General features: G+C 35.1%; 1 protein-coding gene across 2 annotated transcripts; it reads right to left on the minus strand.

Annotated features, from left to right (window-relative positions):
- Positions 1 to 23,462: 23,462 nt before the first annotated feature.
- Positions 23,463 to 86,180, minus strand: LOC145672105 (ly6/PLAUR domain-containing protein 6B-like). 2 transcript variants are annotated; one of them, XM_081741376.1, is made up of 5 exons: positions 85,547 to 85,682; positions 57,125 to 57,248; positions 34,670 to 34,750; positions 31,527 to 31,657; positions 23,463 to 27,585 (listed from the first exon to the last, which is right to left on the minus strand). In XM_081741376.1, exons 2-5 carry the CDS (start codon positions 57,225 to 57,227, stop codon positions 27,406 to 27,408), a joined length of 495 nt encoding a protein of 164 aa, XP_081597502.1. In that variant the 5' UTR covers positions 57,228 to 57,248; positions 85,547 to 85,682; the 3' UTR covers positions 23,463 to 27,405. The 2 variants fall into 2 exon arrangements, with proteins under 2 accessions (XP_081597502.1, XP_081597501.1); XM_081741375.1 differs by lacking the exon at positions 57,125 to 57,248 and having other exon boundaries at positions 85,547 to 86,180.
- Positions 86,181 to 144,179: the final 57,999 nt, after the last annotated feature.

Raw genomic sequence — 144,179 nt, forward strand, 5'->3', positions numbered from 1 at the left:
TTTTGAACGCATCAGACGCTTATTAGTAAATAACGATACGGTGCTCGAAGAATATCAAACGTTAGTTATAGACGAGTGTCTAGCAGATGAGAATGAGATTGACAGTGAGAGTAGTGACAGTGACCATCGCGAAGAATCTTGTGTAGCGAATCCGTCAACTCATTCTCCAAAAGATAGCAGTTGTGAGCAGAGTAGTAGTTCGTCATAAACCCCTTCTCCACCAAAACAACCTACGAAATGTACGAAGGAACAGTTAGAGAAAGCCTATAATTACTGGATTGAGACAGAAAAAACATCCGGTAAAAGAAGAAAAGCATCGTCTGTATTTTCACGGTTCAAATTTCTACAGGGGAGTCTGAAGCCCCTTCGTACTTTTGAACGCAACCTCAACAAAGCGTCTATCAGCAAAATAAACGACGAGGTGCTATTACGTTTTAAAGGAACGCGGGCCATGAATGGAATAATTCACGATCGGACAATTCGAATGTGAGCGATGAATGTAAAGAAAGGCATTAATCCAACTGACACTCTTAACTTCAAGGCATCGTCGTCCTGGGTAGCAAAATTTAAAAAGCGTAACAATATTGTGTCACGCAAAATTACGCACTCCGTGTCCAAATCTGCCAAAAGTGAGCAAGAATTACAGAGAACTGCAGACGTGTTTGTCGAGGAAACAAAGGCTATAATCGTGGAAGAAAACCTCAATTTAGGCCAAGTGGTTAACACAGTTCAAAGTCGATTTGATAAGAAACTGCATTCAGGCAGAACACTGGCAACTAAAGGCGTCAAACGGGTGTATTCTAGCATTGGATCACCGACAGCAGTTACGCACTCTTATATGATAATGCCGATTATAGCGATGGATGGTAAACTGTTATCACCATTATTTCTAATATCTGCTGAACCTACAGGTAAATTCCCCGCGAATATGCGAGACACTCCTTCGAATATCAAGGCATTTGCTCGAAAAACTGCAAATATGAGCAAGAATGATCTGAAGTTATTTCTCCAAGACATTTTGGAACTGTGACGGAAAATCGCCTTTTGCTGCTTGTTGATTCGTGGTCTTGTAACAAAGATGCGCAATTGATACATTCTACTGTTCCAGATAATGTTGTCCTTCACAAACAACTCATACCCTCCAAATGCACTGGACTTATTCAACCTCTAGACGTTGGATTCTTTCGCACTTACAAGCAGCATGTGCGATTTATCACTGACGCCGCATTGAACATTGATAGGTTTCATATCTGGCAACGAGACAACTTTATCAGTCTCCAACCTTTCACTCATTTTCAATTTCGTGCTTCCCGGTTCATTAATTTCATTCATTAAGCATGTTTTCTACGTAGCTGGATATCTTGAACATCCGAGAAAATTCCAAACTCCAATGACCTTTTGTTTTGATTCTGACATAGCAGCAGATTGTCAGGAAAATCAGTGTACTAATCCCAGCTTCATCAGGTGTGCACACTGCGAAAATGTCTTTTGCTTCCAGCACATTCTTATCGATAACCTCCACATCAACTGTGTTTCATAGACTGGTACGGTATCTTTTTGCGCCTTTATTTACTTGTAATTGCCTATGTTATGATTCATGTTATTGTATTTTAAACGACTCACGGTATAATGAAACGTGTTTTAGGCAAGTACGTATATTGTTCACACACAGACAGCAATCTTTATCCCCTGCAACATTCCCAGTGAATTGCATGTGAACATACTTTTTGTACTCTTCTTATAGAGGTGCATCCAGTGACTACATTCCGCGAATGGTTTAGATAATATGGTTTTCCACACGATCACTGTCATATGCGTACAATATATCTTTTTGTCATGTATTCTCTGGTGGACAATTGACTTGTATCTTAACAGGACTCACATGAAACATTGGTTAAGTTGCCTATGTCCATATATCCCCTCCAGACGTTGTTGAATGTTTGTGTTTCTCAACTCACAATAAAGAAACTATAAAAATATTCACACCAATGCATTTCTGGTAAAATTTCAGTCTTAATTGATATATCACATGCCCCAGTTTTCATGTAACATTTTGAATTCAAATTCAAGATGGCTACTTTTAAAATGGCGCCCATGATTTACATATCCCCCACAATATAGCACCTCTTCTCATGTTCTACTTCCTATACATTTGACATGCATTTCTTTCACTATTCGGGAGCGAAACGTGTGATTCTGAATATTTCTGTGTTATTAAGTCTCACTGTAGGCCCCACTTCTTCCGCCTCTCACGCTCGTCCATGTTGCCCTCAGCCGCTACAATTTTGCATATGGACATCTTTTTACATCCTCTTTCACATGTGATGCACCTCGTCCGGCAACTCGAGTGCCCCATTCGTACAGTTCCCTGGTGAGAATTCAGTCGCGGACAGACAAGGGGTGATAATCCAGCTTGAGAATTTGGTGTGGGGCTAACAACCTCATCCTATATATATATATAAAAAAAAGATGTTCAGATAAGTTCGCAGAATCCTCGGATCAGAACTGATAACTTGGCACGAACTCCGCAAAGTAAAATCGACATGAGATCTGGAACATGAAATATAAGAAGTTTCTATAGGGTAGGCGCGTTAAAATTTGTAATAAATGAGTTTAGAAATAGAGGTTGGACCTATTGGGATATCAGGAAGTTGGATGAGAAGGAAATGGAGTAGTCAAGTCGGTAAATTTTACGTTCTTTTACGAAGAACTAATTAAAAATTACCAACTAGAAACAGGGCTTTCCATTCACAAACGAATACGTAATATCAGCAATTACGTAGGTTGAATTTGTAAATGATAGATTTTCTTTTACTTCTCTTAAGGGTCGGTTGTGTAATATTATTTTTTAAATGCACATGCCCCAACAGAAAATAAGGATGGCGATTAAAAAAAATACAGTTTTTATGAAAGAATAGAACGGGTATTTGATCATCTGCAATACCATATGAAAATTCGGTTAGGCGGTTTCAATGCGAAGATAGGACCAGAGGGTATTTTCAAACCGATTATAGGGAATAAATGTTTGCATAAGGAAGGTTGTGACAAGGGCGTTAGACTCGTGTACTGTGCAATATCCAGAAACCTTATTGTGAAGATTACAAAATTCCAACATCGCGACATTCATAAATATACTTGGACTTCATCAGATGGAAAAACACATATTCAAACTGATCATGTTTTAGTAGACAGAAAAGAACAGTCTAACACAACTGATGTTCGGTCGTTCAGAAGAGTTGATTGAAATAGTAAGAGAGAGACTATCGTTGAATAAAGGAAATATTCAATATCTGAAAACGGAGCGTTTTTTTTTTTTTTTTTTTTTTAATAGAGGAGAGTCATGTGAGAGGAGAGCCAGATTGAAGTGTCGAATAGATTCTCGGTTTTAGAAGGTTCGGAGTGCACTAGTGTTTAAAATACTTGGTTGAAAATAGAGATAATATTAAAATTTCAGCATTTGAAATATACGCACGCAGAAATACGTAGGAACAAACCATGTTTCAACCAGGAATGTACTAAAGTAGCATAGAAGAGAAAACAGAAGAAACTGCGTTGGCTACAAAATCCGAACGAAATAACTACATAAAATTTCATTGTCATCTGGCAGAAAACTTCTAAAACTTTTAGAACAAAGAAACGCGACTTTTGAAAGTTAAAATTAATTAACTTGAAGATAATAGTGAAAACAAAAACATTCGAGACATGTATAAATGCATCAACGAACTTAAGAAAGGCTATCAACTTCGTGCTTATATATTAAAGAAACCTAAAGGAACAGTTCTCACTGATACAGATAGCATCTTAAATAGATGGAAAGATTTCTTTGACGATTTGCTTAACACATAGCTAAAAACTAATGCGCGTGGGGAAAGTGAAATGCATGCAGCATAACCGTATATTCCAGAACCTAACCAGACAGAAATAGAAATCGATATTTAAAAAAGTTAAACACACATTTCCGGATGTAGACGAAATTCTGGTTGACTTAATTTTAGCTGGAGGGGAAAAATTGTAAAGCAAGATACACAAACTCATTTTCATTATCTGGAACAAGGAGGAATTACCACAAGAGTTAAAAGAATCAATCATTGTTCCAGTTCAGAAGATAAGCAACAAAACAGATTTAATAATTATCGAAGCATTTTTCTTCTGTCAACATCCAATAAATCTTCTTAAACATTGTATTAGCAACTTTGACTCCATACGCAGATGAAATTAATGGAGATTATCAGAACGGATTTAGGTAAAATCGATCAACTATTGACCAGATATTTATCATTCGACTAATACTTGAAAAGAAATGAGAGAATACAACATCCTGGCATATCAATTATTGACTTTAGACTCTGGTAGGAGGGAAACATTGTACAACATGCTTACAGAATTTGCAATACCGAAAAAGGTAGATTAATTAAGATATGTTTAAATGAATCCCAAAGTAAGGTTCGAGTAGAGAAATTCTTGTTCACGAGCTTTCACATTGAGAATGACCTGAAACAAGGAGATGCGTTGTCGTCATTACTATTTACTTTTTCTGGAGAACACGATAAGAAAAATCAAAGACAGCAATCAGGTCCTAGAGCTGAATTGTATTTACCAGATTATGGCGTATGCTGATGATGTAAATTTAATAGGTAATGATAGAATAATAGAAAGGAATGCAGAAATCTTAATTAACGCTTGCAGGGTTATAGGCTTAGAAGGAAATGTAGGGGTACCGGTATAGGCTTAAAAGGAACGGGAATAGGAAAGGCGGAAACTTCATAAGGAGGAACTGCATGATTTTATACCGTTTACCAAACATTGTTAGGGTCATGAAGTCTAGGAGGCTCAAATGGACAGTTTATGTAGCCAGAATGAAAGAAATTAGAAACGCTTTCGAAGTTGTAACTGGAAATCCAAATAAGAAAATGACCGTTAGGAAGAACGAGGTGCAGATGGGAGGACAATATTAAAATGGTTCTCGCAGAGATTAAAATATAAAGTAGAAACTGGGTTCAGTTTTCTAAGGACAAAAATCAAAGGAGAGCTTTTGTAAGCGCGGCAATGAGCCTCCTGCGTCCATAGGCGTGCTATATTAAGTTGTTGATACATTTAGCTTCTTTTTACTTGACAGAAATGTTATTACAGGAACTAAAAAGTTTTTCTGTAGTAAAGAGGTTTTCGATTCGAGGTTAAAATGGCACCCATACTTTCTTTCAAAGTCTCTCTCTCTCTCTCTCTCTCTCTCTATATATATATATATATATATATATATATATATATATATATATATATATATATATATATATATTCCCGTTTGTATGGGCGCCCTTTTAGTAAACTTGTCCACCGCCTTCATTAGTATCCCAGCACGGCCCTGACCATAGCCATATAGCCATAAGGGAGATAATCCATTTGAAGTGCACTAACTCGTAATGATTGTCATTTGAGTCTAAACTGGATGCTCATTTTTGGTTTGATTAGGCTAGGACGGTTTGAGCATAAAATGCTCAATTTTTACACCATGCGACACCATATTACTACTGATGCAACTACTAATTTCTAGCGTTTTCGTTTACTTGGAGATTAACACGTCTTTCATTAGCTCCTAGGCAATTCGTAGCTTAACGTCGACTCCGAATACTTGAACAAAATATAACATTCCAGTCCCAGTGCTCAGGTCTTGTATATCACTTGTGTCAAATTTCTGAGCCCGTCTCTTATTACTTTATAATAATTTTAGATTGGCCTATCAGACATCTAGTATACATCACCAAATTTGAAATAAACCAATTAAATCGTCAAATTTCAAGAATAATTCCTAAAGATAAATAGAAATCCTTCTATGAATTTCGCCGCAAGTTAAATGAGTATCAATGTAGCGACATCAAACAACTTTGTCATTCAATCCGAAGACGATACTAAACGGCTACAGACAACTCTCTTCTGGAAGAACTCGATGGTAACCTCTTCACCACATATGAACAAGAAATTGCTGACTTAGGAACTTTCTCTCCGACAAATTTAAACACATCGCTTCAACAACTATGGAACACCACGATATCGAACAACTTGCACATAACATCAAGTTTCTCATCGATTATTACAAAACCTCATAACAGCAGTCCTGACAGGCCGTCATCTGGATGACGTATCTGATCTTCTCTCTCCCATAGCACCTTTCAAAGTGAAAGACACATCTCTCGGCAGAAAAAGTGAACGCCAGGCCCAAATTGTATAATGACACAGCATCTAAAAGCAACTCTACCGATACTCTATACCGATCTCGCCGCACTTTTCACTGCAAGTCTTGCCACAGGATATGTTTCGCATCCTGGAGAAAATCCATTACAATTCTACTTACAAAACCATGCAAGTTCAAGAAATTTATCAAAAACTCGAGTCTCATAGCGCTTACTAACCTCTTTAGCAAATTAATGGAGAAAATTTTGGTCAGTCGTCTGCAAACTGCAACTGTCTGCAACTTTGGATGTATGCATCTCCTAATACCTCGACAAGCAGGTTTACGATCACAACATTCTACATCTGATCAATTCTTCCGAATCAGTCACCATATACAACAGCATTCACTCAAGGGTTAAGTACTGGAGCAGCCTTCCTGGATTCAACCGGTGCACTTATCTCCGTCCGGCATGACGGCCCACTCTCTAAACGGACTCACTACAACTTCCCCACTACCATTATCCGTTGCCTTTATAACTTACTTTTAAATCGGATAAAGAAGAGATAGACTCAACGATCTACTATTGGGTGCCATTCAGATCCAGCGAATGTGTTCCCTAGCGCTCGGCGCATGTATATATTATATGCAAATGACACTCCCACACTTTCAAATCCAATAATGCAACTGGGACATTATTTTACGGACGATAGAGCCTACTTCATTCTATACACACCAAGTGATCATTCTATACACACCATTGTATCCAGGCTTAAGAAACTGATTAATCAGTTCTCATGGTATTGTTCCAGGTGGAAAGCTGGACTAAACTATGACTCGCGGTGGCTCAGTGGTAGAGTGTTCACCTCTGGTGCATTTAGTTCTTGGTTGTTGAGTATTTGGTGAGTACTTCAAATTATATGCCCGTAGCCAAACTACTACTATAAAAATTGTTGCGGAAGTACCTTAGGATTCTGAAACATGGATATTTGGATAGGGCACATATATTCCTAAGTGAAGTCTTGACATGACTACGGTAGATCCCATAGTATTGGACTATGGACTTTTAAAGTTTATTTTTTCATATTTTCAGCAGCATATAACTCCGAAAGGAAGCATTTCTGCACCCAGGTTGGTCTGCACCTTTTGTCTTATCTTGGTGTCAGGAATCACCCCAAACGTTGTCGGTGTTGTTTTGAAACACCCTGTATAGTCTTATAGGTGAAAGAGATGCATGCGAATGTGAGGCTTTGTTTCCAAATCTTTCTTAGCAACTCTTTAGGTGAGAAAGTTATTTATCAGTAAAATTGCCTTCATTTTTACTTAGGGGCCGCGTTGGCTCAATGGTAGAGCATCCATTACCGTGCGTGGGGTTCCTGATTTGATGCCAGCTCGCTCCAAGTGCACTTTGTGGTTGGCAAACACCATATGGTTTGGTTTTTCAGTTTCTTTCCACTTTCTACATTGCACAATTTCATTTCTTCTCATTATCATCGTCTCATTTACCCTACAGGGCATACCTTCAGACATAAACCTGAAAGATTTGTTTTAGTTACTACTACTACTACTAGTACTACTACTACTAAGGGCCGGATTAACCCATCTGAAGTTCCGGTGATAGGAAAAGTATGTGGCCCCTACTGACTTCGCCTAACACATTTCAATAAAAGTACAGTAGGACACTTAAGGGAAGATGTTTCATATTTTTTATCATATTTATCTTATGAAGATGATTGTATGCTGTATGATTCGTTTTAGATAGCCAGTTGATATTTTGAACAGAGAGGAGGCTTCCATCCATCTGGAGGCCCGGGGCTACAGACATCCTAAGCTCCCCTTAATCTGGCCATGCAACTGCTACTACTACTACTACTACTACTACTACTAATAATAATAATAATAATAATAATAATAATAATAAAGAACTTTGATTCAATTAAGTTGTTAAATCCTTTCTCTTTTGTTAAATTTACTTGATAATGAAAATGTCATAGAATATATTAACATTCCCTCCCTGACAAATTCTAACGTTTTGAGAGTGCTGCTGGTTTTCCACGAGATTGCTGCCTAAATAAATATCTTTCCAACCCATGTTCATTAGAATTCTTTTGTTTTATTTAATGTAAAGAACTGTCTTTCGTTTCAAAATTTTAAATGCATTCTCCAATATGATACAATACATGTTTTAAATTGCATTCATTACACGTCACTTCAAGTACTTTCTGTTATTAATAGCTCTACATATTAAAGCTTTGTCTCTGGTAATAGAGTAAAAACACACACTTGTATCTGCCATTCACTAATCTTCTCTAGAAAACCACTGGAAGGGTACAGAAAGAATGAAGAAAAAACTTAATGACAGTTAAAAATGTGAATCACGACCAGAAGAGCCATTAACAAAGAAAACCTCCTAAAAACAAGAGCGTTTGTAAGCTAGAAGTACTCTGGGAGCTGCCAGAGGAAAGGTATTATTGTTGTTCTCAGCAACCTCTTTTTCTCTCTCTCTCTTTTTGTTATTAGTGTTTCTAGGTCTCACATTATGTAGAGACGTCTCCCTTTCCATCCGCCACTATTCGTGTATCTTTACATACTCAGGGCATTATATATAAAATCTTCCATTTGCTCTTTTGTCTTTTTGGTCTCCGAAGCCTGAAGGAAGACTTCGAGAAATGATATGAAGTTAGATGAGATAGGTGCACCAACACTCTCAAACAACCTATTTTTCCCTCCTTTTCACGATTCATTTTTCATTAATTGTTCTAACTTTTTTTTTTTTTTTTTTTTTTTTGCTGTATCTTAAGAACAAAATTATGGTCTTAAAAATAGTTCAAGCGTAGGCTTGTTGTTTCCATAACTTTGAATTGTTTTCCCTTTCAGGACCGAAGCTATATGAGACGTAAACGTACAGCTTAATTTCTGATCCGAACTACCTGAGCTCTTGCTTGGAAATCGAAACCAGCCACTATCACATAGTCGTAAGAGAGTTCTCATGCATATGAAATTTCATCAGGTTAAAAGTGGTATGACTATCAGAAATAATAATACCTCTATCCATTAAAATATAATTTAAAGCATTTATCACTTACAATGGAAGGTTGCCTTCCTCAATTAACGCACCTTTCATTTCTGTTTGTATTGCTCTTTGTGTTTGTGTTCTTCTTCATCTTGTTTTGAGTAGCGTTAAACAAGATAAATCGTCTTGACTGCATAGGTTATGCCTATAAAAGATCTAGTTTTCGTATTCTTCTTACCTGCTATTTTGAATCAAGCTCAAATCTTATATTAAAGTAAGATGGCACCTTTCCTTTGTTCACTATTAAGCAAGCAAAGATTTTAAAATCACAATTAAAAACTCTTCTTTTAATAGATTGCAACTCAGGTTCTACACTCCACTTGAAATAAAGAGCTACCGTTCAACGTGAAATGTATTCATATATCCACCTATCTACCCCACACAGTAACTTTGATACAATTAGTTGTATTTAATACATACCGATATATATGTTTCCATGAGGTTTATCTAATATTCCTTGCAGAGCCGGCTTTAAGCCGATTGGACCGATTGCTCCCAGTCGGTCCCCGCGCTAAGGCTGTTTACTCCACCGTCCAGTGTAATCTACGCTCCAATGCCATTTTAACAGCATATTAGGCCCAGAGCAATCATGTTGTGTGTGTGTGTTGTGGTCCCTATGACTACATTTTGCTTCTAATACATGTAATTAATACATGCCATTCTGCTCGGAGGTCTCCAATGCTTGCGGGGCCCTTGTTCAAGTGGCTAAGGTACCGTTAAGATGGCTCTGCTACTCTCGGTTGTCAAGTACACACAACAACGTACTGCAATACAGGTACATCCTTTTACTCCACAAGGGAAATTATGGCCTCTCCCTAATAAGTAAATAAATAGCTTGTATTAAGTTTCCGCGGGAATAAGCAAATATTTTCTGAATTAATGTTGCAGTAGTTCCCTTATTTTTTTACGTTTACAACTGTACAACACCCTCAACAATCCCTAACACCCCCAAATTTCCTTATACACACCCCTGGGCTTAAAAATATTGTTTTCTTTGAGTTTGCGGAAAATGTATCATAAGTGCAGGAAAATACGCCATGTTAAGGATGTTGGATTTTTTATGGCCTTAATTTTCATGAAACACAAATAGCAAGACATGTGCGTTGCAGAGTAGTCTTTTCCGCGTGTAGAAAAAATGTGGCAATGATTCTATTTTGTAGACGAGGTGAAATAAAAAAAAAATGTTACAAAGTGGCGAATTTAGCAACACGTGCAGGTATTTACGTCAAGTCTAGAATACCACTAGAAACCTGTAATTAATCTTGTAAATACATACATCGTCTGCAGTTTGAATCTGGTAAGAAAATCAATAAGATGTTACAATACTTGAGGGAAGGCTCTGAAGAATATGGGATGAAAGGAAATGTTAGAATGACAAAAGTCATGATGATTGGCAGTGTTGGGTAAGTTACTTGTAAAAATGTAACGCGTTACAAGTTACTTTGCTTTCTCTTAAAATGTAACACGTTAGTAACGCGTTACTTGCCCCAAAAAAGTAACTGTTACTTTACTTCAAAAGTAACACGTTACTAACGCGTTACTTTTAGGTTCGAAAATTTAAAAATGTGAAAAAACTATGACTTCAATTTTCCGTACTACTATCACTACCGCTATTATTATTATTATTATTATTATTATTATTATTATTATTATTATTATTATTATTATTATTATTATTATTATTATTATTATTATTATTATTATTATTAAGTATTATTATTATAACAACACTGTATATAAAAATGAAAGATAGGCGGTTTGTATTTGAATAATAAAAAACTAGTTGATTGCCAACCTCGGTAGTCGTGAAGTATAGGAGTCAAGGACATTGTTCACGAGCTTCTGAATTTGGATTGAGGGTCTAGGTTGAGTATTCGGGCTCGAGCCAAACACTGTTAAAAGTTATAGGGCATTGGCCAAATATCTTCAAAACTGTTCGGCCTGGCCCCAACGACTCGAGCAGCTCGGCTCACAGCTGCTCATTCACTATCGACCCGAAGTGAGCCGAGCCAACAGCTCACCCAACCGACTCGGCTGCAGCCCTCGGCTCAGTAGAGCCGAACCGAGCAGATGGCTCATCCCTACCAAGCCAGCTCGAGCCGATGGTTCACCCCAAGTGAGCCGGCCCGAGCCATCTTCTCAGTTGAGCTGAGCCGAGCTGAGCTTGTTATAAAAATCTCTTGTAGTCTCGCTATCGAGACGAGACGAGATGCGAGCAGTGTCCCTTCTCGTGAGCAACACTAAAAGTATTCCATATTACAGTTTAGATTACATTTCTCATGGCTTTCGTTTTCCAGTGTAATCAGGCCATGATTTCAAGACGAGTTAAAACGAACGAGCCATTTATCAAACTCGATTGAACTTGAAACTCGACGCGAAAAACTGAATCGGCTCGGAGCTCGACTCGAGGATATTACCTTTGACTTGACTCGAAACTCGACTTGAATTCGAGTCGAGTCGAGTTTTACCTTGATTCGTGCTTATCCCTATGCGTTAGAAAAAATGGTTGCTTATTATTATTCTGCTAAACTAATTATATAATAATAACAATGTTTTTACGTAAAATTAAAAGCACAGAATATAGAGAAACATTACACTACAACGAATAAAATGAGAACATATGAACTGGGAGTGAATCAAAACTTGCCAGTAACTAAAATCGATACATGCTTTTTAAAGCTAGTTTCAAACTCTATAATCAACGGGACTCTAGGATAAGCAAACTGATCTGAAAGAACTCCAATATTACATACGATCAGCAAACTATTTTCTAGCAATAAAGTAGGCCTACTCATCAGAACACAGTTTATTCATATTAACCCCTTACTGTAAATCGTTAATTATGGCACCCTAGCTGTTGATAAATATTTTCCGCCGGGCACTTCAGACACTTTACTTTTAAATTCTATGCACTATCATCCTCAGCTCTTAAGAAGAAAGTATTCTTTCAAATGTTCGAACGGTAAAATATTTTCGTTCTCCATCTTTATAAAAAGAACACCAATCAAAGTAAAATAGACTACAGGTATCATTGCACTCCTAGTTCACTCACTGAATGTATTGATTTGGAGCTGTCAAAATCTACGACAAAATCTTCCAGGTGCTTGCAATCAGTACACGTGATTTCCCTAAGGCAGTCCTCATCTTTAAAAAACAGCAAGTGGCACTACGAACTTATCTATTTCTCTTTGTGTCTGTGACTGTCGGTCACTGACATACGTAGTTCATGCTCGATTGTTTTATTCTGAGAAATTCACTTACAGGAAAGAAACATTTGTTTCCGAAAAAATATATATGCATGTATTGTAGTTACTCATCCGAAATGTAACGCGAAAAAAGAAACGCAAACTAGGTACGTTACTTAAAAATTTTTAAACGCGTTACCGTTACAGTTACTTTGGAAAAAATGTAACGTGTTACTAGGAAACGTTACTTAAAAAGTAATGCGTTACAAGTAACGCGTTACTTGCGTTACGTTACTTCCCAAGACTGATGATTGGAACTAAGAGGTCGGTGTCAAATATAGAAAGTACGAGGGGAGAAAATAGAACAGGTGACTAGTTTTCCATACCTAGTTAGTTTTATTATTGATGATATAAAGCATCAATGTGAAATAAAAGCAAGGATAGGAATGGCGAAAGAAGCTTTTAGAAAGAGAAAAGTCTATTTTATGGAACTTTGAATAAAAAGTTGAGAAAAAGGTTCATAAAGTGCTTCCTGTGGAATATTATCCTATATGGGCCAGAAACTTGGGCATTACTCAAAAATGATGAAAGACAAATGGAAGCTTTCGAAATGTCAGTGTGGAGAAGAATGGAGCGAATTAGCTGGGTCTAGCGGAAAACGAATGACAAGGTGTTAAAAATGGTTGAAGAATAAAGATCAATTTTAGATATTGTTAAGAGGAGGAAAAGAAATTGATTGGATCATTGCTTAAGTAGGAAATGTATCGTCAAGCACGTGCTAGAAGGTATGGTGGCAGGAAAGAGAGGGAGGGGACGAAGGAGACTACAATTGATGGACTATATTAAAACAGAAAAATCGTACGTGAAGACGAAGAGGTTAGCTTAAAACCGTGGAACGCGGAAGCTTCTCGGACGAAGCAAGTGACCTGCCAGTAATGGCAGAATACTTATGATAATGATTCCTTTATGCACTGGATGAACGATAAGAACACAAACACAGGACCTTTTAAGTCAGTTAAAAAGATATTTCTGCTCTGCAGAAGGACTCGAATTCCCGGACGAGGAGCAAGGTTCAATAGTAGAGCGCTTTCCTCTAGTAGAATGAGTGAGGGGTCTCTAGAGGGATCTCTTTTTAGAGTGTGGGGTCTCTGGTTTGATTCCCGCCTAAGTAAGTTTGTGGTGGAGAACATTGTGTCCACGGGTTTTCTCGGAGTACTTCCGTTTCCTCCCATATTTTCATTCCACCAATTCATGCATCACCATTCACTTTTCTTACTCCTCCGTCTCCGTTAGCCTAGGTCTTAATCGTTGGACGTTAAGCTGAAATATTTGATTTAATTTAATTTCGAATTCCCGAATGTGTTTTGTCTCTCGCTAGTCAGACGAATACCTTAGGCTTCTTGATTACACATTTGAAGCCAGCAGCTTACGTCAATAAGCGTTAATATAATGTTGCCATGCCACAATAACCCTTATTAATACTTCTGTATTATTTAAACTAGTGACTCCACCTGGCGCCCTAGGTCATTTTTGTTCTTTTGTCACTGAGTCACTGATTACTCGTAGGAAGTTTTTGGCTGACCCCTTCTTCAACCCAGATACCGCTTTGAACTCTTCAATAATAATAATAATAATAATAATAATAATAATAATAATAATAATAATAATAATAATAATAATAATAATAATAATATCCTATTCTTACTGGTTTATAATTATTTCCAGCGTGACTCTTGCATATCATTGAAGTTTATTATTATTATTATTATTATTATTATTATTATTATTATTATTATTATTATTATTATTATTATTATTATTATTATTATACATACTTTTGTACGGTACGTGACGTGATTCTCAGGGCTTCGACATTCTGAGAAATAGGTAACTACGATATATTTTGTATTTGTGCGACTAGGTGACCCTCTCTTCACCTTGGAAGTTTTAATTAAAGTATCTCCAGGATTTAATGTATAGCCATGTTACGATACTAAAAGTTCATCATTCAAACAAATCTTACTTTCCTTACTGTTGTATCGTTGCAAAAGAATTCAAATAAGAAACTTTTGTATAGAGCTTTTAATTTCCTTAGCTTCAAATTTAACGGTCTCAATAAATGTAGACGATTTTTACAAAAAATCGATAAATAATAGTGAAATTTTAATTATTTTTATTTAAGTAAAATAATAATTTCCTTTCATGAAATTTATTACATTATCAGAACATTTATTCCTAACAGGTTTTATAAAGTTTAACATATATCGCTTATGCGCCGAAACAACTATTTTTTTTTTTCTGCGCAATTTTCCAACAGAATGCAATAATGAAATGTCCCTTTTTCGTCTTATACTGGGAAAACAAAGGTCGAATATTAAAATGGAAACATTTAAAAATGTGCAAAATTTTCCAGTCAAAACACCCGTGTAGAAAAAGATGTATTTTTTTTTTCAGAAAAGTTTTATTTTAAAAAAAACTTGGCATCTCTATCTCTCACTCCTGTTTAGACTTCCAAATTATGGTTCGAAAAGCATTTGAGCAAAACTGTAAGATATAGTGCGAACCGGTTTCCGTAATCGATTCAACGTATCAGGAATAGGTTCCACCTTCTTCATCAAGTCGGAAGTGATTCAAATTAACCTTTCCCAGTTTCGACACTCATCGCTATAGAATAAAACGGTAATATGCGATAACGAAAAGTATCCGAGCAAATATTGTAAGTTATATTGGGAAGCTGATTTTTGGAATCCATTCAAGGTCCAAGGAATATGTTCAATCTCCTCCCCAAACCCTCTATTTACACCAGAACAGGTTCAAATTAACCATTTCCGGTATCAGCATTTATGACTATAGAACAAAAATAGTAACATATAGTGAAAAACGGTTTTCTGTAATCGATTCAGGATCTCAAAAGAACATATAGTTTATCGTTCCAAGACAAGCTACCACGAACTCTCCCGATCACTCTACTAAAACCATAAATTGTTCGAATTTACTATTACTATTATTTTCACAGAGCATAACCGGTAACAGATATCGAGGAGATACGATTTGTTGCAATCGATTCATTGTATTAAAAATTGATTCCACCTTCTTCATTAACTCTATATTCAAACCGGAAGTGGTTCAAATGAGCCTTAGTATCATACAACAAAAACAGAAATATGTAGCAACAAGCTATTTTCAGCAATCGATTCAGTGTATCAAGAGAGCATATCGTCACAACCTGTAATACTCTTCCAAAACCGGAAGTATTTGAAATTTAATACTATTTCCGGTTTCAATATTAATTTTCGTAGAGTGAAAACGGTAAGACAGATCGAGAGGTGCTTTATTTTTCTTTCTTTTATCTTTCTCTTTTTTTTTCTTCAATTAATTCAGGGTCCCAAGATAGGTTCCATGTCCATCGTTTATACTATAGGCCTATTCAAACCGGCAGTGGTTCAAATCAACGATTTTCAGTTTCAAAATTTGTGATCATAGGCAGGGGCGGACTGGCAATCATAGGGCCCACCCTGCTAAACTGAAATGAGGGCCCACTGTACAAAAATGTAAAAAAATGTACTTGGCATTCCACTTACTTCAGTCGGGAGTCTGCTCGCGAATGTGCCGCAATCTCTCTCTGTACCTGTCTTTTTGGCGAGAAGAAAATGTTGTAACCCACATACACAAACTCGTCTAAATATTGCTGTATAATCTCGAGGAAGTACGCCCCGCTCTTAGCAGACAATTCCCCCCCCCCCACCAAGCGTGTCAGGTGAGACAACAGACATGGCGTCAGTATTGAAAACTTGAAAAAGCCGTAACTTTGTGGTCTCAATGCAACACAAAGAATGCGATTGGAGGTAAATTTGCGATAGATTTCGAAACCCAAGATTTTTCTTGACATAAGTAAGTCATAATATAATATCTTCATGTCGCAGAAAGATTAGATATCGTCTATCGTCTAGTGTAGTCCGCCCATTCCTCGGCTGGCTCCAACTTCTCATTACATATGAATACCTACTTTGCACATCACAAGTAATTTTTATATTTTACTACACTTTTATTTTTAATTAACTTTAAATAACTAAAGGGAAGTTAACATTTACACGATATACACACTTATTTGACTGACAGCATAAGTGTTCAGCACTTTTAGAAGTTACACCAACGCTTACTGAGCGCAGTGCCGGCAGCTAGTGCTCTCAAACGGGTCAGGTCAGGCTTCATCGGGTCAGGGCTCGAGTCGAACCTCGTTGGATCACAGGTCGGGTCAAGGCTGCTTTAGCCACGGGTCGGCTCGGGTCAACTTTCTTATGTGTCGTTTCGGCTAAAACCTATTCGGGTCATGAGTCGGGTCGGGTCGACGTTCAACTCCACCCGAGAAGGATTTAGCCGAAACGGCGCATAAGAAAGTTGACCCGAGGCGACCCGTGGCTAGAGCAGCCCAGACCTTAGCGAAGGTGACCTGACCCGATCCGTGTCTCCAGCAGGCTTGACTCGACCCCTGACCCATAAAGGCCTGATCCGACCCATTTGAAAGCACTACGCGGCAGCAAGCAGTTCAGTTAATTTCGTGTTCGCCTGCTAAAGTTGTGTAATTTCAAGTAAAAATAGCCATAAAAGATAAGCTACAATTGACGGAAATCATCCAAAGACGGAAATCATCCATAATTTATAAACACCATAGACAGAAAAAAAAAAACCCTGGCAACTGTCCTGCAGTACTCGAAAGAGTCACATCACGCTCATTTGTTTCTTGGGGCTTCACAGATTCAAATAGCCTACGTTGTTTTGGGTCAGATGCAGCTTTTTGTAAATCACATCTTCGCTTGTGTTCTCGCTTTTTATTTAGCACCACTTTTATATTTTTTCTTTACAGTAATCTTACAATCACTCCTACAATCCATACTGACACAACCACATCTGTCTTCCACGACAAACGACACGTCACTGGTGTTCCAATAATTGAATTGCTGCTACCGGATTTGCTCTTCGATGTAATACACAAATAAAACACGAGCCGAGGGCAGCAACTTCATAGTAATTGTTTGAGGTTTGTATAAAACAATCGTTGATAGTGGCGACTAATTTCTTTTCGCTTTACCGCACTGAAAAAAAAGAAAAGAAAAAGAAAAACAACGATGCCTGATACGATTTCTTTCTTCGAAGCTTGGTCTGAGGACAATGCAGTTCAAAACCGTTCCGGCTCCCTCTCCACAATAACAATATCTACGAAACTATTGTTTCTTTAAAACATCACCACTCGCCGGCTTGTAAAAGGACCGGAGTAGGCAATGGTATCCAAATCCAATAACAGCCATAAATCTACTGTTTCTTATATTTTAAACAAGTAGTAACTTAACGTGCTCGTTTTTAACAGCTGCTGTATCACAAACCCCGCAATGTTTTAGGGCGTGATTGTCTCATAAACGGAACCCTTTCAAGTCGATAAACGTGAAGAAGAATAAGGTTTTTCATGAAAGTTTAACTTTGCGTCTTTTTTATGCAAAACACAAGTTTGCGGGAGTTACCCTGCCATATTTTTGATGCTGGTAGATTTAATTGAGCACATCTTTTTAAAATTGGTGGAGGGGACCCACCTGTTTGGGGGGCCCACCCTGCATTTGCAGGGTAGCAGGGTGGGCCAGTCCGCCCCTGATCATAGAACAAAATTATATTAGATAGCGACAAGTGTTTTTATTTTTATTTATTTATTTATTGCAAATGATTTACGGTCTCGAAAGAACATACGATAACAACCCACAACATTCTACCCAAACCGGAAGTAGTTGGAATTTACTACCATCTCCGGTTTCAATACTGATTTTCGTCTAGCAGGAACGGTAAGAGACTCGATTTGGTGTGGTTTTGCAATCGTGTCAGATTCCCAAGAGTAAATTCTATCTCCTCCCTTAACCATCTAATCAATCTGGAATTCGTTCAAATTAATAATTTCCAGTTTTAATATTTATTGACATAGAAGAAAAATAGTAAGGCATAGCGAGTAATTGCTTTCTGATGTGAATTTAGGTTTCGAGGAACAATTTCTATCTTTAATCTTATGAATCTATTACAACTAGTAGTTATAAATGTAATGCTTCAAGTTTGAGTATTTATTTCACATAGTAGGTGTATCGTACGAGTAGTTTGTAAGCGTACCGTACTTTCATACTATGAAACGAAACTCACTTGTTTCTCTTAATTTCTGTACGTGACGTGATCGAAGATACAAGACCTTGTTCCTGAATCTTCTACAACATAAACAAGTTCCAAATTTGTTCCTGTGATACCAATGATTAATATTTTCTTCACAGTCGGATATAAAGCTCCATTACAGCTCATTATCTGAAATTATCTCGAATATAGTAAATTATTTCATGTCCAGATTCATATCACACACACACACTCCCAGCTAGACCCATCCTCCTTTTTCCTGGAGGAGACATTTCTCCTTTTAACTGTCCTTCTTAACAATGTGGCTGTGGTGGTTAGCATAAAGGCATATTTCATGGTTGTCACTTGGGTGTTAACAATGAAATGTGTTGATCAATTATGTTCCTGGCGACAACTAGAAACCGAACTCAACTGTTATTACTTGTTTCCTAACCACAAGTGCATTGATTTAAAAACAGCAACAGCAATAATTACCAGTAGTAATAGCAGTATTAGTTTTATTACCAAGGAATTTCCTTTTATTGTATTCAATGATGTAAGTTGCCATTTTCAACTATCTTCAGACCACCATTACTGTATAGCGAAAGACAACATGAATAAATAAGACAGTACAGAATTCTTGCTTGTGGTTTTGTAATAATATATTTATGTCTACTGATATGTGTTTGGAAAGTATTTCAGTTTTTCTTTTTACTTTGATAAACATAGATAATAATAAAAACGAAAATACCTATCTGGAAGACACCTTACGTCTGCTAATTATAATTTACTTTTGGTTATAAATTCGTGCGAAACTTGTATTTGTGTCTTGAAGCAATTTTCAGAAACGATGAAAAGAAAAAAATATGAAAAAGACAATATGAAAATATGAAAATATGAAAAAGAAAATATGAAAAAGAAATATAAATAAAGCAGTGTAGTCATTTCTTTCTCATGGATTTAATTCTGTAAACATTATTTTGTTCACTATTTTTATCAGGGTCACGCCATTGGGATGTATAGCATTGTACTATTAGTTCGTTAATCCGTCTGGCCGTTACTTCGCACGATAGCTTGAAATGAAACGATTTTTTATTTATTTTTTTTACAATAGATAGCTAGGCCGAGTTCGACAATGAAGTCAACTTGGTATCACAGGTAACGGTGACATAACCAGTGGTTATTAGGCTGGTCCACTTTATAATGGGAAAAATTGAAATTCAATCTAGAGACCAAGGCATCCCCTCTATTTATTAAATTTGGTATGAGAAGTGTTTCGTTAAAATTTCATTCTCATATCTCGCCTAGACATCAGTGCTGAAAGACACTACAAAATTTGTATAAAATGAAATTTACAGTGCATTTGCGAGTTTGAAAAAGAAACATTAACACTGAACAGCGTTGTTCTACTGAAAAGTGGAGTTTCTAGCTGGACAAATGTCTGACAAGAATATGTGTAAATTATCAACAATAGTTAGGAAGCATCATGGTGCCCCTCCACATTCACTAGCGAGCAAATAGATGATCATGTGAAGATTATCCAAAGCGTAATGAGACTACCACTATTATAGCCTGTCGTCATATTGCTGAGCACATCTTGAGAAACTGTTCCCCTGGAAGACCATAAGACCATATATTCTGGACATCCAGGCCATCGATTACTGTTCTCCTGGAGGACCAGGCCATCGATGAGATTAAGGTAGTACTTTGATTCATCGGTCTATGCCTCGTAGTGCCATTGCTCTGAGGCTCAATGACGATGGACATGTGGGCATTCTGTTCGTTGTCGATGATGTTGCACGGTTAACACTGATACACATATGGAATGTCGGTTGTGGAGGCCAATATCTAATAGTTTACAACGAACGATGTACTCAGATACACTCATTGTTTTGTCTATTGTTAATGCCTGTTAAAATCTGTTGATAATTTTGATATAGTTTGCGCTATATCCTGTTCTACCAACTTCAACATATACGACTTCCGACATCTTAAACGAGGTGTGGCCTCTCCATGTCCTGTGGTTTGAGGTTGGTTTAATTGTCCTTTTTGCATCTTTGGAAAACAATAAGTACAGTAGTTTCTGAAACCCGAGGAGTAGCTCTGTTTTCGAGAAACTAGTTCCTAGTTCTTTGATCATCAGAAGCTGATCCCTACCAAACTCTTGACATATCGCTTGCCTTCCTCATTCTACACGCAACCTGAGTGATTGAGTAAGGTCTCTGTAGTCGTATGGCAAGCGGTTCTGTTGTGCTTTGTTCATCTTATGTCAGGCTAACGACTTCGTTGAAAATGTAGGGGGTCATAATCTTTTGGACAGCAAATGTACATTCTCTTTGTATGTTTATGATCTGACAAGTACTCTGATTTAGATATTCTGTTTATTTTTTTAAATAACGTACTCGCGTAGTAGACTACTGTGAATGAAATTTAAAAAGAAAAAACTAAGAGAGGTGTTAGTTTGTTTGAGACTAATAAGAGTCTCAAAAGATATAAACATTTTTCTTCGTATATGCACCTTATTACTTACTTTACTAAGATATATCATTAGTAACTTGACAGTCTTGTGAGAGCCGGGGAGGGAAAGAGTCCACATTAATAATGTATCCTCTCGTTAATAATCTCGGTGTTGTATAAGCACGCAGAACACAAGAACTCAGAAGCTCAAAATCTTTTAGTGAATTTATAGTTCAAAATGTAGTTGAACCCTATACTTCCTGGAAATCCATAAATGGTTAAGCAACGATATACTTTCTCCCTAATAGGTCTATATGTCTAACTTATGAGAGTTCATCTAATCTACTGAGTGTCTAATAATGAATGTACCTCTTTATTTGTTTTCAAGGTACTAGTGTGTGTGTAGAGAAGAGTCAGTGGTAAGGATTTCTATTAGATACTCCTAGTTTTGTTTGAAATGCCCGCTATTCTTAAGACCATAAATTTTTCAAGATGGTGCCCATACGGCAACAGAAGGCATTTTTGTACTGAGGAATACGTAAAAACGAAGTCTGTTGTCACAGTTCAACGCAACTTTCGGCGTAGTTCGGTATCCATCCACCTGACAAGACTCTATTAAGCGCGAACGTACACAACTTATGGAAACAGGTTGCCTGTACAAAGGCAACAGCACCGGCCGTCTTTCGTATTCAGAGGAGACAGCGGATAGTAGATAGAGTTCGGCAATTCTTCCAACGCAGCCCCAAGAAGTCAGTTCGGAAATCGGTCCGTGCGTTACCATTGCCTCGCTCAACAGTCTGGGATAATCTTTGTAAACATTTGAATTTCAAGGCTTAGAAGCTGCAACTTGTGCAGGCACTTACTGAAGACGACAAAAATTTTCGCACCGTCTTCATTAGAAATTTTAGTATTTCTGGAAAATTATGATTTCAGGAACAGGGTAGTCTTCAGTGATGAGGTGATCTTCCATATCAACATCAAAGTCAACAGGCATAATGTTCGAATCTGGGGTTCAGAAGACCCTCGAGGAATCATTGAGCATGTCATTGTCCCGCTATTGCCTCGAAATCTGACGAAGGTTTAAGAGCGGATCACACAAGCCTTTGCTACCGTTAGAAGAGACATGTTGATTCGAGCGTGGAAGAGAATGGACTACCGACTAGGTATCTGCTGTGTCACGAAGAAAGCCCATATTGAACCTTTCTAAGAAGGGTAAAAATACCTTGATATATTAGCTTGCTTTTGATTACAAAGGATTTTAATATCACATCAGGTGGAAAGAGAATATTTTTTGAAAAGGGTACATTGATTTTCGACACCCGGAATATCATGGCTGTTATATGACAGCATTTATGCGCACATTCCACATTGTAAGAATGTAGGTTTTCGTCTGCATACAGTTTCGGAAGCTCTTTATTTTGTTCGTATTTTTCAATCTCAAGTGTGTTTTCAATTTAATTTTAGATATTTTACGTTGTAAAAAAAATATGTTTGGCTATTTGTATTAAAAGGGAGAATTACCAAGAAAACTAATATTTACTGAAAAATAGGAATAGAAAATGTCAACACGACACAGTGTAAGACTCTGGTTTTATTTTTTCATATGTTTCAATAGATTTTCATAACCTTTTTGTTTTAAAAAAGGAAAACAAAAGTAAAATATAAAACGTATTATTCTTGTGTCAAATGTTGGACATTCCAGGATATGGTAATTTATTAATTTGTGCATGACATAAACAATTACATTCGTGATTCTTGAAGGCATTATTAATTACTAGTTCAAGGATGTTAGCTTGTGTTGTGTTGTATGAATAATTAACACAGCCTGATTTACAATCACATGTTTCCTTTTGCATCTAATTCTTTAAATTAATATTATTATTAAGTATTCTACGTTTTGGCAGGCACTGGGACTAAAGAGGTGTTTTTCTTTATTATTTTTAATTTAGATTTAAGCCTGTAAAGTTTCTCCCACTTTTCTCGATCTTCAGCTTCCTCTTTCAACTCCGAATACTATTATCATATACTTTTCAAATCACCAATCAGTTGTGTTCTTCTTCCTACTTCTCGCTGTCCTTACACTTTTGCTTCTATTTCGGTAAGAAGAAGACAATTTCTTCGCACGATGTGTCCAATCCAATTGGCCTTTCTACGAAACACGTAGGCTTGAAGTCTCCCCTTCTCTCCTACCCGTTTTAAAACATCTTCGTTTATTACTTTCTCTGCTCATTTTATCATCTCCATCTTCCTCCAACACCACATTTCGAAGCTCTCTAAATACTTGTATAACTAAAAGATGGTTGTATGAGAAGAAGGGGCGAAGTAGCATTACATTTATTTATTTGTTTGTGTATGTCTTAATTTTATGGTGATTTTTTTAATCGTGTCACAAAATAATAGTACTAGTACTCATATTGCATTTATTGAATTAAAGTAAATGTACGCATTCTTTTTACAATATTTTATTACAATAAATTAATACATCTCTGTTTATGTATATGCAGTATACTTTGAAACACGAAGTTTACTTAAAAAACGTGACTAGACAAATGGAACAAAATTACATACATTTATATTATTATTACTTTTACAAGATAGAGGTGAACTGAAGTGACTAGACAAAAAGAAGTTTCGAATTAGAAACACTGGAATATTCACCGTTTATAGAGAACAAAGTAGACGTCTATGCATTGGCTTCTTGGGATAAAAATCATACACACATAATTTTAGGAGTTGAAATTAGTCAGATTTTCTATGACTAAAAAAGTGTGGTAATTATGCTAAAAATTTAATGATATTTAATATTTCTTGTCAGCCTATTTTCAGATTAAAAACTCTTGAACACTTTTGGTCATTAATATAGTGACTGCAAAATTAAACACATTAGTTTTTCTTTTTATATAGACAGGTAATTTGCACATAATATTCCGAATTTAAATGAACAGAAATATAAACTGAAATGTACACCCTTGTTCAAAAATTCTTGACCACCCAAATTGATTTAGAAGGCGATTGTTTTGGCAAGTGTACACAGGAAATTCTAATAATTTGGCTATAAATAAAAAATTCAATTGGCAAAAAGATATATGTATTTATTTGATATAATTCCAACTGCAGGTAAGAATGCAAAACTTTCATTGAAGAGGTGGGTGGATAGGCTCTTTTTTTTTTAAAATAAGACTATACTTAAATAGCAATCACAAGGAACTTGACCTATTTGTTTTATCCGCCCTGCTTTCTAATACATACATTGGTGCATGCTCAGAAACAGTTGAACTTTGAAGTACAGTGTAGCCCATAATTATGTACACCAATTTGACTGACTGTAATATTTATAATTCTGGACATAGAGTTTGGATATGGCAACGCTGTGTAGCGTGAGAGTGAAGATAACGGTCGCTGTTGGCAGCAAGATGAAGCGTTATGCCATACTACGAGAGTGGCTAAACGAAACATTCCAGAACCGCTGGATCGATCGACGTGGGTTTGTGTATGGGCCAGCTCGATCTCCATATTTTACGTCGCTTGACTTTCTCTTACGGAGGGTATTTTAAAGGACAAAATGTATGAACATCACATACGCAATTTGGCCGAACTACGGGAAGCTATCACAGAAGAGTTCCACAGGATACCAGTACGAGTCTATCAAGCTGCTTGTGACAACGTTGCTCTTTGTCTCCAGGCAGATATCAATTTGGATGGTGCAATGGTAAACTATATCATGGAGAACAGAGATTAAAATTCTTGTAAGGAAAAGTATGAAGATAATATGTTTATGTTCTATTTTATGTTCAAGTAATGTTGCCAGTTCCTTTACAGTAGTCTTTGAAACATCGTATACATAATTATGAGCCACCCTGTAATATAAGTAAGAAGAATTTTCTTATTCATTTTCTCTTGCTAGTTGTACAACAGGTATACGTATACATTTTTTTTAAATATAGAGATAACATTGTGTAAATATTACATTTTAAAACTATGTTTGGCACAAAAATACTATTCTGAGCAGTCATGCATAAATTCGCATTATCACATAATTTCACACTTAAATACTTCTCTGGTATTCCACTTTAAACTTATCATTCACTTACTTTTTAATCGTAAAAAAAAAAAAAAAAAAAAAAAAGTGGCGACCCTATTTTTGCGAGTTCTCTTGGTAAGTCTTCACTTGCACGCATACAAACTCACAAATGTATAGATATAAATTGTTAGAAGATAAGCACACATTTTCACCATTAACACATTTCGATATTTGAGAACTCTTCCTTGAGTAGAAATTTACACAAATTTGAGAAAGGAGTGAGCCATTTGTACCGTTACCACACTTCATGAAACTGCTACTTTAATGAGATATGTTGTTTATGTCTTCTGAAGACAACGTTTCTTAATTCCTTAGAACGGAATGATGCTCTCTTTTGAGAGCAGCACTTGCTTTGCCATATTGAAAATGATCTCGTACGTCATATCTTATTTATCTAAGGAGGATAATGACTGACCATCGACACATCTGATTGTCAATTTGATATATTAATATTGGTAAATGTGATACAAATATGTATTTTTGTATAAATATATTGAAGGATGTGCCGTAAAAGTCTCAAACTTATCCCATCGATTAGTTATGTCCACCACAACTATAATTGTCTACAAAGTTACGTAATACCAAAAATCTCATCAACTAGAACACCAGTCTTTAGCACATTTTTTCTTTCGAACTAAACAAACAACAGGCAGATGGATTAACAAAATATTACTAATTAATCACCTCTATCATTGAATTACGTCTGATGCAGTTTCTCATTATTATTTTCATAAAACTGGGATATGTAATGAGTGAAAATTTGAAACTTTAAGCAAATATTCCTGTAAAACTAAGTCGTAAATAATCTCTCCAGTAAGTCAGATATTCGTAGGTCACAATAAAAGTATGCCAATTACGTAGTAAAATTAGGTGGATTTCTTTTGTACTAAGATTAAATATACATTCATGCATTTTGTATTCTATACATATTTTTTTAATATTTAAGGAATTTCTCATATAATTGAAAATATATTTTCAGGTTTAAAGTTACGAAAACATGGTTGACAACAGAGAACACGAAAGTGAAGAACCAAAATGGATATCATAAGAAGAAATTTAGCTATGACTGGCAGCTCGTTTTCAGTAAGTTAGAAGTTCCTGTATTCTAAAGCCCTTTGCTAATCTGTTCATTTTGCAAAAGGTTTTTATCTTCAACATTTCCGTCTATTTTAATAATCTTTGTACCCTTGCAATGTTAATTTCTGAAACATAGTTTTATTACACCTCTAACAAAGCAATTTGTTTACAAACAGTATTCCTAACAGTTTTTTTTTTCTTTTATTTAACCATCCCCCAAACTTCTCTAATACATCTTTATAAATTCTTTGTTTCACGCAGTTAATTTTTCTTTAAAAAACATTTCGAATTCCTGTTGTCATTTGTTGAAGTAATGTAATGTCCATCTGCCTTGACCAGTACAAACGTTCACAGGAAACGCTTGATGAGTCTTGTCCATCAACTTTTTATATAGCAAAACACAAAATACTTGCCTCTTCTTCCCTGAGGCGTAAATCTGATAAGATAATTTAAATTATTGTCATTTATGAAAATGTGGGTAATGATTTCTTATTCCTTTGCTTATATCGTGTGACGGTAAGCTCAAGTAATATTCTTTAAAGTTATTAAAACAAATATTTGAATATAAATAAACTTTCAAAGTTTACATATTGGAGCAAACAGTCACTGTGATGTATCGATCTCAATTTTATTCCAGTTTAAATGTGCTATATGATAACAGATAGATATCCTATTCGTACAAGCTTCACCTTTACATATAAAAGTTCTTTGTTTTGCAAAGAATAAGCGTTGGCTAATGTGTCTGTTTTAAGTTTTCTAAACTATCAAATATGGCATGAAATGCTCATCCTATACACTCTCAAGACCTTTGGTACTGTTTGACTATGTTTATATGTGCTTTTCAATGCAGAAACATTAACCTTCAGTGCTAACCATTGAATCAACGCTTACTATAGGAATAGCAAGTAACAACAAACCTGATAATAACTGCACCACTTGCTTACAACTAAACCCATTCTGGTAACACTATCACCATAACTCAGGTAAGTAAAAATAATTTGTAAATGCTGATTCTATGCAGAATCTTCTCTTTTCATTTGTATAGGTTGAATACTTCGGGAAAATATACAGATGTTTTATCAGAAGTATATTATTATACAATAGCAATAAATATGCTATTTCTTTAGCGATGTGTGCGGGATATGCAACGTTGAACACAAACAATTTCTTTCTTATATTTTTTCGTGCTAGGCATGCTAATAAAAATGGTTAGGAACTAATGTCCGTATTGTCACGTCAGCTCATATTGTCTCCGCATCGTCCATATGGTCAAAAGGGTACAGGAGAGAAGTAACCATGTATTTAGGTGTTTCTGCTGACTGTGTGAGTGAGTATTGATCAAAATGGCGTTGGAAGAATCTGTAGGAACTTCTTCATTACAATACTGTTCATCACAGCAGGAGGTGCAAATCTGAAAATAAAAGTAAAATTCATTATAGCTATCAAATTAAATATAATTACACATTTTATGTGCTATACTTATATGTTTTCAAGACTAGTCTCCTAATTTCAAAACTGGGCCCAACATTTTGAAAAATGAGAAAATGAAATCTTTAAGTTCTACGTCTCACACTTATGTCGTATGAGCCGTTAGAAATGAAACGTTATTCTTTACATGGCAGAAAATACGAAATACATAAATTTACATTTACAACGCAAATTTTAAAACATCACTATCGATATTTCTACAAAGATTCACAAAAATTGACAAAACATATATATTCGTAAAAGTGAAGTTCCGAAATAAAACTAAACAGAACATTCTAAAAATATTGAAAATCAACAGGAAGTGTTTAGATTATATCAAAATATAAAATATAGGAGTAAAAAGTATATATATTTATACATGGGCGGATCTAAGATATGACCAAGGGAGGGGCTAAACCATATCCCGTGTAAAGCCGTTTTATCCCGTGTAAAGCAGGATTGAAGCCCATTTTATCCAATGTATACCTGAGCGTCAAGGGGGGCCATAGCCCCCCTTAGATCCACCTCTCTCTCTCTCTCTCTCTCTCTCTCTCTATATATATATATATATATATATATATATATATATATATATATATATATTTAAATTGCAGAACATGGTTTCAAAGTTCCAGCGGGATTCCGTTGATAATCATAATACTAATTCTAAAATTATATTCTAACCTTCGTCTTAACTTCAGCCAGAATTTCTCTATATTAGTACAAGAATATGCACTTTTTCAAAAGAAATAGGAAGTTGCATTTAGCACTGATGAAGAAGCGTTCTAAGAAGATAATGCACAAATGTTTTCTGATTATTACTTCTATTGTTCGTACACATTGAGATCTTCAACATTATAAACTTTTCTTTTTATTTATTAACTGTTTATATAACAAACTTCCGCACCAAGTCTCTAAAGCACACTGAAAATAATCACTTATGTAAGAATCAATCCATAGAATTATGGAGTAGTCCAATGAGAGTCAATTGATCATTTTTGACTTTTTTTATGTACTACTGCCATATTAATTGGCACCATCAAGCTTAAAGACAAAAATAATCTGAGCCCCTTTGTGAGTGATTTTTGTTGAGCATCACGTGCCAATTAGTGACTTTCCAGATGTTAGAGTAAACTTATATATCTAAGGATGGATTATTCAAAAGCATTGCAACAAACACCATTTTATTCAGAACTTTGTGCTCTTTAATTTTATGTCTTATTATGTAAATACTTAATAGATACAAACCCCAATAGGTGAAAACTAGTTCTTAATTTAACAAATTTTCCTTTTTAGAGCTGAAGTTCACAATGAAGAAACCAAATATCAGGTTTGCTTCTTTTTATTATAATTAAATAGGTACTGCACTCACTGTACTCGTGACTAGAGTAAAAGCGCTGATATATGCTTCCTATAATGTTTATATTATTTGTAATTTGAAATTTTGTAATTTTGGCAAAGTTTTAAGCCTGATAGATCTGGTGGGAATAAGAAGCGAATTACTTTGCAGAATATACATCTAAGTAAAAACTATAGTACAAGTTTCAACTTTGATATTGGACTTGAACACGACTATGAATATTCAATTATTGCACGGAAAACTAATCTTTACGCTACTACAGACCATTTGTTTCAAAACTAAGTACTTGATCAACTTAATTCATAAAACACATTGTTTTAATTTGTTATTTCTATTTGAATGAAATGAAATATTTCATTTAACGTCCCACGATTATGCCCGTAAGGATAACGGAGACAATAATTAAAGCAAGTCAATGGGTATGGAAGAATTGATGGAATGAAAAAGTGGAAGGAAACGAGAGTGCCCGAAGAAATACAATGGACACGATGTTGTCCACCATAAACTTGCTTGGCAGGGATCGAACCAGGGACCCCACGCCCTGGGGTAAGCGCTCTACCGCTTAGCCATCGTACTCCCGTCTTCTATTTAATATTGGATTACTTACACTTTACAATGAACTTATAAGACTCAAATAAGAGAAGCTAGTTTTGAAAAATTAAATAAAACCGATAAATAATCACGAATAAAAATTATATATTAAAGCAATAAGAAGTAAAAATAGCATTGGAAAACATGAAACTGGTTATTGTAACTGAATTAAGAATAAGTCCCGCAAGTAAAGTACCATGTCTCTATACGTTCATGGCTTCTCGGATGAAAGTGGTAGCCATAATAATAAACTTAAAAAAATATCAAACACTCGCAATCAAAAAACAAAATTTGGACTAGGAAGTTTTGCCTCTTGCCATGGCAAGAATACCTGCGATGCGGTAAGAGGCACAACAAACGATGAAATAAGTACTGCCAGCTTGCAAAGAATCCTTTATGTAGAGAAAATATTCAATTTCTGCAAATAAAACATTAAAGTATTACTACTTTTCTCGTCGCACAAGAATAAATTGTTACTAATATGGGAGAACTTAAAACCAGATTCAAAAACTCTCTACGAGTCAAACGAAGAAGAAAATATTAAAACTTTCATTGGATCCAGACATATACGAATACAATCTTAACGAAATATTGACTTTTCATTGTCAACTTTGTGCCAAAATGGAAAACGTTCAAATAGTAATTTAAGCTCCTTGGACTACGCACCAAAGAAAATATGTATTATGCCCTATATAAATTCGAATTACAAATATGGATAAATGAAATTTCAGTTGTCAGCATCAGACGAAATTGGTCAAGGCATGATGAAGGATGGAAAATGCAACAAAAGCTCAGAAGACATTACTTTACTATTCATGAATGAGAATAAGTAAAGTGAGAAGACTCAACTGCTTTGAGGCTGGAATTCAGGAAAGTTAAACAGTCATAAGGCTCGAGTTGAGTGGAATTTAAAGAATATGAAATCACATGATTTTTACTATTGAAATTTACGTAAATGCAAAAGACGTTCGGATATTCATCAATAATTAAGTTTAGGCAAACAATTCCAGAGTCATTCTTAAATCTTTCTCATGAATCAAAATATTGAATTCTTATCTATGTGAACAACCATGAATGGAAATCCCTAATATTGATTCCTCAAATTCTATCTCATTTTCTCTCATTTTTATATACTGTATATGGATGAGAAGCTAAGAGATAATAGGTGTTAAGTGTTAGTGAGCTTGGAATATATACAGGTTTAAAAAAATCTTCTCGGAACCCTTTTAAGAAATAGGAGCGTGGGGTAGATGGATAATTAAAGATATTTCCTAAGTAAATATGATTGCAGAAGTAGGCAAACGGCGCACGCTTCGTTGCAAGTGATGATGACCTTGCCATAACCTTTAGTAAAAGTACTGCTTTCCATTTGTTAGTGAAATAATTGTTTCTGGCTTCAAGCGTTACGATTGTGCACTGTCGCGAGCAAAAGTGTAGCAAATGTAAGTTCTTAACCCATTCCATTACGATTTATATTCTGAATTTCCTGCCCCTCCTTCCGTTGCATCAAATTTCTTGAAGTATAAGTTATAAAAGTGTATTATAGATGGTTTCTTATTATATAACTTTCAAAATATCAATATCGTAACCCTATGTGATGGTGCAATATTTTAAACTTTATAACGAGTGTAGCTCGTCATTGTGCGATTTGACACTGGGAGACCATGACGAGCTAGACTCGTCATTTTAGTGAAAGGGGTTAAAGATAGTAGAAAGAGTTCAGTGAAGAACTTGAGAAGAAAACCTCCAAAATACGATGTTGTCTATCATACGCACACACACACACACATAATCTTTGTTTGAACTGATTCAGGCAGAAGGGGAGAACACTGTAAACACTGAGATGTACCCCTTATCCCTTCATTTGTCTTCTATTCCAATGCCTCTGATATTATTGATATCAACAGATAATTAATTACTGTTGAGAGACTTACCGTTTCATTTTTGGTTGATCTGCATCCAACAGTCTTCCACGTACACTCCGATGCGAGAGCACACCTTTTGTTGACAAAAGTGCTTTGCCCTGATGTGTCCATCACATGCACGGTACGGCAGAAGCCTGTGCCTGAAAAAATTAATTCAAAATAAAGCATTTTTTTAAACATTTGGAAATGAAGAATTTAATCATTTATGAAGATAATTCCATTGTTATATGATAATGTTGTTTTATGAGACAACAAATTTGTAGAAAATATACGGTCCTGGTTTATATTGAAAGATTACATGTTCTTTTCAGTAAAATACCGTTCATTCCTGTGAATACAATTTGAATTGTATAGAAAGATATGGGTATTTAGGCACAAACTTTATTGTCTTCAACGCTACCCTAATAGAATTTAGACAGACAGACAAAATGAAAATACTCCTAAAAGGTGATATGCAAGATAAGGGAAATTCACTTATATTAGCAATCGAGCTACGAGTGTGTTTAGCAAATTTCTTATTTTCGCTGTTAAATGGCTTCGTATCACAAATACTCAAAAGAAGACCGCGAATCCTACGCTAATCCTTGCATAATTTCATGAAGTTTAACCCAGTTTATCGAATACTGTATTTCTTTAATATGTTAATGTGCTATGCAACTACTCATTGGGAACTCTAGAGAACAGTCTATTTGAATCCCCTCATTACTGGTCTTCCGTATTTACAAAGATGTTGGATAACAGAACTCTACGGCGAAGTATCTTCTGTGGCTTAAGCATTCTAACGCACACATTTTCATGTATAAACGTGTAGAGAAAGAGATGTGACAGGGTAAAATATACGTTTGGGAGAAGAGGGATAAACTATGAATAACTAATTGAGCGCAGGAACACCTTTTTTCTCTCTGTTTTTTATAAGATTCCTATTACAATCACCATACGCGCACAGTAATTAAAGCTTCTGTGTTAACGAAAACAAAAATGTGGTTAAGAAATAGTTGGAAATAAATTATAGGCCTATTCGTTTTGAGAAACAAAAAATAGAAAGAAATCGTATATGTGTTCTATTTTGGAAAACTGTATATATAATTATCTCTTTCGACAGCAACAACACCTTACCTAAATAAAACACACACGCACGGATATACAATATCAGACTATATGTACAAAACCTACATAAACAACTGGTAAATTAAACAACTCGGTAGCTTTTTGAATGAAATACTATGAGGCCACATCCCGTTGGAATTGAGTATGAGATATCTCCTCTCAACTGCCTTCAAAAGAACAACCGCTCCCCTTAATAATGGAGCAAAATGGTATTAGTTCATGTTTGGCAATGCTGTTTTTCATTTGTTTTTAAACTTTCCTTGCTAAAATACGTAGAAATAAAATTTATATTGAGACGTTATATTAACTGAATCTGGGACTCATACCAGACCGCCCACAGAATTTTTTCAAATGGGGAAAGACACAGTACCGATTCCAAGGAGAGCAAAAGATATCCCAAAGCGAAAAGAACTGATTCCAAGGGGGTAGGAAGACTGATCCAATGGGCAAAAGGACCTATTTCAAGGGGAGGAAAACCGATTCCAAGGGGAGGAAAACCGATTCCAAGGGGAAAAATACAAATTCCAAGGGGTAAAAAATCTATTCCAAGACAGTAAGACCGATTCTAAAGAAGGTAAAAGACCGATTCGAAAGGGAAAAAGACCGTTTCCTAAGGAGGAAAAGACCGATTCCAAACGGAGGAAAAACCGATTCCAAAGGAAAAGACCGATTCGTAGAGAGCAAAAGACCGATTTCAAAGGGGAAAAGACCGATTCCAAGAGGGCAAAAGACCGATTCCAAAGGGGTGAAAGATCAATTCCAAGTGGAGCAAAAGACCAATTTCAAAGGGGAAAGACCGATTTTAAATGGGGAAAAGACTGATTAAAGGGGTGGTAAAGACCAATTCCAAGGGGAAATTGACAATACCTGGAGAGTCAAAGCAGTATCCGGTGTAGTCACATTTCTTTCTCATCGCTTAACTAATAAATGAAATTCATGATGAACGAAATCTGGAGATTGTGATGCGAACAAGTCTTTAACCATACAATGCACCGCCCGAAGTCCTCCCTCCCAATAAATGATTGAGATGTCAAAAGAGGGTGTAGAAGGTAAGAGAAACGTCAGCAGAGTGTGCCGAATGAGGAAAGAATTAAAATTGCAACTCATGAGGAGTGTTTACAGACCTTTCAGTGACTCATGATCATCAGTTGTCATGCAATATCATGTAATCGGGATTGTTGGTCATTGGTAAATGCTTCCAGACAAGTTTGCGGCGCATTTCATGAAATTCAAGCACTTAAACGATCTGCAGTGGTGGTTTCGTCTCGGCCGAGAAAGACATGGTTTGATCTTGAGTTTAGCGTCCCTTTCAGTAGCGACACTATATGAGACGTAGACCTACAGTTTAACGTGGAATCCGAAGCACATGAGCTTCCGTCGGAAATAGAACTCGGGTCTCTCACGCTAAACAGGTGTACGCTAACCGCTTAGCCACTAGGAAGCTGAAAGATATGATAGATCAGCACAACATGGAACACCATATCACTAAAACACCTTATGTGGGAGCTTCTTCTTGGTTAAATGTTTAAGGTATATGCCTTTGGCGTGGTTGACTCTGGTTGGATTCCCAGTGGCAGCTCATGTTGTTTGCTTCCCACGTTAAGCTGTGTCTACGTCTAGCCGTAGTGATGAAAGAGACGCTAACACCAATCGAAAGAAATAACCCAACGCATTCTGCGGTATTTAAAATCCATCCAGTCAGTTTCCACTCACTGCTCCCAGCGTTTGCGATCTAGATATGTTTAATTCATATAAATGCATTGGAAAAACACGGTATTCTCAAGAATATATCAAATATACAACATGCACGTGTGCTGACGCATAGAAATTGAATTGATTTTGAGTTTTAACGTCCCGTTGAGAACGAAACTATATGAGACGTGAACCTACTGATCAACGTGGAATCCGAACCACATGAGCTCATGTTGGGAATCGAACCCGTGTCTCTTACGCCAAAGGTGCATACGCTAAGACTTAGCCACGAAGGAACTGTTGCATAAAAAAATATTACAGAGCAAATAAAGAGGATGTAGAATAAAGCTTACCTTCTGGGCAAGGCCTGTCAATGGCGTATTTGTTACACACCTCATTATCACTAACGTTGACACAAGTGTAGCACGTGAGAGCTGAAACAAGTAAACAAAACCAAAATGGCATTATTTAAAATACTAAATGATGTTTACACAATGAAACTTTAAAGCGCAATCACAAACATGTTAATTAGAAACCTCGCTACGACATAATAAACAAACAATGCATGTTAGAATATATTATAAGTCTCTCTCACAATGAGATGAAAAGAGGATGAAATTCATATAAAGACAGCAACGAAAAAGTTAAGCTTAGTTTGGGTGCTACGACTAAGAATAATTAACTAGTAAAAGTAAGAGAAAATTTATATATATATATACTATTATTGGATAGTTTCATCGCTTTACCCCAGTGGTTCACAACCTCGTTTATCTAGCGCCCCCTTCGTCAACCCAACGTACTTCGTGCTCCCTTTCGTAAAACCTACACATCACGCTCCATTCCTTAATTCTTGTTCATCATACGTCTTATCCTTTGCCCACTTCTATGATTTCAGATTCAGCATTAAGTTCTCAAATTTCAATAATAATAATAATAATAATAATAATAATAATAATAATAATAATAATAATAATAATAATAAGAAGAAGAAGAAGAAGAAGAAGAAGAAGAAGAAGAATATAATAATAATAACCATATGCGTACCAATTGATATTTATTTCCATCAAAGCTTCTGCATACCAATATTGTGCAGTATCATTCCTTAGCCGCTTTGTTTTTAATGAAACAATAGGCCTAATGCTTACGCAATAGTTACTCGTATAATTTGATTGTGGGATGTTTAACGTTTCATTGTTACAACCAGTGGCGTATTTAGGGGGGCTTCCGGGTTTAAGCCCCCCACTCCCGAAATCTTACTTACTATAGTAAAGTATATGAAATATCTTGCTGAATTTTCACATTTTCAGATAAAGTCCCCCCAAAAGTTAGCAAAAACCCCTCCGAAACAAAATCGTAAATACGCCACTGGTTACAACATTCGCAGTACAGTATTTATAACTAAGAATCAGAGGCGGATCTAGAAGATAAAAACTGGGGGCAGCTAGAACCCAGACTGTGATAGATATATCATGAGTTTACTATACACTTCCAAAAATATATAAACAATAGCTTAAATTATTTTTGTTACACAGAAAACTGGGGGCCTAGGCATCCCGGCCCTGGGCAGGATCCGCCACTGATAACAAGGAAAGGACATGAACCTGTCATCCAGACATCCGAATCAAACCTAGTCTATTCGATAAACATAACAAACGTATGCTCATGCACAAAAAATTAGGTGCCGTGGACAACGTAGTAAGTTCCTGTGGCCCATTAACTCTATTAAAGTAAAGAAATTCGTAGACTTACAGTGAAATAGCTATTGCATCAACACTGTTCATTGGGGAGTCATGGTTTATAGTTCATTCTCTTCAGCATGTAACAAGGTTTCCAGAGGTGCTATGTATTGGGGCCCCTAACGTTTTTGTCCTGTATATAAAAGGAGCCAAATGGCTAGAGAAACTGAATGTTTATGAAAGATTTCGTGGAACGACAATGTTGGTGGAATAAAACAAAACTCGATTAACTCTATATTCACGATATCCACCATCAACTCACACAGCGTCTTATCGAACCAGCGTAGTTGTGTAATCATTACAGAAAGAGAATTGCATACCTTAATGTAAAACTTAAATACCAAATGCATACTACGATTTAAATATTCACTTTCCTTATATTTTAAAACGTGTCCAGTAGTATAGCGTGCACTTCTCACCAACTTGTTCCGAATTTCTCACCAAAATGGGCCTAAAATCCGCCATTTTGTACCAAAATTTACCCATGTTCCCAAAATCTCACCAAAATCGCCCTAAAATCAGCCATTTTCTACCAAAATTTATCGATGTTCCCAAAATCTCAACAGAATTGCTTCAAATTCCCCTCATTTTCTACCAAAATTCGTGTACAGACCGAAATTCTCACCAAAATGCATGCAAATTTCCTTCGTTCTCACAAGAATTGATCAACAGTGCAAATTAGTCACAAAAATGGATGCAAATTTCCTCTGATATGTTTTATTGTATATTTTAATACAATTTTATGTTGATTTATTCAATTTATGCTGATTACTTACCGTTTTTCCCCAATCCTTTAAGAAACTTGTTTCTTCCTTCCTTACTCCTCGCTCAAGTGGTGAAAAAATAACTAAACGAGCTTCACAACATGTCCACACAGGACTTTTTCGTTAATCTTGAACGCAGTTGGTCTTGGTATTCAAGAAACTAATTTTAAAGAAAGAATTCACCTATAATGAAATAATGGGATGTCGTAAGACGAGGTAACTAAAGGGGAAAGGCAGAAAACAATGAATAAAAAAAGTAGCTGTATTAGAAAATGTGCTCAAGCTACGCAGGCAGGGGGTCCTTTGTTTAATCAATGGATATAGAGTATTTGTAACAGATGGTCTTATGTAACTGTCACGTATTTTCATCATTCTGTCAATTAGAGAAATAAGAAACTGTCAGTTGAAAGTGACATATAGATGTTGGAGAATACTTTAGCTGTTGGAAGCCAGAAAAGAGTGTTTTAAACGTGTCAAATAACTTTTAGAAACATGGGAAAATGTCGATAAAGAACAATTGTTAAAAGACATTGACTGTTTAAGATCGATGGCGTAGAAGGGAGAGAATTTTTTAATGGAGAATAGTAAAGAAAGAAACATAGACACCTGCTTGTATGTGTGTGTGGCCCAGGTTTTTGGAGGGGCGAAGTGTATTGTCCTTTGGAGTAAAAGACATTGACTGTCTAAGATGGAAGGCGTAGGAGAGAGAGAGCCCTTTGATATGTACTAAAGAAAGAAACATAGACACAGCTGTGCTGTAATTTTGGGTGGTCCAGGTTTTTTTGGAGGTGGAGGGCGAAGTGTACTGTTCTGGGAGTAAAAGACGTTGTTTAATAATGGGCTGTGACTTTTACCGCATGGAAACTGAAAATATGTGAAAAAAAGAAATAGGAATCATTATTCTAAGGACAGAAATTTTAAGAAAGAGATAGTTAAATGTGACATGTTACTTTTAAAAGTTAATGTATTGCTCCCCATAGTGAGAGACCGCACGTAGGATTGCATGAGGGAACTGTGTTGTTATTTTGAGCAAAGGACCACTTTAAATTGGCGTGGGACTTGTTGGGCATTTTGTTAAGACCGTGCCACATATGTAGAGGGGAGAAAAAGACTGACCCTTCCTACCTGAGTTTGAAAGAGGAAAAAGACTGAATGAATTGTGTACGCAAGGCAATTTTCCCTTTTGTGCTTTTTGGAAGAAGTCTTCAAACAAGATTTCTTTTAGGTATTTCCGCATAAATGATTTTATCCTTTTAAAAGCTAGGTTATTGAATTAATTATTTATGAATATTAATGAAATGATGATGAATATTAATGAGATGGTAATGAATATTAATGAGGGGGTATTTTATGTATTGATATTGTATTTTCAGTAGCTGAAATGTGATTTTAGCATAGAATATCATCTTTTGGATACTGTATGGGTCTAATGGTGTACGAAGCTTAGACGAATAAGAAATTACATGTATATATGAATAGTTTGTAAGTGGGTACATGTATGTGTAGCTGATATGTGATTTTAACATAGAATATCATCTTTTGGATACTGTATGGGTCTAATGGTGTACGAAGCTTAGACGAATGACAAATTGCATGTATATGTGATTAGTTTGTAAGTGGGCACATGTATGTGTAGCTGATATGTAATTTTAGCATAGAATATCATGTTTTGGATACTGTATGGGTCTAATGGTGTACGAAGCTTAGACGAATGACAAATTGCATGTATATATGATTAGTTTGTAAGTGGGTACATGTATGTGTAGCTGATATGTAATTTTAGCATAGAATATCATGTTTTGGATACTGTATGGGTCTAATGGTGTACGAAGCTTAGACGAATAAGAAATTGCATGTATATATGATTAGTTTGTAAGTGGGTACATGTATGTGTAGCTGATATGAGATTTTAGCATAGAATATCATCTTTTGGATACTGTATGGGTCTAATGGTGTACGAAGCTTAGACGAATAAGAAATTGCATGTATATATGAATAGTTTGTAAGTGGGTTCATGTATGTATGTATGTATATTGGTTTTGATATCGGGACAAAAATATATGTATCATATTGTAGACATATTATCTTTCGTTTGCATGTAAGTGTTTTAAGCATGTGTTGTTGGGTTGCATAGCTTTAGGTGCTATACTAGGCTGAATGCAAACACCTAAAGTGTTTCTATTGTAGGGTTATATATTGGGACTTTTTATTGAGGTAGCCTTATTTTATCGTATTGTAGAGCTGTATATGTTGTTGTGGTGATATGCTATGTGAATGCAAACACATGAACTGATTATATTGTAGAGTTATATTCTGATTGCTTATGTATATAGATTACCTTGAATACCATGTTAGAATGTATATATTGTGATTTTTTACGTACGTAGATGCTTGTTAGACATGTTCTAGTGGTATTTGAAGCACAAAGGATATCACTGTGGTATAAGCCATTTACATATAGATATGTTTTTACTAGAATATTCTAATGACATTTATTAGTACCTTTACTTACTTGTAAGATGCTTGTTCACCTTGTAGAAGACATTATGCCATCATTATGGTTTCCAACTTAGAGTCATTTATTGTACGAACATAAAATATGATAAATACGTATAAATAACCTTATATGAAGCATAGGTATTCTTCCTTTATCTTATATAGAATACAGATACTTCGTATTATATCAATATTTGTTTGGAGGAATAAAACATAATATCGTAAATTGTAACGCTTTATTGTATTTTTATAGCCTACAATATTGTATTTTGCAATATTGGCATATTGATATACATATATAGATATATTTAAATAAGATATTTACATTATATATACGTAGAAGTACCAACTGATAGGAAAACTTATGGACATACTTGATGATATTATGACCACGTTATAACATGATGCTACCTTTAGACAGTCTACTATTTACATATACAGAGAATACCAATCATTTAACACACTTAATACTTTGATAACCATATGGCAATGTTCTATAGTCAGTAATACTGTTATGATTTAATCGTCGTCTTTTATTTTGAACTTTCTGATGTGTTTTAGTTTCAGACTTGGATACGATGACAAACCCAGGCTTACGAACAATTCTTCCTGGATTGTGTAACTGTTTTTTCTCAGCTTTATCCCGAACTAGTTGATAAAAATGATCAAAGTTAATTTCTTGTCGTGTACGATGATTTAAAGTTATTCCTCTAATTTTAAATACATAATCTACTTTCCCTGTTTGAACTTCTTTCATTCTATAGGCATAATTTTTTTGGCCCTAAGCCTATAAAGGCATCAATTTCCCAGCCATCAGGAACTTCATTAGTTAACTGACCTAAATAGGAACCCAATGAAAGTGGAGGCTTTTCATTACGTTGCTGCACAAACATAATACTATCAGTGTCGCAGTACAATACACGCTCAGGATCTATAGCTGTTAGTAACTCGTAAAGTTTTAGACGCGCCCAAGAGGTGATGAAGGCTGCAAGGACAACATTGGAAAATTTCCACGGTTTGTTTTTGTTCTCATTGTTTTTATATGATACAATGAGATGTTGCTCTCCAATAGGCAATACAGTTTGTACCTCATATTGTGGTGCCCATAGATAACTTAAAAATTTTTCTGGAGTATCCACAATTACAGATTGAGATAAATCTGTTCGCTGTCCCCATTTTCCATACAACGAATTGAGAAATATTTTGGAAATATATCTTAGACCAGGATTTGATTGAATGTTATTTTCCGTTAACTGAATGCATTCATGATCATAATAGTCTGCAATATATTTCTCTTGATCTTGTTTACTTTTGCACCAGCTAGGAAATCCTGAAGACTCCTGTTTCATTTTTAAGAAGGAATTGACATAATCTTTAAACAGATTATCTTCTGATCCAGATAATTTGAATTCCCAAATTTCGATAATTTGTAGAATTTTGTATCCGAGATCTAAAGCTACATGAAGTTCAGGAGTACAGTATGTACCAGTAAGGACACGCTCAGTATCATTATGCATGCACTTGTTGTCACTTTGTTCCATACACGTACGACATAACCCAAACAAAAGGCGTTCATTACATGTATATGGTAAAATTGGAAAATATAAGTCTTTGGGAGGTAAGATACTAGATTTAACTAATCCATGAATACTTTGCACTTGTGGAAAGTCAGGCCCCTTGTATATTATAGGTTTACCTATAGGCAATGGCTTACGTGCCATTACCCAGGGGTAAAGACTGGTAATATCATAATATGCCACAAACTCTTCGCTGGTACATTCGTACAACGCATTAAAACATTCTGTACGTCCCCCATGAAAACTATCTTTAGGTACCAAATGATCAACAAGATCATGACACTGTGTTTGAATAAACTGTTGTAATTTTTTGTCATTTTTTACCATGTGGTCCCATTCACATTCCCACATTTCAATGACATTAAGATTTAATTTTTTAAGAAATGCTATTTTTGTAGTGGTGTTTTCATACCGATCTTGTAGCGATGTACATTGCTTAGAGGTAGAATCTAGGGACACGTGTCGTAGTGTAGGATAACAGTTTAAACACCCGTGATAGTAACATCCATGAAATTCGTAAACTGTATTTGTTTTAGTTTCAAATCCATCAACCTTATACCTCCCAAATCGTTTTTCCAAACCATTTCCAGAATGAAGAATTTTATTACCAGTAGTACGTTCTAAGTATCGTAGCCAGTACATTGCCTTCAGACTTTCACGATTACAAGGTCAAACCCATAGGGTGGAATAATTGGAATAATTTCTTTGGGTAAATATAAGGTACGATATGTTAGTATTGCCAAACTAGCAATAGTTGACGCGACGATAAAACATTGGATACCATTTGTTTTGTCTTCAATTAAGTTTGAAAATTTAATGACAGCCTCTGCTAAAATTTTAACATCATTCCGACAATATTCAATCATTTCCTTTTGGAGATTATACTCCTCATTACTTGCAACACGTTCTTTGTGCCATATGATAAGTTGCTTTCGATCTTCAGTGCTCCTTGAATCAGGATCAAAATATTTTAGATCAGGAATTTTGCCTATATAATTCTGGTTTTCTAATGTATTAAACAAGTACGGGAAATCTCCCTTTTGTAAATTTGCAGAAAGACCTAACGTCTTAGGTAATTTAGATAATTTAACTCCCATATACAAATATGTGTCACGGAAGTAAATCTTTTGTCCTAAACGCATTTCAATAATTTTTTGCCCTGACATTATTACTTCAGGTGTAAAATGATGGTTTATGATCAAAGTTTTAGCACAGAATTGCATATCATAATTACTGCCATTATGGGAAAGCACAATGATTTTTTTAAACATTGGTCGAGTTATTAATACATGATTAACAAATTCTTCAATGTTGTGAAAATCAAACGAACGGAATCCATTTTTATCGCCGCATACAAAGCATGTATCAACAAGCTTCATGTCCTTACACTTGTAACAGGCATGAATACAATTTACGAAATTTACAGGATGTTCTTGTTGTCCTTGTTCATTTTTAGGAAGCAACATTGTTTCTACATCAAAGATAATGTACAAAAAGGTATCTACATGCTGCATCATAGCTGTTTGAACAAAACAAATATGGTCATCGCTTACATATGAGTAACATGTTTTACAATAACGTTCACCACATTCATGTTGAGACCTGCGTGAACGCATGTCAATTATATCACCACATTTTACACAAATTTTCTTTGTTTCGCATAAACTCTTTCCGGAAACATTTATTGTTTTATGATTGTCAAAACATTCATCCTTAGAAAACAGTCTATGACAATCAATGCACTCGAGTTTAATATTATTATCATTATTACAATCATTGTGATAGTTTTCACACATTGGACATTTGAAGTTACACTTATGATTTTCGGTACGATGATAAGCTTCCAAACAACACTGACAATAATTTTTCTTGTTTAATAGCGTTGTAATACTAGTAATTAATTCATAGTGTCCCTCAGTATACAAAATTAAAATTTTCTTTGATGCATGCATTCCAGGATAAATTACATTGTAGTTTCGAGTTAAACGATTTTTTTCGTAAACAACAATTTGATAATGAGGCGCTAGTTTATTTTGAAACTTTTTTACATCATCAATAGTACATCCAACATGGATTTCAATGTCAACTTTAGCACTGACACACAAATCCTTTGCTTGTTTCATCAATTGTTCAGGATGATTTTTCAATTGATATACATAGTTATAACGATGATCAGCCCTACCCATTCCAAGGACAATACTTTTAGGAAGACAATACACATCCTTTTGTACAGGAATAGTACATTGTTCTAGGTGTGTTACAAGATCAACATATTTTGCTAAACCCATTGTTCGTCCCCTACCTTTACGTGAATCAACAATATGAATTTTGAAATTTACTTTATCACCTAATAAATAATTTTCATTACTATTTAAAACATTTTCAATTTTACGAAATAAAATGTCGGAGCTTAAATTTGACTTTTGACGCCACGAAATGTATATTGGTTTATTAATTGTAGAAGCAGAACTTTCTATTGTTATACCAACATACATATCATCATCGGCATCATTTAAAACATGATCCTTTACAAATTCAAATAACAACTGAATATATTTTTCAGGATCATCTATTCCGCTAGTGTGCATACGTTCAATTGTAACTTCCTTTCCCGTAAGTCCAAAATAAGTATAATGTTTGGTTCTATTATTAACAATATGAAAATATTCATTTGTTTTACCACTCCCATACATGGTAGGTTGTGATACAGTATTAGTATTAGGACTTGGAAAGTTTATAAAATTTTCCATGAAAACGCTAAAATCATTTGTAGTTAAACTATTAGCTTTTCCTTCAGACACAAGTTCCATAAACTTCTCACGAGCTAATTTTTTTATATTATCTTGACGAAAGAAGCCTACATGATATAAATCAATAATATCTTTTGCAGACTTACATTTTTCAAAACAACATGAGGATCACAACCAAAATGCATAAACAACGCCTGCAATAACTTGGAATAAGCTTCATTGCTTACACATGCACCCGTAGCATGACATTGTGTTATCACTTCCCATGTAAATAAAACTTCGTTTGGATTTTTATATCCACGTGCTTCTTGTGCTGACAACATGGTACAGATGACAGACTGTCCTTCCATTGTATGATTGACACACTAAATATGTAATTGCAATTTGAATTTTTGTCTTATACAGTAAATATTTTACGCAATGATGTACACAGAACTTTGATATTTCTTTTCACAGTTTTTTAAATGACAAAGGTTCGTAAGTAGACTTTTATGATATAATTCACAATGTGTTGACCAAAGATACACTTTTTAAGAATTTTTTACACTTACCAGTAAATATAATAATAAAACTTTCCCGAACTTGTTTTAGTTCACAACAGATTTAGTTGTAAGTTTACCGACAGCACACTTGAAAGCTTGTCGGGAATTGCACTAACACTTGCCGTTAACTACAATGATAAAACTTCCCGTAACTTTTTTCAGTTTAGTATTGATGCACTACCACTTGTCACTCACTAAGTATATTTTAGTTCACCGAAGATATACTTTTAAGTTTATCGGTTAATCCTTTAGCACTTTCCGATAATTATAATTTACAAATTGCCGTAATGAGATTGTTTTACACTAATTACAGCACGCAAAGTACAAACAGGAAGTGTGTTTACTTTTTATTGATTGTTTATTATTAACACTAATAAATGGAAATTCCAAGAACTCCACACGAAGATTCCCGAAGATTGCCGAAGGTTCCCGAAGTTTCCCGAAGTTTCCGAACATTGCCGAACCTAACCGAAGATGAACATGAGAGTTTATCCACAATTCCTGTACATGTTGGTTAATGTACCACACGAATGGTTCCGAAAATTGCCAAACTTAACCGAAGATGGACATAAGAATGTATCAACAATTCGTGTACACGTTTAGTAAATGTAACTTGCAAAAGTCTTGTAACTTTAAAGATCAGCAAAGATATATTTCAAAGTTTATTATTAGATGTAACTTTGTAACAAAATTGGTATTTTAAAATAAATGATTTAACAACAGAGAGTATACCAATGTTTGGCTTTACTTTAACAGTAGTAATTCTATAGTGCGCGGCGCGGCTTGCTGCGCTGGATTTATACTTTTAAAATTTAATCTCGTACCCAAACGCATTTAGTTTTTGTAGTCTGGTACCCAAACGCACTTAGTTTGTAGTCTCGTACGCAGGTGCTTTAACATATTTTAAATTAGTAACAGTAATATTACATAATGTGATATAATTTGTAAATGCACTATTAAAGTTTGCAACACTTTAAATAATTATAGCTACTTGTTTTGTATGCTTTTCCACTGTGTTATCGGTCTAAAAAATTCCTTTGTTAGTAGTGCTAAGAATTTGTTTTGTTTGCATTGCTACAGGTGTTTAAACTGGTTTAAACCGGTTTAAACTAGTTTATTGTTTTTGTTATACAATTATTCAGTTCTGCAAGAACTTCGTTGTTAATTTTTTATTTGTTTGCTTCCAGCGTAAGCTCTGAACAATCTTTGATTGTGAAAATATAAACATTCCTGTGCAAACTCCTTATTTATTTAACCTTTCGTAATAAATTACTCGAACACTACGTGTGAGCATACCAAACATAATTTGAAAATATTAAAAAATGAAGTGAACTTAGAATTAATTCCGATAGAAACACAAAGTAACATAGTTACAAATATTTTATTCGTTCGCTTCATTAGCAGCTCAGAGGAATTACATTCCGAAAATATTAAAATTAACAAAACGTAAACATAAGAAAGTTATTTTAGCACGACACAAAATGATTAAACTTAAAATTTATTACATGGAACTTTTTGATTGTTAAATGGAGAAGTAAAATTTAAGTCAGTGTTGCAATTGAATACAGATACTATCAGTAAAAGTACAAGTTCCCAAAAGTAAAGTGTAGAAACAAAACTTAAAACACAATATTGCAATCTAAATTGGAAAGAAAATTAAAAATGCAACTTACAAACAAAATGTAGAAACCCAAAATAAAATTGCAGAAGCAAAATTAATACTACAAGTTTAAAAAAATTGAAACTGACATGAAAATACAGAAACAAAATTAAACAACGCTACAATCTAAATTAAAAGTACAAGTTCCCAAAAGTAAAGTGCAGAAACAAAACTTAAAACACAATGTTGCAATCCAAATTGTAAAAGAAAATTAAAAGTACAAGTTTAAAAAATTGAAACATGCAAACTAAAAAATAAAAAAAAATACAGAAACAAAACTTAAAGCACAATGTTGCAATCCAAATTAAAAGTACAAGTTACCAAAAGTAAAGTGCAGAAACAAAACTTAAAACATAATGTTGCAATCTAAATTGCAAAATGAAAATAACAAGTAGGAAACAAATTTAAAAAAATTAAAATCTGAAAACAAAAATACAGAATAAGATTAAAACAATGTTGCAATCAAAAATACACAAACGAAAATAAAAAATACAAACATAAAACATATACAAATATTATGTTGTAGTATAGCATGCAGATCTCACCAACTTTGTCCGCAAATCTCACCAAAGTTGGTGCAAACTCATGTTATTAAAATAACGACACGCTATACTACTACATAATGTTTGTATATGTTTTATGTTTGTATTTTTTATTTTCCTTTGTGTATTTTTGATTGCAACATTGTTTTAATCTTATTTTGTATTTTTGTTTTCAGTTTTGCATTTTTTAAATTTGTTTTCTACTTGTTATTTTCATTTTGCAATTTAGATTGCAACATTATGTTTTAAGTTTTGTTTCTGCACTTTACTTTTTGTAACTTGTACTTTTAATTTGGATTGCAACATTGTGTTTTAAGTTTTGTTTCTGTATTTTTTTTATTTTTTAGTTTGCATGTTTCAATTTTTTAAACTTGTACTTTTAATTTTCTTTTACAATTTGGATTGCAACATTGTGTTTTAAGTTTTGTTTCTGCACTTTACTTTTGGGAACTTGTACTTTTAATTTAGATTGTAGGGTTGTTTAATTTTGTTTCTGTATTTTCATATCAGTTTCAATTTTTTTAAACTTGTAGTATTAATTTTACTTCTGCAATTTTATTTTGGGTTTCTACATTTTGTTTGTAAGTTGTATTTTTAATTTTCTTTCCAATTTAGATTGCAATATTGTGTTTTAAGTTTTGTTTCTACACTTTACTTTTGGGAACTTGTACTTTTACTGATAGTATCTGTATTCAATTGCAACACTGACTTAAATTTTACTTCTCCATTTAACAATCAAAAAGTTCCATGTAATAAATTTTAAGTTTAATCATTTTGTGTCGTGCTAAAATAACTTTCTTATGTTTACGTTTTGTTAATTTTAATATTTTCGGAATGTAATTCCTCTGAGCTGCTAATGAAGCGAACGAATAAAATATTTGTAACTATGTTACTTTGTGTTTCTATCGGAATTAATTCTAAGTTCACTTCATTTTTTAATATTTTCAAATTATGTTTGGTATGCTCACACGTAGTGTTCGAGTAATTACGAAAGGTTAAATAAATAAGGAGTTTGCACAGGAATGTTTATATTTTCACAATTAAAGATTGTTCAGAGCTTACGCTGGAAGCAAACAAATAAAAAATTAACAACGAAGTTCTTGCAGAACTGAATAATTGTATAACAAAAACAATAAACTAGTTTAAACCGGTTTAAACCAGTTTAAACACCTGTAGCAATGCAAACAAAACAAATTCTTAGCACTACTAACAAAGGAATTTTTTAGACCGATAACACAGTGGAAAAGCATACAAAACAAGTAGCTATAATTATTTAAAGTGTTGCAAACTTTAATAGTGCATTTACAAATTATATCACATTATGTAATATTACTGTTACTAATTTAAAATATGTTAAAGCACCTGCGTACGAGACTACAAACTAAGTGCGTTTGGGTACCAGACTACAAAAACTAAATGCGTTTGGGTACGAGATTAAATTTTAAAAGTATAAATCCAGCGCAGCAAGCCGCGCCGCGCACTATAGAATTACTACTGTTAAAGTAAAGCCAAACATTGGTATACTCTCTGTTGTTAAATCATTTATTTTAAAATACCAATTTTGTTACAAAGTTACATCTAATAATAAACTTTGAAATATATCTTTGCTGATCTTTAAAGTTACAAGACTTTTGCAAGTTACATTTACTAAACGTGTACACGAATTGTTGATACATTCTTATGTCCATCTTCGGTTAAGTTTGGCAATTTTCGGAACCATTCGTGTGGTACATTAACCAACATGTACAGGAATTGTGGATAAACTCTCATGTTCATCTTCGGTTAGGTTCGGCAATGTTCGGAAAACTTCGGGAAACTTCGGGAACCTTCGGCAATCTTCGGGAATCTTCGTGTGGAGTTCTTGGAATTTCCATTTATTAGTGTTAATAATAAACAATCAATAAAAAGTAAACACACTTCCTGTTTGTACTTTGCGTGCTGTAATTAGTGTAAAACAATCTCATTACGGCAATTTGTAAATTATAATTATCGGAAAGTGCTAAAGGATTAACCGATAAACTTAAAAGTATATCTTCGGTGAACTAAAATATACTTAGTGAGTGACAAGTGGTAGTGCATCAATACTAAACTGAAAAAAGTTACGGGAAGTTTTATCATTGTAGTTAACGGCAAGTGTTAGTGCAATTCCCGACAAGCTTTCAAGTGTGCTGTCGGTAAACTTACAACTAAATCTGTTGTGAACTAAAACAAGTTCGGGAAAGTTTTATTATTATATTTACTGGTAAGTGTAAAAAATTCTTAAAAAGTGTATCTTTGGTCAACACATTGTGAATTATATCATAAAAGTCTACTTACGAACCTTTGTCATTTAAAAAACTGTGAAAAGAAATATCAAAGTTCTGTGTACATCATTGCGTAAAATATTTACTGTATAAGACAAAAATTCAAATTGCAATTACATATTTAGTGTGTCAATCATACAATGGAAGGACAGTCTGTCATCTGTACCATGTTGTCAGCACAAGAAGCACGTGGATATAAAAATCCAAACGAAGTTTTATTTACATGGGAAGTGATAACACAATGTCATGCTACGGGTGCATGTGTAAGCAATGAAGCTTATTCCAAGTTATTGCAGGCGTTGTTTATGCATTTTGGTTGTGATCCTCATGTTGTTTTGAAAAATGTAAGTCTGCAAAAGATATTATTGATTTATATCATGTAGGCTTCTTTCGTCAAGATAATATAAAAAATTTAGCTCGTGAGAAGTTTATGGAACTTGTGTCTGAAGGAAAAGCTAATAGTTTAACTACAAATGATTTTAGCGTTTTCATGGAAAATTTTATAAACTTTCCAAGTCCTAATACTAATACTGTATCACAACCTACCATGTATGGGAGTGGTAAAACAAATGAATATTTTCATATTGTTAATAATAGAACCAAACATTATACTTATTTTGGACTTACGGGAAAGGAAGTTACAATTGAACGTATGCACACTAGCGGAATAGATGATCCTGAAAAATATATTTAGTTGTTATTTGAATTTGTAAAGGATCATGTTTTAAATGATGCCGATGATGATATGTATGTTGGTATAACAATAGAAAGTTCTGCTTCTACAATTAATAAACCAATATACATTTCGTGGCGTCAAAAGTCAAATTTAAGCTCCGACATTTTATTTCGTAAAATTGAAAATGTTTTAAATAGTAATGAAAATTATTTATTAGGTGATAAAGTAAATTTCAAAATTCATATTGTTGATTCACGTAAAGGTAGGGGACGAACAATGGGTTCAGCAAAATATGTTGATCTTGTAACACACCTAGAACAATGTACTATTCCTGTACAAAAGGATGTGTATTGTCTTCCTAAAAGTATTGTCCTTGGAATGGGTAGGGCTGATCATCGTTATAACTATGTATATCAATTGAAAAATCATCCTGAACAATTGATGAAACAAGCAAAGGATTTGTGTGTCAGTGCTAAAGTTGACATTGAAATCCATGTTGGATGTACTATTGATGATGTAAAAAAGTTTCAAAATAAACTAGCGCCTCATTATCAAATTGTTGTTTACGAAAAAAATCGTTTAACTCGAAACTACAATGTAATTTATCCTGGAATGCATGCATCAAAGAAAATTTTAATTTTGTATACTGAGGGACACTATGAATTAATTACTAGTATTACAACGCTATTAAACAAGAAAAATTATTGTCAGTATTGTTTGGAAGCTTATCATCGTACCGAAAATCATAAGTGTAACTTCAAATGTCCAATGTGTGAAAAGTATCACAATGATTGTAATAATGATAATAATATTAAACTCGAGTGCATTGATTGTCATAGACTGTTTTCTAAGGATGAATGTTTTGACAATCATAAAACAATAAATGTTTCCGGAAAGAGTTTATGCGAAACAAAGAAAATTTGTGTAAAATGTGGTGATATAATTGACATGCGTTCACGCAGGTCTCAACATGAATGTGGTGAACGTTATTGTAAAACATGTTACTCATATGTAAGCGATGACCATATTTGTTTTGTTCAAACAGCTATGATGCAGCATGTAGATACCTTTTTGTACATTATCTTTGATGTAGAAACAATGTTGCTTCCTAAAAATGAACAAGGACAACAAGAACATCCTGTAAATTTCGTAAATTGTATTCATGCCTGTTACAAGTGTAAGGACATGAAGCTTGTTGATACATGCTTTGTATGCGGCGATAAAAATGGATTCCGTTCGTTTGATTTTCACAACATTGAAGAATTTGTTAATCATGTATTAATAACTCGACCAATGTTTAAAAAAATCATTGTGCTTTCCCATAATGGCAGTAATTATGATATGCAATTCTGTGCTAAAACTTTGATCATAAACCATCATTTTACACCTGAAGTAATAATGTCAGGGCAAAAAATTATTGAAATGCGTTTAGGACAAAAGATTTACTTCCGTGACACATATTTGTATATGGGAGTTAAATTATCTAAATTACCTAAGACGTTAGGTCTTTCTGCAAATTTACAAAAGGGAGATTTCCCGTACTTGTTTAATACATTAGAAAACCAGAATTATATAGGCAAAATTCCTGATCTAAAATATTTTGATCCTGATTCAAGGAGCACTGAAGATCGAAAGCAACTTATCATATGGCACAAAGAACGTGTTGCAAGTAATGAGGAGTATAATCTCCAAAAGGAAATGATTGAATATTGTCGGAATGATGTTAAAATTTTAGCAGAGGCTGTCATTAAATTTTCAAACTTAATTGAAGACAAAACAAATGGTATCCAATGTTTTATCGTCGCGTCAACTATTGCTAGTTTGGCAATACTAACATATCGTACCTTATATTTACCCAAAGAAATTATTCCAATTATTCCACCCTATGGGTTTGACCTTGTAATCGTGAAAGTCTGAAGGCAATGTACTGGCTACGATACTTAGAACGTACTACTGGTAATAAAATTCTTCATTCTGGAAATGGTTTGGAAAAACGATTTGGGAGGTATAAGGTTGATGGATTTGAAACTAAAACAAATACAGTTTACGAATTTCATGGATGTTACTATCACGGGTGTTTAAACTGTTATCCTACACTACGACACGTGTCCCTAGATTCTACCTCTAAGCAATGTACATCGCTACAAGATCGGTATGAAAACACCACTACAAAAATAGCATTTCTTAAAAAATTAAATCTTAATGTCATTGAAATGTGGGAATGTGAATGGGACCACATGGTAAAAAATGACAAAAAATTACAACAGTTTATTCAAACACAGTGTCATGATCTTGTTGATCATTTGGTACCTAAAGATAGTTTTCATGGGGGACGTACAGAATGTTTTAATGCGTTGTACGAATGTACCAGCGAAGAGTTTGTGGCATATTATGATATTACCAGTCTTTACCCCTGGGTAATGGCACGTAAGCCATTGCCTATAGGTAAACCTATAATATACAAGGGGCCTGACTTTCCACAAGTGCAAAGTATTCATGGATTAGTTAAATCTAGTATCTTACCTCCCAAAGACTTATATTTTCCAATTTTACCATATACATGTAATGAACGCCTTTTGTTTGGGTTATGTCGTACGTGTATGGAACAAAGTGACAACAAGTGCATGCATAATGATAATGAGCGTGTCCTTACTGGTACATACTGTACTCCTGAACTTCATGTAGCTTTAGATCTCGGATACAAAATTCTACAAATTATCGAAATTTGGGAATTCAAATTATCTGGATCAGAAGATAATCTGTTTAAAGATTATGTCAATTCCTTCTTAAAAATGAAACAGGAGTCTTCAGGATTTCCTAGCTGGTGCAAAAGTAAACAAGATCAAGAGAAATATATTGCAGACTATTATGATCATGAATGCATTCAGTTAACGGAAAATAACATTCAATCAAATCCTGGTCTAAGATATATTTCCAAAATATTTCTCAATTCGTTGTATGGAAAATGGGGACAGCGAACAGATTTATCTCAATCTGTAATTGTGGATACTCCAGAAAAATTTTTAAGTTATCTATGGGCACCACAATATGAGGTACAAACTGTATTGCCTATTGGAGAGCAACATCTCATTGTATCATATAAAAACAATGAGAACAAAAACAAACCGTGGAAATTTTCCAATGTTGTCCTTGCAGCCTTCATCACCTCTTGGGCGCGTCTAAAACTTTACGAGTTACTAACAGCTATAGATCCTGAGCGTGTATTGTACTGCGACACTGATAGTATTATGTTTGTGCAGCAACGTAATGAAAAGCCTCCACTTTCATTGGGTTCCTATTTAGGTCAGTTAACTAATGAAGTTCCTGATGGCTGGGAAATTGATGCCTTTATAGGCTTAGGGCCAAAAAATTATGCCTATAGAATGAAAGAAGTTCAAACAGGGAAAGTAGATTATGTATTTAAAATTAGAGGAATAACTTTAAATCATCGTACACGACAAGAAATTAACTTTGATCATTTTTATCAACTAGTTCGGGATAAAGCTGAGAAAAAACAGTTACACAATCCAGGAAGAATTGTTCGTAAGCCTGGGTTTGTCATCGTATCCAAGTCTGAAACTAAAACACATCAGAAAGTTCAAAATAAAAGACGACGATTAAATCATAACAGTATTACTGACTATAGAACATTGCCATATGGTTATCAAAGTATTAAGTGTGTTAAATGATTGGTATTCTCTGTATATGTAAATAGTAGACTGTCTAAAGGTAGCATCATGTTATAACGTGGTCATAATATCATCAAGTATGTCCATAAGTTTTCCTATCAGTTGGTACTTCTACGTATATATAATGTAAATATCTTATTTAAATATATCTATATATGTATATCAATATGCCAATATTGCAAAATACAATATTGTAGGCTATAAAAATACAATAAAGCGTTACAATTTACGATATTATGTTTTATTCCTCCAAACAAATATTGATATAATACGAAGTATCTGTATTCTATATAAGATAAAGGAAGAATACCTATGCTTCATATAAGGTTATTTATACGTATTTATCATATTTTATGTTCGTACAATAAGTGACTCTAAGTTGGAAACCATAATGATGGCATAATGTCTTCTACAAGGTGAACAAGCATCTTACAAGTAAGTAAAGGTACTAATAAATGTCATTAGAATATTCTAGTAAAAACATATCTATATGTAAATGGCTTATACCACAGTGATATCCTTTGTGCTTCAAATACCACTAGAACATGTCTAACAAGCATCTACGTCCGTAAAAAATCACAATATATACATTCTAACAAGGTATTCAAGGTAATCTATATACATAAGCAATCAGAATACATACGTACATACATACATACATGAACTTACTTACAAACTATTCATATATACATGCAATTTCTTATTCGTCTAAGCTTCGTACACCATTAGACCCATACAGTATCCAAAAGATGATATTCTATGCTAAAATCTCATATCAGCTACACATACATGTACCCACTTACAAACTAATCATATATACATGCAATTTCTTATTCGTCTAAGCTTCGTACACCATTAGACCCATACAGTATCCAAAACATGATATTCTATGCTAAAATCCCATATCAGCTACACATACATGTACCCACTTACAAACTAATCATATATACATGCAATTTGTCATTCGTCTAAGCTTCGTACACCATTAGACCCATACAGTATCCAAAACATGATATTCTATGCTAAAATCCCATATCAGCTACACATACATGTACCCACTTACAAACTAATCACATATACATGCAATTTGTCATTCGTCTAAGCTTCGTACACCATTAGACCCATACAGTATCCAAAAGATGATATTCTATGTTAAAATCACATATCAGCTACACATACATGTACCCACTTACAAACTATTCATATATACATGTAATTTCTTATTCGTCTAAGCTTCGTACACCATTAGACCCATACAGTATCCAAAAGATGATATTCAATGCTAAAATCACATTTCAGCTACTGAAAATACAATATCAATACATAAAATACCCCCTCATTAATATTCATTACCATCTCATTAATATTCATTATCATTTCATTAATATTCATAAATAATTAATTCAATAACCTAGCTTTTAAAAGGATAAAATCATTTATGCGGAAATACCTAAAAGAAATCTTGTTTGAAGACTTCTTCCAAAAAGCACAAAAGGGAAAATTGCCTTGCGTACACAATTCATTCAGTCTTTTTCCTCTTTCAAACTCAGGTAGGAAGGGTCAGTCTTTTTCTCCCCTCTACGTATGTGACACGGTCTTAACAAAATGCCTAACAAGTCCCACGCCAATTTAAAGTGGTCCTTTGCTCAAAATAACAACACAGTTCCCTCATGCAATCCTATGTGCGGTCTCTCACTATGGGGAGCAATACATTAACTTTTAAAAGTAACATGTCACATTTAACTATCTCTTTCTTAAAATTTCTGTCCTTAGAATAATGATTCCTATTTCTTTTTTTCACATATTTTCAGTTTCCATGCGGTAAAAGTCACAGCCCCAATTAAACAACGTCTTTTACTCACATAGAACAGTACACTTCGCCCTCCACCTCCAAAAAAACCTGGACCACCCAAAATTACAGCACAGCTGTGTCTATGTTTCTTTCTTTAGTACATATCAAAGGGCTCTCTCCCTCCTACGCCTTCCATCTTAGACAGTCAATGTCTTTTACTCCAAAGAACAGTACACTTCGCCCCTCCAAAAACCTGGGCCACACACACATACAAGCAGGTGTCTATGTTTCTTTCTTTACTATTCTCCATCAAAAAATTCTCTCCCTCCTACGCCATCGATCTTAAACAGTCAATGTCTTTTAACAATTGTTGTTTATCGACATTTTCCCATGTTTCTAAAAGTTATTTGACACGTTTAAAACACTCTTTTCTGGCTTCCAACAGCTAAAGTATTGTCCAACATCTATATGTCACTTTCAACTGACAGTTTCTTATTTCTCTAATTGACAGAATGATGAAAATACGTGACAGTTACATAAGACCATCTGTTACAAATACTCTATATCCATTGATTAAACAAAGGACCCCCTGCCTGCGTAGCTTGAGCACATTTTCCAATACAGCTACTTTTTTTATTCATTGTTTTCTGCCTTTCCCCTTTCGTTACCTCGTCTTACGACATCCCATTATTTCATTATAGGTGAATTCTTTCTTTAGAATTAGTTTCTTGAATACCAAGACCAACTGCGTTCAAGATTAACGAAAAAGTCCTGTGTGGACATGTTGTGAAGCTCGTTTAGTTATTTTTTCACCACTTGAGCGAGGAGTAAGGAAGGAAGAAACAAGTTTCTTAAAGGATTGGGGAAAAACGGTAAGTAATCAGCATAAATTGAATAAATCAACATAAAATTGTATTAAAATATATAATAAAACATATCAGAGGAAATTTGCATCCATTTTTGTGAGAAATTTGCACTGTTGATCAATTCTTGTGAGAATGAAGGAAATTTGCATGCATTTTGGTGAGAATTTCGGTCTGTACACGAATTTTGGTAGAAAATGAGGGGAATTTGAAGCAATTCTGGTGAGATTTTGGGAACATCGATAAATTTTGGTAGAAAATGGCTGATTTTAGGGCGATTTTGGTGAGATTTTGGGAACATGGGTAAATTTTGGTACAAAATGGCGGATTTTAGGGCGATTTTGGTGAGATTTTGGGAACATGGGTAAATTTTGGTACAAAATGGCGGATTTTAGGCCCATTTTGGTGAGAAATTCGGAACAAGTTGGTGAGAAGTGCACGCTATACTACTGTGTCCTTCTTATAATCTTAGCTAACTTAACTAATTCTTATAATCTTAATAACACTAACTCTATGACCTATGGAACCCATAATCATTCAGAAAAGCTCTCCATCGATTTCTGTCCTTAGCCAACTGAATTCACTTTCTACTTTGTAATCCTATTTCTGCGAGATCTATCTTAATATTGTTCTCTCATCTGCGCCTAGGTCTTCCTAATGGACGTTTTCCGATTCCTACTTTCTTGCATTCTGGTTATGTGACCTGCCCATCTGAGCCTCCTAGACTGTTTAACACTACAAGAACTAAAATAAAATTCCTTCAGTTGAGGCATATTTCTTAATATCACTAATTTTGAAATACTAAAGTAAAAATTTTCTAAATCAAATATTGTACAATTGTATATAATATGAAATCATTAAAAAATCAAGGTATCAGATTTAATATTTAGAAATAACATTTATTATTATTCCAGAATTTCTAGTTTATAATATTTTACGACCTATAAAAGTAATTTACAAGGCTTATTTGTTTGAGACATAGGATCCTGGCTGTAACAAAGTTGTTACATAATTAGGTAATCCTTGGATCATGAAAATATAGAAAAAGAGAATCAATGAAAATATGTCATTACGATTGTCAGCCTCCGTTATGATGCGGGGCCGCAGTGGCTCAGTGATAGAGCGTTCACCTCTGGTGCTTGGGGTCCGGGGTTCAAACCCTGCTCTCGGCAATTGAGCTTTGTGGTGGAGAATCAGAGTGTGCGTGGGTTTTCTCGGGATTCTAACGTTTCCTCACACTTTCTTCATTCCACCATTTCATTCATCTCTCATGATCACCGTCTGCTTTAGCCTAACCGGCATAACCGTGGGACGTAAAACTCAAAAATTTCATTTTCATTTTTTCCGTTATGATGCATACATCTATAATTGAAGCATGGTAACATTTACATTCTTATGTTTTACTGTAGAGTACTTACTCCATTTAGAGGATTCACTGTCTGATGTCATTGTTGCCATAGTAAAGAAACATCCGAAGTAAAATACGCAAATAATCCACAGATGCCTCTGTCTCCAATCCATGATAACAGATGATCATTTCACCTTTGAAAGAAAGACAAAAAAAAAAAAAAAAATTCGTAATTATTGAAACGTAGAAGAGAATATACTTTTTATTCTTATCTATTAAAGAAACTTATATCCTCTCAGATACGTTAAACTAACTTTCTCTTTTCAAAGAATCCAAGTCTGTGGTAAAAGAAGTTTGGAGTCTGTAGTACAAAAACTCAACATTCTCTACGCCCTGAAGCTTTCTGCATCTTACACCGCCCGATTATCAGGGAATGTCTTCCCTTCTAAGAAGTGATAAAGATAGCGGAAGAGGTGGTAGTCAGTGGGAGAAATATCCGGGAAATGCGGTGGATGGGAAAACGTTTCATACTGCAACTCATTGAGAGCCTGCCCCGTGATTTGTGGCCGAGCATTGCCGTGTAAGAAGAAGACGCTATGATGTTCATTGCTGCATGTATCGTATAATAAGTGGATCATCAAACGATAAGAGCATAAGGTTCTTCTATTAACATCAAATAATGGACAAGTGAAATACACGCATTTAATAATATGCGTAATGCGAATATTTTACGTGCAAACAACGAGAGTGGAAATGGTGAACAGTTTTAATATTGGCAGAAAGAAGGCTGTGAATAATCAAAACCGCCTAAAATAAATATTTTAAAAAAAACAATGAGTATCTCAGTAGTCAAAACAGGCAAATATTTTCATCATGTTAACTTGATATTAAACACTTTGTCATCAATTAGGTCGTAAAAACACCATAAGCATAACAACATATTTACCAGGAAATATTATTTGGTCTTTCTAATCTTAACAATACAGTATCAAAAGCTTCCCAAAAAGCAAAAACAGTTGGACAAACAAGGATAATAGTGCATATATAAAAACAATATAACATAATACAGTATATAAAAACAGTCTTTTAACCAAAACTTCATTCGGATTTTAACTCTTAATTCTTCTACTGTATTTCATCTTTGTACACCCAGAGCTTCAAAGTAGCAATCAATTATAAAATTAGGAAAATGGACAACTAAGTGTCACAGCATTGTACGGTATAAGAATGACAACTTGAATATCTATTGCAATAAAAAAATCGAAAATAAAAGCAACTAAATAAAAATAAGAATAAGAATAATGTTTGCATAAAGAAACTAATTAATATTCTGAATATAAAAGAAACAATTACGTATGAATTAAGCAAATACTCAAATAAAATACTAAAATGAAGTGACATACACATACTACAAAAAATATGAAAAAGACAATATGCTAAATACATACGAAAAATAGAGAATGTCAATATGTAATGCATTTTTTAATTACGATATGTAATTTGCGGCAAACTATCTCGTTTAGGATTCAGAAATGGAGCCATATTTCATGAAGCCATTATGTAAAACTAACGGAGAACTTATTTTAAATGTTATGCTTTATTGTCTAAAATTTTTCTATTACTAATTGTTATTGAGTGCTTTAATATTTTTGGATTAAGCTACTCTGACTCTATTTCTAATAGGGTCTGGAAAAGAATTTTTTGATAATAATATCCAATTCGATAATTATGTAGATGAAACATTTTTTCGAAAGCTGCATATGATGTATACATTACTGTTGCAAACATAATGTAGAGTACGTTTCTCTTTATTTTGACTGTAATTGCACAAGAAAATAAAATTGTTTGTTTATTGAAGCAAGCACCTTTTATTGCCTTAAAAGTAAGAAGTGTAAGGACGTAAGTCGTCGACCTTGACGAGTGATTCCATTGTTCTTAGTAACGAAAGAACTTTCAACTTAAGTCAGTATTTTATTCACTTCTTTAGTTTCTTGTTAAATATAACGGATAAGTGGATTAGACGATATTTGATCTATTTTTGTATGACAATTTCGTGTACTATTTAATTCTTTAATCAAATGAAAATTCCCACAGTGATGCAAAAATCAAACGTATTACCTAAAAGTCTTTGTATTTCTGTTATTGATCCCTAAATTATGCATAGTCAAACATCATTCCAGACATACAGTACTAAAAATCTATAAAGACTACTACCAATATTACTGCTACTTCTACTACTACTACTACTACTACTACTACTACTACTACTACTACTACTACTAATAATAATAATAATAATAATAATAATAATAATAATAATAATAATAATAATAATAATAATAATAACATTAATAAAAAATATAAGAAGAATATATTATCATAAAAGCCTGAATGAAAGTAGAGGTAAAGGGAATAAACTGGCAGAGGTTTGATAAACCGACTTCTTTCTAGACTCCTAGGTGTCAAACGCAACCGAAGACACTATAAACATCTGCAAGTTTGTGCACCAGGTGAAGCTGATGTAGTTGAAATCAGTTAGTGATGCCTGTAGTTCTGTGGGGCGTGATATGTGTGTGCTCTGTGTAAGTTTGTGTTTACCTATTTGTACGGGAACAATAGTGTAACTACTGGGAGATGTGTTATTAATAGTAGGAGAGATGTACAGTTTAAAGTTTAAAGAGCCGATATTAAACTGATGTTATTGCTGATTACGATTCGTTGGCTAGATAACATAAGGTTCGTATGTCCTGTAAACTGACATACCTGTATTCTCTCTCCTGCAGACTAACAAACCTTAACTTTGATACAATATATGTAATTGTACAACACAAGCGAAATACCGGATGAAGTTTTCTAGCGACACGTATGGACCACGTAACGCTAACTCAAGACCAAAGAAGAAGCAGGACAGCAGACAGTGGGTAATCACCGGTTGAGGGTTTAGCATCAAGTGCACCAGAGACTAACGATAGCCCATGTGTGTTTTGCAAAAGGTTCTATCCACAAGAAAAAACGGAGACGAAATGGATTCGGTGCAATTCTTGTGATGAATGTACAACAGTACGTTGTATATTTTTTTACTTGTAAATCATTATTTTCTTGTAATTTTGGGCCGTAAGGTATGTTAAATATGTACTAGGCTAATAATTCTACTATTAGAAAAAGAGAAAGAAAAAGAAATAAGTTAGTTATAATGTCAAAAGATATTCAAATGTTTTAAATAATATGATTTTGGACGTCGTCGTCAGGACAACCGAAAATAAATAGAGCTAATCAGTTTAACGAGGTAGACATATTGAAGAAAAAGTGTGTAAACGTAATATGTACACTTCTCAGTTATGATTATTAAACAAAGTGTGTAAACAGATAATTAAAGATGTTTTAATGGCTCAATATTGAAGATAAAGAACCAGTGATCGTTGTAAATGGGCACAGACTGACTGTGCCGGTGAGGAGAAAGACCTTTATATTTGTGATTACGGTCGGTAGATGGTAGACCAATGTTTTTAAGTTACACATCTTACTTCAGTTATTTCAATTGCTACACACCAGAACATTAATTTCCTCCTAATGTATTTGTGCTTCTCAAATTAACTAGGTGGTCTAATATAGTAACGGCTTCCATTTTCCAAATATTAGGCAAAATTATCAAAGCCCAACGTAAAAAAATATTACCATTGTGAAAGCATATTAAATGCCTGGAGTATTTAACATTATTGCATCTTAAAAATAAAGTAATACAATCTCAACCTAAAAGCGGTATCAATTTGTCATGAGACAATAAATTTTGATTTTTGAAATAAAATATTGTTAAAAGTATTATATTCTTTGGTACGTTTCTTCTTGCATTAACATTTAAACTTTGCCTGGGGACATCTTGTACCTTTCATGCAAATCAAAAATAAAGAAAAACCTATAAAATTAAAGAAAGACTAGAAAATGAAACTATCAAAGCATAGGCCTATTAAGGCAACAGCTGGCAGAATTGTCTACATCCCGCACATGTTTATTTTCTTTTTCAATAGTATATTGTACATATGTACCTTAAGAGAAACTACTACTTCACGGTGCCTTCACATATGAAGAAATACACTGCTTCAAGGTTGCCAGGACCATCGGGTTTTAAATTTTCACTTTCTCACTGGTAAAAAGAGATGAATGCACCGTCGATAAATGCAAGGAAAGTAACAACTTCAGTACGTGGTACATTTAAAATAAGATAATGAAGGGATGGGTTTTTAAAAATAGATTTACAAACTATGTAAAATTTCTAATGTGGAAAACCGATACGTCCCTTATTAATTTACTCCGTAGATGTCACTGTCTATTTTCTTAATGATTACACAATAAGGTATTTAGTAAAATTAAAGAAAAAAATCCTCACAGATGTCTTCTCATGGGAAATAATAGTTTCTGGGGGGTGGGGTATTCCCAGCAATTAACTCGTATTGACGAAAGGAAGGAAGCAATCGATACTGGAAGTGGTCACATATCTTGCATGCACACAATCACTGAAAACATCCTAACCTCCGGAAAGTGTATTAGTCCCCTGTTATGTCATGACGGTTACATTGATATTCAGCGTAATAAGAGTTCAGTTGATAATTAAATCAAACATTGCTTACATAAAGCCTAGAACTTAGAAAATCTTGATAGATGTTCGTGAATAACAAAACGAGATCGATAATAAACAGAAACAGTACTCAAATGGTTAAACCTGACTGACTTCTTTGCTACGCTAGTTCTCTTATGCAACGTTTTCCGCTGAAGAGATACGCTTTAAGTGTATTGTTCTTGTTATTACTGGCGTAAATCCTGGGGGTTTGAGGGGACATGTACCCCCAAATCTTGAAACTGAGGAGGACTGTCCTTCCTAATTATACGATTTGAAATGTGTATTTTGGGAAGATATGTGATGATTTGTGTCCGATTGCCACAAAGAAAAGTGAGAAGAAATTGATGTCTCACAGAATCAGCCTCAAATCTACCCGCCTCTCAATGTTGAAGACAACTCTGCTCCCCTGATCCTCCGCTGTATTGTTTTTCAACTTCATGAATATTTTAAACATCGCTTTAAAAAAAGAAAAGAAACAGAAAAAAAAAACATTATGGGTACGGTCTTACCCGTCCCACTCAATGTTCAAGACAGATTTTCGCCGCTCTTTGTTATAGAACAACAATTTTCAATATTATATGTTAAATATCTCTTTTATTTATTTAATTATTAGAATACGATGTGAATTTTCAGCACAAAGGTTTTACAGGCCAAACCAACTGCTGAAAGTAAGAACTGAACTAGTATTTGGGTTGGTATCCTATAACAAATAGTAGCTTCACCGGAAAAGCAAACCATGTCAGCATCAATACAGAAATGTTGTTACGAAGGTACAGATAGTGATCAGAAAAATGGAAACACCTGTAGTTGGCAACACGTCAGATGTATGGGTTTGGATGTGGGGTCGTAGCGCCCGCAGCGCCGGACCGCTGATGGTGATGTGTTAGGTTGGTCTCCATACTACGTCAGGCGCAGTGGAACAGCAGTGTCCAGTGGCTGCAGCAGACGGAGGTAGTGTAAAATGGGAGACCTCTCAGATTTTCGAAGAGGGCAAATTGTTAGTGCGCGGTTATGTGGAGTGAGTGTGACGGCATGGGCTACTGTGTTAGGTGTGTAGCGTGGGACAGTGTCGAAGGTGATGACGGCCTACACAACACACGGGAAAACCACATCGGGGAAGCGGAACAGTGGGCGGAAGAAAATCATGAATGACAGGTCACGCCGAGTATTAAAGCACATTGTCATGCAGAACCGTCGTGCCACTGCGGAGCAAGTGACGGAGGAACTCAATCAGCACCTCCCCCTACCTATTTCGACAATTACACTCCGCCGCGAATTACATGACATGAACTTACGGGGTCGTGTTGCACGGGCCAAACCGCTCATCGGGGACCATAACGCTTTCGCACGCCGCAAATGGTGCCGCGACCATGCAACTTGGGCCATTGAGGACTGGAAACGTGTGATATGGTTGGATGAGTTATCCTTCATCCTATTCCCAACCACGGGCCGTGTTTATGTGTGGAGAACGCCCAAAGAAGCTTATGATCTGCAGTGTATCCGCCCAACTGTGAAACATGGCGGCGACTCGGTGATGCTGTGGGCCGCCATATTATGGTTTTCATTGAGTGCTGTGGTTACACTTAGCGGACGAATCACTGACAACGATTATGTCGCAATTTTAGGAGACCACCTGCATCCTATGGTCCGGATGTTGTACCCGGACAATGATGCCATCTTCCAGGATGATAATGCACCCATTCACACAGCTGGCGTTGTTGCAGCGTGATTTGAGGAACATCGGGATGAAGTTCAACACCTCCCCTGGCCTGACCAATTCCCAGGTCTCAACATAATTGAACATCTGTGGTCCGTCTTGGAAACACGGACGATTTCCATCTCCATCCTCTCTCACAGAACTGGCCGATGCACGAGGAATGGTGTAAAATTTCTCTTGCTACCATTCACGACCTTTATGCCTCCATCCCACGTCGCATCAAGGTTGTTCTGAAGGCGAAAGGTGGCCCGATACCATATTAATCTGGTAAGTTGCAATTTCGTTCAGGTGTTTCCATTTTTCTGATCACTATCTGTACCTACTGTACATTCGTATCTTTATACAGTGGGATATTCTGTTCGATCCTTGTAAAATACATTTTAATGTTTATTCATACGTGTGAATTTCCGGGCAACAATCCAATTAAGAGAAATTTTCAACTTCTATTAAATTAACCGAATTTCTTTCATTACACTTGATTGTGAATTAGCAATGATGTTATAACAGCAAATGTGTCAGTGACTCCTCTTAATTTTACTTTTATTGTAAATTATGGGTGAAATAAGGAGAATTTTCTTCGTTAATCTCAGTCTGATTCTCCAAAGAAACTAGCTGAAGCAGCTGTGCCAGGAATGTTTGTATTTATCCCTCAAGCCATATTTAATGAAAAAAGTTCAACTATATTGTAAACTTTCATTATATTTTGCAGTTTTATGTAATTGTAATCTAGTACCTGTATTCCGAAATAAAAGACATATACTTTTCGAATAATTTTCAATAGAATAAATCTTTCCTTCCTTGTTCTTGGACAACCATGTGGAAAAGTCGTGGATGGTATTTTTCGATATAAATCTTTGTTATTTTCACTAACATATTTTTAAATACAGACGTTAGCATCATGCATTAGTCAAACTTTAAATATGACTGCATAAAATCCTTAACGTTTAGCTTCTAATTTTATACTCACATCTACCACAATATTGCAAGGCTCTACACGTGTTCGATGTAAACAACTTCAGAACAACAACCAAGAAGAAGATATCGTCCACTATTGACAAGGAAGGGAGATAAATGAAGCCAGCAACATTTCTGGACAAAAGGAGTCAGAACACCGCAGAAGGAATCAGTCTTCACCGGTTGACCATTATTTCCACTTTCGATGATGCCTGGGCTCTGAGAGCTTCTTTATCCTTACTACTCTCTTGGAGTGGGCCGCGGTGGCTCAGTGGTAGAGCGTTCACCTCTGGTGCTTTGGGTCCTGGGTTCAAACCCTGCTCCAGCCAACTGAACTTTGTGGTGGACAAACACCGTGTGCGTGGGTTTTCTCGGGGTTCTCCCGTTTCCTCCCACTTTCTTCATTCCACCATTTTATTCATCTCTCATCATCACCGTCTCCTTTAGCCTAACCGGCATAACCGTGGGACGTAAAACTCAAAAATTTCATTTCATTTTTACTCTCTTGGACGCATAGTCTCTGAGAGTTCACTTATCCTTATTACTCTCTTGGACGCATAGTCTATGAGATCTCCCTTAACCTTATTACTCTCTTGGGCGCATAGTCTCTGAGAGATTCTTTATCCTTACTACTCTCTTGGACGCATAGTCTCTGCGAGTTGCTTTATCCTTACTACTATCTTGGACACATAGTCTCTGAGAGATCCTTTATCCTTACTACTCTGTTGGACGCATAGTCTCTTAGAGATCCTTTATCCTTACTACTCTCTTCTGCTCATAGTCTCTGAGAGTTCCCTTATCATTACCACTCTATTGGATGTATAGTCTCTAAGAGTTCCTTTATCCTTACTACTCTCTTCTATGCATAGTCTCTAAGAATTCCTTTATCCTTACTACTCTACTACTCTCTTGGATGCATAGTCTCTGAGAGATCCTTTATTCTTACTACTCTCTTGGACGCATAGTCTCTGAGAGTTCCCTTTTCCTTATTACTCTCTTGGACGCATAGTCTATGAGATCTCCCTTAACCTTATTACTCTCTTGGGCGCATATTCTCTGAGAGTTCCTATATCCTTACTACTCTCTTGGATGCATAGTCTCTGAGAGTTCCTTTATCCTTACTACCCTCTTGTACGCATAGTCTCTTAACAGTTGCTTTATCCTTACTACTCTCTTCTATGCACAGTCTCTAAGAGTTCCTTTATCCTTGCTACTCTCTTGAACGCATAGTCTCTGGGAACTCCTTTATCCTTACTATTCTATAGGACGCATAACCTCTGAGACCTTCTTTGTCCTTTCTACTCTCTTGGACACATAGTCTCTGGGACCTCTTTTATCCTTACTACTCTCTTGGACGCATAGTCTCTGAGAGCTCCTTTATCCTTACTACTCTCTTGGATGCATAGTCTCTGAGAGATCCTTTATACTTACTACTCTCTTTGACGCATAGTCTCTGAGAGCTCCTTTATCCTTACTACTCTCTTTTGCGCATATTCTCTGAGTGTTCCCTTATCGATACCACTCTCTTGGATGAATAGTCTCTTAAGAGTTCCTTTAGCCTTATTACTCTCTTCTATGCATAGTCTTGAGACCTCCTTTATCCTTAATACTCTTTTGAACACATAGTCTCTAAAACCTCTTTTATCCTTACTACTCTCTTGGACGCATAATCCCTGTAACCTCCTTTATCCTTACTACTCTCTTGGACACACAGTCTCTGAGACGTCTTTTATCCTTACTACTGTCTTGGATGCATAGTCTCTGAGACCTCCTTTATCCTTACTACTCTCTTGGATGCATAGTCTCTTAAGAGTTCATTTAGTCTTATTACTCTCTTCTATGCATAGTCTCTGAGACCTCCTTTATCCTTACTACTTTCTTGGATGCATAGTCTCTTAAGAGTTCATTTAGCCTTATTACTCTCTTCTATGCATAGTCTCTGAGACCTCCTTTATCCTTAATACTCTCTTGGACGCATAGTCTCTGAGAGTTCCTTTCCTAGGGCGCTTCTGCAAACACCTCACTACTTTCTAGAACGTCTGTTCTCTGAGTTTTATCCTCCTCTTTAATACGTCTGATCTCTGAGAAATATCTACACACACACACACACACACACACACACACACCCTGACCGCAATTCTTGGATCCTATCACCCTACGACGCTTGGTCTCTGGGTTCCTACAAACTCACCAACAGACCACCAAATATCCAAGAGGAATTTAATATTTGAACCGCAATTAGTCATTACTGTACATTAAGAAGAATTTTATAATAAAGGTGATTGAGAAAATAATAAAAAAAACTCCCGTGCACTATTTTAGCTCTACTCTAAAAAGACAGGATTTTCTAATATACATTCTCCTTTCCCCTGTTTCACCGTCGCCTAGTAATTTATTACGCCTTTAGTTGTCATTTGCAATTCTGTGGGTTCATGCAAGAACCTAATATGTGTAATTTTTGTGAAAAGTGAGTTATCGCCATTTACGAAGGTTCCAAAGTCATTCGACTTTCTGAAAAAAATGCAGAGTTCAAGGAAGTTTACAAGTCCACCAAGCGTTGGCACGCACATCGTATCAGAAATTAGAATTAACGATTGTAGAGTGCAAGAACTTGATATGTTCCTGCCGCATTCTACTTTTCCTACTCTTGATACAAATTGCATTGTAGTGGCTGCAGTGACAATGGGAGATGAAACAGCAAGAAGTAAACATATCAGAAGTGAAAGAAGGTTGTACAGGTAACTGATGTTCCTTTTAATAATTATTTTTATAATATAATTACTCACGACCAAAACGTATTCCCAGAGACAAAAGAGCACATTCATAATTTATAGGCAGTGTTCCCAAATACGTAAAACATTATACACGTCGATACAACCATATTCAATATAATGTTTCTACTAAAGTAAATGAAAAAAGCTCTACGATTTGTACGTCCAGTACGCTACAGAAAGTGCCATTACGCCAGCAACATTCTGCACTTTCAGGGAGATTTCTACTAAAGATTTTAAACTTCATTTTGAACATCCCCAACTGGATACGGTATACGAAAACGTGTGATAAACTTGCTATAGACACCGATAGTGCAAGGGATACAAATACACAAGACAAATAAGCAACAAAGGGAACTTCACTTAGGAAAAGCTGAAGCCACTCAAATCCAGATGGAATACGATTCTCGTGTTGCAAGAGATATTCACACGTATGGACAATAGTTTTTTATATGCAGTAGGTACTGCCTAAACCATATATATCCACTAATGTTGTTTTTCTATTTTATGCAACTTTGGACATATAATCTAGGAGAGCATGAAGTAAATGGAGGAACTATGCACGTCTGGCCAGATGTAGCCAGCCGAGGTTCGCAATATATAACCTCATGTCTAATGACCTATATAAAGAATAATAATGAAATTCTTCAAGGAAGGAGGGAACTAATAGCATGATCCGATTATTATGGCGGCCAGAACAAAAACGAAAATACCATACATTCTGGTACCACTTAGTGCATGTACAAGATTTTTGATGAGATACAACACAATGTTCGGTTACCTGGTGTAATTTCTTACATTGTGACAGGGATATTGGTATTTTTGAAAAGAAAAAGAGGTCTACAACGGCAGTATACACTCCACATCAATGGACCTACATTATTAGAACATCAAAAGCAGCTAATGCTTTCAAAGTAACAAATGATCAGAAATATGTTCTTTTCCTTTGCTCCTGCTTTTTCATCATTAGTCTTCCGCAAACAATGAGTTCAAGGTAAACCAGTTTATATACAGAAATCAAAAAATTAGACTTACCAAAGAGAAACCTGGTAAATGACTATATAGCGTACTCCTATTATAACTAATTGGCAAACAATTAACTAACTGGCAAACCAGGCGTGGTCAGCACCCTAGTCTCAAGGAATTGCCTGCTCTGGACTTCGGACGAAAACTTGTCTACTGCTAAAGTATTTGCGAAATCTCATTTATACTCCACCAAAATTTCGAGACTACTACGAAGGTATTCAGAGTTTTACTCCATCACCAAAGAAATTACGGTTTTCAGCAGTTCAGCACACGAAAGAGATCTAAAGCTAAATAGAAACGCTAGCAGAGGAAGAAAGTGGTGAAAATCAAGAGTAGTATCACTATCATGTAACATATCAGGTTCTTGCACGGTAAGAACTGTCTATCGAAGGTGCAATTTTTCCTTCCAAGTGTGTACGTAATATTTTTACATATAACCAGACAATGATTTGTAGATATTTTGTTATGATCATTTACTCAATACTGAAACAGCACTGTAATGTTCAAAGCAATAAATATAGGTATTATATCCCAAAAACTTTGCAGCTCTTTATTTCACAATGTTTTAAATGTAACACGCACCATGCATGCACCCACAGAATTATATTCTCGTACCTTTCAATTCCTCGTCACAGGTGATTCGGAATGACTATGTTACACTAACTACATTAAACGAAGTCATGTATGGATTTACAAACGTCTTACATTGTACATATACCCTCACACACGTTTGAAAAGGTTACGTTCGGGTATCACAAGCCAATATATAGTTTGTTTATTGATTTAATACATATCTTGTATTTTACTGTTGTCACATATGTTTGTGTATGTTTAAGAAGAGGGAGAAGCATCATTGCCTCGTTTTGTATAATTAACCTCGACGTCCCTGTGTCCTGTTGTCTTCATTATATCTTCACCAATATGAACAAATTTAATTCACTCACTGGTAGAGGAGAATCGAGAAATACTGTAAGGATGTAGTTACTGGTGATAGATAAATTTTGGATGCTCACAAAGTCTACAACTGGAAATTATTCACTGACGAACTTAATTCTTGTCTTTACTTGTTGCGTTGCCAACAATGACCCGAGCTCCGCCCACCTTCTTTACATTCCAAGAACAGTAAATATGCCAACTCATTGCTACCATAACCTGCTCCGAAAGATAAAAAAAAGAGAAAAAAACGTGCCGTGAATGTGCAACTCGTCTGTAGCAATTTCTTTTCTTGTTTCTCTGTTGTAGGATCGGGTGGTTGATGGTGATGACTTGATTCCATGAATTGTTTCCCATTAACACTTCATTTTTCTTTATGAACGATTGCTGTTGTGCTTAATGAATACGCTTGTTAGTTTATTAACACAACTTTAAAGCACATAACACCAACACTAAGCAAATAATTGGCATGATGCACATTACCAGAAAATGAATGGGAGGAGCGTAACATGTTAAGGGCTCTACAATAATAATGATGATGGATAAAGTGTGTTAACAGCAACTAAATTGATAGGTAGAGTGTTTTAGAAAGACCTTACAGAGTGAGATTTCATCATTACGGATTGACAAACTACTTCCAAAATCTAGTGAAAAAGATAAGTTTTTCACACTTTGTTCCTTGTACCAAAGGTCTCAATTCGTACACTACAGGAGTTACTAATTAGATTAAAGCTTTGCCTAAAAGTCTCTTTTGTTTTGACAATTTAGTAAATGAAATCTTCATTTAAACGTTCTGCACGAAAATTTTGAAGTTACAAAAAAGGTGAACAATGAAAAGAGAATAATGATGGAAGAATTAGTGAAATGAAAAATAGTGTTACCCACAAGATGGGAAACTTTTTGTTTAGTCTTAATTCAGGTCTCGCAAACAAGACGAGAAGTGTTTAGTAGCGTATCTAGCTCGGTGCTGAGGGTGTCCTAGGCCCCCAGTTTTTTGAGTGACAAAAATAATTGTAGCTAATATACTGTATATATATATATATATATATATATATATATATATATATATATATATATATATATACATATATATATATATATATATATATATATATATATATATATATATATGTATATATATATATATGTATATATATATATATACATATATATATATATATATATATATATATATATATATATATATATATATATATATATATATATATATATATATATATATATATATATAATATATATTTTTTAAAGTTTATAGTAAACTCATAATGCATCTATCATAGTGTGCGTTCTGGCTGTCCCCCCAGTTTTTACCTTCTAGATTCGAGATTGAGAGACGAGATTCGAAATAAGACGGGAAATTTCTCTACTCTTGTAAGCAACATTCATTAACCCAAGTCTTAGATTTGAAATACTGTTTTAGTATTCCATGACTTATAGTACAAAATCTGTAAATTGATAAAGTGATGGTACGAACACAATGAAGAAAATTTATCAACGTTTAAAGCTACGCAAGTCTTTATACAATATACTTCAATTATAAATATCGTTTAAATGACGTCCTTCGTGGATCTCTCGTGATGCAGAAGGATTTTGATTAACTTTTAATGAAATTTTAAAAATCAAGGCTTAAATTTTGTAGCCTACATAAATTTAAATAATAAGACAAGAAATGCTTTTCCATAATCAGACAAGATTTCTACAGTCACCAAAATAAGATCTTTCCGTTTGGTAGCATTTATTCTGAGAGTGACCGTGGTATGGCTTTAACGTACAGAAAATTACATTCTTCTTAATTTACTGAAAACTGTACTCAAATTATCCTTACGGAAAGAAATTCTCTCCCTCACTGTACAAAACTTGGAAGACGAAACGAGAAAATCTTATTTCTCGTCTTGTTGGGAATACTAATGCAGGGTGTCAAAGGAAACGGAGGACACAGAAGAAATCCAAATACAGAATGGTATCTACTGTAAATCCACAATATTTCGGATTGAGCTCCAGATCCTTCGTTCTTTAACTGATTAATATTAAGCATTATGTTGCCTTTCTTCTTCAAACTAGAAATGGTTAATCCAAGACATACTCCAGTATAGATGAGTGGCTATCATACATTGCGCATCTAAGAGTTAAATTTAGGGTAGAGCTGCTGATGTAGAATTTAAATCTTTTTGTTCGCATTTCCCATGTTATATGAGTTCGATTTTTTGTCTTTAATTCTTTCCCTCTACTTTTTTCTATCCTGTAAATCCTCAATTTTTCATTCCTCCCCCTCAAATTATCTTTTCCTTCTATCAAATCTTGGTTCTTCCCTTCTTCCTTCTTACAGGTACTTCCAGCTTCTCTTTCTCACATAGCCGTCGTTTCTCCGTTCTACATGTCCCTGACGCCTCAACCTCGATTCTTGAACTTTGTGAAACATAAATTAAACTCCAGGATCACCTCCTATAGAATCTCTTTCTTAGAAATATTTAATGCCCTTTTAAATAAAAATATCTGGTATGGACTTTAAATATACCAATTATTACATTTTTATAGTGTTCTAAGTATTGTTTTAATAAATTTATTTATTTCGGCGACAGGAGAAAATCTTATAATTGAAGAAATCGAATTTGAGATTGCAATAAATTTACACATTCCTTGGGCAACACGGAATTGCTTCGAAATGTCATTTTTGGATGTAGATCTATATAAATCACTTCACAGATAAATGAATGATTCTTAACAGGTCATTTTTCTTTTTCTAAAAGCGATTAATGAATATTAGTGTCTTTTTTAAAACTTAGTCTTATATTTTACTGACTTATACGTATATTATACATGTAGGGTTTACGCGGTATCTCTGAATAATTATCTTCATTTACCCACGCATTCATTTCACCCCTTGTTTAAAACGCTAATGTTTGGACACATACACAGAATGAAGTGTGGGCGTGTAAAAAATGCCTATATTGTTATCAACCAACGAACCAACACTCAAATGAGCCATAAAAAGTAAAATTTGAGGAGAAAATGTGACCAAAGATTGTGATGATGTTTTTTTCACGTTGGTAACGTTAGAGTGATCACTAATGCTTCTCTGTTAGACTCAAAACTTCGCTACTTTTTATGTTACGTAGTGACCATCATCTACATTTAAAATGACACAAATAGGCTTCATCCGTTACGCTAATCGCTCAAAAGATATTTGAAAATCTTCTACTGTTTGACATTAATATGTGTTTGTGATATGAAATTCGGAGTGGCGGAAATGCAGTAGGCAAACTTTTGAGTATATTGTTGATCTGTGTATGGTATCCGAATATTATATATATAAGCATTTCTGGCAACTTTATTTGAAAGTAACGTGAACTGTGTTGCGGCCTTTAAATGTATTATTTGCTATCGTTACCATGACAACGATAGTTGCTCAGTCAACCATTTTGTAGGCTCACCTTTGATAACTATCCTATGGTTATAATGATACATAAAATTTTTGTCCCTTTCTACCACTACCATATCATTATTTCTAACTGACTCTGCTGTAGCTTTTAAAGACATTGTGTATATCGTTACCGTGGAAATAAAGGTATTGTTGTTATTGTTACCGTCAGGTACTTATGACGAAGCGGTTAGCGCACGTACTTTTCATGTGGGAGACCCGGCTTCGATTTCCGTCGGGAGCCTCGCTAATGAATTGGACGCTAAACTCAAAATGAAATCAAATCCTTTTATTATTACCACGGCAAGAGATTTGGTCAGGCATCAAGGATTCTGTGAATTATATATATATATATATATATATATATATAAAATTCGCTCAGTGTATAGTTGTTTTTAAGACATTATTTTGTGTAATTTAACAATCACGATGAAACGCTACCACAAATCTTAATAAAACATACTTAACATCATAAGCAACCCACGTTCAAGACATAAATAACTGAACAAAATGCCTTATATGTTCGAATGCCTATGTCTCTCTAATAAATCTTTTATGATTATGCCTAGAGAACGTTTGACCAACCTTTTAAAAATTCATAGCTGCTTGTCATTTCAAAAATCACTTTTAATCTGCTTATGTTTACTAGCCTGCTAGAAAGAATCAAAACTACAAAAGTAATCGATAGAGACAATATAACACAGACCACCTTGGGCTATATTTCACAATTTATCGGTCCAATTAGTGAAATGATGTGTTGGTAATCCCTGACCTACACAATAATCTTCAACTCCTCAAAATATACTTTCAGATATTCGTCCGTAGGAACACTTCAGCTGACAATTTATAATCCATTTTGACTGTTTCTTGCAGAGAGGCTGTACTTTATCCAACAATTTCTCCCTTTGCCATGTCTCCGAGTATATACTTTTTATGTGCTCTCTTCTATTTTAAGAGCGTTGTCCTGTAATTACCGATGTAATGACATAGAATCGAGTATGTACAGAGTTACTCTTGGCGCATTTGCTCTACTGTAAAAACAGCTTATACAGCTATTGTGTTTGGAAAATAAACAAGAAAACATTCTACAAGGTTCTCAAATATTCTGTACCATTCTTCAACAGTTTGTTTTCTAATTCATTTGCAAGAGGAAAGCAAAGCATTATATTCATTTTACGACCTACCTTTCTCCATTAATTTCGGAAATATACGAGCATGAGGTAATGAATACGTAATGAAATTGGATGTTACTAATATAAATAAATAAATAAAAAGAACAAGGGAGAAACCATAGAAAATATAAAAGTTGGAGTTCAATCGTTAAGATGAACCATAGTGTAACAATTAATACAATAACATTTATGGAATAGAATGGAAGAATTCAGACAAAATTTTTGAACACTATTTTACCTACGAATATGTTAATCTACCATAATCCTCACACAATATATCGAACGAAAGACTTCTAGCAGCACAGGCTAATGTGTGGTCTGTTTCTCTTCAACATTCCCCCTCACAACTAAGAAATCATAGATAACAAGAACTGAGTATATGATGTTTTGCCGAGAACATATTTCGAAACAAAATTCAAAATCAACACACGTAATTTCTGACTGGAGAAATAGATACATGTTTTGGATAATAAATCACATTTTCTTCCTCCATAAGTTAATTGGGTTTAAGTTTCTAACTTGCTGAACGTTGAAAGCCACGGGGGCATAAAGAGATGGGATCTTGTATATGTGAATACATATTCCAAAGAAGCTAGATTTTGAAAAAAGCTTTTGATGTTCTCTCACCTGAGTTTATTAGTTAGTCCCCGTGGGTTAATTATATGTACTTCCCAAGGAAATTCTTTTTCTGTCCCAAATTCTAATAACTCTCCACGTACTTCTAAAGTGAAAAACGGACTAGTTTTCGAGCTTTATTACAGCAGGAATATCTTAATGCATTTTTTCATGAACAGATTACATAAAGTTGTATATTTAGTATTTATCCACCTGCTGATACTGATATATATATATATATATATATATATATATATATATATATATATATATATATATATATATATATATATATATATATTTGGAATTTCAAATTCCCAGCCAGGAGGATGAAAAGCTTGTCCTAGAAAGAATTTCATGATTTAGCAAGGGACGTTTGCTTATTTAGTGTACTGGTATAAAATGAAAATTCGTGAAATGATTGGGTTTGGAGTGATCGTAAATGTTTTCATAATTAAGAGTCTGGATATGTAAATCAAAATAACGTTCGGATTTACTTTCATGAAATTGGTACCTAAGGATAACATATGTGTTATTGTAGTAAGCACCAAGTACCAAGATGCTCAAATCTATTCTTCTAATTACAAGCGAAAAACAGAAATTATTCTTTCATTCTGTCATAATGAAACAAAATCTGGCGTGAACAATATGGGCAAGATGGCCTGTGGTTCGATGTCAGGAACGTACCACTATTACAAATACACCAATAATTTTGTTATAGAACTGTCAGTCGTAGCAGGAAATAATGCATTGAACACATACACATATCTCCTTTCTCTGTGTAATAAAATAATAATAATAATAATAATAATAATAATAATAATAATAATAATAATAATAATAATAATAATAATAATAATAAAATCTTTAGTCAGCTCTTCCATTACGACATAGAAATTTTTCACTAGCCGGGCAGTAATATTAAAAATATATGGATAGCTATAAGAGCAAGAGTCTAGAGGCGTAAAAGAGGTCGTAACTAAAACGTGATCAACCAGAGAAAATGTACATGAGTTGCTACCGAAACGAAGGAGGAGGGGAGAAAAGAAAACACCACCATAGAACAGGATACTGTTTTATGGGAGTAATATTTTCCTCAATCTGAGTCAGTATTCCCTCTCCTATCCTTCTGTTGTTTCCATGTCTGCTCCATCATACCATAAAATAACTCTCTTAAACTTGGGTGCTTTCAATCTCGGATCAGAAAAGAAGCAATTTCAAACAGAAATTTCGACAGTAGCTGTAAGAAAGTGTTAAAGAATATTCTTCTTGCATAGCTCACTCTGTACGTATATTTGATCAAATTTTGCTCAAATACGTATATGTAAATATATATAGATGAATGTTCAAGAAGGAAAACCCAGGAAATATTTGAGAATGAATACATCAATCTCTATTATTCGGACTATGATATCACTCAGCTATCACTTATAGGATTCCCTTAGTTAATGTCTCCTCAGGAGTCGTGCGTGTAGACTTTAGTAATAACGTTCTCTTTTTAAAACTCTCTGCAGCACTCGTGCACACAACCATCCCTTATAAAGTCCTTTTCTTTAAGCTCTACAGCAGTCTTGCACACAACCATAACTTACAAAGTGCCCTTCCTGTAATAATCCTTACTTACTCAACGATGAATTGTGGCTCTATTATGTCGTTTCATCTGGAGAAATCAAATTCCATCTTATAGTTCACAGTTTTTCTTTTCTTTTTTCTTTTTTTCTTTTTTTCTTTTCTTTTCTTTTTTTTTTTTTTTGTACTTTATATATTTTCACTCTCGCTGCTTGTCAATGATTGAATTTCAGAGTCTCTCCATCGGTATGAGAAACGAGCTAAGTTCAATGAACTACTTTGCTTATGCATGTTTTGTATATTTTGTATCAAGGAAATGACTAGAATGGTATGCTTATATGAGTATATTCAATGTTCCACTGGAAACGGAATACAATCTTTAAAAATTCCGCTCTTCTATCATTCAGAATGACAGCAGATGACAAATATCTGCAGCATCGGAGATGCTGAGCTGAAGATTTGTTTTATAACAACCATATTGTCAAGATAGAAGATAACACAATGATGAATTTTGTTTTTGCAACGCTGGACCGACCTTTATCATCCTCAAGCCATAAACCTTAGTATTTTAAAGAAGTCTCTAACAGTTAACTAGAACCTCGTTAGAGTTTGGACGTCGCAATTGATTTACCGATGAAGCCAGAAAGTAACTTACGAGCTAAAAGATAATTCTCGTAAACACTAAAGTTGCAGCATTAGGTACAATTTAAGTGCCAAACTTACACTGGGAAAATTTCAATAGAATATTTTAAACTTTGCAATTGGTGTTTTTTATTGTATAACTCTCCGTAACATTCAACCAACATTCTTCGAAATAAGATGACTATCTAGACCTGTCCACTGTTAAGTCACAACCATCAACTAGAAATTGCAGACTTAAATCTGGATATAAAATATGACATTTTAAGTCCCTACAATATTAGTATTCCTGGATTTTCATGGGAACGTCCTTGTTTCTACTTATCATAAGAGACAGTATAACATCTAAACAGAATGAGTGAAACTACGATAAAAGATGTCTCAGAGGTCAGCAAACGAATTCAAAATAAGAGATTTCTTTCTCAAAATTTTACTCAAAGTTTGAGTCATTTTAGTAATATTAACCATGCACTCCAGAAACCAACTCACGTCCCAACTACAATTAAAAATTAAGAAATATTGTTTAGATTAAAATAATATACTTGAAAGAAGAAAACGAGAGGCATACTGAAGTCACAATACTGTAGTTACAAAAAAAAAAAAAAAAAAAAACAGAGAGATAATTTTCCTGGGCACATATTAAGGGACTCTTACGAAGATAATTAACCTTAACGCAAAGGAAGTATTTCAAGAAAGAGCAACGCTGTTGGTGGTACTTCCTAGATTTTAAAAATATGTGCTTTTCGTTATTTTTCCCCCTCTCTCTCTCTCTCTCTCTCTCTGTTTTCTTACAAAATGTACAGCGCTGAAACTTAATTACTCCTGAGAATGCAAGAAAAAGTCTTTAGGTATCAGAAGAACCGTTGGGTAATGCTAACGGGATAAGTTCTGCCAATCTTCCACTCTGTGCGCTTCATCAAAGTCTTACATTATTTTCCGTCATGTCTTTCTTTCTTTGCTTCTTATTTCTGTTTGCGACTTAAGGTTTGCGACGCAATGCAAATTCGAGTTCTCACATCATTCAGCCATGTTTTGTTAATACTGTATTTGACTGACATTCAAGAGGGCGCATGCTTAATTAGAAAGTTAATGACTCAAATAATGACACAAGCACTCGCGAAAGAGTAAACTTGTTCTTTCTTAAAGAAGACTAGAAAGAAGAAGATGCTCCCATGCCATCTTCCTCTCCTTTCCCAAGAAGGAAAGAAAGAAGAAAATACTTCAAACACACATTCTCTGATATTTAGCTCAGAGTTGGATGATGTGAGCTCGGAGTTATTGAATACCCATTACTCCTTGCTATGAACTTTTCGAAAGTCGAGACCTGGTTCAATCCCTATCTTCCACCCAGTTTCACATTCTCAGTTTCATAAAATTGATTGACGTAATATTTTATTAGATAATGATATTAATGCAGTCGCTTTTAAAATAGAAGAAGTCTTTATCAACTATGAAAAATTGCATTGCAGTGTCAAAACCTAGAAAATTTAAATATCCCTAATGGTATTCTAAAAAACTTAATTCCGTATAAAAAGAGATAAATTCTACGCATATAAAATATAAAATAACTTATTCCATGATAATTATACTGTTTCTTCGTGGTGTTATAGAGATTAAAATTGCAATTGAAAGAGGAAAAATTCTACTGTTTCGTAATATAGTAAAGCTGAAAATTTACTTATCAACTCTTCTGATACATTTTGGTAATATCTTAATTCTGCTAATTGCAAGTCATCAGATGTAATCGAGGATAATTTAATAAAGCTAATAGTAAGTTATTACCAGAATCTTTCGAAATGTTTCACATCAGTTTTCAGGTGTTTCCTGATGGAAATAATGAAGCTCTTCCAACATATTACAATTTCTATGCTATGAACACATCTTTAATTAAGCCCAACAGGTATTAGAGGCTATAAGACACTAAAAGTTAGAGATCTGTGGTTTACAATAGTGACCAAATAGATTAAGTCTATCTCGACAATGTTAAAAATTTTGCTAACCTGCCTAGCACTTATTGTTGAAAACATTAGTTAAGTATGATAAACCTAATTGTATAATTAATTGGTTTACCTTATACTTGACTGACAGGAAATTCGTTTTAAAATATAAAGGCAGTTTCTCTTTGGCTTTGATATTACTTCTGGAATGCCTCTCTCAGCTCTAATTTAGGTCCTTGGTTGTTTCTGTTGTGCATAAATGATACACCAGAGGGAAAACTGATAAATGCTTGTTATATGCTGACGATATAAAAAAAAATCACTCTATTACTTCTAATCACGATCACCAAACCTTACAGAATAATATCAATACAATTGAACATTGGTATAAGAGGAACTTTGACCATTAAATTTTGGTAAAACATAAGGAATAACCTTTCCTAGGAAAACTAATCCCTCTTTATTTAACTACAAAGTAGGTTCTTAAGAAATTAAATTTCTTAATAATCTGAACGATCTTAGATAAATTGAAAACAGACATCATTGGTGCATCAAATTATGTAGCAACCGAGCAAGGAGTATGGAGAGACAGCTCACGGTCCATAAGTTTATATAAAAAATTGCGACATGAATGCTGTACCGTACAAGACAGTGCACAACATGACAGGTTGGAGCCCTTGAAAGCAGAAGATTTAGTATTACCTGCCGAACATTATGGGAACAAAGAACCAAAGATAGATATTTACTGTTTCATTTTAAATTTTCATTATAACAGTTTTTTTAATAATCACTATTATTTTACAATTCTTATGTAATTATTGAAATTTTCAAAATACAACAATTTAATAAAAAAGAAATCTTAGAATTATGTTAGAATAATAAATTCATCATAATATAAAATACATTGGCTAAGAAGAAATTACCATGAGGGACGTGCTAGAGGGTATGGTGTGAAGAAAGGAAGAGAGAAGGTGAAAGAGAGCAGAATTAATGTACGATATCAAAACAGAAAAATCGTACGTGAAGACGAAAAGGTCAGTAGAAGAGTGTGGAGCATTGAAGCTCCACACTTGCGGCACGTGACCTGCCAATAATGGCAGAATACCTATGATGAATAGATTATTCTTATAAAGCAAAGAAAGACTTAATGAAATTCATGTGTAGAAATTTTAAAAATATCAATACTTATACAAAACTTTGTACGTACACGTGTAATATAATTATATCTCAATGTGTATTAAAACTTCCAAAATTAAAAATATAAAAGAAACAAACAGGATGAGGTTCCGTAAACGAACTTTCAAGAAAATGAAAGCTAAAAATGAAAGTGAAAATGTCCAAATAAATAAAAACAAAATAAGAAACTGCATAGGTGAAAAGCCAAAAACAGAGTATATAAACGTATATATTGTAAACAATGGGTCAGTTTTTGGTCATTCATTGGCAGTCAGTCAGAACAGACAGAGTCGACCATTAGAACCTCATCAGGATGGACCTCAGCCTGTACCGCTATAACCTTCTGTAAGTACTTATTAATTATGCCGAGAAACAACGCATAAGAAGTTCTTGCATGGAGGTCTTCTCCATGTCTCCATGACAGGCACATTTTGTTAATCTGTAACTTCTATATTATTGTCATGACCTTTTTTATGTACTACATATTATTGTCATAACCTTTCTTTATGTACCTTCATTAAATTATCAAAATGCATCAAAATAGTATTATCCTACTACCGAGTATAACAATAAGCAATCTCCCATAATCACTTATTCCAAATAGTAACAAAAAAAACATTATTTTAAGATACGAAACATGGCTCCCCGGCGGGGAATCGAACCTCGGTCTCAGCGAAAAAAATCAATTTTGTGCAATAAAATAGTACTAGGTGCCAAAAGTTGTGTATTGACTAGTATAACATTTGTGTGTGTGTTTTTTTCATAATTTTTGAACTTCATCTTCATTCCCCGCAAGAGCCTTAAATGTTTTCAATTTAGATGAAAATTTGAATTTTCTTGAAAATACTGCATTTTTTTAAAGCTTCCCAATAAAATCAAACTAGGTGACAAAAGTTGCATTATGAGTAGATTGACTACACCATTCATGATTTTTAAAATAATTTGCATCTTCATCCCCCACAAGGGCCTGATATTTTGCAATTTTTATGGTATATTCTAAGGCATATTCAAGAGCATTTAGATGGCACAACAGTGGGTCCTCAAAAAGTCTAGAGAACTATAGAAAAACGTGTTACTTTATAAAATGTTAAGAGGGTTAGTTAGCTAGCAATTATACTTATCTTAAACTATCCGTAATCGTAATGCACTACAAATCAAAATCATATGTTCACCCTTATAGAAACCTGAATTCTTTATCCTTCCAATTAATTGTATTCTTGTTTTTAAATCCTTTGACAACAATCTATTTTGAATGTTACTAATTCATATAATATTTCTATTCTTCGTCCTTACGACATATATTCTGTATCTTCGTTTCACCTTGTTTATCTTCACAATAACTGACATCACTTGACAACCACAGACTCGCTTACCTTACGCAACACAGCATGTATTTTCTACCATAACATTTCTTACCAACAAAACGTTTAACCAATTGTGGGGGACTGTCCCCTCTAATAATATGATTTGAGATGTGTTTTTTGGGGAGAAATGTGATAATTAGTATCCGATTGCCACAAAGAAAAGTAACACGAAATTGATGTCCCCCAGAATAAGCCCTAAACATGCCCGCTTCCCAATGTTGGAAGGCAGCTCTGCTCCCCTGATCCTCCGCAGCATCGTTTTCCAACTTCATAAATATTTTGAACATCGCTAAAAAAAAAAAAAAAAAAAAAAAAAGGAGGGTATTACTCGTCCCCCCCCAATGTTGAAGACAGATATGCGCCGGTGATTGTGAGCATTTCGTTAATTTTCAAGCGATTGAAGGAAAGAGAAGGAAAAAGACGTCAGAAACCTTAGCACAGATCAAACCTTAGCACTATATGGGATATTTGCAAAGCAATCTCTGCTGGTAAGTTTTCACCGAACTTTGTATCAAGAAGTTCGGGAAAATTATTCTATGCCAGATGGATAACTACTGCCAACCAGGGCCATAACTTGTGGGGGGCAGGGGGCAACTACCCCCAGGGAAACTCATAGCCGTTCGAGGGAGGCCCATTTTAAGACAAAATTTTCTTACTCCATATACGATACGAACGTGAAATTATAAATGAAGCATCAAACAGGTTCACTACATTAGACCTACATAAACAAAACATCACACAAAAGATACATAAAGCAAAAATGCGTCGTGGGCCCATTTCAGTAAAAAATATCTACTATTAGGGGCTCTAGAAATAATATTATTTGTATGGCTTTGAAAGTTGTCAATATTGTCCTCTTAATTAATTTGTTATGTATGGAACGGGTCCAGAGGCGTAACAAACGGCCCCGCAGACTTTGCCATGCGGGAGGGCCTACAGGCTCCGGGGGGCATAAAGAGTAAGAGAAAGATGGAAAGAGGGGGCCCAAGAATTAGAAAAACAACTGTTCTAGGGGCCCAAATGCGCGTATTAATGCTTTCACCTCCCAGAAAGTTACGGCGCTGCTGCAAACAGAGTGCTTAGAGTGTACATAAGCACTACTAACCCATCTTCGAACTTGAAGTAGCTCGTTACACTCATCATGAAAGTGTATGCTCCGATGTGGTTTTACATTAAATGTAATGCTGCTATCAAGGATGCTCCTGTGAACTTATATCGTACTATAGCCTTTTCACGGTCCTTAAACAATGAACTGAAGCTCATTGGAGCTAGGAAATTCATCCTAATGGTTTATTCTTGCAACCGGAGGTGTACGATAGATCCACACACTTCTAGGTGCAAATAAAAAAGAAAAAAGAAGGAGAAAAAGAAAACAACAAAACATAGTTGACATTTTAATCTGCTCAAAAATTTAGTGGATACCTTCTCCCACACATACACGTCAATATACAACTTTTATGCCGTATTATTATATCAAACGATCCTCTGGAAATTTTATTTCAAGATTTCGGTTTCTGATTTTATTGATCTAAGCTACTAACAATGTATACCCTAGTCGTAATAAGAAGGGATAAATTCAAACCATTACTTATGTCTACACTATCACTTTTCAAAGCAATGTTCCTCTTTCTGCAGGAAAGAAATCATTTTACAAGCGTCATCTTAAAAAAGAAAGAAAGAAAGAAAGGAAGGAAAATAGAAAAAAAAATTGCTCTCTTAAAAGAAAGAATTTATATGACTTTCAATCCCAAAAAGGTAAATATGTAATAGTTTTTGTCTTACATCAGAATTCAAAGAATGCCTTCGAAGAAAGCCCAAAGTCGATTAAAGAAGGGAGCCATAGTCAGCTTCGCCGCCACTGATTCAACGTTAATAATAACAATGATATTTTGTACAGGGTGTTTTGATGGAACGTTGCATTGCCAGTTATTCTCTTCCACCAACATTTTTTTCCATACGAAAAAATGTAGCTGATTCTACAGCAACTAAATATCAATTTGAGTTAGTAATTGTCCTGCAGAGAGGAAGATCATAATTAATTATGCTTTAATAGCGTTTTATTTGTCTGTTTCTGAGTGTAAAAGTTTCTCAGTCTACATACAATCAATGAAAATTTGTGGTCATATTTTCCCACTTTTTACTCTTTCTGGTTGGTTTGGTGTTTAGCGCCTCTTTCAGTACCGAGGTTATAGCACACGTGGTGCTAGAGCCTAAAGTGGAATTCGAACTACGATAATTCTCAGCAGGAATTGAACCCGGGTCTTCCGCACCGAAGGCGAGGAAGATGATAATACAGCCACGAGGAGGCTCTGCTAGTGGACTTATTTTTTTCTTCCTCTTTCCCGCAATGTCTTGAGATTTCACCCTTAGTCTCTATATAATGTCTACCAGTCTTCCTTTCACCTAGACCTATCTTTGTAAATGGAAGCAGGATTAGAGAGGTTGCTAAGGTAACGGCCGTAGGAAGCTGCTGTTAACAATACTCTGGAACCATTCTAGCCGCACCTTTCTTTGCAATAAAGGAAATGGCTCACGAACATACTTGTAAAAAAGGGAGCAGTTGTTATATTTATAGAGCATGGATGGGTGGAAGAGAAGGGGAGTTACTCAATGGTGATATCGATCGGTTCTGAGTCATCAAAGAGAGCGGGGCAACACTTCTTTACTTAAAATCGTTTAGGTATCCCTCCCTAGAAGAAACCAAAGCGGTCTTTGTACCAATGTCTTAATCAAACGTTAATTTATCCTTTACTGTCTATTTGACATACACATAAAGTAAAGGCCATAAATTAACGCAATAGAAAAATCTAAATAATGAAAATTATTTCTGAAATAGAGATTATGTTAACCGTCAAACTTCTTCAAATATGAAAATGTAGTTTGCCCTCTCCCTATACTCAAAAATTTATGAAAGTTTATAATAAACTCTTGATACACCTATCATAGGGGGTTCTGGCTGCTCCCCTATTGTTTAGTATCTTCTAGATTCGCCACTGGAAGGGGTGCCCACTTTGCCAAATTTTGAGTACAAATACATTTTCACCTAATCTAATTGCGTAAACAGATCTAATGAAAAATAACTAGATTTAATCATTTTTCCTTTCAATTTTGGGCTCGAGGGAAGATTGATAGAAGGGTCCAAAATGTATGCACGTTTCTGGCAGTTTGTAAAACGCCTTGTTTGTATGCAACCAACAACACATATTTGTTACAATGTTTTACATAACAGGATAGGATAAAGAAGTTGCACTTCACTACTTATTTAATTCACTCATTTTTTTTTTAATATGAAAATTTTGCATATAAATCTTATCTACCCGGGTGAAAAAAATGACATTTCGTCTAGTTTTAAAATAAATACCACTCTGTTCTTCATACCAGGCTCACAGCTAACAGTAAGGGGTAGTCGAAAAAAATGACATTTCGTCTAGCTTTAAAATAAATACCACTCAGTTCTTCATATCAGGCTCACAACTAACAGTAAGGGGTAGTCGAGTGAAATCAGTCACCTTGAGATGACCTTCGTCCTCCATTGAATCTCCAGTTGTTCGTTGAAATGAATGTATGCTTAAAAAAAAGGATAATCAGTCGAGAATGCGAGGTGAACTAAAATCAGCACCTACAAATTATCTCGTTTCCTTGCCTCGTCACGAACCTGCTTCATATCTGGAACACGAAATACAAACAGGTGTTTTCAATGTTATTCAGCAATGGGACTATATGACGATAAAACATACGTGCAACTCATTCAGGGCAGAATGAATTGGATATTTGGAGCGATATTTCTGAGAAGAGGATCAAATTGATCTTTTCCCCTAGCACATATGTAACGGACAAACTAATTTCAGTTACTTCATTCTGGAAAGAACTTTCTGTTTCTTCCTTTCGTTCAACCCTATGAAGAGTTCTGATAACATAATGGAGCGGATCGCTTGAAAAGTGGCGTTACTAGGCAGAAATTGATATTCTTTAAGGAACGCAAAATGAGTTGACTAGATGTGTTTGGACAGCTCATTATTGCAGTAAGTGATTAAACGTAATCGTTCATGATTGACTGAATAGTTAATGCATCATCAAACCTTCTTTAATACGTGTATTATGCGTTTTACGCTTCACATGTGCCATATACTCTAATTTAGCTTTTCTTTAGTTGCCAGGGCACTTCCCGTTTTGTCTAGTGGCTACTGCGTAAATCTTTCTCCCACGTGTTGGAGACACGGGTTCGATTCCCGCCGGGAGCTCATGTGGTTAGGATTCCACGTTATTCAGTAGCTCCACGTCTCATATAGCCTCACTGCTGAACGGGACGTTAAACTCAAAATCAACTCAACTCTTTCTCCCACGTGGTCTCGGGTTCGACTGTTGGTGAAGAATACAAAAAAATAATTTTAGAATCACCTACTTTCATTGACCATCCATCTTATTTAGTCTAAAATCTAAATGGTATAACTAAAGGGCGTTGAACCAAAAAGAAAGTCATAATAAATAAAGATTGCTGCTTAATTTAGCAATAATAATGCGTATTACCTTATTATTATTATTAATAATATTTCTAAATTACTTACCTACAGAAGAGGAAAGTCTCCTTATCAGAATATGGATTCCACTCACATCAAATGAAAAGAAAAAAACACGAATATTACAAGAAACACTGTCAACACTTGAAAACACTAAAAGGTGTTTTAAAACTTTCTTCTTAAGATTGACAGCTAAATTAAACATTAATAGCCGTATGTCCTACGTGATAACACATCCCACGTCAAAGCACACAGAACACGAGTTTCCAGCGAGATCATAGTGAATGAAGACAGCTGTCACGTGTGTTTGTCTTCACGATATGAAGCCGCGGTGGTGTCTTTTAGTGTCGCTCTCTAAGTAATGAGTTCACTGTGTATGCATCCCTTCACTCGCACAGATTTCGCACGGTAAAATAATACTTATCAGAATTGCACATCACTTCACTTCAATGTTGAAAACCACTTCGTTGCTTTCACACATTTTGACTTTTTTCTCTCCTGGATTTTAAAAGAAACTTAAATAGATGGAGAATGTTTCAAATGTTCCTAATAACGTCGACACATGAACTCAACACAATATACGGCCCGGCTGTTTTCGTTCCGGCAGCGGTGATGCCAGCGCCACTTCCACCTTTTGCGGCCGAAGCCCGCTCCCGACTGATCGTCTGCTGGTCTCTGAATCATCTTTAAAATGAAAGAGAAGCTCTTCGGTAAACGCGCATGGAGCCACCGGTCGGAGGGACTAATCAAGGCGCATTGAGTTTTCATGGAGAGAGGAAGGGCGGAGAAAAGAGAATGAGAAGAACACGATACATCGTTATGTATAGCATTTGTGTTGGGAATCCGTTCCTATACAGAACTGACAAAATATTCGCACTTTTTTTTTTTATTTTCGTCGTAAGAAAATGCTAATCGTTCTAATGACTTCAATTTATCATTCTCTTCAATAAGGTCCCTGTCACTTGCAATAAATTGTATCCCATTTCTTTCATATGGTTACATCATTGAAGTTATCTCAATTTTTGCCGTACGTTCTTGTACTGTATATACTTTAATGGAGGTTAACTTCATGTTTTTAACCGGAAATTCCAAATTCGAATCCTGTAACCAGAATTCATGTCAACAACTCCGTGGTCTAAAATCCATGAAGATTGAACATTGTTAAAACCAAAGCCTCTTATTCGATTTTATCCTCTGTTAATCAAATCCAATCAGGGTCCTTATTATCAACCTCTCTAAGTTATTTTCTCAATTACTTCTATTGACAACCCAAAGACCTCTCCCTCAAGACTTCAACTAAAACTATGCTAGCATATGTTTTGCATGGGAAAGGGTATTTCCAACTATAAGAGACATCTCAACCTTACTATTATTATTCATGGTACTTATCTATTTATTTCTTCAGGAAGTTCTAGGTACTGCTATAACTCTACAGTGGAAATAACAAGCAGTGAAATTTGAGAAGGAAATTATGAAAGTCGGTAAGAAACTAATTTATAGGCACTATTCCTACATTCATCTGATGAGACTGAGGAAAGAACCGTGCCAAAATTTCAATCTAGATGTATGGTCGCAGGAGTTGAACCCGGGACACCTCTTTTTAAAAGCTAGAACTCTAATCTTTCACCTACGTTCCCTCGTTACAACATACACCATGTTGAAATTCAGTTTAGCGTTCCTTTCCAGCAGTGAGGCTATATGAAAAGTGAGCCTATAGCTTAAATTGGAATTTGAACCGCATAAGCTCCCGCTGGGCATCGAACCCTTGTCTCTCGGGGCAAAGGCCAAATGGGAGTTTAAGGGGACAGGCTACTAAAATTGATACAAAAGCTAATCATTTTTCTTTCGACCGTTTTTCGTAAGTGAAAAGAGATAATAAAATGTAACTTACCTCAATAATAGATAATATTATTCAACACCCTAAAATACAAATTTGAAGAATTTTTCAGTGTTGTCGTTCATAGAAATTACCGTGTGACGAGAATATGAATTACCTAAAAATCTAGGTTAGGGCAGTGACTAACGGATAACAGAGACTTTAAATGCGGCTATTTATAGATAACTCATATCCCGTACATGTAAGCTATTATTTGAATTATGTATCCTACAGTAGATAGCTCGAGTGGTTATCTCAATCCAGTTTATTATTGATGGCAATCTCTAAACCCCTCAACGAGTAACGTAAGTAAGGGTGGCTGTTACTCACATGGAAACATTTTTTAAAATTCCTTGTACTGTCTTTACCAGAGTTTACATAATTCATTGAATTTTTATCATTTTATAATTTAAGTAGATTTCATAGATCTCACAACAGAATGAATACGGCAAGTTGCGTAATCAAGGTTAACAAAGTAACAAAAGCTATCTATGATTAGAATCTGTTAATGTGAGATATTCTCTAACTAAACGCAGAAACAGGTGCATTTCGCCAGCCCCCCCACCTTGGACTTTCGAAACAAAACCTATGCCAATCGTTTGTGCTACGTTTGTGCCGAAATGTACCGCAAAAATTTTCGTTTGTACCACTTCCGGTACGAAGTTATAAGGGTTTTAAAGTGGGGGGCTGGGGAAACGGCAGCCCCCACCTAGGAATTTCAAAACAAAACCTATGCCAATCGTTTCTGCCACGTTTGTGCCGGGATGTACCACAAACATTTTCGTTTGTACCACTTCCGGTACGAAGTTATAAAGGTTTTAAAGTGGGGGGGCTGGGGAAACGGCAGCCCCCCACCTAGGAATTTCAAAACAAAACCTATGCCAATCGTTTGTGCTACGTTTGTGCCGGAATGTACCGCAAAAACTTTCGTTTGTACCATTTCCGGTTCGAAGTTATAAGGGTTTTAAAGTGGGGGGGCTGGAGAAACGGAAGCCTCCAAACTTGGAATTTCGAAACAAAACCTATGCCAATCGTTTGTGCTACATTTGTGCCGGAATGTACCGCAAAAACTTTCGTTTGTACCACTTCCGGTACGAAGTTATAAGGGTTTTAAAGTGGAGGGGCTGGGGAAAGGGCAATCCCCTACCTTGGAATTTCGAAACGAAACATATGCCAATCGTTTGTGCTACGTTTGTGCCGGAATGTACCGCAAAAAATTTCGTTTGTACCACTTCCGGTACGAAGTTATAAGGGTTTTAAAGTGGGGGGGCTGGGTAAACGGCAGCCCCCCAACTTGGAATTTCAAAACGAAACCTATGGCAATCGTTTGTGCTACGCTTGTGCCGGAATGTACCACAAAAATTTTCGTTTGTACCAATTCCGGTACGAAGTTATAAAGGTTTTAAAGTGGGGGGCTGGGGAAACGGCAGCCCCCCCACCTAGGAATTTCAAAACAAAACCTATGCCAATCGTTTGTGCTACGTTTGTGCCGGAATGTACCGCAAAAACTTTCGTTTGTACCAATTCCGGTACGAAGTTATAAGGGTTTTAAAGTGGAGGGGCTGGGGAAAGGGCAATCCCCTACCTTCGAATTTCGAAACGAAACCTATGCCAATCGTTTGTGCTACGTTTGTGCCGGAATGTACCGCAAAAATTTTCGTTTGTACCACTTCCGATACGAAGTTATAAAGGTTTTAAAGTGGGGGGCTGGGGAAACGGCAGCCCCCCACCTAGGAATTTCAAAACAAAACCTATGCCAATCGTTTGTGCTACGTTTGTGCCGGAATGTACCGCAAAAACTTTCGTTTGTACCATTTCCGGTTCGAAGTTATAAGGGGTTTAAAGTGGGGGGGCTGGAGAAATGGAAGCCTCCAAACTTGGAATTTCGAAACAAAACCTATGCCAATCGTTTGTGCTACATTTGTGCCGGAATGTACCGCAAAAACTTTCGTTTGTACCACTTCCGGTACGAAGTTATAAGGATTTTAAAGTGGAGGGGCTGGGGAAAGGGCAATCCCCTACCTTGGAATTTCGAAACGAAACCTATGCCAATCGTTTGTGCTACGTTTGTGCCGGAATATACTGCAAAAATTTTCGTTTGTACCACTTCCGGTACGAAGTTATAAGGGTTTTAAAGTGGGGGGCTGGGTAAACGGCAGCCCCCCACCTTGGAATTTCAAAACGAAACCTATGGCTATCGTTTCTGCTACGTTTGTGCAGGAATGTACCGCAAAAATTTTCGTTTGTACCACTTCCGGTACGAAGTTATAAAAGTTTTAAAGTGGGGGGCTGGGGAAACGGCAGCCCCCCACCTAGGAATTTCAAAACAAAACCTATTCCAATCGTTTGTGCTACGTTTGTGCCGGAATGTACCGCAAAAAGTTTCGTTTGTACCATTTCCGGTACGAAGTTATAAAGGATTTAAAGTGGGGGGCTGGGGAAACGGCAGCCCCCCCACCTAGGAATTTCAAAACAAAACCTATGCCAATCGTTTGTGCTACGTTCGTGCCGGAATGTACCGCAAAAACTTTCGTTTGTACCATTTCCGGTTCGAAGATATAAGGGTTTTAAAGTGGGGGGGCTGGAGAAACGGAAGCCTCCAAACTTGGAATTTCGAAACAAAACCTATGCCAATCGTTTGTGCTACATTTGTGCCGGAATGTACCGCAAAAACTTTCGTTTGTACCACTTCCGGTACGAAGTTATAAGGGTTTTAAAGTGGAGGGGCTGGGGAAAGGGCAATCCCCTACCTTGGAATTTCGAAACGAAACCTATGCCAATCGTTTGTGCTACGTTTGTGCCGGAATATACCGCAAAAATTTTCGTTTGTACCACTTCCGGTACGAAGTTATAAGGGTTTTAAAGTGGGGGGCTGGGTAAACGGCAACCCCCCACCTTGGAATTTCAAAACGAAACCTATGGCTATCGTTTCTGCTACGTTTGTGCCGGAATGTACCGCAAAAATTTTCGTTTGTACCACTTCCGGTACGAAGTTATAAAAGTTTTAAAGTGGGGGGCTGGGGAAACGGCAGCCCCCCCACCTAGGAATTTCAAAACAAAACCTATTCCAATCGTTTGTGCTACGTTTGTGCCGGAATGTACCGCAAAAATTTTCGTTTGTACCATTTCCGGTACGAAGTTATAAAGGATTTAAAGTGGGGGGCTGGGGAAACGGCAGCCCCCCCACCTAGGAATTTCAAAACAAAACCTATGCCAATCGTTTGTGCTACGTTTGTGCCGGAATGTACCGCAAAAAGTTTCGTTTGTACCATTTCCGGTTCGAAGTTATAAGGGTTTTAAAGTGGGGGGGCTGGAGAAACGGAAGCCTCCAAACTTGGAATCTCGAAACAAAACCTATGCCAATCGTTTCTGCTACATTTGTGCCGGAATGTACCGCAAAAACTTTCGTTTGTACCACTTCCGGTACGAAGTTATAAGGGTTTTAAAGTGGAGGGGCTGGGGAAAGGGCAATCCCCTACCTTGGAATTTCGAAACGAAACCTATGCCAATCGTTTGTGCTACGTTTGTGCCGGAATGTACCGCAAAAACTTTCGTTTGTACCATTTCCGGTTCGAAGTTATAAGGGTTTTAAAGTGGGGGGGCTGGAGAAACGGAAGCCTCCAAACTTGGAATTTCGAAACAAAACCTATGCCAATCGTTTGTGCTACGTTTGTGCCGGAATGTACCGCAAAAACTTTCGTTTGTACCACTTCCGATACGAAGTTATAAAGGTTTTAAAGTGGGGGGCTGGGGAAACGGCAGCCCCCCACCTAGGAATTTCAAAACAAAACCTATGCCAATCGTTTGTGCTACGTTTGTGCCGGAATGTACCGCAAAAACTTTCGTTTGTACCACTTCCGGTACGAAGTTATAAGGATTTTAAAGTGGAGGGGCTGGGGAAAGGGCAATCCCCTACCTTGGAATTTCGAAACGAAACCTATGCCAATCGTTTGTGCTACGTTTGTGCCGGAATATACTGCAAAAATTTTCGTTTGTACCACTTCCGGTACGAAGTTATAAGGGTTTTAAAGTGGGGGGCTGGGTAAACGGCAGCCCCCCACCTTGGAATTTCAAAACGAAACCTATGGCTATCGTTTCTGCTACGTTTGTGCAGGAATGTACCGCAAAAATTTTCGTTTGTACCACTTCCGGTACGAAGTTATAAAAGTTTTAAAGTGGGGGGCTGGGGAAACGGCAGCCCCCCACCTAGGAATTTCAAAACAAAACCTATTCCAATCGTTTGTGCTACGTTTGTGCCGGAATGTACCGCAAAAAGTTTCGTTTGTACCATTTCCGGTACGAAGTTATAAAGGATTTAAAGTGGGGGGCTGGGGAAACGGCAGCCCCCCCACCTAGGAATTTCAAAACAAAACCTATGCCAATCGTTTGTGCTACGTTTGTGCCGGAATGTACCGCAAAAACTTTCGTTTGTACCATTTCCGGTTCGAAGATATAAGGGTTTTAAAGTGGGGGGGCTGGAGAAACGGAAGCCTCCAAACTTGGAATTTCGAAACAAAACCTATGCCAATCGTTTGTGCTACATTTGTGACGGAATGTACCGCAAAAACTTTCGTTTGTACCACTTCCGGTACGAAGTTATAAGGGTTTTAAAGTGGAGGGGCTGGGGAAAGGGCAATCCCCTACCTTGGAATTTCGAAACGAAACCTATGCCAATCGTTTGTGCTACGTTTGTGCCGGAATGTACCGCAAAAATTTCGTTTGTACCATTTCCGGTACGAAGTTATAAGGGTTTTAAAGTGGGGGGGCTGGGTAAACGGCAGCCCCCCAACTTGGAATTTCAAAACGAAACCTATGGCAATCGTTTGTGCTACGCTTGTGCCGGAATGTACCACAAAAATTTTCGTTTGTACCAATTCCGGTACGAAGTTATAAAGGTTTTAAAGTGGGGGGCTAGGGAAACGGCAGCCCCCCCACCTAGGAATTTCAAAACAAAACCTATGCCAATCGTTTGTGCTACGTTTGTGCCGGAATGTACCGCAAAAACTTTCGTTTGTACCACTTCCGGTACGAAGTTATAAGGGTTTTAAAGTGGAGGGGCTGGGGAAAGGGCAATCCCCTACCTTCGAATTTCGAAACGAAACCTATGCCAATCGTTTGTGCTACGTTTGTGCCGGAATGTACCGCAAAAATTTTCGTTTGTACCACTTCCGGTACGAAGTTATAAAGGTTTTAAAGTGGGGGGCTGGGGAAACGGCAGCCCCCCACCTAGGAATTTCAAAACAAAACCTATGCCAATCGTTTGTGCTACGTTTGTTCCGGAATGTACCGCAAAAACTTTCGTTTGTACCATTTCCGGTTCGAAGTTATAAGGGGTTTAAAGTGGGGGGCTGGAGAAATGGAAGCCTCCAAACTTGGAATTTCGAAACAAAACCTATGCCAATCGTTTGTGCTACATTTGTGCCGGAATGTACCGCAAAAACTTTCGTTTGTACCACTTCCGGTACGAAGTTATAAGGGTTTTAAAGTGGAGGGGCTGGGGAAAGGGCAATCCCCTACCTTGGAATTTCGAAACGAAACCTATGCCAATCGTTTGTGCTACGTTTGTGCCGGAATGTACCGCAAAAACTTTCGTTTGTACCATTTCCGGTTCGAAGTTATAAGGGTTTTAAAGTGGGGGGGCTGGAGAAACGGAAGCCTCCAAACTTGGAATTTCGAAACAAAACCTATGCCAATCGTTTGTGCTACGTTTGTGCCGGAATGTACCGCAAAAACTTTCGTTTGTACCACTTCCGGTACGAAGTTATAAGGGTTTTAAAGTGGAGGGGCTGGGGAAAGGGCAATCCCCTACCTTGGAATTTCGAAACGAAACCTATGCCAATCGTTTGTGCTACGTTTGTGCCGGAATGTACCGCAAAAACTTTCGTTTGTACCACTTCCGGTACGAAGTTATAAGGGATTTAAAGTCGGGGCTGGGGAAACTGCAGCCCCCCACATAGGAATTTTAAAACAAAACTTACGCCAATCGTTTGTGCTACGTTTGTGCCGGATTGTACCGCAAAAATTTTCGTTTGTACCACTTCCGTTACGAAGTTATAAGGGTTAGGGGGGCTGGAGAAACGGAAACCCCCCTAAAGTGAAATTTCGAAACGAAACCTATAACAATCGTTTGTGCTAGGTTTGTGCCTGAATGTACTGCAAAAATTTTCGTTTGTACCACTTCCGGCACGAAGTTGTAAGCTTTTTAAAGTGCGGGGCTGGAGAAACGGCAGCTTCCAACTTTGAAATTTAGAAACAAAAACTATGCCAATCGTTTGTGCTACGTTCGTGCCGGCGTGTAAGGCAAAAATTTTCGTTTGTACCACTTCCGGTACGGAGTTATAAGTGTTTCAAGGTGGGGGGGCTGCAGAAACGGCAGCCCCCACCTAGGAATTTCAAAACAAAACCTATGGCAATCCTTTGTGCTACTTTTGTGCCGGAATGTACCGCAAAAATTTTCGTTTGTACCACTTCCGGTACGAAGTTATAGGGGTTTTAAAGTGGGGGGCTGGAGAAACGGAAGCCTCCAACCTTGGAATTTCGAAACAAAAATTATGCCAACCGTTCGTGCCGGAATGTACCGCAAAAATTTTCCTCTGTACCGCTTCCGGTACGAAGTTATAAGGGTTTTAAAATGGGGGGCTGGAGAAACGGCAGCCTCCAACCTTTGAATTTAGAAACAAAAACTATGCCAATCGTTTGTGCTCCGTTTGTGCCGGAATGTACCGCAAAAATTTTCGTTTGTACCACTTCCGGTACGAAGTTATAGGGGTTTTAAAGTGGGGGACTGGAGAAACGGAAACCCCCTAAAGTAAAATTTTGAAACGAAACCTATGCCAATCGTTTGTGTTAGGTTTGTGGCTGAATGTACCGCAAAAATTTTCCTTTGTACCCCTTCCGGTACGAAGTTATAAGGGTTTTAAAATGGGGGGCTGGAGAAACGGCAGTCTCCAACCTTTGAATTTAGAAACAAAAACTATGCCAATCGTTTGTGCTCCGTTTGTGCCGGAATGTACCGCAAAAATTTTCGTTTGTACCACTTCCGGTACGACGTTATATGAGTTTTCAAGAGGGGCTGTGGAAACGGCAGCCCCGCACCCAGGAATTTCGAAATGAAACCTATGCCCACTGTTTGCACTACTTTTGAACAGGAATGTTTCGCCAAACTCTTTTCTGTACCACTTCCGGTACAAAGATACGAGAGTTTCATACTACGGGGCTGCCGTTTTCATACCCCCTCGGAATTTCGAAACGAGACCTATGCAAATCGTTTAACAACATTTGTGTCGGAATGTATCGCAATCATTTTTGTTTGTATCACTTCCAGTACAAAAGTATGACAGTTTTAACTATGGGGCTGCCGTTTCCAGAACCCCCGACCTTGTAATTTCGAGATAAGGCTATGTCAATCGTTTGTGGTACGTTTTTACCGGAATGTACCGCAAAAAAAAATTACGTGCCTGAAGTTGGCCCCCACCTTTCCCAAATTACACCAAACGTTGCACATCGTTAATGCATCCTTAGTGCACGTTAGTGCATTTAGAACTAATGTTAGTGCTATTAGCGTTTACGATATTGAAGATTTTGGTGGGGGACCAACTTCATATGAAATTAGCCCCCCACCCATCTTTATGCAGACAGATTTTCACAAAACTTAGCGCTTCGTTAGTGCATCGTTAATGCACTTAAACACACTAAGCACTACTGTAAGTGCTACCATATTTTGGGATTATTCAAGATTTTCGGTGGAGGACCAACTTCAGAAATATCAAATTCTATACAAATAGAGGTAGAAACATGGAGTTAACGGCAATCGTTAGAGCGTGATTAGTGCATCATTAGTGCACTTAAACGCACTAAGCACTAACGTTAGTGCTACCATATTTTGAGATTTATTCAAGATTTTTGTTGGAGGGGCAACTTTAGAAATATCAAATTCTATACAGACGTAGAAACATAGTGTTAACGCCAATCGTTAGTGCATCGTTAGTGTACTTAAACGCACTAAGGACTAATGTCAGTTCTACAATATTTTGGTATTTATTCAAGATTTTTGGTTAGGAGTCAACGTCAGAAATATCAAATTCCATACAATTGATGTATAAATATGGGGTTAACGGCAATCGTTAGTGCACTTAAACGCAATAAGCACTAACGTTAGTGCTACCATATTTTGGGATTTATTCAAGATCTTTGGTGGGGGGCCAACTTCAAAAATATCAAATTTTATACAAATAGAGGTAGAAACATGGAGTTAACGGCAATCGTTAGAGCGTGATTAGTGCACTTAAATGCACTAAGCACTAACGTTAGTGTTACCACATTTTGAGACTTATTCAAAATTTTTGGTGGGGGCCAACTTCAGAAATATCAAATTCCATACAAAGTGTCAGTATTTTCAGGAATCAGTAACGAATGCACTAATTACTTTGTTAGTGTTTGAAGAGGGCGCAAATTCACGCTGACCACCAAAGATATTTTACTTATAGCACCTACACTAATTAAGCACTAACGTTAGGGGTTGGTGCACGAAGAAGCACTAACGATGCACTAAGGATTGTACTGGAAATGATCGTTAGTGCTTTTTAATTTGGCAGAAATTTGACACAGTGAAAAACTCCCCTTAAATTTCTTATGTGAGTTTCCTGAGATGTAACTGGCCATAACTACACTAATAGTGAAGCACTAACGAAAACGGCTCTAATTTTTTCGTTATTGGTTGAAGTGGGGCGCCAAGTTCATGAAAGCTTCCAAAGGTTCTTTTTACTTGTAGGACCTACATTAGTAGATTAGGTAGCTAACTTCTGGCCCACTTTTCCCCCCACCCCCTAATAACCAAAAATTACATATCCGCCACTGACTATTACACTTTAACACAGAAGGATAGCATAAAGCGAGATTGGGTAATTGCACTGCGCATATGCCTTTATGACATTTAAAATCATAAAAACTTACATCTAGAAACTTACATCTAAAAACTTACAATCTAAAATTATTTCTCTTCTATCTTATAGTGTCCCCATGGTAGAGTATCTATCCCATTCTTTAAAACACATCTCTTATCATCCACACAACTTAAAGCTAGCTTATTTACTTCTATACTGTACAAATCGTGCTTATAACTTCTAATCAAATTCATCTTCTTATAATATTCTCTTTGGCTAATCAAACAGTCCTTATATTCGTCAAATGTGAGTTCTTTATACACAACACTCTTCTTAACACCTTTAGCTTTCTTACAACACTTTTCTTTATCGAACTTACCTTTAAAGTCTTTATCTGCTAAATCTATTTGAGGTGCTTTTATACTGTACATCTTACTTCTTAAACCCACAAACTCTTCTATGATTGTGCCTTTAATCTCATCCTTCATTTTACCAAGTATTTTCTTATTGATTTGTGGTATCTTATATTTGTTATCTTTAGGGTAGTCACTGGTATCGAAGTAATCAATGTAGTTTTTCATGTCCTCGTACACATCTTCTGTTTGAATATGGTATATGTAGCTATCAGTATCTGTATAACATATTTCTATTTTGTCTTGGTATTTTGGTTTCATCACATTGTAATGGAAGTCGTACATTAAATATTTCGATAGATCTAAGATACTCATTCCAACATATATTGGTTTATTGAAAGTTAATTTTGTTTTATTCATTATGATCGCACATAGATTCTCAGTATAAATAATTCTATCTTTAAAATTTGGTTTAGCAATTAGTTTTTCTACTCTTGTTGGATCACATTCTATTTTTATAGGTTTACATCTCTTTCTAATATTTTCCATAGTCTCTCCAAAAACTGAATTGTTCATGAGCTTATAAAAGTCTTTTTCAAAGTCATTTGTTGCTTTCGTTCTCATCTGTGTGTTTAAATCAATATATTTCTTTAACCAATCTGATTGTTCGAACTCTATTACTCGATGTATCTTGTTAAGTTTCAATCCAAGTGACAAACATTGTTTTAGGTTTCGATAGTGAATTACACATTTTTCTTTGTCATATAGGGTTGTTAAGAGTTTTGATTGTTTTGAACCAGGTGGACACATGTTTTGAGGTGCTAATGGGTAGTCTTTGTGATAGTCATGCAATTCTTTAGGATATTCAAGATCAACTTCTAATATGTAACCAGTATCAGAATCATCAGGTATATTTGTGAAATCTATTTCTCTTATCTCATCTTCACTTAACCATCTGAATCCCTTATACGGCATATATTGACTCATTGCCCACCCATACAAGTTATTGGCATCTAGATACATTAAGTAAGAATCTTCTTTATTCTTATTGTAATCTTAAATATACTTATTGTTTGCTTTTACATATCTTTTTGAGCATTGACTAATCCCGCCTCTTATACCTTTTTCTATCATCAATACCATATCGTAATCAGTTAATAACTCTAGTTTTATAGTTGTCATCTTTAACATTGCATCCCAAGCTAAACCTGGTGCTGTCATATACCAAGCTGGATCAAGACCGTAAGCTTTAAGACATGTTTCTCTAAAGTTCTCAAACACATCTGCTAATAACAACACATCGGTTTTTAGATATAAGTCATGGTATTGCCCGAGATTCTTAATTTTAAATGTTTTCCACACTTTCTTTGCATGCTTATAATCCTCATCGCTTATATGCGTGTTGTTAAGCTTGTTGTAGAATGCTTCCTTTGGTGGTAATTTTCTTTCTCTAAACCTATCCCAATTGTTAACATAATCGTACGGATAAACACCTTTTCTTGTTACAAGGTTAAATTGTTCTTCATCAGGATAGAAGTGTTGTGTGTGCACCATTTGTTCTCTCGTTAGGTTTGATGATAATTTGTCTAAACTACATGCCATAAATCTAAATGAATCTACGAATTTTAATTTGATAGTTCCAACTTTTTTACTGAATGATATGTAGGTTACTGCTCGTTATTAGGTATTAATTCTATTTGTTCTTTATTACATCCTAGCTCTTTTATAAACAAGTGAGAGTCATATCCAGATAAGTTATGTATAATCACTGGTACGAACTTAGGTATTCTAACTTTCAAATTACAGTTGTTACATAATGCAGCTACAAACTCTCCTGTTATATGATCGTGATGTTTAACTTTGTGGTTTTCTGGTGTATATTTTACTTTACAGTAAGAACAGGATTCGGATTGGTTGAACTCTTTTATCTGTTTACGTGTTAATGGTAATTCATTATTTTGACTATATATGTTTGATATTTGTTTAGCTTCTTTCTTTAACATTCTTATGAACTTTTTTGCTGCATCTTTACCTCTATACACAACAGGATTAGTTTTACTCCCATCACTTTTTACAATATAGTAACAGAATCCAGATGGTTTGTGCTGTTGATATTTTTTGGTATATGGCTCGTTATCCGGATAACATTCTTTACAACTCATAACTTTATGTTGCAAACATTCAAAATCAGCGTAAATCGTAAATGGCAATTTCATCGTAAATTGATAGTTTTTAAATTCAACGTATGTATCTTTCGGCGGCATTTCTATCTTAACAGCTTCGTGAGTGGAACAATCTTTTTCGTGTTTATCTAATGCACATTGTGAGTAAAAATATAACAAGCATCTATCACATAAGTATTTTCGAGCTCTCCATTTAGTTATTTGGCTGCTTACTAATCTACTTAGATCTTTAATCCAACAATAGTGTGTTTTAACTTGGTCTTCATTTTGCTCTTTTACATATAATAAATTCACATGGATGTCTTTCTTGTTTTTAGTATGATATAAAACGTATATTGTATATTTTCTATCATCACTATATGTATATACGTTAAATGATATATTGAGCCGTCTTTCAATTTTTGGGATGTCACTTAGTTTTACAGGAAAATGAATATCTTTTAATTTTTCTTCTAAGTCTATAACGATATGCTTGTACTTTGGTGGTCGTTGCGGATGTTTTTCAACAGGATGCAATGCAGAGGCAATTGAATACAAGAAACATTTTTCATCTTTGTTCTTTACATTGATAACAGCTTTTTTCCTTTTGATTTCATTTGGTAGTTCTATATATGATGAGCCTCTATATGGTGCATATTTATTAAGAGCTAATTCTAAGTAGTTTATATTTGTAAGAGCCCATCCAGAACCTCTAGCTTGGAACTCATCCATTCTTGCTCGTAATATTTGTTTAGCATCACTTAAGAATTCTTTTAGATTGGATGATTGGAATACCTCTTTGTTATTAATGTTGAAGTAAATGTCTTGAATCTCTTTACCTTTCTTATATTGACAGCTTATTAGGAGATTAGCCTTTAACGATCCATGTTTTTGTAAGCTGATGTTCAATCTATTTATTAAAGCCTTTGATGTTGAATTGATATATTGTTCTAAAGGATCATGTTCTTTATAAGTTGTTATAAATCTCCATGTCTCTAATCTTGATTTGAATGCTGTGCTTTTAAGTTTTACATCGATTGGTTGTTAAAATGGGAATATATCTCCAATCTGCCTTCTGCTTTGTTCATCGTCATATTGTTTAAGAAGGTCTATCAGTTCTGCTTTTCTTAATCGGGAATATCTTCTGATTCCCCTCTCTTTACATTGTCGCCTTAACTCTACTACGGTAAATTTATTATAATTACTCATCTTATTTATTATATAGAAAATCTTCGTTAGTACTCTTCACCGGGTTATTTCAGTTCATTTTCATTCGTCCTAGTACAACGCTTAACATTGTACACCCCTGCTATTGTCTACATATTACGCGTTGTATTAGAACACGGCTTTTATGGGATTAACCCATCAAAGTCACATATACACATTTAAAACTGAATCATTTTTGTAAGCTTACTCATCATCATCATCATCATCATCATCATAATCATCACTACCATATTTATATTCATCATCACTACTCAAATCAGATGTTTTTTGTTGTATTACTAATAACTCTTTTTCCTTTAACAGTATTTGCTTCTCTAGTAGTGTTGCTAAGAGTTTAAGATCATGATGAATTAGTTCAAGTCTATCATGTAATAAATCAAATTCTTTCTCCATATTTGTCATATAGAAAACCAACAAAAATGAAATAAATATGTAAATTGGGTTTTGGTGGTACAGATCTGGCCCACCTAATTTCTTGTTGTAATATCGCAGGAGATCTTCAGAGGAACTCCCCATGTGCAAAATCCCACACAGCGAAACCAAACTAATTATCTTTTATGGCTATTATACCATAAAAGTTGTATGTTTGAAAGGAGCCAGTGCTGGTGGCCCTCAGTTGTAACCAAATCTTCTTCTTATAAGAACGTCCGAAACTCATTACCTTTACCTCTACAAATCTCTTACACTTAAAAACAAATCAGTAATAAACTCATCATCTTCTTCTCCATCCGCATTCCGTAGATCTACATGACAACGATGTGAAATAACACAATCATACTTTTCTTTTACTTTGTTTAGGAGGTTAATCGAGTTTGAGTCTTTGGTTTTAGACAATATAGTCATGTCTGGATATTTTTCTTGTAGACATTGTAATCTTGTCTTTATGTTACGCTCTTGAATTCTTCCAACCCAATATCTGTAATTTTCGTAAGTCTGAACTTGTTCTCTTTTGTCTGTTTCGTACTTGTCTAATATATTTTGTAGTTTAATAGGAGATAGATTCTTTCTAATAATAATTAGTTTGTGTACTTTTCCTGGATCTTCTGTATGTTCTGCAGCTATTGACTTGAGTTTTGATATTTCTTGTGCTTGTTCTTCGTTTTCTATTTTTAATCTTTCCATTACTTGTTTTATCTCTTCTACTCTTGATTGCAATTCTTCTTGGTTTTCTCTATATTGTCTAAAGTCTTTTGTGTAATAGTCGATAATGATTTGATAGCATTTAAGGTAAAACTCAGGAGAAACCCATCGAGATATATCCAGAATCAACTCTTTACATACATATGTTCCTCTTATTTCGTTCCATGTTTCACCTTTACCTCCTGTTATTGTTTTGATAATTTCATCTCCTATCATGAGAGTAGATGAAATATACTCTATCAGTTCTTTAGAATCTTTATTTTTAAGCCAGTTGTCAAACCTCTTACCACCACTCTGACACAACTTAGTAGCATTGAAGTATCCTGTACTCTTATCTATAATCAACTTGAAATCACCGAAGATACCATACCAATAGTTATCTTTGATCTGTTCGTAGCAAATATCGTTTAAACTAAGAGAACTATCCATAGTACTCATATTTATTATATAGAAAATGTTGATTTTTAACTTCATTTTCGTTACCAGCAGATCTTGTTTATTATTTCCTTTTGACTCAACTATGTAAATTGGGTTTTGGTGGTGCAGATCTGGCCCACCTAATTTCTTGTTGTAATATCGCAGGAGATCTTTTGGTTTATCTAACCTTGTCTAAGATGAGTTTCTGAAGTTCCCATCTTTATTATCCCCAGTTACTTCGTGCCGGCGCCAGATATCCCGCATCGGCTTTGGGGGGTTTGTTCTAATACACGCTCGTCTTTGATGGGCTAACCCATAAAAGCAATGGTATATTTAGTTTCTCGTACTTAATTGTCTCTTAACTGAATAAACCTGTCAACAAGATCTATATCACTTAAATCTGTGTTCATATGCGAACCGTGCCAAGTTATTTTATCATCATATCTTTCTTTAGCTCTGTTGTATAAGTTGATAGAGTTTGGATCGTCGACGTTAAGCAGAATACTCATACTTGGATACTTAAGTTTGAGTTGTTTAATCCTACTTTCGTAATTGCATGTTTGTACTCTTCCAACCCAATACTTATATCGTTCTATTCTTTCTTTTTGATCTCGTTCTTCTTCGTCATAGTAAAGGAGTATATTTTCAAGTTGTTCTTTAGTAAGGTTTTTCTTGATAATGAATAGCCTATGTATCTTTCCTGGATCTTCTGTATATGGTGCTGCAACTGTTTTAAGATAATCAACTTTGCTTTCTAGTTCTTGATTGTGCAAACGTAATTCATCCATTTGTTGTTCTATCTCTTCTACTCTTGATTATAACTCTTCTTGGTCTTCTTGAATCTGTTTAAAATTAGAAACGAAATAGTCTTCGATAATATCATAGCATTTGTCATAGAAGTCTTGTGATACCCATAAAGCAATAGCGAGAAATATCTTTTTAAACATATATGTTCCTGAGATTAAATTGTTTATTTTGTTACCTGCTAGTTTTACTGTGTAAGATAAGTTTCTGAAGTTCCTAGGATCCGAGGGACTTCGAAGTTTGTTGTAGTAATCTAATAACTCTTTTGATTCTTTATTTTTCAGCCAGTTATCAAACCTCTTACCACCACTCTGACACAGTAGCGTTGAAATATCCTGTACTCTTATCTATAATCAACTTGAAATCACCGAAGATACCATACCAATAGTTATCTTTGATCTGTTCATAGCAAATATCATTTAAACTAAGAGAACTATCCATAGTACTCATATTAATTACGAGGGCAAGTCAAGAAAGACTTGGACTGATTTTTTTTCCCGGCAGTTCTGTTAACGCTGGAGCTTCATAGTTTGGCATACAAGTAGGGTGGGTCTTGCTGTGCATATATATAAAATGTTGTTAAGGAATCATTGCATGTTTGGTAACCACGACTTTTTATTGCAGGTGATGTTCTGCGCCGCCTCTAGAAGTCGCCTGTAGAAGAAATGGAGTCATTACGAGATGAACAATTTGCAGCTATACGATTTTGCTATCGCCTGGGGAAAAGTGCAACAGAAACTCTAGGAATGTTGAGAGCAGCCTACAAAGATGACGCTCTGCCACGAAGTACCGTGTTCTGGTGGTTCAAACAGTTTAAAGAGGGCCGAATGACAATCACGAAAGCTGGTGGACCAGGTGTATCAGCGTCAGCTGTTACTGAGGTGAACATTAACACGGCAGCAGTCATTGTTAGAGAAGATCGCTGCATCAGTATCGACGATCTGGCAGCCGCACTACGCATATCTCATGGCAGTGCCTTCAAAATTTAGCATGACCACCTCCACATAAGCCGAGTGTGTGCGCCATGGATTCCGCGACTCCTGACACCAGAGCAGAAGGCCGTTCGAGTGGAGACTTGCAGGGAGCTGTTGCAAAGGTTTCAGGATGGTGGAGACGCCTACCGCACCGTGCGACTTTTTTCTATTCCCTGCCCTAAAATCCAGACTGCATGGACGCCGCTTCTCCGATAATTCCGAGGTTCTGAAGGCATCGGAGGCGGTTTTGAAGGAACTCTCAAAGAATGGCCTGCGACACGTGTTTGAGGACTGGAAGACTCGAATGAAAAAGTGCATTCAAATGGGCGGGGACTACTTTGAAAAGGATCATGTGCCTGTTGCTGAGTAATAATAAATTGCCTAGAAAAAAAATCTGTCCAAGTCTTTCTTGACTAGCCCTCGTATATAGAAAATCTTTATTTTTAACTTCATTTTCGTGGGGTCCACCAGCACTGGACCCCTTTCAAACATGCATACGTCGCTTCTTTGAAGTGGTTTTGTGTCATGATGGTGTATTTTGCAACCGGAAAATCTTAGTAACGTTTCATTACTGTGTAAGATGAATTTTCAAAGTAGCCCGAATTCGGTCCACTTATTTTTTGATAATTTCCACAGTCGAAATACCGACCCCGGAAATATGTTATGGGGGTATCGTTTCGTTACCCCCTTATCTCGTTCAAACTATCCTTTTATGGCATAATAACCATAAAAGACAAACATCTATATTTACACTACAACATTACTCTTATCTATCCAACTATTATGCGAATCATCAAACCCTAGCCATTTGACATATACTTTGTCACCTTTCTTTCTCAACACCTTTTCCACCAAGTATTCATCTTTATGCTTCGTCTTTAATAGTTCTGGTTCGTAAAATCTACCTTGCACATCCTCTTCTTCTAAATCTTTAATTCTATGGGTAGGCGGATTGGATGGAATAACTTCACTAATAACAAATACTTCTGTTGACCAATTAGGTGTATATCCTTTCTCAAATAACCCTTTCGACTTACTTATACGAACATGATCACCTAACTTGTATTTGGGCTTAACACGCTTATATTCTTTTTGATACACTTTCTCCGATATTGTTCGCTCATTCTTCTTATTAACTTCTATAGGTTTTAAACCAAGTGTTCTATGAATTTGATGATTATACTCTTTAACTGGTGTTGGTAATATCTCTATCCATTTGTAGTTCCCTTGTGTCGTGAACCTTTTCGACATGTTCTGCTTAAGTGATCGATTAAATCTCTCAACAACAGAAGCTTTCTTACCACTATAGGTTGAGTAGTGATTAATCTTATTTTCATCCATCAACTTCTTAAACTCTTTATTGTAAAACTCTTTACCTTGATCTGTTTGTAAGTTGGTAGGTTTTCTCGTTCTTAATATGGATTCGAATGCTTCTGTAACATTCTTCCCACTCTTATCTTTAACAGGAACAGCAAACGCATATTTCGGGAACACATCTATAATCGTTAGCAAATACTTATAACTTTTATTTAATTTGGAAACACCTTTTAATACTCCGCTATCTACAAGATCAGCTTGCCAAAGATCATCGATACCTTTTATAACTACACTTAATCTGTCAAAGTTTTTTCTAGATGGTTTGTGAATTTCTTCTATAATGTCTTCTCTAACACCTTTACCTTCTTCTAGTCAATCAGGCTTTTTAACGAATTGAGTTTTAGTAACACCACATACAGAACAAATACCTTTCTTTAGATATCTTCCATTCTTTGTTTGTTCAATTCTAATAGTATCATTCTTCGTATCTGTCAATTTCTTACACTTAACACAATACATCCTGTTTATTATATAGAAAATCAATAACTATCGCTGTTTAATATTATGCTATCAACATTCTCACCATCATCATCACTATCTTCGTCTTCTCTTTCTACATGCATAAGAAGCAATAGTAATTTACCATGTTTCAGATCAGAATCTTTAGATGGTCTAACTACTAATTTGTCATTTGTATTAAAGTGCAATGGAAAAGTTTCAACTAGAGAATCATTTAAATATATATCTATATAATACGTATTGTAAGATGACTCTATATGCATTATCCTACCTTTATAAAGAAATTTGTATGTGATAGATAGATTATGTATTAAAAAGAACGGAGTTTCAACATTTTCTGATATCAATCGACTATGAAGCTCTATAACATAACTCCGTTTGATGAAGTTAAGCTCTTCTTTCAACATAGCAATATCTTTTCTCACAACTGTATTATCTAACTCTGATGTCATTTTAACATTACCAAAGATATCCATATTTACTATATAGCAAACGTCTTTAGAAAAGCTCTCTTTCTATGTACATTACAACAAACAATAATTGTCCTTCTTCCATAGCAGAATTTTTATTTGGTTTAATCGTAATTATATCGTTCTTCTTAAAGTCAAAAGGTATCTCTTTAACCAAAGTATCACCCAAATATATATCTAGAAAGTATTTATCCAAACTTAAGTCCATGTGCATTATTTTTCCATTATAGAGAAATTTGTAACCGTTAGAGAGATTAAATATTCTAAAGATTGGCTCCTTAACGTTTTTAGCTCTTAATCGATATAGTAGAAGCATGGTTTCTTTCTGCATAACCAATTTAGTAGTATCCATCCTAATCTTTTGAAAATCTTCTTTCTTTATGTATGTGTCTTGTAACGTTTCTAATGCATCTTCAAATCGTTTTCTATCGTTCTCTAATTGAGCTTCTATTGATCTAAGTTGACTTACGCTAACAATATCATTTAAATTCTCCAACAATTTTAATTTTTCTTCACTAATATCAACATCACCTTTTCTATCTACAACATTACCAAATATATCCATACTCATTTATTATACAGAAAATGCCCATCCTAATTTTTCAAAACATTTCTTTAACATCTCTATTTGTTTAGGTGAGTGTTTAAAATCAATATCAACATGAACATCATGCTTTTTCAACAGATAGTACAATACACATTTTAGGTTAATAAACAATGCTCTTTCCGGATACAGCTCCCTAAAGACCTCGTGTAAGTTTTCGAAGTCGTTTATAAGTGTTTCTTCCATATGTTGTAATTTTAAAGGTTTTTGATCGGTACGGTGATAGTGTATTAAATAGACATCATCATAATATTTTGTGTATTTGTTTTTCTTTAGTACTTCTAGAACATCTTTTGTTGATATTAAATCTCTTGGTATATCTCTAAGTTCATCATTTAACACCTTGAGCACCTCTTCGGGAATAATTCTATCCTGTAAAGCTTGCAAACGAGATAGCTGTAACTTAAATCTTTTTATAGTATCATACCATGGTTTTCTTACGCAAGCAGCTTTCGTTTCTTCACAAGTACTGTAAGCCCAACCACTCTCTACAAAACAATCGTCACAAATGTATATACTCATACCATTTGTTAATGACTTACTACCACAATTACTGCATTCTAATGGCGCAGCGCTATAATTTGACAGCAAGTCCTTTAAGGTAATTAATGGGCGTAACTTTTCCAACTCTTCTTCTGTGTACAAAAATTTTGGTATTAGCATTTTCCATAAATCAATAACATTATATACGTTGTTTTTATCTTTTAAGTCTATCTAGCTAACATACTGAAAATACTGATAAAAATTGTGTCTATCTAGTGCATCTAGTTCATCTTCATGCTTCTCAAAATAATCTAAAAATCTATTGTGTATAGCTTCCATATTTATCTTAAAGAAAAACTTTTATGGATACAAACCATAAAAGCGCTTAATCATTTTTAATCATATACATAACGTCGCTAAAAGAATACCCTTGATTTAGAAGATTTAAAACCTTAACACAAAGATGACCACATATAACTGAATTAAAGTCTTGTATTCGTTCGTCATTGTAAAGTAAGTTTTCGGTACCAAGATATTGTACCAGTTGTTTAGGAGGAACACCACCATAAGAATTGAACACGTACTTTATGTTATCTTTCCAATAGCATATCCAATGAGTACCAATGTTTTCTGATTTATCGAGGTTAACTACACCACACTCATGTACATGGGGATTTTGTGGAAGTTCATCACTCATAAATACACCTCTAAATCGTTTTATCTTTAATTCTTTAGCCAACCTCTCTATATCGAAGTTGGTCAATGGTTTTAGTTTTTTGACTTCTTTGGTTTACCTGCTCCCTGCTTTTCTTCCATAGCCATATTGTGTCTCTTTTGTTCTTCAAGTTCTTGTTTATTCTTCTTAGCATCCAGTACAGTTTTAGTAATCGCTGCTGCACCATCTGCTAATGAGCCAACTGCTCCTAAAGCTGCTAAAATGGCTGGAATTGTAAAGATAAAACCGCCCATATGCTCTTTCTTAATCTTTTTCATTTGTGCAGTAGTTAAAGTTAAATTCATTCCTTTACCTTCTTTAATTTTCTTAGATTTATCACTAAGTTGTTTCTTTGTTAATACATGATCAATATTTAGATCCTTTAGTTCGTTATAAGGAACACTAAACATACAACCTTTAATAGAACACATCTTCCTATTTATTTAAGAGAAAATCTTAGTTTGTAAAAGTACAGTTGTTGTTGCTCCACCAAAATCAATTAAGGAATCATTCTCATCTGTTATCTCAAAATTGTCAACCTTGTCTTTGGATATAGGGAAAAATAATGGATAAGTAGGTTCGTAAATGATGCTATGTTTAAACTCGGCATCTGTTTTAAATGATGCTATGATCCCTGTTTCTCTATGTGTGTATTCTGTATCTTTAACAAACATACCATCTGCTATATTACAGTGAACATTTATAGTATCAAACGGATGAAACTTTGGCAACTTACTTCCAATATGTGTTCTGTTCTTTTCTAAAACTTCAAAAACATTAAACCCGAGGACAGTGCCTATACTCCCAATTGTAACATCATTACTATCAGTTTCAATTTTAACTCTATTTCTTAAATGATCTTCTGATAATGTTATGTTGATGGATTGAGATTTTAAATATTCATTAAGACTGTTTAAGCTGTATTGTCCTTCTGGTATAAAAACTTGTCTATCACCATATGAGAAACTTTTTTTTCTGTTGTTATGTTTGGAGTTAGATATGTACTGTAAAACCCAACTAGTCCTATGCTTAAGTAGTTGTTACTGTTGTCTAATTCGTAATGGAGTTTCTTCTTTAAAACAGAAGTATCACTCGTTAACTTGAATACCTTAGCCATTTATTATATAATAAATGAATGAGTTTGATTTACCTAGAGATATTCAGAGAGAGAAAGTAATCAAGTTAATAGAAGATGTCATTCAAAAGTTAGAATACAGTTTAAAGAAGAAAAAGAGAAAACTACGAATTGCTAAATATGCATACTACACTTTGATCACGTTGTCGGTTATACTTTCTGCAACAACTGGGTTTATTAATATTTTTATACCTGTAACAATTTACTCGATATTAACAACGTGTCTTGCAACTGAAAGTGCTATAATAACAGGTTTGTCTTCTAAGTTAAACATAAGCAAAAGAAAAGACGAATATAAAACCATTGTCACTTGTATCAACTCATTTAAAGAACAGTTAGAGATGATAATAACATTGAATGTGGGAAATGGATAGCGAATATATAAAAGATACGTTGCTTAAGATCAGAGAACAACTTAAAGATATAAGATAGGCTATGTAAATACAAGTCAAGTCCTTAAAGACAACGTAACACCTGGGGACTACAAATGGTGTCCGCATTACGGACACCCTTCCAAATGAACAACCTCACACAACCTTCATCAACAGGCATTAGAGATTTTAAATTGAGCAAAACGCTCCCTTACAGTTCATCCTCAAACTGTTTGAAAGGGGTCCAGTGCTGGTGGACCCCAACGTGGGGCGGTGAATTGCCGCTCTTAACTTCTGAAAAATGTTTCTTATCTTCTACGTCTACATGATCTTGGATGGTGTTTCTAGGTTGTGAATACTCTAAGACAAATAAGATCATAAAAGGTGATGATTTTCTCTATAATAAATGAGTAATAAAACTATTAATTTTGATGTAAAAGAGATGATAAAAGAAACAACAGCTAAGAAAAGAAATGGAGAACTTATACCTGATGATGTTCGATGCCTTATAGTGGGTTCGTCTGGGTCTGGTAAGACGTTTTTGTTATTTAACTTCTTATTACAGCCAGGTTGGTTAAACAATAATTACTTCTACATATATTCTAAAAGCATGAATCAGCCAAAGTATGAGCAGTTAAAAGATCGATTTGAAAAGGCAGAACTAAAGTTTAAGAAGCAAATAGCAACGTTCTTAAGCGGTAATGATTCTATTGTACCTATTGATGAATGTGAAAAATACTCTGTTGTTGTGTTTGACGATTACATTTTGGAGAATCAAGATACTGTTAGAAATTACTTTACAAGAGGTAGGCATAGATATTTAGACTGTTTCTATCTTGCACAAACATATTCAAAAGTACCTAAACAGCTTATAAGAGATAACGTCAACTTCCTATGTATATTCAGGCAAGATGATACTAATCTTAAACATGTGTATAATGAGTTTGTTGGAGGAGATATGTCTTATGATAAATTTAAAGAGATATGTTCAAAATGTTGGCAAGAAGATTATGGTTTCATAGTAATTGATATGACAAGGAAGGTAAACAATGGTAAGTATAGGAACAAGATAAAACACTTTATAGACGTTTGATGTTTATTGACGTTTTACGTTTTAACGTTTAACGTTCTTTGACGTTTATTGACGTTTGTTCGTTTGCTATACAATAAATGGATGAGAAAGAAATTGATAAGAATATTAAGTTGAAGGAGTTATTGATAAAGGGCTTCAAATCTTGGAAGAAAGAAAGAGCAGGTATATACGATAAGTTTAAAACACAAGAACAAGCTGTAATTGGTGCTATTCAAAACTTGGGAAGTGAGATCAAGGAAGTAGCAGAACAAAATAAAAATCTAATAACTGAACTTGTTCCAGTTACACATAAGACGGCTTCAATAGATCCTAGTCTATTAGAAACACCTAAAAAGATAACTTATGATAGTTCTCCAAGTAGTAGTGATACGCCTATAACGGGAGAAATAAAACAAATGAGGAAACAAATTAAAGACAAAGTGGAAGGAGTAGAACCTTTAACAACAGCACAGTCATTTGGTAAGATTGCAACGAAATATTATAGTAAAAGAAATGATACTGTGTTTGGAATAATAACTGTAGAAGAAGATGGAAAAATAATAAACAAGATAGGAAATTTGGAAGTTAAAGTGAATGGTGATGATTTGATAATTAATGGTAAAACTTATAAAGGAACAGAAGGTCTATGGGAATTGTTAACGACGAATACTAGTAAAACCATTGAAGATTATGATGATGATGATTTTGAACAGTACAAAGAAATAATAATAGACTCAGATGCTGCCTTCCAAAAATATAATCGAGATAAAAAGGTAGCATCTAGTAGAGGTTCAAAGTACACTAAAATTATCAAGCCTATTTGGGATAATTATATTAAACCAACTTTACCCTCAACTCCTAAAAAGAACACGACACCTAAAAGGACTGGTGAACTAATTAAACAATATACAGAGATGCCTAAAGAATATATATGGATGGATGATGTGAGAAAGCTTATAGATAGGTTAATAGTTATAGATGGAGAAGAAAAGGCTGGAAATGATAACTTTTATAATGAGAAAGTAGGTATAGTGAGTATGATTAATAATAAGCTTTCACAGTTTATTCCTAATGATCCAAAAGGTATAGGTTATTTGATTAAGATCTTAAATACATTACCACCACGATTCTGGAATGATGAGAAGCTTGGGAAAGGATTAGTAAATGACTTGATTAATAAACTCCCATTTGAATTACATATTCCAGGATTTTCGTACTGTGGTCCGGGAACTAAGCTACAAGAAAGATTAGAAAGAGGTGATAAAGGTATTAGCCCATTAGATGAGGCTTGTAAAGAACACGATATATACTACAGAGACAATAAAGATACAGAGTCAAGACATATTGCAGATAAGGAACTAGAAACTAAAGCATGGAAAAGAGCATTTAGTAGTGATGCGCCAATTGGTGAACGATTAGCTGCTTTTGGGGTTGGTACTGCTATGAATGCTAAGGTTAAGTTGGGATGGGGATTATAAGAGCGGTGAATTGACGCTCTTAACTTCTGAAAAAATTTAGCCCCTCTGTATTCGGAGGTCCAAAATGTTAAGTATTTTCTCACATCTAAAGGTACAAATCCATCAGACCTCTTTAATTGTTATTATGTATGATTCTTTTATAGATACGCCCCATAAAAGTGTTGTTTCAAGATTTTCTTTATAATAAATGGATAGTGTTGAGAGTTACGAGTTACAGAGTTTTAAAGCTAACACAAGAACATTTAATAATTTGAATGAAGCTAACAAAGATATTGAGTTTGATTTCAACGTGGGTGATGGGTTCATACATCCACACAAAGCAGATTGTCATATGACTTTTGAAGTTGTTGGTGCATCAGCTGGAGGAACATTTGGTGCAAACGATACTCTAAAACTTGTAGATAACTTCTTCCCATTCTTCTTTTCTCAAATTGAGGTTAGAAAGCATGGTGTTGTTATAGATAAGATTGAACTACCAGGAATAACATCTACAGCTGTCGGAACATTAAAGATTTCCAAGCCAGAAGTTGAATATCTAAAACAAGCAGGATTTGAAACAGATGATAAACTTGGTCTAAGAAAGGACTTTAGCGTTTTGTACCCATTAAGATTAATTCCAGGCTTTTTAAGTGATTATAAAGAGGTTATGTGGAAAGGTGTATTGAGAATAACATTTACAAAAGCTAACAACAATAACGATGTCTTGTACAAATGGACTGGATCAGGAGCAGCTCCTCATGATGGAAAAATAACAATAAAAAGCATGGAGATAAGAATGCCTATTGTTGAATACGAATCTAATTATGAAAACAAGTTAAAGTTGAACATTCTTAAAGAACCAAAAATCATGTTTTCATTCCATACTTATCAATGTGTTCAAAAGACTTTTGTAGGTTCTTTCTTGGAGTTTGATGTTACTACTCAATTTAATTCTAGACAATTTGATATGCCTGATTTCGTAGTTGTAATGTTCCAAACTGATAGAAGTGGTAAACAAACAGCAGATGCAAGTAAGTTTGATCATTGTAAGGTAAAGAATATCTATCTTAAGAATGGGAGGAATGAGGTATTTCCAAAAGAATCAAGAAACTTAGATATTGCTAACAAGGATTATTTTAAGATGTACGAAGATTATACTGCATTTAAGAGAATAACATGTGGCAACACCGAAATGTACTATGACCCTAAAGAGTTTATAGATAACAGGCCAATGTATGTGATTAATTGCAGTAAGAGGAAGAATGAGAGAACAAACATAAAGGTAGAGACACAAAGACAAAGACAAAGAGACTTTGCAGAAGCTGTGGCTGCTGATACTATATGTTATGCGATTTTAATTGGACGAAAGAACTTCACATATGATCCTAAGAATGAGAAAGTAGTAGATGAGTTTTAGCCCCTCTGTATTCGGAGGTCCAAAATGTCAAGTATTTTCTCGCATCTATGCAGCGTCATACACAGAAGACCCAGGCAAGATCCACATAAATGTATGTTTGTATTGTTTTATGGAAGTTTTTCCATCAAACAAAATTGACGAAAATGATTAAATATTTTTGGGTGAAGATAAAAATTGAAAAGTGTTCATTGATTTTCTATATAATAAATACGATGGCAAAACACGTTGATTTTTTAAAAGAGCTTGGTAGTCTTGAACAAAAACAGGTTATTGGATTAAGAGAATTAGAATTAAATACAGAATATAAGATTGTGAAAATGGAAAAGATTAAAACTAAGTTTGGAAAGAGCATATTAGTTGAATGTGAGAAGTTCAAGGTTTTTCTTCCACCTAGATTTACAAAACACTTAACAGATAAAATGATTGATGAGATCGTTAAAGATGGAATAAAAATCAAATACACTGGTCTAAAAGGTAACTATCCAACTGTTGAGTTCTGTATGTAAATCCAAAAAATGAACGAAAATGAACAAAAGTATGTTGTCATAAGTAAAAAATGGAGTGTTTAGAAATGGATCCCCAAAAAAAGTTCATTCTTACTAATAACTTTAATGTAATTGTGAAAAATGTGCAAACCGAAGTTCAAGTAGTTTTTGATATTAACGGTTGTCTATTCAGTTCGAATTACGATCAGTGGACAGAGTTTAAGAAGTCATTGTTTCCTATAGAGAACGAGGTTAACAGAAGATTCCATTATCAGTATCCGAACTTGTAATTTTAAGTATGTTTTAAGTGTTTTATGGTTATAAAGCCATAAAACTAAGACCTTTGAATATACAGATACAACTCATTTATTGAATGCTTCAACTCTGGAGAGAAAAAGAGAAGATGTGAGAAATACATTTTGTATATGGAACACTAGCGCGCGCATGTGGTACGTTTTGGAACTAAATAGTGGCTCTGTCGACAAGGCCGCCGTGTAACAGCGCAACATATTTCGCTTGAATTCTGATCGTTACGAATCGTTACGAGAGAAAAGTTTAGCGAAGAATACAGCGCCCGAGCTATGTGAAGCCGTTAAATCCAATGTTATTTATATGTGAAGCGAGACATACTGCGGCGTTTATCATTCTCTCTCTGTTTCTATTGCATAAACCTCTCTGTCGTTCAGAGCTGATGGGAAGGAAAGAGAGAGAGAATGAGAGAGAGAAAAAAAATTGGCAAGCGTCCAAGTTTTACCTCCTCCTTCTTCCTCTTTGCTATATATGTATATGTGTGCTCGACAGCTGATATTGTAAATGTGTGTGTGCGATTGAGCGAGAGTGTATATACATATATCTGTAGTATACAACATACTAAACTTTAACGTTTTATAATTCAGTTATTTTTGAACCAATTTACACCAAACAAAAACTATTTTTTCAATCAAAGACAGCACTATAAGTTGTAAGTTTTAGATGTAAGCGTTTTTCTGATTTTAAATGTCATAAAAGCATATTCAATCTCACTTTGGGGTATCCTTCTGTGTTAAAGTACAATGGTCAGTGGCGGATATGTAATTTTCGGTAGTTAGGGGTGTGGGGGGAAAGTGGGCCAGAAGTTAGCTACCTAATCTACTTACATTAATGAAAAACTAACGTTAGGTGTTAATGCACTAAGAAGCACTAACGATTTCAGTAGAAGAGGTCATTAGTGCTTTTGATTTTGGCGGAAATTTGACGCAATGAAAAATTCCACATGAATCTCTTATGGGATTTTTGTGGCATATAATTGGCCATATCTACATCAATAGTTAAGCATTAACGGAACTATGAGTGTTTTGCAGAAGCGCCAACGATACATTAACGAATGGACTTATTTTTCGTTACTGCTTGAAGTGGGAACCAAGTTCACGCTGGCCCGCAAAGGTTTCTTACGTATAGCACCTACACTAATAAAGCACGAAACTTAGGTGTTGGTGCACTAGGAAGCACTAATGTTACAAGGAAAGAAAACTTTCGAAATTATCGTGAACTTAGCCCCCACTACAAGCACTAAGGAAAAAATTAGTTGTATACGTTAGTGCATTGTTAGTACTTCTAGAAGATACAAGTAGTTTCGTTAGTGTTTCACCATTAGTATAGAAATGGCCAATTATAAGTCTCAAAACTCCCATAAGAAACACATGGGGAATTATTCATTGTATCAAATTCCCATCGCATTCAAAAGCACTAATTACCTCTGTTAGTGCAATTGTTAGTGCATCGTAACTGCTTCTTAGAGCACAAACACCTAACGTTAGGTCTTCATTAGTGTAGGTGTTACAAGTAAAAAAAACCTATGGGGAAGTCAGCGTGAATTTCGCACCGACACTTTAAGCACTAACGGAAAAATAGTCAAATTCGTTAGTGCTTCTATAAAGCACTAACAATTTCGTTAGTGCTTCACTATTAGTGTAGTTATGGCCAATTACATATCACGAGACTCACAAGAAATTTAGGCAAATATTTCATTGAATCAAATTTCCGCCAAATTCAAAATCACTAATGATCTCTTCTAGAGCGATCGTTAGTGCATTGTTAGTGCTTCTTAGCGCATCTACACCTAAGGTTAGTGGTTCATTAGTAAATGTGCTACAATTAAAAAACCTTTTGAGACCAGAGTGAACTTAGCGCCTCCACTTCAAGCACTAACTAAAAACTTAGTGTCATTCGTTAGTGCATTTGTAGTGCTTCTGGAAAACACTAACAATTTAGTTAGAACTTCAATATTAGTTTACTTATGGCCAATTACATGTAACGAAACACATAATAAATTTATGGGAAATTTTTCATTGCATCAAATTTCCGTCAAATTCAAGATTACTAATGATCTATTCTAGTGCAATCGTTAGTGCATCGTTAGTGCTTCTAGAAAACACTAACAGTTTTGTTTGTCCTTCAATATTAGTATAGTTATAGACAATTACATGTCACTAAACTTCTATAAGACATTTATTGGGAACTTTTAATTGCATCAAATTTCCGCCATATTCAAAACCACTAATGATATCTTCTAGTGCAATTGTTAGTGGTTCTTAGTGCACCAACCCCGTACGTTAGTACTTCATTAGTGTGGGTGCTACATGTACAATATCTTTGGAGGGCACGGTGAACTTGCGTCAACTTCAAGCACTAACAAAAAATTAATGCCATTCATTAGTGTATCGTTAGTGCTTCTAGAAAGCACTAAAATATTTGTATGGAATTCGATATTTCTGAAGTTGGCCCCACCAAAAATCTTGAATAAATCCCAAAATATGGTAATGCTAACCTTAACGCTTAGTGCATTTAAGTGCACTAAAGGTGCAATAACGATTGTCTTTCACTGCATGTTTCTACCTTATAGAATTTGATATTTCTGAAGTTAGCCCCCATCTAAAATCTTGAATAAATCCCAAAATATTGTAGCACTTACGTCGGTGTTTAGTATTTTAAGTGAACTAACGATGCACTAACGATTGCCGTTAACCCTATGTTCCTATCTCTATTTGTATAGAATTTGAAATTACTGAAGTTGCCCATCCCACCGAAAATCTTGAATGAAATCCAAAATATGGTAGAACCAACGATAGTACTTAGTACGTTTAAGTGCACTAATGATGCACTAATGATTGCCGTTAACACTATGTTTCTACCTTTATTTGTATAGAATTTGATATTTCTGAAGTTGACCCCCCCACCAAAAATCTTGAATAAATCCCAAAATATGATAGCACTAACGTTAGTGCTTAGTGCTTTTAAGTGCACTAACGATTGCCGTTAAATCAATGTTTCTATCTCTATTTGTATAGAATTTGATGTTTCTGAAGTTTGCCCCCCACTTTAAAACTACTATAACTTCGTACCGGAAGTGGTACAAACGAAACTTTTTGAGGTATATTCCGGCACAAACGTAGCACAAACGATTGCCATAAGCTTCGTTTTGAAATTCCAAAATGGGGTTGCTGCCGTTTCCCCAGCCCTCCCACTTTAAAACCCTTATAACTCCGTACCGGAAGTGGTACAAACGAAAATTTTTGCACAACATTCCAGCACAAACGTAGCACAAACGATTGCCATAAGTTTTGTTTCGAAATTCCAAGTTTGGAGGCTGCCGTTTCTCCAGCCCCCCACTTTAAAACCCTTATAACTTCGTACCGGAAGTGGTACAAACGAAATTGTTGGGGGTACATTAAGGCACAAACGTAACACAAACGATTGGCATGGTTTCGATTCGAAATTCCAAGGTAGGGGATTGCCCTTTCCCCAGCCCCCCCACTTTAAAACTCTTAAAACTTCGTACCGGAAGTGGTACAAACGAAACTTTTTGCGGTACATTCCGGCACAAACGTAGCACAAACGATTGGCATAGGTTTTGTTTCGAAATTCCAAGGTTGGAGTCTGCCATTTCTCCAGCTCCCCACATTCAAACTTAAAACTTCGAACCGGAAGTGGTACAAACGAAAATTTTTGCGGTACATTCCGGCACAAACGTAGCACAAACGATTGGCATAAGGTTTGTTTTGAAATTCCTATGTGGGGGGCTTCCGTTTCTCCAGCCCCCACCTTAAAACCCTTATAACTTCGTACCGGAAGTGGTACAAACGAAAATTTTTGCGGTACATTCCGGCACAAACGTAGCGCAAACGATTGGCATAGGTTTTGTTTCGAAATTCCAAGGTAGGGGTTGCCATTGCCCCAGCCCCCACATTAAAACTTAAAACTTCGAACCGGAAGTGGTACAAACTAAAATTTTTGCGGTACATTCCGGCACAAACGTAGCACAAACGATTGGCATAGGTTTTCTTTCGAAACTCCAAGGTTGGAGTCTGCCATTTTTCCAGCCCCCCCACATTAAAATCCTTATAACTTCGTACCGAAAGTGATACAAACGAAAATTCTTGCGGTACATTCAGGCACAAACATAGCACAAACGATTGGCATAAGTTTTGTTTTGAAATTCCTAGGTGGGGGGCTTCCGTTTCCCCAGCCCCCCACTTTAAAACCCTTATAACTTCGTACCGGAAGTGGTACAAACGACAATTTTTGCGGTACATTCCGGCACAAACGTTTGGCATAGGTTTCGTTTCGAAATTCCAAGGTAGAGTATTGCCCCATCCCCAGCCCCCCCACTTTACAAATCTTACAACTTCGTATCGGAAGTGGTACAAACGAAACTTTTTGTGGTACATTCCGACATAAACCTAGCACAAACGATTGCCATAGGTTTCGTTTTGAAATTCCAAGCTGGGGGAGTTGCCGTTTCCCCAGCCCTCCCACTTTAAAACCCATATAACTTCGTACAGTAAGTGGTACAAACGAAAATTTTTGCGGTACATTCCGGCACAAACGAAGCACAAACGATTGGCATAGGTTATGTTTCGACGTTCCAAGGAAGGGGTTGCCGTTTCCCCAGCCCCCACATTAAAACTCTTCGAACCGGAACTGGTACAAACGAAAATTATTGCGGTACATTCCGGCACAAACATAGCACAAACGATTGGCATAGGTTTTGTTTCGAAATTCCAAGTTTGGAGGCTGCCGTTTCTCCAGCCCCCGACTTTAAATCCCTTATAACTTCGTACCGGAAGTGGTAAAACGAAAATTTTTGCGGTATAATCCGGCACAAACGTAGCACAAACGATTAGCATAAGTTTTATTTTGAAATTCCTATGTAGGGGGGCTACCGTTTCCACAGCCCCCCCTTTAAAACCCTTATAACTTCGTACCGGAAGTAGTACAAACGAAAATTTTTGCGGTACATTCCGGCACAAACGTAGCACAAACGATTGGCATAGGTTTCGTTTCGAAATTCCAAGGTAGGGGATTGCCCTTTCCCCAGCCCCCCACTTTAAAACTCTTAAAACGTCGTACCGGAAGTGGTACAAACGAAAATTTTTGCGGTACTTTCCGGCCCAAAGGTAGCACAAACGATTGGCATAGGTTTTGTTTCGAAATTCCAAGTTTGGAGGCTGCCGTTTCCCCAGCCCCCCCCTTTAAAACCCTTATAACTTCGTACCGGAAGTAGTACAAACGGAAATTTTTGCTGTAAATTGCGGCACAAACGTAGCACAAACGTTTGGCATAGGTTTTGTTTCGAAACTCCAAGGAGGGGGGGCTGGCGAAATGCACCTCGCAGAAACTAAACTTGACTAAAAGTTCTAAAGCTTCGACATTAGAACATAATAAACAAGTAGTAACAGGAATTAGTACGAAAATTAATTTAACATCTGTTGTGTGAGAAATTAGCGTGGAAAAGAATTTAGAACCTACAATACGTATCTTCAGGAACGTGTTTGTAATGTCCTAATATTCTTTGGAAGAAATGGAAGATATCTATTTATTAAACATAATACTTTTTCTTACCTGAAAGCAAGGGCGTCATTTAAGGGGAGCAGAAGGTTATTGCGTCCTGAGTTTGAGAAACATCCCTTTCTCTTTTTTATTTTTTTTAAAAAAGAGAAAAGTATATTAATACAGGGTGTTTCAAACATTACCGGCAACGTTCGGCAAGTGATTCCTGGCACCAAGATAAGACAAAATGTATAGATCAACCTGGGTGCATACATGCTTCCTTTCGGAGTTACAGGCTGCCGAAAACATAAAAAAATCAACTTTGAAGGTCCATAGCTCAAAAACTAAGGGGCCAATAGCAGTCGGTTCAAGACTTCACTTAGGAACTAATATGTGTAATATCCAAAAATCCATGTTTCAGAATCCTAAGGTACTCACGCAACAATTTTTATAAAGGGAGTTTGGCTTCGGGCACACAATTTGAAGTACTCACCAACTATTTCTATTAAAAATGTTGCGGAAGTATCGCAGGATTCCGAAACATGGATATTTGGATAGGACACACACTAATTCCTAAGTGAAGTCTTGACCTGTCTACGGTAGGTCCCATAGTAATGTAGCTATGAACTTTTAAAGTTCATTTTTTTTCATGTTTTCGGCAGCCTATAACTCCGAAAGAAAGCATTTGTGCACCCAGGTTCGTCTATACTTTTTGTCTTATCTTGAGGTCAGGAATCTCCTCCCAAACGTTGTCGGTGTTGTTTTGAAACATCCTGTATACTAATAAAATTCGCGAAACTCTTTCGTTGGTGGGCAATATTGCCCACGTACCTTGAAAAATCTGAAATGACGCTATAGTGCCAGAATAAATCACTAAGGTAAATTGAGGTCAACAGACATGAAGAAAAAATATACTATGAGATAACATTTCAATCTTCTCTAAATGGGAATTGTTCAGAAAAAATTAAAAGATTTATGGTAAAATAAGCTACCCTGATTCTGCTCTTTGTTTTTCGCTTCGTCATGCATTCTGTAAATTCTGTTATATCTAACTTTACTTCAAAGCGTAAAACTTTAGAAAGTTTTATTATTATTATTATTATTATTATTATTATTATTATTATTATTATTATTATTATTATTATTATTATTATTATTATTTTGCATAATGTAGTATTATGTTTAAGCTGTTCAATTCCATATTACTTTGAAGGTTTGGAGCTTAGTTTTACGTTTCATTTTTAACTATCTTATACGTGTTTATAAAAATCAAGAAAATATTTTAAATGAAATCCCTTTTGACCACCTTGCCCTCGCCAATTCTTCCGATTTTCATTTATACCCTAAGTAATTGACTTCTAAGCTACAGAGTAGCATTTGTTCTTTCAAAAGTAATGCCTTACAAACCGAGGGGCTTCGTTCAACTTCACTGGAGAATACACAAAATATGTGACTCTACAGGGCTTTAAAGGAATCAAGTTAACTTTGGTAATTGTGAAAACTTATCTATCAGACTTCCATCTGAAATCCTTTCAATTCTTAAAAGATCCATGTCCAGATATTGTAAACATCTCTTCACTTTTCCATCTTCTTATGTTCACCGTAAAAACTTTATATATACATTTATCACAACATTGGTAATTGGATTTTATTCCCTTGTATTCTGAATGCTTCGTATTTGAACGAACTTTGACAGTATTCACATTTAAATTTGCTTAGCAAGAGAAGTTTAATAATCAAAGTACAACTAATATTACATGGACATTGGAAACCTAACGTGATTGCATTATGTTCCCTTCCTTTAGACACATCCTCAGGAGTTGTTGTGCTTCTTTGGTTAGTCTTGAATTAGCTTGGAAATTAAAAGTACACGGCAACAAGACAACACGTTAAGTATAATTGATTACTTGAGTTTTAGTGTAGCCTTCAATTTCTTTCCATTAGACACAGTTAAGATCTTTGTTATGTCCTATTCCTTTTATTTACGAGCTATGAGAAACTAATATTATTTCTATTTATATATATATATATAATTTAAAATTTTATTGCTCAAAAGTATAAAAAAGTGGGCGTTCATTGACATCTGAGAAAGAGTAAAAGCTATATGAGAATGACAATGCATTGATAATTATTTTATGCGTGATTTTAAATTTACTTCTCTCCTTGAGATATACATTAGCATCTTGCATTTTTATTTTGCTTTCAATGTCATGCTAGAAACTCGTTTCAGAGAGCAATTTATGTAGAATTTGTAAAATCACCCAGATCAATTAATTGCGAAGTTGCTATAAAACTATTAAAAAATAATCGACTCCAACGAAAGCTATAAAAAGTGGAAAATCATAAAAGCGTTAAAAGCAGAAAATAAGAAAGCACTTAAAAGCAGAAAACAATTCATTGCTATTATCTATATAAAAAAATGGTCTCTGTGAAACCAAACAAATTAATGTCAAATATAAAATTAATTTGAATGGTAATTTTATGAGATATTAGTTTGTTTGGTTTTACACAAACTTCAAAATATGTTATAGATAATGGTAATGAATTGTTTTCAGCTTTGGAGACCTTATTATTATTGTTATAATTATTTTCTGTTTTTCAGCACTTTTATTATTTTCTACTTTTAAAAGCTTTTATTATTTTCATTTTTAACACAGTATTTTTTTTATTTTTTAGCACGTTTATTATTTTCTACTTTTTAGCTCTTTTATTATTTTCCACTTTTTAGCACTTTTGTTATTTTCTACTTTCTTGCAGTTTCATAATTTTCAATTTTGTAGTGCTTCTGTTAAATATTGTTCTTTTTTAACTTTTATTTTCTGCTTTTCAGTGCGTTTCTGAAGTCGGTAATTTTTCTTTTAAGTTTATTTAATTTTTCCAGTTTTTCCTTACCTCTAGTAATTAGATATCTAAAGTAAATGTAAGACATTATCTTCCTATAAACAAATGAAACGGCGTACAAAACATACGTAACCAAATGTATACATCAATCTGCCAACAGGTTACATGATTATACGTGAACGTACACATGGTATTAACACTATCATATGTTGAGAATTTTGATGGTATAACTGTCAAAACTGACGGAACCTGCGGGAAAAGATATTTTATGATACTAAAAACAGAATAATCAGAATAGGTATAGGTATGTTGATGTTATGCGTGAACAAGTACCCAATAAAGTCAGTTAATTACGATATTAACACTGTCAGCTGTTGAAGAATTACAAGATCTAGCTTCGAAGTCTATTATTAGATTCTAATAAAATTTGTATGAAATCACCGCGAAATCATATTCTTTTAAACAAACAAACAAAAGGATTATGAAGATAGGTTTATCAATGTCAAGATATGTGTGATCATACACAAAAACACAGCATGAATACTGTGAGCCACTGAAAAGTTTTATAGTCTAACTCCGAAGACTAGTGTTATTGCTAATAAAACTCTCCGAAGACTAGTGTTATAGCATATATGTATGTGTTACAGTTTCGCCTATGTACCATTGCCTCTTAGACAATATGAGAGAGAGCAAAAGCTGGGTGGCTGCAATCTTTTGTACCAGTAAACAGTACTGTGTAAAAATTGGCATCTGGAGTGTTAATGTTTTAAGAAATATGACTGCACTTTTTACTGTATTAGCTCAATATACAACCTAAAATACTGATTAAAGTAAAATATTAACAGCTTGTTTTGCGAAACTATTTTCATAAATTGGGCAACTTGATGTTTTCGGGGCACTTTGCAATGATTTTGAAATATGTGAAGAAAGAGATGATAAAACGTTGTTAATTGTTAGTTTTTTGTTCAGTTTTATAGGAAAAGAAGAAAGAAAATATAACTTTGTGTAATAACCTTATTCATAGTAGTGTTATGTTATGTGAAGCGGACATAATGTGAAGATGACATTTGAATCAATGGCAACCAGATATTTAGCCACCAGCTCATTGTTACCTCCGCCTTTAGCCAGATCTTTCTCCACCGAGAGAGAGAGAGAGACAGAGAGAGAGAATTCTGTGAGTAAAGACGTGACTATACTTGAGAATCAATACGTAACAGATTCAACTTTCCTTTTTGCCTTGTTTATTTTTCAACAACTGCTCATAAGTTCAAACATTGTGCCAGAGCATCCACAAAGACATATGTCATTGTGATTCAAGCAGCTTCATCACACACAATGTTAACGTTAAAATTTTCATGAATTACAATACAACTATTAAATTCCTGTAGAGGATGTTCACCGATACTTATTTGAGCATCTGATCATTATCAATCTAATTGCATCTATAACATTGGTGAAACCAACTTAGTAAACCATAAAACAACCACTCCAAATCTAATGAAATCTCAAATGCAATAACTTCATCAACATTTATATTTTTTAAGTAACGTCATATTATCCAGTATTCCTTCTTTATGTATAAACCAGATTCATTCTATCAAATACAAGTAGTACAACACTATACACATAAATATAATACACCTCAATCACAATAAAAATATACATATCTCTTCATTTACATCACCCAGTTAGTAAATATTTCAAGAATCATTTAATGGGATTATTGAAGAGCAAATTAGTATTTATCCCAAACATAAGTAACTTATTTAACAAATATGAAGTTCTCCATATTTCAGTAACTAGAGTGTTTATCTTTGATGCACGAGCCAGTGTATTCAATTCCCAATAGGAAAATCTCGAAACTTCTACATCGGTCAAAGTCGCCATTTATATTGTAAAGTTTGTTCTATATAGGCTTGTTGATGACAAAGGTTGAAAATATAAAACAATTAGTCAATCATAGTTGTTTGTATAACTCATAATATTGGAAATAGTCTGGTATTCGTCCGATGAGACTCAGGAAAAATAAATAGAAGACAAATTCACAATTTTGGCCGTATGACTTAAACAGATAGATCCTAATTGCTAATAAAGATTGTTAACCTTTCATCAATATTTATCTTAGCATCTGATCATTACCAATCTAATAGCCTCTAAAACATTGACGAAACTAGCTACACAATTTCAGACCTGTCCATACAACCAACATCTCCAAATCCAATAAAATGTCAACGCAATAACTTCATCAACATGTCCTACATCAAAAACTTCAAGGCAATATCTACACCTCTATGTATTGGTGATACATGTTTTTTTAGTTTCAAATATAGTTGTGAAATCTGTAATCCAATTAATCCTGATTTTCAGTTCCATAACTTCCTCTGTCAACCAGAGATGACAGTTTGACTTTTAATCACCCTTGCCTTTAAAACAGTGCTTCTATGTGACCCTTGCGTGCCTTGGCCCTAAAAGAATCGTCACATTGATCCTGAAATATTGGTTTAGCATCCCTCGCCCTCAATTCGACATACGGAAACGAGGACGACTGTGAGAGAAAACAATTTTTTCAGGGTAATAAGAGAGTTATATCATCTTTGTTATTGTTCAAGCTCGTAGATGTAACTAATTTATCAGCAAACATTCTTTGAATTTCCATATTTAATATTTCTACTTAATGTTTCTATGATTTTGACAATTATATTATGCTAATGCGATTTCTTTAAAGTGAGTATTTCTTCCTTTACTACATTTTATTTCCCTTTTTCATTTGCTCTCGGAACAAATGTACTCAGGCTTTGTGTGTACTGAGATAATAACACAGTAATATAAGCTCCGCAGTTACCGAAATCATTTGGCAGATACCGTATTACCAACTATGTAATTGTCGTCCCAGAGAAGAGAGAACATTAAGTAAGTTAGTAATTTTAAAAAAATGAGCTTGTTTGAATTTTATTATTCACAACCGAATAGGGGACGATAAAGCACATTATACTTTGCTTTAATTTCATGATATAATATCATAGAATTCAAAAACGAAGAAATTGGTTTTGAGATCATAATTACTGGGGAACAAGTAAAATGTATACTGTACATCAGTTAACACCTTACATGCAGACGTGGATGCAAGTGTGTATATCAACTCAGATCTCTACATATAAGTCATAGTTACATTAAACTAAAGATTTCATTTACGTATATTGTGGGCATTCTGGCTCAGTGGTAGGGCTCTCACCTCCGGTGCGTGGATTCCGTGGTTCGATCCATGGCCAAATGAGTTTGTAGGGACAACATTTCCGTGAGGTGTCCGTGTCCGTGTCCGTGACCGTGAGTTTTCTTGGGGTATTCCCGTTTATCCCCACTTTTTCATTCCACCAATTTTTCGATCATTATTAACTTGCTTTAATCATCGTCCCCCTTAGCCTAAAGGATATTATCATGGGACGTTAAACTGAAAAGTTTCATCTACGTATATCCATATTATAGAACACAAAATATAACTAAGTGATTTTCTGTTCTGTATGTCTGCTACAAAAACCTGAAACTTGACTTTTTAAAGGTCAAGAATTGTTAAATATTCTCAAGTTCCATAGTTTCTTATTATGCGGAACTTTATCAGTATGTTGTAGCTCGTGGGATCTAACTTTGTACTGCAGACATCTAGCATAATTGCAAAGTTGAACCGGTTGCGTCATTTTGAGCAATGTAATCCGACCCAAAGGCCATTTTGTAATTACGGCTTACTCGGATTTTCACAGATCAGATTCGTTATCCTTAAAAGAGGTTATGCTCATTAATCTTAATGACACTTATGCTTCCTTAGGATCGCATTCACTTGAGGAATACTGCACTAGTTTGATCTCACGTTTATTTATATTGCTAGGCTTGCATTGGTCGCTAACGCTCTCGTCTTATGTGCGAGTGGCTCTTGGTTCGATTCGAGGTGGGGGCACTTGGTCGAAACAGTGTAAAAGCTTTTGCAGGCCAGTCATCCTGAGTGAGATTTTGCAGAGTTTTCCTCATTCACACTAAGGAAATGGCAGGATGGTACATAACATGTAGGTCCGAAACCACTACTTTCCTTCCCCAATATTTTGTACGTTCCCTTTCCTTGAATAGTGTAATCGCCAAGGAACGTCATCTCTCATATGTGACGGGCTAACATGGCAACAGATGCCGAAAACTCAGAAATCTAATTCATTCCTAGAATTGCACTCATTATCCCTAATAGGGCTCTACTCACTACCCTCATTGGAGTACAAACTCAGAAACTGGGCTTCCTAGTGGCTATCCGCTTCATAATACATCTGTTCATACACGTGCTGGCACTTATTTATTCAGTTCGAAGACGATTGAGCAATAGAATCAGACTCACGAGCTTAGACACAGATGATGGTAGAAGGAGGGACTTGTACTTTAGATTAGAAGTTAATTCATTTTCTATGACCAACTTTCCAATTTAGGAGTAGAGTTAAAGGAGTTGAGTGACAACCAATATTTAAAAAAAGTAAGAGGGACAAAAAAGAAAAGAAACAAAAAGATTCCTTTCTATATGAAGAACTGGCTGTGGTTTCTTCATTTTGTTCCTTCATCAATTAATGTTATAAGGAACTTACACTACGCATCCCAACTGGTCTGGGTCTTAATAAATGCATTAAGCAAAAACCCTATAATTATCGTTATTAATGACTATGGGTTGGGTCTTTGTGGCAGTTGTTTTGTTGGTCGTTTATCGTTGTTACCTGTCTGCAGCAGGTTTTCCATTTAAAGGTTTTAAACAACCACTTTAGTATTACACTTGCACCCTCCCATTCTGCTCACAAAATAATTATTATCAAGCGGTTTAAACATTATACTAACTTTTGGTAGAAGTGTAAATTACAATGATTTTGTTAGTTTCTTCCATCCGTTTTTAATCCTAATTCAGTTCATTACGATAATATAAGACTAAGAAACTTAAACGATGTAATACTCATTAAAGGATGAAATCTTTATTGTAAACATAGGGAAACACATTCATTAATGGCTCTGTTTTCTTTCTTCCTCATAACTTACGGAAAAGCCGACACACAGATAATAAAGTGTAGCAGTCTTATTTTGGATTATGAATTCGCTAACAATTAAATGAGTTATTCAAAATGTTCACTATAATCATATACACTAATGTAAAAGCTTTAAGGCAAGTGGCTCAGTGGTAGAACGCTCATATGTTGTGCGAGAGTTCCCTGAGGATCAATCCCTATCCATGTGAATATGTGACGGACGACGTAAGTCCATGGACTCTCTCGTTTCCGTCTCAAAGGTTCATTTACGCACACTTTCGGATATGTATATACCTAACTAACAAAACTCCTATCAACTTTTTGTTACTACTATTATCTAAAATATTATGGATTCTATCATGGGTAATTAAACCTTGACGAAATTATCTATACACAACTGATATACAGCGTGAAACATCATTTCGTTAAACCAATTTTCTTAAACAGTTATGCCCGATAAATTATAAGATTTGTGTCCGCAAGTTTGACCGAAATAAGGATACTTTTTTCTCTAAACTTAATTTTACCTAATATGATAAACAAAGAAATAATTGCGGAAATGACACTGAAGAGTATTTACAAAAGTAGTTAGATAGTATTGTAGTAGTAGATAGTTACAAACATTCTTTACTTATTGAGAAATTGGTATGTACATTATTAATGTTGACCCCTGGGTCAACATTATTGGATTGTGTAGAAAGTTTAACCTTTATCAGCTGAACTAGAAGAAAGTATTAATGCCATTAATTTTTTTCCTTCTTTTTATCATTTTTGTAATGAAGTTTACCTTTATTTGTCATGACTTCCGGAATCAAATTAATTTATGTACTTAAAGTAAATAAATGAATTTAACAAATTAACATCTCATTAATCTATTCTTTTAAATGAATTCAATATAAGAGTGAGAAGCTGTGGCTTAGAGGCAGAGCGCTTACCTATGATGCTTGAGGTCCTTGGTTTGATCCAGCTCGAGATGAATAGGGTTTTAAAGCTTTCTAATTCCAAATAAAACTGACTGAGTCTATTATTATCATATATAGCAATAGTAATAAAGAAATAAACTAGGTTCGAGGAACACGTGACTGGGACGTATTTCGTCGGCTGAAATTCGACTTTACTTTCATCACGTCCTTGTCAGGCCCTTGTCAGTCCACTAATAACAGGTTCATTCCATTATATAGTTTGTGAGCTTATTGACAGGGATGGGGCACAAACGTCAAAAAAAAAAAAAAGGAAAAAAAACTGGTAACAATTAGGCAACGAACTCAAAATTTATGACGTAAATAATACATTTTCAAGAAATTATATGAAAAGTTATTTTTCACTGAAGAGCATCTATGTGATAGAAAGCACGTTATTCAATGTGAATCAATGCTTTAAACTGAGGTACTGGGAAATTATTTCAAAATATTATTTCGTGTTTGCCCCCAAGATCAATCAATTTCAGCAACACTTTGTCTTGCGGGATGAGTGAATAGTCATTCCGTAACAAACAATGATCGATATTCGTCGTCGAGAGAAAGTTTTACCATTTTTGCTCCACGTTTAAGTTATTGCATAGATTGGTATGGAGTTGTTAGGGAAACGAGACCGAACAAATGATGAACGTACAAGTAAAAGATGAACATTAAAAGTCGTCAATTAAGATAATATTCAGTTATCGTACATCAGATCACTTCTACTCTCCACATCCACACCTTCTCAATTAATAAGACTAATTACACTCTGATTGATATTGATATCAATTATTATTTTTCTTCAATTTACGTTTTCTTTCTCATATACGTCAATTGCATGCGTGAAACTTACTAGTCTATATATTGTTCAACTCAGTAAAAAAGAACACATATAAATGATACATATATCACATAATCGATGCAAAAAAAAAGTGACACATGGGCATATATAACACTTATGTGTGAGTTATACTTTTTGTGATTTATTAACCACCCTCTCAACTCACATTGAATAGCATTCTTTGAAAACCTGTCACTTCATAGACTCCATCTTAGACTCCATCCGCCGCAAACTTAGTTGTCAGGGGATTGAACTAGGGACCCCATGCACCAGAGGTAAGCGCTCTACCACTGAGCCACCCTGCCCTCTAACTTAAGACATACTCGAGATTATTCAGGGAAAATAGCCTTGAAAATACTTTCTAGAGCGTACATTCTTAAATAATTCATAAGCTTTTCCCAGGTGCATTTCAGATGTCATGGTCTCTCATCTATCTGAACGTTGTTTTCTTATTCAGACGGCGGACTCTTCAGAACTCAAGGAAGGAATCAGTAAATTGCCTGTCACTCTTAGCTGTATATTAATCCGCACAGCAAGAATCTTGTCCGCGTCGCAGGAGTGTCTTCTTATCAAGTTGGCTGCAAAAACACTAAGCAGGTAAGCTGCCTGCTTTCTAGCCTTTATTATGAATTAATATGAGTTTTGCATTAAATGTTTCTTACCCTTAAGGTAATTTTAACCTTTTCATTAAAACTTCTGTTTTTATTGACTTTCATATGTTTTAGTTGGATTGGTAAACTACACAACTATGATATATGTGGTCATAAAGGTTCTAGAACTTAGTGGTTCATTCTGGTGTTATTCTTTCGAAGTTTGTAGGGCCTGGTGGCTCAGTGGTAGAGCGTTCACCTCTAGTTCGCACCCAGCCCGCGCCAAGTGAGCTTTGTAGTGGACAAACACCACCGTGCGTGTGGGTTTTCTCGTGCTATTCCAATTTCGTGCTCTTCCACCATTTCATTCATTTCTCATCACCACCGTCTCCTTTAGCCTAGCCAGCATAACCATGGGAAGTAAAATTTAAAGATTTCATTTCATTTCTTTCTAAGTTTCTGCCAGCTACAAGGAAATCACATAAGAAGCTTCAAAGCATTAAAACCTAAAATGTGTATGTTGAAATTAAACACTAATGACAAATTTAGTAAGAGATCAGTTCCGCTGAAGAATAGAGAAACTCTGTCGATAATTGTACTAGATATCAGAAGAAGAATTAATTTCTTACGTTTAATAGATGTAACCCTGTTTAAATACATCACTGCTTAAAGTTGGATTCGAGTCAATACTTGATTTTGTATTTGAGGCAAGTTCATCCGTCGGGAAGCCAACCTGGGACCGCACGCGTTAATTACTTAGTCATAAACTGGCGCCGTGTTTCCAATATTGTGATTGTTTATAATAAAATCGCGCCCTATCTCTTTTTTACTCAATTTTCACTGCTTTCTGAGAGCGATTTGAGTTCGATTCATGATAAAAGCTTGTTCAGACCAGCCATCCTAATTGAGGTTTTCCTGGATTTTCCTCATTCACACTAAGCAAATGATGGGGTGGTACTTAACATCAATGTCCTAGGCCGCTTCGTTCAGTCCCCAATCCTTTCTTCTTCCCCTTCCTCGTATATTGTGATTACCGAGGGACGTCATCCACTCATACGTGACGGGCTAAATAGCCATAGATGCCGAAAACCCAGAAATCCAATTCCTTATCCTTTGCTTTCTTTCTTGTGTTAATGTATTAGCTTTCTATGTATTGCATTTTGTTCCCTGAATTCTACTTGGAATTAAGTCATACTTGTTAATAGAAACTTTGATTTATTATCTCGGGAACAGAATAGTCGTTTCATCTTCTCAATTGGTTTTCTTCTTTTTATTCTTAAAGCTATAACTACTATACACACATAACGTGGTGCAAGGATTAGAGAATTAAATGTTTACATTATTCTCATTAATAGGTAAAATAACTGCTTTTAAAGCTGACATTGCTAGGTAGACCAACTTAATTGAAAATACGACAAAATTATACGTGAAAGCTATTTGGAAATTTAGAGAGAACTTACTTCCCTTAATACACGCTCTATCGTTTATTACAAAAGATAATACGTACTCACGCATATGTATAATGTGTACAAAGTTTAATAATAATAATAATAATAATAATAATAATAATAATAATAATAATAATAATTTATCCTACTTTCCAACTTCTAGCGGCAACCCCTAGATCCTGGCAATCTCACGAAAAGAGATATTGAAAGTGTAGACGTATTTTCGTTAATTTTGTCGAAGAATTTGAATTTACTTTTAGTCGGCGTTTTATCCAGATATGTTTGTAAAGAATCTCCTGCCCCCCAGAAATCGTAGAATTCCCTCAAAGATAATGAATTTAGCTTATAACTGTAGCAAAAGATAACACTTGTGGATATAGCCTCACCCTGCGAGAGCTTTAGATTCCCTAAATCGCAGGAGACTGGATAAGGCATTGCTCTTAGTTCTTTGTGAAATTCTGGAAAGAATGTCAAGATAAATACAAACATATCTGGCAGTTTTATAACTTACGTAAATCTAAGACTAATAAAGTCTTGCAAACAAGGATAAACACTGAAGCCGTATTCGATTTTCATCGTAATAAATACTTGTACTTCAGGCAGGCACACAGAAATTTTTGTTGGTGGGGTCCAAAGATTACGGGTTCCAACAGTACATCTATGTAGTATTGAGCTAGTGTTATTCTATATCCGAGAAATCAATGTGTAATTTTCCAAGTACTTCCACCACCGATGCCCATCACCCCTCAAATTCTTAGTCGCAATTCACCAAATTTACAATCTCCTTTCCCTCCGAAAAATAGTAAAGCAAATCGAAGTTGGTTATGACAAAACCAAGATAACTTGATTTGTAGGCTAAAGGGTCTTTCGTAATAAGATAGTGAAATCGGCCTTTGATCCAAATTGGGTTGCTATTGACCCAAAAGGTCACCCTTGGCCTAAAACTACCTCAAAAAAATTTTTTAACCCCCTACCCTCTCCCCTTACCGAATTATAGTCTCATACATCCTAAAAATTGAACATTGTTTTTAAAGTTTGGTGGGGGTGATCAAAAAATGTTGAAAGTTTCACAGATTGTAAACACTATTTAGATGTAAATGTGCAATATTTTTCAAAACCATCGATGCGTATTTTCAATATATTTTCACGTGTTGAAAATTTCAAAAAAAAAATGTATGAAAACACTTTGGGGGGGGGGGGACACGTTGCTAATTTTTTGGTTAAAAATTTGTTATACCCTTAGGTACTACATATATTTTTTTCGGGGTCTGAAAGTGAAGGTAACATGGTCAAAAATAAATAAAACTGAAAACAAACGTGCCCTTGAGAGGAATATAATGGAATTAATTTTTTGTTATAAGAGAAGAAAGAGTAGCGATGTAGTATTACATGAGATCTTTAGACCAAATCAATCATTTCTCTGTTTAAAAAATGTAGTTTTATTAAGAAAGTGTACAAATGTTTGTCGAGTTACTTAGATGGGACGAAGTCTGAACTGGATGGGTGCTCCGTGATTCCTCCCCTAGAGTAGACATAACATAATTATTAAAAAGAGTTGTGATGCTTTGGGGAGGGAAGTCCGTATCAGTGAACTCCCTCCTTGGGTGCTTTCCTGTTGTACTCATAGCTTTCATTTACAGTTGTTGACTTTTTAAAATCCAAAATGGTAGTATTACGGTGATATACTCTGACTGAAACACTGGAAGAAGTTCGAATACAAGAGTGGATTCTCAGTACATCCTTCATTATCTATATAAGGAATTGAGATGTAAATTATCTTCTCTTGATCAAACTTCTACCAAATGAGAGTTTCATTTCGGTGGCAGTTTAGAGAATATTTTAGTGAAGTCTTTTATATCATACAACGTAATGGAAGAAATTAAACATTTGTCAAATTTCGAAGGAAGTGTCGAAATCATTGACCAGACTGATAATAAGCATTTAATTATGGAACAAATGCACATACAAAAACTATGATTTGAGCCCATTTGGGTTCTTAATGTTATATATATAATATTCCCAACTTTTGCGCCTTACAAAAAGATAATAAACAAATAAGATATAATGTAAAGACTCTCATATTTTTTTGTCTACAGTATTCAGAATTTTTTGGAGATTCAAGGACATTACTGGAAGATTGAATGAAATTTGAACAGTTTGCAGTCAATATCAAAAATAAGTATTGTGAACCTATCCTTGATATTATTGCAGACATAGAGGAAAAAAGTGCAAAACTTATAACTGAATTAAAAATAAAGACTCAAGAAAGTTTCGTACTATTTTCATTTCCCATATAGCTATCTATTTTATAATTCTTCAATTCGTAATATAACCAACCAGCTTTTAACTGCTGTGATTCCATTAGAGATTTCTGTTTCTTGTAATTACGTGGAGGAAGGACAGGGAAGTGAGGCGTCGTTTTCCCTTGGAACCTCATCTGGAGGAAGATAATCACTGTAATTTGATTGGGGGAGGAAATAACCGTTTTATGGACCACAACAGTACCTGCAACTATCACGGTTTCAGTTTAAGTAAAGGGCGTATAGTTGCAATGTAATTGCTAGATAGAAATGAGTCTTCGAAGCACTCAAGCATCAAAAGAAATCAAATTAAGATTTCTGTTATTTTCTTTCACAATAATCTTCCGTTGGGTTCTTTTAAAGAGTCTATGAGAAAAGCACAATTCTTAAGGGTATTGAGCTTCATTCACGGTGTATTCGTATGAAAATAAAACACATGATAACCTTTTTTAATAAAATGAAAAAATATTATGTTGTTAATTAAATTCATATTACGGGAATATTTTATCACACACCAGATAGTGTTTAAACAACTAACGCTGCTCAAACTGATTACTTGTTAGGAGTGTAAAGTTCATTTTCAGGCTGTGTGAAATATGAACCCATAATTTTATGTCAGATACAAAAAAAGTATGTTCACCTGGAATCGGATTGAGGTTCCTAACAACAAAGGTGCAACTGCTTCTCATTTCAGTTCTAGTATTATCTACTCATCTAAGAAACACTATCGTGTTAGTATTCAACTGAGAAAATCCAAATAAGTTGAATGATATATTCGTGCAAATAAATTTACTTTAATTTAGGCATATTTATTTTAGTTTAATTTGTGATGTAAAAGAGTGTGTGTATATGATCAGTGTTAAAAACATGGACTTATGTTGTCTTTCTGCAAATGTTTTAACCTGTAATCACAGAACACATAGGATTGTCATCTTCACGTGTAACATATATTAGAGAACAATCTTACACGTCAGCTGCACAAGTACTCCATGCAGACTAATCAAGAGGCCCTTCTGTATATGACACAATGCGATGAAGGTTTAGGTTCTTTAAGGCACAAAGTTATAATATGTGCATAAAGAGACTATAGGCGCTGAAGCAGAAGTAAGGTAGTAAAGTGTTCCTCCATATAAATATATCCATGTTGGCATAAATTTATTTGAAGACTAGAATGTCGTATAATATAACTTGCTTCATCAAGACAGAAATCGTGAGGGTTAAAAAAGCTGCCAGTGTTCTATGAAAACATTAGCCGCTCACATAGAAATGAAAAACTACTACTATTCATTTTGAATAACCTGATAGACCAGTGGGGGTGATAGATTTAAGGGGGTTTCCGGGCTTAAGCCTCCCGAAATTTTATTTACTATAATAAAGTAAATAAAATATCTTGTAGAATTTTTACATTTCCAGGACTAAAATTTGCTAAGCCCCTCCCAAAATAAAATCGTAAATATGCCACTGTGATACGCAATAGAAACCAACTCTCCTTCTCTTCACCTCTTTGCCATTGCAGAAGGAGAAAACGCGTCGCTAATCTTGACACAAAGGAAGACTATGGTTTCGCGAAAAATCTAAATTTTTACCAAAGTTTGCTTGCACCTGATATTCAGAAGGTATTGCTATTTCTTTGAGACAGCATGAAAGCCTGCTAAGAAGAATCAGCATTTTTGATGTTTGTCTGTGTAAAAGGTATTGATTAACATTTACGTGCTAAAGATTAGACAAAGTCGTATTTTAAAATCGAACTTCTGAAAATAAAATCCATCCGTTATTAAATTAATTTCATGATTATTTCAATTAAGAGTCAGAAGAAGTTGTGAACCAAACAATTCTGTTGAAATTCAACGGTTTATTTACTTCATTGTTTTCTATCCACAAGAGAGCCGGACGAGACACGTGTTATATTTCTGATCATCTCAAGTTCTGCCATTATCATGTTAGTGCTCTGATATTTATCCAATACACATGGTATTTGCTCCTGAATTGTATACCAGTATCAACTTATTGTATGAATACAGTTAGTACCCATTCAATTTCAAACTCTGCCATCACTTGGAATTCCAACACCAGTTCACAACCACAACTACGAATATAAAATTAACTGCTCATTTAAATTAACTATTGTGCGAAAAGATATGTTACTTATCTCATTAATACAAATAGATTTAATAAAATATTTTAAAATACATCGTATGTACAGCTATTATGAAAGCTACAATGAATTCTCTAGATATATTTACATGCATTTTATACCTCTGCGTGCTCGGATTGATAGTGAAAAGAAAGTACTAAAGTTCATGTTTAACAGACCAAAACGATATTATGAAGAAACGTCAACTAAAAGCAGGGAATTCGTATTATTATTCAGTTCAAGTCCTTTTGTCGTCATGAATTCTGTCAAGGATTACCATGGGGAATTTGTGATTTAAAATATATAAAATGATAATCAGATCTCTTGTGCTGTATGGTTGCAAAACATGGCAGCTTACTCTGAGGGAATAACACCGAAGGAAAGTGTTTGAAAATAAAATAATGAGACAAATATTCGAACCCAACACGAACGGAATGGAGGATGGCCGAAACTTCATAACGAGGAATTGTATAGTTTATTCTGTTTACCAAATATTGTTCGGATCATAAAATCTAGGAGGCTCAAGCAGGCAGGTTATATAGAAAGTAGGAAAGTATGAATGGAAGAAAGTAGGAATGCTTTCATAAATTTAACGTAAAATCTAATCGGAAAACCAAGATTAAGAAGACCTAGGCGCGATGGACGGACAATAATAAGGTGGATCTCACAGAAATAGGAATACAAAATAGAAACTGGATCCAGTTTTGTACGAACAGAATCCAATGAAGAGCTCTTGAGAAAGGAGCATTGAACTTTCGGGTTCCATAGGCTATAGAATTAATTTGTTAATCATGTTTATCAGGTCACGTGTATGAACGTAGTGGGAAGAAACCTTGGTTTGATCTCTTATCAGCTTGTCTGGAATGAAGCATAGATGGTTTGAAAATGTTGGCTCTAGAAATATAGAGAAAATTAGAAGGGTCTAGCGGAAGACAAATATTGAAAGACTAGTAATGTAGAGAAGAAAACAAAGAACAAATATTAGATGTAATTAAAAACGAAAAAAAGAAACTGATTTAGATATTGTTTGAAAATAAATTTTCATTTTGAGAGATGTCAAAGAAAACGAATTGTCGAAGGAAAAATGGATTGGGGAAAACTGTACTAAAACTTTAATTCCTGCCAGTGTGTGGGAATCCAAGCTTTCACAAATGATTTGCCTGTGACGATGATGATGCTGATATAAGGAATATCCTGGTTGTTCAAACGATATCCTATTGCATCCTAACAAAACATTAATGTAGGTATTTGACGTTTACTTGGATACACATATGAAAATACAATAACAATATCAAATAATAAGATTTAATTTTCTGTTGAAAGATTTGGTTCTCTGGCTTTAAATCTGTTATTTAATCCATAATATCCGACTTTCTTCCATCATTCATTTTTATTTCAGCATTATTGTTTAGATTTCTTTTCATCTTAATATTCATTTTGAATGGAATTCACTTTACTTGTTTGTAAACATTTAAGTGTTATATATATATATATATATACTCCCATTTATTTGGATATGCTTCATTCATTAAAATAATAATAATAATTATAATAAATTCTACAGAGTTAATATTAGTAAAGCAATGGTGAAAACAACTGTTTTTGAGTATTAACAAGTTTACGAAAAGCATGTTTTAACTTTCTATTTTTTATCCATGTTTTTAAAACTTCTTGAGTCAGAATTTCAATAGAGCCTCTCCCTTTCCGTTTTACTTTCTTTTGCTTTACGACCACTTTGTGAAAATTGAAAACAAAGTTTACTGTGTTTTGTATTACTGGCAGTGAATATGAAAGTTTTTTTTTTTTTACTTTTCATTTGTTCCTAAAAAAGAAAACTCCTCGAATGTTAATCCGTAAATAGCTATCACCACACCTCTTTAAAATAAAAACCGTATCCAGGAAAACATATCTCTCTCAATCCACGTTTCCCTAGCACTTTTAATTTCAATAATGAAATTCCTTTTTTGTTAAAAAAAACCTTCAGAGTCCCCATTTCGTCAATTGAATTTTCAACACAGAAAGCTATAATTGAGTTATATATAACTTCCTAATTTGTTTGGTAAATTTTCCCTTCAGTTATACAACTCGCTTATGCTATCTTTTTACGTTTCAATCGATTATATGGAGTGTTTGTTAACAACTTTTGTAAAAATAAAATTAAAAAAGTGGTTTTCTATTCAAGATTGCGTTATTTCACTTTCCGATTCACATTTTCCCTGCTGCTTGCACGTGGCTTTTTTTTTTTTTTTTTTTGCAAGTAATGAAAACGTCTGGCTTTCTACTGTTCTTGGGTATACTGCATTGAGCCCATATATTTTGAAACGTTGCTACGTCCAGTAACTTCTTTATAAAACTCTGAAATAGAAACGTTTTAGTCTTGTAGCACAATAGTAAATGTTACTACTTAAATTATTATTATTATTATTATTATTATTATTATTATTATTATTATTATTATTATTATTATTATTATTATTATTATTAATAATAATAATAATAATAATAATAATAATACAATTACTTTCACCTTTATACAGCTGAAAATTTGCGCTTAAAGTTTCCATGTCAAGGAGGTTAAAAATTAGGAAAGTTCTTTTTAATTACGACATAACGTGGCCTAAAATTTCTTGAAGAGATTGCCCGTTGCGTTCCTCGTGTCATTTTCCTATGTTTGTGCTGTAATATCAGGTTTCCATGTGCTGTTAAAAGACTGTCTAAACCATTATATAGGTCATAGTGTTCAAGCGCAGGGATAGCATTTGCATTGTGGAACATTTGGCTGAAAAAGGGAAATGACATGACATCCACATAGATGTCACTGGAAAGCAAGGTGTTTGTTATATATATTACTATGTCTGTTATTCAACACCTAAACCACAATTCATCCTTCCATTTTAATTTTGACAGTAGAAACTAATGGGATCATTAGAACCTCGAACATGTACTACATAAAACAATAATTTGTTTTCAATTAGAATGAAATCGAAGCAACAAATCCACTAACACCTAAATCATTACAATATTATACTGATAACAGATGTACATTGAACTTTTGATGAAAAACTTCAATTTTAATAGAGCCCTTTTTACTGGAGAAAACTAATGGGTTCATTAGAACCTCGAACATATACCAGATATAACAATAATTTGTTCTCAATTACAACGAAATCGAAGCAGCAAATCCACAAACACTAAACTAATTACGATGTTATAGTGATAACAAATGTGCTTTGAACTTTTGGTGAATTACAATGTTAACAGAACATTTTTAACTTTTGTTTTCTCAGAAAAAGAGAAAATAAAACGAGACAGTTGCTCTTCTGAGCTATCGTACTTTCGTTAAAAGTTAAAGAATATATTAAAAATTCTAGGCTTGGCTTTCTCACTACATTTTTTTCTGTTGACTATTATTACATTTACAATTATATAACTACGTAGGTATGTGGATTGCAAATTACCAACAGCAACCACTTTTATGTCTCCTCTAAGCTAATGATGTCAGTCTTGAAACAGGTTTCGGTTATAGTTAAACATCAGTTTCTGAATATTTTATAAGGACATTATTACTATTATTTTAACGTTTTGCTACTTCATTAGTTTATTCAAGTAGTATCTCCTTCTGAACCACCGATTTGAACAAGGAAACGTGGAACAGAAAACACTAGCACTCTCCCCAGTATTCCTACTGACAATACTTTGTACCCCTTCCTTCGTCTCTTGCTCAGTATCCTCCATATTGAATTCACAAACAGCTACGTATTAGATATATATTTTTGTTCACCATTATGTAGTAATATTATATACCTAATAACTAGATGTACTTACATTTAAAAAAATACTGAATATCAAGTTATCAACACTTTATCACTCATTGTCCGTTCACTCTAGGATGGAAAATTGTTTACAAACATAAATAGTAGTGCAAGCGTCAAAACCTTGCTTCTCACCCCTACATGGTTAATTCATGGTTGCCAGGCACATGAATCGCCGAATCGAATGTACCTACTTCTGCACAGTCATGGACCAAGTGCTATTACTACATAAATTGCTGCTTTTGTGATAACTGAGATATTAACGTTATGACAAATCGAGTTAGTTATTATGTAATACAATCTTACATATAATGCACACTCAATTTTGTACAAGTGTTCTTGTTCGAAAGTGTGCGAGAACATTTTACGCCTGGCAATATTGGAAGATGGCAGTTTGTGTTGTAAACAATAAACAGAGAGAGCGAAGACCGTTAGGTTCGCTGGACAGCGTTGTTTTCATGATAAGGCGACAGAAACATATTGTACTGATTGTAAACAAGGGCTGGGAATTTCGATGCGAGTAAGGTGGAGATATTCTCGCCACATATTGCCTGTTGGTGAAGGTTTGCAATGTTGCAAACTGCTAAGTCTAGAATTTCATACTAATTGAACGAGCTTTGAGAAGGATTAGTATGATGCAATAATTATAAATACTTACAACCATAGACTTAAAGTATTAGGAAATAAAGCATGCTGCTGTAAGAAGAATATAATACACATTGAATTACGTGTTCAAAATACAATATAAAGCTAATTTTTAATATTTAAACATTTTAAAGCTGTACATATTTGCCCTGTTTGCGTGCCCTTACCAGACACTGTGCAATACAAAAAAGGCATTAAAATAGGTTGATCGAGCGTGGGCATGAACCCGGCTCTGGCCGGTATTCCTTATTAAGGTTTTCCTCAGTCCCGCGAGGTGAATGCCTAGATGGTAGCTTCTGTAAGGCAGGGGCGGATCCAGGACGGACTTCTGGGGGGCGGTGGGTTTTAATACTGCTACTTAGAGCTACTTTTAAGAGCTCCGAACTCTGGGATTGGGTTTTATTTAAATATGTAAAATGAGAAAGTTTCCTTTCCCGGGGGGGGCGGGGCAATCACCACGATCACCCCCTGGATCCGCCCCTGCTGTAAGGCCAGAATTGGGCCAAACACTGAGGCCCCAGAATTGGCGGGAAATATATTCATTCAGAATATTATGTTGCTAACACTTCCACAAATATTATAGTGGTGGGTTCCGATATCTCGTTTTCTTTTATATGTGCTTAAAGTCATTATGAAGTAAATGTAGAAGTGTTTCTTTCATTCTCTTTCTTTCTTTCTTCTCATCTTTCTCATCCTCGCTCTACTTTCCCCACCTTCTTAAAATTTGAATACTATCCTCCTGTAAGATTGTTTTCCTCCACGGCCCAAGGTTTAAAGAGACCAACCTGATATAGTTAACTATTAGCAGAACTGTACCAATAAATTCACATTAGAGACAGCGCCGTAACTTAGACTTTTTTCTGGGGAGCAAGCATTAATACGTGTATTTGGGCCTCCTAGAAAAAGTTGTTTTCCTCATTCTTGGGCCTCCGTCTTTCTATCTTTCTCTTACTATTTATGCCCCCCCCCCCGGAACCTGTGAGCCCTCCCTCACGGCAAGGTCTGCGGGGCCGTTACTTACGCCCCTGGGCCCGTTCCATGCATGACGAATTAATTAAGGAGACAATATTGACAAATCTCAAAGCCATACGAATAAATGTTATTTCTAGGGCTCCTAATAATAGACGTTTCTTACTGAAGTGGGCCCACGGCTCACTTTTGTTTTATTTACATTTTGTGCGCTGCTTAATGTAATGTAGTGAAACTGTTTGGTGCTTCATTTAAAATTTCATGTTCGTATTGTATATGGATTAAGAAAATTTTGTCTCCAAATGGGCCCCTTCGAACGGCGGGGAACATCCCTGGGGGCAATTGCCCCTCCCCTGCCCCAAACAAGTTATGGTCCTGATTAGAGAAAAAGTGAACTCTTTCAAAATTTGCGCAACTTGCAAATACCAAACCCTACTAGTGCTAAAGTTGATGAGTTTGTGCCACTGTTACCACTGCTGTAAGGGGAAAGTAGGGGAAGGACTGCTAAAATTCGCTAGCAAGGTTTTGTGTCAAAACACAGCGCCAAGCTACAGTAAACGGACAATACAATATTGATTATAATGTTTTTCAATAATATTTGTATAGTGTGTATAATTTTACTAAAATTTCTTATAGATTACTTAAGTAAATATGAAGTTACTTCAATTTATCTTAAAATTTTATGATTGTGTGAATTAACTTATCTTAAATCTTTATTATGACATAACTTCATGATTTAAGGCCATTAGCAGCTTAAAACTTTGGAATAAATTTCACTTTTGGAAGCAGTATATAAATCTATTTTCAGAATATGCAAAACCCATTTTACAGTTGGAAAGCATTTCTTGCCAATTGCTACATTGAATTTTAAAATTTGATTCTGGTAGTTTTTGGCTCTTGTTTGGTTCTGGAATACTGTTTTTGCTAAGATTGAATGGATTCAGAAAAGGATTCATGACCACACAATCAATTTCCATAATGTTTCTCCATAATTTGCAACGTAAATTATCATCCCTAATATTGTTACGCAACCACAAACGCGATTGACATCTTCCTAAACATCTCTTGTTTTGACTTGTCGCCTGCTGTCGAGACTTCCCCTTTGCCTACATTTTACGTGCAACCATGTGTGGGAATCCTTTATGCCCTCTGGGTAATCCCATGTGCATCTATTGCACATTTCAGAAATATGTATTTTGGGACAGAATATGTGTGACTTTCTGCACGCGTTTACAGACCGCAAATTCCATAGTTTCTCGTATACAAAGCAACATATGTTGAAATAACGTATTTTCCCACTGTTTTGGAAAGACTATACAATTTAACGTGTAAAGATTTTATTAGATAGTGCATTAGAAGGTTTTGTTTTATATATTCCATAATATAGTTGATCTTATATTGTAGAATGTTAATTTCATACTTTTCTTCGTGGATTTAATTAAACTCAATTCCACAAAAAGAAACAAATTAATAGACAAAAAAGGAACAGGTGCATTGGTAGCAAATACACGTAGAAGGTCTTTCAAGTAGTGCCAGTGGTGCCAATTCCTTCAGGGCCGTTTTCCCTTCACAAGCTTCAGAATTTCCCTTTTCCTGACAAAATTTCCCTTCATCCAAACCGTTCAAGTACTGTATTTAGTAAACGTATTTTTAATCGTTTTCGCTTCCACCCCCTTTCCCCAATCTTATAACCACATACAAGCAGATACCTGACAGCCTTCCTTTTAGCTTACGCAGAATTTGAACTTGATTTCTTGTTTAGGTATCTAAGGCGTCGCGATAGAGGAGGGGGAAGAATATGGAAAGGTGTAGAGTAGGACCTATGTTAAAGGTGCAATATCTCCATTTGCGTGGTGTGACTGCGGAAAAACCCTATAAATACCTCGGTCAGGACGGACAGCCTAAATAAATCATAAAGAATATAAAATAAATATTATGTAAATTTAATTTTTATCCTAGATATCATGATAGATTTTAATATTAATGTAACCTAAGGTACAAAGAAAATATTAAGTATATATTTGGTATGTACTTACTTAAGAAGAGCACTCCCATATTTACTGAAACGAATACGAACAGTTACAAAGAAAACTCTAGCTGCTACTGTCTTTGGCTGCACACGAGGAATGTTCGTAAGCACAATACAGAGTTTAGAGATGCGGAATTCTTAAGAATTTATAATTCTGTGCGCACAGTTACCAGAAAATTTGTAAACTTACACAAACACACACACACACTAATGACCCAGTATTCGCCCATATATACATATTTACATTCACGACACGCAGATTTTCTTCTCTTACATCGATTAATCCTCTTCACAATCAATTTTCTGGTTGGGAAAAATATCTTCTGATTGGGAAAACCAAACTGTTATAATAGTTGGAGTGATACTTTAATTGAGAAATATTTAATCTTATTGCATTGCATTTTATTCAACAAGAGGAAGATTAATTTTGATAAAAGATTTTAAATAAGCATTGTTGTAATGTTTCGAATTTAACTGAATATGTTGATCTATGTGTAATGTTGATAAATATTAACGAATGCAAAGCAAGATAACTTGTGAGAATTTATATGAAATATGTGCAACGGATTATGTTTGGAATAAATACGACGTTGAATATATACTGAATTTTAATTAGATTAATCAGATACGTAAATACATTCAGTCTATAAATGATTGAAGAGAGGTTCAAATTTCCTTGCAATATTGAGAGATTACAAGCAATTTCCCTTTTTCCCTTTTCTCCAAAATTTACTCAAAATTTCCCTGCGCCAAGGGAAATTTCCCTTCAATTGGCATCACTGAGTAGTGCTGACACTGCTAACAAGAGCCATTTCTCCATGAACTTCTTCAGTCGTTCACTGGAGCGCTTCGTCTGATTTCATTTGCTTGTGTTTTGTTCCTTTGCCGTCACGTTGTTCCTGTAGGTCGTTGCAAGAATGATGCACAATAGAACAAACGTATCTCCCTCGCTTTCGTTCTCTCGTTAGGAACGAGCAGCAGAAAGAACCATTGTACTCAATTCGACTGCATTCCTCTTCGCAGAGGACAGCTTGAGAAAGAAATTTCAAAAACCAGCAGATGTACTCATCCGCTAAGCGCCAACACAGATAATTCTTAATAAAATATCTATACTTATCCACGAACTCATATCATATTCACCATGTGATACAGGGTGTTCCAAATTTCCCTTCTGCTACCTCGTGACCATTACATGTTTAGCACTCCTGCTCTTTGAGATTGAGGTCGATTCGTGGGTGGATATAAGTGGGTTCATATTTCGTTAACCTTGAAAGTACAAACCAAGCGTCCTTTTGCTCTATTTCATAGGAATAACCATAGGAATAAATCCTCATTTACTGATAAAGTTCACGCAAATGTAGCTAGTATCTACCATTCGAATCGATCACA

Source organism: Thermobia domestica, chromosome 15, assembly GCF_964235325.1.
Source record: "Thermobia domestica chromosome 15, izTheDome1.hap1.1, whole genome shotgun sequence".
Taxonomy (NCBI): Eukaryota; Metazoa; Arthropoda; class Insecta; order Zygentoma; family Lepismatidae; genus Thermobia; species Thermobia domestica.

What these genes read in the sequence shown, in the direction of transcription:
- LOC145672105 (XM_081741375.1), bottom strand. Translation starts at nt 85,703, where the DNA reads ATGTTTAATTTAGCTGTCAATCTTAAGAAGAAAGTTTTAAAACACCTT. An exon ending in GAGACTTTCCTCTTCTGTAG is followed by an intron (nt 34,751 to 85,546) that starts GTAAGTAATTTA and finishes TACTTGTTTCAG; the next exon opens with CTCTCACGTGCTACACTTGT. An exon ending in TGACAGGCCTTGCCCAGAAG is followed by an intron (nt 31,658 to 34,669) that starts GTAAGCTTTATT and finishes TAATTTTTTCAG; the next exon opens with GCACAGGCTTCTGCCGTACC.